At 35.5% G+C, this 144,179-nt stretch overlaps 13 protein-coding genes and 1 non-coding gene across 14 annotated transcripts; 13 read left to right on the top strand and 1 right to left on the bottom strand.

The window, feature by feature from the left end:
* The first annotated feature begins 19,953 nt into the window (after nucleotides 1–19,953).
* Nucleotides 19,954–21,935, top strand: LOC133783125 (probable xyloglucan endotransglucosylase/hydrolase protein 23). Its single transcript, XM_062222665.1, has 3 exons — nucleotides 19,954–20,603; nucleotides 20,705–20,898; nucleotides 21,374–21,935. The coding sequence occupies exons 1-3, from the start codon at nucleotides 20,337–20,339 to the stop codon at nucleotides 21,783–21,785; spliced, it is 873 nt and encodes a 290-aa protein (XP_062078649.1). The 5' UTR covers nucleotides 19,954–20,336; the 3' UTR covers nucleotides 21,786–21,935.
* Nucleotides 21,936–42,004: 20,069 nt separating this feature from the next.
* Nucleotides 42,005–47,171, top strand: LOC133783126 (xyloglucan endotransglucosylase/hydrolase protein 22-like). The gene is made up of 3 exons (XM_062222666.1): nucleotides 42,005–42,268; nucleotides 42,373–42,569; nucleotides 46,536–47,171. Exons 1-3 carry the CDS (start codon nucleotides 42,008–42,010, stop codon nucleotides 46,936–46,938), a joined length of 861 nt encoding a protein of 286 aa, XP_062078650.1. The 5' UTR covers nucleotides 42,005–42,007; the 3' UTR covers nucleotides 46,939–47,171.
* A 5,812-nt stretch (nucleotides 47,172–52,983) lies between these two features.
* LOC133783127 (probable xyloglucan endotransglucosylase/hydrolase protein 23) lies at nucleotides 52,984–54,253 on the top strand. Its single transcript, XM_062222667.1, has 3 exons — nucleotides 52,984–53,350; nucleotides 53,445–53,638; nucleotides 53,756–54,253. Exons 1-3 carry the CDS (start codon nucleotides 53,072–53,074, stop codon nucleotides 54,144–54,146), a joined length of 864 nt encoding a protein of 287 aa, XP_062078651.1. The 5' UTR covers nucleotides 52,984–53,071; the 3' UTR covers nucleotides 54,147–54,253.
* Nucleotides 54,254–58,813: 4,560 nt separating this feature from the next.
* LOC133783129 (probable xyloglucan endotransglucosylase/hydrolase protein 23) lies at nucleotides 58,814–60,033 on the top strand. Its single transcript, XM_062222668.1, has 3 exons — nucleotides 58,814–59,174; nucleotides 59,269–59,462; nucleotides 59,542–60,033. Exons 1-3 carry the CDS (start codon nucleotides 58,881–58,883, stop codon nucleotides 59,930–59,932), a joined length of 879 nt encoding a protein of 292 aa, XP_062078652.1. The 5' UTR covers nucleotides 58,814–58,880; the 3' UTR covers nucleotides 59,933–60,033.
* Nucleotides 60,034–66,093: 6,060 nt separating this feature from the next.
* Nucleotides 66,094–67,335, top strand: LOC133783130 (probable xyloglucan endotransglucosylase/hydrolase protein 23). The gene is made up of 3 exons (XM_062222669.1): nucleotides 66,094–66,439; nucleotides 66,534–66,727; nucleotides 66,807–67,335. Exons 1-3 carry the CDS (start codon nucleotides 66,146–66,148, stop codon nucleotides 67,195–67,197), a joined length of 879 nt encoding a protein of 292 aa, XP_062078653.1. The 5' UTR covers nucleotides 66,094–66,145; the 3' UTR covers nucleotides 67,198–67,335.
* Nucleotides 67,336–73,379: 6,044 nt separating this feature from the next.
* LOC133783131 (probable xyloglucan endotransglucosylase/hydrolase protein 23) lies at nucleotides 73,380–74,589 on the top strand. Its single transcript, XM_062222670.1, has 3 exons — nucleotides 73,380–73,726; nucleotides 73,821–74,014; nucleotides 74,096–74,589. Exons 1-3 carry the CDS (start codon nucleotides 73,433–73,435, stop codon nucleotides 74,484–74,486), a joined length of 879 nt encoding a protein of 292 aa, XP_062078654.1. The 5' UTR covers nucleotides 73,380–73,432; the 3' UTR covers nucleotides 74,487–74,589.
* Nucleotides 74,590–75,308: 719 nt separating this feature from the next.
* TRNAN-GUU (transfer RNA asparagine (anticodon GUU)) lies at nucleotides 75,309–75,382 on the top strand. Its single transcript has one exon. It is a non-coding gene; the product is annotated as a tRNA-Asn (tRNA).
* A 1,239-nt stretch (nucleotides 75,383–76,621) lies between these two features.
* Nucleotides 76,622–78,519, top strand: LOC133783133 (probable xyloglucan endotransglucosylase/hydrolase protein 23). The gene is made up of 3 exons (XM_062222673.1): nucleotides 76,622–77,027; nucleotides 77,557–77,750; nucleotides 77,828–78,519. The coding sequence occupies exons 1-3, from the start codon at nucleotides 76,746–76,748 to the stop codon at nucleotides 78,219–78,221; spliced, it is 870 nt and encodes a 289-aa protein (XP_062078657.1). The 5' UTR covers nucleotides 76,622–76,745; the 3' UTR covers nucleotides 78,222–78,519.
* An 8,263-nt stretch (nucleotides 78,520–86,782) lies between these two features.
* LOC133783132 (probable xyloglucan endotransglucosylase/hydrolase protein 23) lies at nucleotides 86,783–88,012 on the top strand. The gene is made up of 3 exons (XM_062222672.1): nucleotides 86,783–87,118; nucleotides 87,212–87,405; nucleotides 87,513–88,012. The coding sequence occupies exons 1-3, from the start codon at nucleotides 86,834–86,836 to the stop codon at nucleotides 87,901–87,903; spliced, it is 870 nt and encodes a 289-aa protein (XP_062078656.1). The 5' UTR covers nucleotides 86,783–86,833; the 3' UTR covers nucleotides 87,904–88,012.
* A 1,803-nt stretch (nucleotides 88,013–89,815) lies between these two features.
* LOC133784454 (probable xyloglucan endotransglucosylase/hydrolase protein 23) lies at nucleotides 89,816–91,017 on the bottom strand. Its single transcript, XM_062223797.1, has 3 exons — nucleotides 90,574–91,017; nucleotides 90,285–90,478; nucleotides 89,816–90,209 (listed from the first exon to the last, which is right to left on the bottom strand). Exons 1-3 carry the CDS (start codon nucleotides 90,853–90,855, stop codon nucleotides 89,816–89,818), a joined length of 870 nt encoding a protein of 289 aa, XP_062079781.1. The 5' UTR covers nucleotides 90,856–91,017.
* Nucleotides 91,018–107,607: 16,590 nt separating this feature from the next.
* LOC133783134 (histone H4) lies at nucleotides 107,608–108,125 on the top strand. The gene has a single exon (XM_062222674.1). It carries the CDS (start codon nucleotides 107,673–107,675, stop codon nucleotides 107,982–107,984), a length of 312 nt encoding a protein of 103 aa, XP_062078658.1. The 5' UTR covers nucleotides 107,608–107,672; the 3' UTR covers nucleotides 107,985–108,125.
* A 4,911-nt stretch (nucleotides 108,126–113,036) lies between these two features.
* LOC133783135 (histone H4) lies at nucleotides 113,037–113,535 on the top strand. The gene has a single exon (XM_062222675.1). The coding sequence runs from the start codon at nucleotides 113,092–113,094 to the stop codon at nucleotides 113,401–113,403; it is 312 nt and encodes a 103-aa protein (XP_062078659.1). The 5' UTR covers nucleotides 113,037–113,091; the 3' UTR covers nucleotides 113,404–113,535.
* Nucleotides 113,536–128,406: 14,871 nt separating this feature from the next.
* On the top strand, nucleotides 128,407–128,897 carry LOC133783137 (histone H4). Its single transcript, XM_062222677.1, has one exon. It carries the CDS (start codon nucleotides 128,461–128,463, stop codon nucleotides 128,770–128,772), a length of 312 nt encoding a protein of 103 aa, XP_062078661.1. The 5' UTR covers nucleotides 128,407–128,460; the 3' UTR covers nucleotides 128,773–128,897.
* Nucleotides 128,898–139,301: 10,404 nt separating this feature from the next.
* On the top strand, nucleotides 139,302–139,819 carry LOC133783136 (histone H4). The gene has a single exon (XM_062222676.1). The coding sequence runs from the start codon at nucleotides 139,374–139,376 to the stop codon at nucleotides 139,683–139,685; it is 312 nt and encodes a 103-aa protein (XP_062078660.1). The 5' UTR covers nucleotides 139,302–139,373; the 3' UTR covers nucleotides 139,686–139,819.
* The last annotated feature ends 4,360 nt before the right edge of the window (nucleotides 139,820–144,179 follow it).

Genomic DNA, 144,179 nt, shown 5'->3' on the forward strand with positions numbered 1-144,179 from the left:
ATTTATATTAATATAAGTATTACATATTTGTATTAAATATTATTATAAGAATAAATAACATTTTCCCCCGAACTATGACAACTATATAGTCCCGCTCCTCAAATGATTCGCGATGTTAAAAATTCCATCGGACTATGCACTTTACTAAAATATGATATTTCTGTTAGATTTCGTCCTAAGTGGCTAACAGATTGTTGATGTGGTATTTTGTCTATTGATGTGGCACTATCATGTATAGAATAATTAGCAATTCCCCCCCCCCCCCCCGAACTTTGAACGCTACCAAATAATACCCATTTTATTATAAATAATTAATTTTTTTCTAAAAATAATAATTAAATCCATAAAAATTTTAAAAATTATTAATAACAAATAACACTTTTTTAGTTTTTCTTTTCTTTTACATTATAAAATAAATATATTTTAGAATTAAAATTTAAAATAAATACTAAAACAAGGAAAAAATATATTTAACTAAAGAGGAGGACAAAAGACGAAAGGCTTAAATAAAAAAAAATTTAATTTAAGAGGGGGAGGATGAAGGGGAACAAACTTTGTTTTATGATTTATTTTTAATTTTTATTTTAAGATATATATATTATTATATTGTAAAAGAAAAGAAAAAAAAATTATTTGTTATTAATTAGATTTTTAACTTTTGAGTATTTGAAAATTTATTTAATTAATTCGAAACTTTTAGTATTGTTTATTCTCTTAATCTTTTAAAGTGATTTTTTTTAATTCGTAAGATTATAATTATTATTTTTAAGAAAAAATTAGGTTTTCTTAAAAAAATTAAATTAGTTTTAATAAAAATTGTACAATTTGGTAGTGGTCAAAGTTTGGGAGAAAAAATTGCTAATTATTCTACACATGACAGTGCAACATCATCAATTTATTAGCCACCTATGAGAAAATCTAAGAGAAGTCTCATATTTTCATTATTGTGAATAGTTCGGGGGGAATTTTTAATATCGCGAATTATTCAAGTAGCACAATCATATAGTGATCATAGTTCGGGGGAGGGGGCATAAATGCTATTTATTCTTATTATAATAATATTTTATAATATTTGAATTCAAATTAATATAATTAGTAAAAAATTAATATTATATATTATTATCATAATAATATTTTATAACATTTGAATTTATATTAATATAATTATTAAATATGTAGTCTTATATTAAATATTATAATAATAATTTATAATATTTGAATTTATATTAATATAATTAATAAATATCTATTTTTAATTAGTTTTAAGTGTATATTTTATTAAATATTTAAAATATTCTGTTAAATTTAAAAAAAAAATCATTAAAACCAAGAATTTTCGTGATTTATACAATTTTTATACAAAGATATAAATATATATATACTAGATACAAGTAATGTGCAATGCACGTTTGCTTAATTTTATTTATAGAATTTGTTAATTATTTTATTAAATTTATATCATTGTCATATAAATCTCAAATAAATAAAAAATATTATATATAAAAGAATGATATAAACATATTAAATAAAAAATTAAACCCAAACATTATAATTTTTTAACAAAAATTCAGATAATGTATTATATATCATTATAATGATATTTTATAATATTTAAATTTATATTAATATAAGTAATAAATGCTTAGTCTTGTATTAAATTTTATTATAATAATATTTTATAATATTTAAATTCATATTAATATAATTAGTAAAAAAATAGAATTATATATTATTATCATAATGGCCTCTGAAATTCATATGGCCTCTGAAATTTGAAAACCCAAAAAATGAACCATTTTTGGACTTTTTTTTCGCAAAAACTGGGTTTGAGTCTAATGCCTATCAGTCGAAGCACCCTAATCCTAGTGCATTAAACTAGTGAGCGGATCGAAAATAAATCCTAGAACCTACGGTGCAACAGAAGCATAACACATACATGAAAAAAAAAATGTATATAATGCAAAGAATCCATGAACCGAAAACTTACACAATGTGATCGGAGGAAATAGAGATATGGATGATTGTATGAGTGGTCGCAAGTACGATCTCACTGAGTCAAAAAGTCCAATGTTGGTTTGTCTCCTTGGTTTGGAAAACATGCAAGAACTAGGCAAAGAAGTGTCTGGTCTTTTCTCTCTGAGAATTTGAACGTGAAGAAAAAATGGAGAAGACGAAATGGGATATATTTATAGATGTTATCCCCGAAAATTGGAGATCAATGACGTGGTGATAGAGGTGACAAGTGGCAGTACATGGTCCGTAAACGACGCATTAATAGTCAATAAATATATTGGCTCCTCAGAGTTGTGATAAAGTGATCTGGCTTAGGAGTGGCCCAGGAATGACCTTGTCTGCCCAGGAGTGACCTTGTCTGCCCAGTGACCTTGTCTACCCAGTAACGATCTTGCTTGCCCAGGCATGACTTTGTCCGACCAGTCAAATGCATGTCTGCCCAGTCAAGTGCATGACTTCCCAGTAGAGGTGTGGCCGACCAGACTGAAGGTGATATGGATCAACTAAATAGAGCAGGACTACATCAAGATTCCCATAAATGACTTCAACAAGAATCGGTCTTGGCATACACGGGAATCTCTCAATTTGTCCCACAAATTTAGTGTATTGTTACATTTTGAATATTAATGTAATTTAAATATAATGAGAATAATAAAATATCCCGATTATGGGGAGATATCATCTGTACGATCCTAAGCCTATAAATACAAGGCTTATGGCATCATAAAGGGGATTCTTCTTCTTTTTGGACTTTGGGGGACTTTGAATCCGAATTCTTATTTTCTAGAGAGAGAAAGAGTACTTGTATTTGAGAGAATTCTTGTATTATGAGAATCTACACTGAAGAAACTCAGTTGACTCAGGTTCATCTGATCTTGAGGGTAGATATATAATCATATCTCTAAGTGGATTAGGCTATTACCATCACATTGGGGCTGAACCACTATAAAATCGTCTGTGTCGTTTAATTTCTCTTGAAAGTTTTATCGTTTTTGACGTTCTCACGTCGTTGGCCAAAAACGCGTCAACATGTTGGTGCTTTCATTGAGAACTTGAAGAGAAAGACAGACGGTCCCTGAAGTATTATGGCGCCTAAGAACACCAATGCGGCCCCCAAGAAGACAGGTTCCTCTAAAGAGCCTGCCAGATCATAAGGTCCTAGACTTCAAGACCGTGAAACTGAGCCTAGAGTCGTGCTCGAGGATGTGACTCCAGAAGTTGAAGAGCTCCAGGAAGCCATGGGTGCCTTCCAGGAGGAGATGGCACAATTCCATGCCAGAAAAGAGGCGTTCGCTGAAGAGATGGCCAGGCAGAAAGCCGCGTTATAGCAGCAAAGGCGGGAAATGGATGCCAAGAGTGAGGAGATCTGACGACAGCAGGAGGAGGCCGATAGGCGACATCGCGAGACTGCACTTGCTCTGGAGGTAGCTATGCAGCTGGTTCAGGCCAATGCCCAAGCTGCAGCACGAGGAGTAGCCACCCCAGGAGCAAGAAATAATGATGCTGGTCGGAGGACCGCTGACAGAGTCGATTCTCGAGGACCGGGCAGAAGCAGGAGTAACCCCCCTGGTCGGGAAGATGATGGGGACCGATCCAGAACTACCTCGATGCAAAAGGAGCACTCTAGAACCCCCTCCAGGAGCCACTGATCAGAGACTTCTAGATCAGGAAGTCACTGATCGGGTAGTAAGAAGACTCCACCTGGGTAGGAGCAAAATAAAGCTCCTCAAGAGAAGAGGACTTCACAATTCAAAGATGGGCATGGTCGTGATGAGGCTGATAGTCATCACACCGACCAGTCAAAGGAAAAGGAGGGCCACGACCAACAAGGAAGGAAAGACTGCCCAGGACATACCGAAAGGCCTCCACTACACCCCGACCAGCAGCGTAGTAGGAGAGAGAAAGTCTCGCATAGTAAGACCTCTGGGAAATCTAAGAGTACGGTGTTCGATCGGGCAGGAAAGCATGCTTCTCGGAAGGATCTAAGGGATGTTATCACCAACAAGAGGAGGATTGTCTCGGTCGAGGGGAAAAATCTGGACCGCCCTGCCAGTCAAGTAGAAATACTTGACGATGGCACGCCAGATGGTAATGCCCGACCAGGCGGTCAAGACCTTGGAACCTCATTAGTTGCACCAGCCATCCAAGCCTAGCTTGACATGCTAACAGCAGCAGTTCAAGGTCTGACGAAACGATCCTCTGCAATCGATCCAGTAGACCACAGGAGTGGCAGCCCGTTCTATGCTCGAATTAGAGCAACCCAGCCACTAGCAAAGTACAAAGCACTAGTTCTGCCAGTATATACAGAAAAGGCGGATCCCATCAGCCATATTGGGAAATTCGAAGACCAGATGGAATTGCTCAGAGTAAGTAACGATTTGTAACGCCCTGGTTACCCCAGAACAGTTACGGTGAACAGTGAACCGGAAATTTGACTCGCTACCCGAGTCCTTTGGTTAAAAATGTGATCTAGGTACCATTAACAGGTTAAGGTGAAAAACCAATAAAAAGGAAATGGTACATTTCATTAGGTAAATAAACTGCTCATGAGCCTTTTAAAATGTTTATAAGATGTTCATAATACAAAAGAGTCGCTACAGTTTCAAATTTACAATCCCCGCCGGCCTAAGCGGCAAAAATAGGGTAAACCCCTAGTTCCTCTGAGAACTCCTTGACCGTGGCAGTCAAGTGGCCTTGAATGTACATCACATCGCCCAAGCTCTCCACTCAAGGCTGGCCAAGCTTTTCCTTTCCTTTACCTGCACCACATAGCACCCATGAGCCAAGGCCCAGCAAGAAAACATAGTAAAACAAGATATAATATCAACAACGATCATAATAACCATTCAGGACTATGAGTCCAACAAATAGGTGACAATAGCCAAAAGTCACAGTAATGAGCATCGCTCCCCCTATCCATGTGACAAAAGGGTCACCAGGGCTTAACTGATAGGTAATTTCCTTCATAAGTTTGTTCAGGACAGGTGCATGGTGACTAGTCACCAACATAACCTTCCTCACGACTCTAGAGTCGAAGCTATGGACAACGTCCCTTAGCCACGTGACAAACGGTCACCGGGGTCATATACCTTGGCTATAGTCATCTGGTCGTAGACCAGGCAAGCGCTTATAAGTTCTTTGACCTTAGGGTTGGTCCCGCATTAATGCCATAGAGCCATTCAATGCATGATCATCGACTTTAGAGTCGGTCCCTGACTAGTCAGTGTCCCAAACAGGTAATCAGCATTCACCAGCATCTAACATGCAATCCATGTCCACGTAAATCAACCAACACGCCTCAATATCAAACCATGCATGTCATATACCTTTACAGGGTGCAACTGTATTCATACACTGTTTTCTTACCTCTGGTTCGAGTGAGAATGATTAAAAGAACGACCCCTGAGAACGATCAACCTTTAGACTCCTTAGCGGTTACCTAATCATAACCAATTAGAAACTATTAATAGAATAAATCAATGGATGATTTACAAACTAAGCCACACTCCCGGGACCAATCCCCCACTCTCGGGACTCTCAAACAACTCAAAAGGAGCAAAGGAACCAACCCCCGAGCCTTGAGAACCATCCCGAACCCTAAAATCAACTCCTCCTGAAACTGGCCTAGCGCCTAGGCGCCACCCACCAGCGCTGGGGCGCCAACTTCAAACCAGCAGCTGCACTAAAACTCCATTCTTGCGATTCCTCTTGAAACCAACCTTCCAAACACATCCCAAACCTTACCAAAACATCCAATTCAACCCATAAACCTTACCTACATCACCTCCTTACCAAAACCCAATCACACACACACCAAAAACTCCCCTTGATTCCAACCTTTCACATCAAATTCTAGAGCTGAAAGCTATAAGAGAAAAACAGAGTACACCTGAAATTCAAAGACAATTCCTTACCTCCAACTGGTTTTGAATCCTCTTAAGATGATGAACTAAGTCCACAACCTCCAAGCCTTGATTCCTAGCTTGCTACCTCAACTTGGGACCAAAAACCTCAAAGAAAGATGGAGAGGAAATGGATGTACGGGAAGGTGAAGAAACTGCTCTGTTTTTGTTCTACAACTTTCTACAGCCTCTTGAAACATATATAACCCAAGCAAAAAAGACTTTAATACCCCTAGGTCATCAAAAGCTTCTAATGTCTCCCCAAGGGTAAAATCGTCATCTTCCACCTATTTCGTTAATCATAATTAACTCTCTCCAATTCCCGCTATTCTCAAAATTCCCAAACACCAATAATTCATATCCCATTACCCTTTTTACTCCCGGCGACATTCTAATCATTAAAACATCCCGAGACTCACCCCGAGCCTCGAACCTAATCCTGTTATGACTAAACCGCTAAATTATGTTGAAAGATCGTCTCATGTCGAAATACTCGAACCAATCCACATTATAATGTGGTCTCACAATATACCATTAACACGCAAACAAATATTCAATTATACCCTTAACGGGCCAAATTACCAAAATACCCTTGTAAACAAATGTGGACTCACATGCACGCATTTAACATCATATTATAATATAATTCTCATAAACATGCATAAACACATTTAATGGCATAATTAAACAGTTATGGCCCTCCCGGCCTACTAATCCAGCCATTAACCACAATAGGGAATCCGGGGCATTACACGATTATCGGTGTAGAGTTTTCCCGACTACCTTGACGGATACTGCCCAGGAATGGTATTGGAAATTTAAGCCAAACTCCATTACCTCTTGGGAAGCATTCAGGAAGGAGTTTTGTAGACAATTTAGCACTGTCCGGACTCCACCAGTTTATGCCAACCACTTGGCAGATATCAAACAAGGAAAAGATGAGTCTCTAAAGAACTATATACATAGATTCATGAGAGAAGCCAATAGAGCAACTGATGTAGGAGACGAGGGGAAGATGGTTGCCATGTCTGCTGGGATAACTTATCGGAGCCCTTTGTGGGACAGTACACATAGAAATCCAATTTCAACACTTCAACAATTTCTTGACCAGGCGGACAAGTATATGAAATTGGATGATGCAATAGAGAAAGAGGAAAATGGCGTAAACAATCCGGGCAGATCAAGTGACTCTGGTGGAAGGAAATGTGGAAATAACTGGTCTGACCACCATGAGGAAAAGAAAGCAAAGTTTAATTCAAGTGAAAAGCCAACCAAGTATGAGCCTCAATTCACTAACTACACCACTCTCTCGACCAGCCGAGCGGAGATATATCTTGCTAGTCATGAAGAGGATCCCTACAAGAAGCCTCCCCCCATCAGGAAAGAGATGAGGAAGAGAGATATGAATAAGTTTTGTCGTTTCCATGAAGATTATGGTCATGACAAAAATGAATGCAATCACCTCAAGGACGACATAGAATTTCTTCTCCGGTCAGGCAAGTTGAGGAAGTATCGGGCAGAGACACCCCAAGGAGAAGGAGGTAGCAGCAATCCTGATTTCAAGCGACAAAGATCTCCACCCTTGCAGCCCGGACCTGTGGACTTTACCTTAGACACCATATGTGGAGGTTCACACTTGGCTGAGGAAAGCAACGAAGCAAAGGAGAAGTATGCTAAGCGGGAGTGCTAGGATCAGAAACCACTGGAGTGGTGAGCATCGAAGGATATATTATTTTTAAATACCGCTTTCAGAGTGGTAGCTTGATTTCGAGTTGTTAGACTTGTTATTTAAGTTTGGTTTATGAGCTGGTTATTTGCTAACCAATCATTTTATTTTTGAACAATTTTGGTTGTTTAAGACATGTTATTAGACATATTTTTTCCTTTTTAATTTACGAGTAATAAAAGAGACTACGCGCAGCGTGGTCGATTCTTGCTACAAATATGCATGTGTGTTAGTTATCCGAGCAGTGTTCAACTGGTCGGTAAAATCGAACAGTGTTCAACTGGTCGATACGTTCAAGCAGTGTTCAACTGCTCGAATATTTTCCATATATTATATGTGTTTCACGAGTAATTAACTGCTCGAATAGATTCAGTCAAGTAGCAAGTGACTAAGGATCTTTCAACCCTCGATCACCTGGGGGGCACATGGGGTATACTGGTATATAATTTAACACAGGCAATAAGAGCGTGAGTTAATATATCTGTATTTAGGCTGACTTGTAAATTTTCGAAGTCCAAAAAGGCCATTAAGCTAACTTGTTTGATAAAGCTTAAGTAACTTGGAATTTTTTAAAATTACAAGTTAGGAGCAGATATTCGTGTGACAATAAACATGCCCATAAAATGTTAGAGCAATAAGAATGTGAGAAAGTATACTTAGTATGGACTTATGAAATGTCTAGAATTTCTAAGTTAGAAAACTAAGTACTCATGCGAAAATATAAGGCATACATCAGAGTGACTTTACTATTCACAAAAAACTTAAAAAAATTTAAGTCTAAAAAGACTTAGAATGTTTTAAGTTAACAAAGAAAAGTAAAGTATAAATGCCAACAACTCGGTTGTATGAGAAAAATATCAAAGCTGCTAAGCAACAATTGTCTTCATAACAAAAAAGAGTAAACTACTGGCAAGGTACAAAGTCTAGCTGATCAAGTGCAACGTTTTCCTGGTCGGGAGAGATACAACTTCCCTGGTCAGCTGAGCATGTATCACTGGTCGAGTAGGAAACTCTATTGTTGAGCATGATTAACAGCGAAGAGTCGCTACTTGGAGGAGTATCGCTCGATTGCAGAATGAAAGTATCAGAATTCGTGTGGTTATCACCTCCACTATAATCGAGGCAATTCCTCTACAAAAAATAAAAAATGGGGAGGTGAGTAACCATACAGATAAAATTCAACAAGAGCAGTGTTTATTTTTTCTACTTAGAAAAATTTTGTCTAAGTAGTGAAAAATTAGCATGCATTGAGGAAAAATAAATTTCGTGCCTAAAGTGCTTAAAAAAGTACTTAAGGTCCTTAAGGTGAGCATGAATTAAAAGTTTTGGACATATAAATTTTTTTTGGTCCAAGTGGCGTGCCATGCTTGGTTCAAGGAGCCAAGAGGTATCAGGAAGCCGTGGTGTCCGAGCGGGTGTGTGTGTGCGTGCCTATGAACTTGAGGGAGCTACACGCGTAGAGCTGTCCGAGGAGCTGGGAGGTGCATCCGAGTGGATGCCTAGACATCCGAGGAGGATGGGCGAAGCATCCGAACGGACGCTGGGGTGTCCGAGTAGCCGTGCCTGGTACTGAGGAGTTGTTGGTGCTGAGACGCCCGAAGAGATGCACGCATGGGGCTGCTGGTCCGAGGAGGCGCGCGCATATGGGTCCGAAGAGGTGCGCGCCTGGGAGTCCGAGGAGCAGCTGGTCCGAGAAGATGTGCTCGGGTGTGCCTGGTCCGAGGGGCTGCACCTTGTGTCCGATGAGCCCAGCCCTAAGGCGTGTCTACGTGGGTGTGCGACCGGACACCTGGTGTCCGAGGGTGCATGTCCGAGCGGCTGGCTGGGGCATCCGAGGAGCAGTTGCATGGGGTCCGACCGGCTAGATGCGTCCAAGCAGTTGCATGGTGTCCGATTGGTTAGATGCGTCTGAGCGGCTGGGTGATGGTCCGAACAGATGCCGTAGTGCTTGAGTGGTTTGCATGGAGTGTCCGAGCAGCTTAGGGGCATACCCAAACGTCCAAGCGGTTAGATGAAAATGACCAATTAGCTATAAGGTCCAAAAGGACAATAAATCTCAAGGACATGGGGGCACAAACGTGTTTTCTTACTCATAGGATACTACCACAAGATCAAAAAATAGAATTTGAAGAAATCAAAAGACAAGTTCAATCGTGGGATTACATGAAAATTATCAACTGGATAGGAGCTTTTGGATGACCTCGAGAACATTTGGTTAGAAGAAAAGTTTATCATACGAGAAAATCATATAATAAACTTGGGGGGAAAATGTTATCCCCAAAAATTGGAGATCGATGACGTGGCGATAGAGGTGACAAGTGGCAGTACATGGTCTGTAAACGACACATTAATAGTCAATAAATATATTGGCTCCTCAGAGTTGTGATAAAGTGATCTGGCTTAGGAGTGGCTCAAGAATGACCTTGTCTGCCCAGGAGTGACCTTGTCTGCCCAGTAATGACCTTGTCTGCCCAGGAGTGACCTTGTCTGCCCAGGAATGACCTTGTCTGCCCAGTAATGATCTTGCCTGCCCAGGCATGACTTTGTCCGACCAGGCATGAACTTGGCCGATCAGTCATGACCATGTCCGACCAGTCAAGTGCATGTCTGCCCAGTCAAGTGCATGACTGCCCAGTAGAGGTGTGGCCGACCAGACTGAAGGTGATATGGATCAACTAAATAGAGCAGGACTACGTCGAGATTCCCAGAAACGACTTCAACAAGAATCGGTCTTGGCATACACGGGAATCTCTCAATTTATCCCACAAATTTAGTGTATTGTTACATTTTGAATATTAATGTAATTTAAATATAATGAGAATAATAAAATATTCTGATTATGGGGGGATGCCATCTGTACGATCCTAAGCCTATAAATACAAGGCTTATGGCATCATAAAGGGGATTCTTCTTCTTTTTGGACTTTGGGGGACTTTGAATCCGAATTCTTATTTTCTAGAGAGAGAGAGAGAGTACTTGTATTTGAGAGAATTCTTCTATTCTGAGAATCTACACTGAAGAAACTCAGTTGACTCAAGTTCATCTGATCTTGAGGGTAGATATATAATCATATCTCTAAGTGGATTAGGCTATTACCATCACATTGGGGTTGAACCACTATAAAATCGTCTGTGTCGTTTAATTTCTCTTGAAGGTTTTATCGTTTTTGACGTTCTCACGTCGTTGCCCAAAAACGCGATCAACAATAGACCCTCAGGGATTTTAAAAGTTAAATTAATCTGAGCCATTGGCCAGATTCCGTATCAGATCTAACGGCTGGGGACAAATGACATGATGGTACCATAAAGTTGGCAAGCGGACGATCGTGGGCAGAGTTTCAAGGCACTCAAGTACACTGAGTGAGCAATACCCAGGTGACGCGTGTCCATACTCGAATGTGTGACGGAACGGTTCCCGAAGGAAGTAGTTCAAAAGTTTCCTTCTCATAGGATTCGAACTAATACTTTTGAGGGGACAAAATATTACACCCAGATTTTGAGACTTGAGATTGTGACCTCGAAAGTTGGACTCGTCAAGTGTGAGCTCGAGATATCTAAAATACTTGTTTCTGGTCCAGATGTCAAACCCTCGAAGATATGTAACCTCGAAGTTCTTTCTAAGCTCGGAAGAACTTAGCATCGGGATATATCTGTTGTCGGATGTCTTCGGATTAAGTAGCCCAAGCTTAAAAGAGTGTAAGCTCGAAATGTAACAACCTCGAGTATCTATATGCTCCGAGCTAATCTTGGAGTAAGGCGGCTAGTTCCTGACTTATCTATAAACCTTGACTGACTTGATGCTGGTCTCCGACCCCGAAGAATGTGACGAGTCATCTGATGTAATACATTTAAAGATATTTATTGTTGTAACATCCCTACATTAAAGGGATATTAACAATTCTGTCACACGTTTCCTTGTATATAGGAGTTGCAGTATTTAATATCATTATTTTAATTAATAAGCAGAAGTATCTTCTCGAAATATGTGGGAATGAACTCTGAAAATTCTCTATAAATAGAGAGTTTATGAACATTTGTAGAGGACAGATCTTTTGATATATACTGAGAGAAATTCTAGAGAATTCATCCTTGAAGAATTTCCAATAAACTCCAAGTCTTAATAAAATAGACTCGTGGACTAGGCAGAGTTAACTGCTGAACCACGTAAAATTCTTATTGTTTTACCATCTTATTTATCTGCGACATAGTTCTTATTGTTTAATTGCTCTACATTTTAAGTTGACGAAAAACGGCGTCAACATATTATTAATATAATTGATAAATATTTATTTTTAAGTTAGTTTTTTTTGGCGCGGTTCTTCGCCAACAGATAATTAAGAAAAATAAGAGAAAGGGGTTAGTGCCTAGGTTGAACCGAAATAGATGGATGATCTTAGAAATGAAATGGTAACTCAAAATACGTTTTTTAAGTGGTTCAAAGGTTAAAATCCTTCTACTCCACTAGTCAGTATTATTGCTATATACTGGATATTTGACTACAGGGTCTTTCTTACAACAAGGAATCCAACCCCTATTAACTCCCAAGGTCTCCATAATTATAGGAGGAGGCACCTGGGAGTTGGTAAGAAGGTCATCCCGTGACCTTCTTACCTATCATGTCAACTCTGTGACATTCATGATTAATTCTTAAACCTGACACATAAGTGTGGTCACATCAGTAGGTAAGGAGGTAATGGGCCGCACGGCCCAACCCAGCTGTGGGTGTCTGAATACGCACGTTCCTGCTGCGTGCCCGAGAAGTCAGGGACATATCACACACGTGATGCCTGATATATGCACGTTTACCTTGTGTGGCTGACTTTATAAAGAGTCATCCTTCAACTCTAGCTCGTACTACGGGCTGGATGCCTGACTTGACCTTCGGCCTTCAGAACCCGGACCCTGTCCTTAAACTGCCAGAGGTGAACCCTTAGGTTAACTCGAGCTAAGGAGGTACGATCTTACGACGACAGCTCCGGTTTCGGATACCCATGAGATAATCATGATTAGGCCACAGCTCAGCTCGCTAATCAGCCCGTGGGAAAATTAGGGCGTACATCTACCCCCCAAGTCCCTGCTCATGGTATACGACGTCGTATAAGGCCACAGCAGGGGCTTTTAGGCTTCCCCACGAACCCTTCACCTTCCACACTTTACGCTGGCGCTTGATACGTGGAACATCGTGGTTGGTGACGGTACGTCTTCCGAGAACCGCATTTAATGGCCTAGCCTATGCCCAGCCGTCGTTTCATATTTCGAGTGGAGGGCCTTGGATCCCACATCAGGGCCATCCAACGGTCCTTCTTATGTGATCATTCGCGTATATAAAAGGGGTGGCCACTTATGCATGGGCCACCCTTTCACTCGAAATTTCTCAGAAACTTTCTCTTCCCTCTTTATCTCAGAAGAAAAATCCCCTCCTTGCCGACTGCCATTTTCAGCGTTCAAGAAGCTCAGGTGCGATGACTCCTTCAGAGTTTTGGACACACATACCCCGGCGAAGCCCCTACCTAGGCGACACCTTCAGCCACCTTCCAACCAAACACTCTGTAAGTCCCCTGATCATGCGCGTTTTGAAAATATTTTTTACTGTAGCTTAGGTAAATATTTACTGTAGCCACATGCAAGGGTTTACTGGTTTTTGCGGGGACGAAGGGTGAAAGCCTTTTAGGTTAGGGTATTTTTGCTGTAGGAAATCACTTAAGGGTATGGTTGACAAGATGCCTTTTTCTGGGGACAATTTCTGGGTAGAAATTTTGACATATTTTGGGTGCAAAACCGGGTAGCTTAGGGGACACGCTTCACAGGCGGTTTTGCCTTTCATACCTATTGGAATTTTCCCTCCAAGGCAGAATTTTAATCTGACCCTCCTGACACGAATTCCGAGTAATCGGGGATCTGTTGGGAGCACAGGCGCGTGTTCATTGAACCGCGTGGTCTCACTCTCCACGGGCTGGGCTTACCTCAGCTCGTGCAAAGAACAATTTGATTATTTCCTATGCTTAGGTCGCCTTTTCTGAAACCTTTTCTTTTGTTCGTTAGGCGACCAGATGGCACCGAAGAGGAACGCTCCAAAGAAGACCGTCGGCAGCTCAGCCTCTCAGCAGGACAAAGGAAAGGTGGTGATGCCGGACTCTCCGATCCCCAGCTTTGGGCCGGCAGTGGAGCAGGAGCTCGAGGAGGCTCCTGACGCATTTTTTGAGGCAGAGAGGATTGTCTCAAAGATCACCGACCAGGCAAAGATCAACAAAATCTTCCTCTCCCACAACATTGCGCTGGGGAAGGCTTCTGTGGTGGCCCGACCTCCCGCAGAGGGCGAGCAGAGCTGCGCGCCGCTCGACGAGTCGTTCGCGGCCTGGAGCGACGAGCATTTTAAGGCGGGGGCCTTCCTGCCCCTGGATCAGTATTTCGCTGACTTCCTGAATTATGTAAAGTTGGCCCCCTTCCAGCTCCCCCCCAACTCTTATCGGTTGTTGGCGGGGTTGAGATACTTATTTTTGAAGCACGAGTGGGAGGTCCCCACTCCTGCGGATATTTTGTACTTCTTCTGCCTCAAGGCCAGCCCAGATCAACGGGGGCGAGGTGACGGGTTTTACTATCTAACCCGATTTCCCAATACGGCTGTAGTCATCGAGCTGCCCAGCCACCCCAATGACTTTAAAGATCAATTCTTTATGTCGACGGGGTTCAGGAATTGCGAGCTCCATTACTTCAATCGTCCTCATAAGTGCTTTTATCTTTAGCTCGTAAGTTAAGTTTCATACAATTCCTGTATCCCTTTCTGACTTATATTAACCCTGCAGCTATCTTCGCGAGGACAGAGAAATCTGCGACCATCGGGGGTCAATACGAGACACTGGCGGGCTTGCCCCCCAGTGAGAAGGACTACCGAGAGCTCGTGACGGACAAGACGATGGTGGCCTGCAAGCTGATTTTTCCAAATTAGACTTTGCATCTAAGGAGGTCTCGGGGGCTTCCCCCAGCTCGTACCTCTAGGCCCATCATCGTGGAGGAGGCCAGGGTGGACGAAGAGGAGGAGGACGAGGAGGACGAGATTCCACTCGTGAGGAGGAAGCGGGAGCTGGAGGTCGCCCAGGCAACAGACGAGGAGAGGATTCGGTCCGGAGCAGCCGCAGGTCCTTCTGGCCAAGGTAACCTTTATATTCTTAGGAATTTAGATAGGGCCGCTGCCGACCCCCGGCTAGATAGGTTCAATCCTAGGCAGCTCGTCCATCGCCACCGAAGTGATCCGGACCTGGACACAACCCTGCTCCACTACGTCGACCAGCTCGTGCTGGACTACCAAGATAGCCGACCTAGGGGGACCGTAGTCGTAGATAGCACCTCATCCTTTAGGTCGATTCTATTCGAGGAGTATGGGACCAACCTTAGGTCATGGCCATCCCTCAAGAGAGGCGTCGTAGCTCCGGGACTTAGGCAATATGTAGAAAAATCTAGCCCGGAACCAGAGTCGGATCCAGAACTTGCTCCAGCTTGGGAAATAATCGATCTAGACTCTCCTGCAGAAACTCCGGAACCGATGGTTGTAACCATAGGTTCTTCTTCTAGCTCGGGGGGTAGGGCTTCCTTTAGTACGTGTATATTTTAATTACTCTTTTTTTCCCCTTTGTTTTTGTTTCTGTATGATTGCTGAATCTTGTACTAACCATGTCTTGGTTTTGACAGAAGAGATGTCCCAGCCCGAGGAGAGCCTGCGAGGTGCGTTTGCCGGGGCCTCTGGGCCGAAGATGAAGAAGTTTCGGACCCTGAAAAGGACCGCCGGAACTCCCACTAGATCTTCTGGAAAGGAGAAGGAGCAGCTCCCCGCCGCGCAGGTCGCGGGAACTGATCTTCCTGCTGCTGGGGGGAGCAACATGCCCCCACCCCCTCCGTGAGCTCCTATCACCGCCCGGGATACAGGGACGGAGGCCGAGGCTTCGACGATTGTACCCTCTGAGGTACGCATCCCAGTCAACCCCCAGGACCTGGAGAAGATCCCAGAGGCCTTCCGGGGAACGGTGTACGAGTCGACGAACTATGCCGTCAGTCACATATACAAGTTCACCGAGAAGGAGCTCCGGGCCATCGAGACAATGAACCCGGTGGGCGTGATGGAGTCTTCAATGGCCATGACCCTAACGGTAAGCTGACTTACCATTTTATGGCTTTGTTATTATTACACTTTGCCCTATATTTTTTTTTAAGTCCTCCTCTGACAGTTATTCCTTATTTCTCGCAGGGTGTCATTGCTCTTTACCGGAGCATCGCCAGGGCCAAAACTCAGCTCGAGGACATGAGGATCGAGCACCAGACCTCTCAGAAGGCGGCTAAGGACGCCTTGGCGTCCTCGCAGGCCGAGTTAGAAAAGACTCGTTCGAAGGTCCAAGAGCTCGAGACTGCCCTCGCCACCTCGCGGAAAAATCTAGATGCCACGAAGGTTGAGGCCAAGGCCGCCCTGGAGGCCGAGCAGACAGCTTCAGAAAAAGCCTTGGAAGACCTGCTCTATCATTGCTAGGCCTACAACCCTGACGCTGACTACTCCTTCCTGCCAACAAGTCTTTGGGAGCGCTTGCTGGTGAAGTTCCAAGCTCGACTTGATAAAGAAGCGCCCTCCGAGGCCGGGGAAAGTTCTGGCGCAGCTGAGCAAGGCGAGACGGCGACCTCCAAGGGGCCACCTGGCGGAGCTTAGGGATTTCTTCTCTTGCACCTTCACTATTTTTTAATATTTTTCGTGTAACCTTTGCATGAGGTGTTTCCACCTCGAGACAATTTGACTCAATTTTTACTTTTAATTGATCTTCTTTCTTGCCCCCACGCATTTTGGTTACAATCTTCGAAAAACTTAGTTAGCGTTAATTTTTATCCATATCTCGAGCTCTTTAAGAAGAACAACGATCAATAGATTTAAACCAACTTCTAAGTTTTATGACCTGGTTATATCCAAGAACTTCATTTGAAAACTTAGTTCGTGTTAACTTTTATCCATATCTCGAGCTCTTTAAGAAGAACAACGATTAATAGATTTAAATCAACTTCTAAGTTTTATGACCTGGTTATATCTAGGAACTTCATTTGAAAACTTAGTTCGTGTTAACTTTTATCCATATCTCGAGCTCTTTAAGAAGAACAACGATTAATAGATTTAAATCAACTTCTAAGTTTTATGACCTGGTTATATCCAGGAACTTATTTTGAAAACTTAGTTCGTGTTAACTTTTATCCATATCTCGAGCTCTTTAAGAAGAACAATGATTAATAGATTTAAATCAACTTCTAAGTTTTATGACCTGGTTATATCCAGGATAGGACTTAGTTAGCGTTAATCCTTATCAATATTTCGCGTTTTTTAAGAAAAACAACGATCAATCGATATGAACCAACTTCTAAGTCATTAAGGCGACCTGGTTATATCCAGGTACCATATGCCCCCCAAGTAACTGGGAAAGGGTCTTTCGTGGTTACTTTAGATTACACTTGAAAGCATGTACAGATATAACAAAAAGTCGATTCTCATTGCTTAATACATAAAAGATGGCCTTCTAGGCCTTACAAGTGAATCATTGATAATATTTCTTTAAATGGATGGCGTTCCAAGTCCGCGGGACTGCCCCTCCAACAAGTCGAGCTAACTTATAAATTCCCTCCTTAACGACCTCGATGACTTGGTATGGTCCTTCCCAGTTTGGTCCCAAGACTCCATCTTTGGGATCTTTACCGGCTAAGAAGACTCTTCGCAGGACCAGGTCGCCAACGCTAAAGGCGCACTTTTTGACTTTGGAGTTGAAATAATGAGTGATCTTTTGCTGATAATGGGCGAGATGGAGTTGCGAATCTTCTCGCCTTTCATCAACTAGGTCAAGGAAATTGCATAATAGCTCGTGGTTGCGGTCCTGGTCGTAAGACTGGACCCTACGTGAAGGCACTTTAACCTCCACGGGGAGGTCTGCCTCACTCCCAAAGGTTTGGGAAAAAGGAGTATGACCCGTAGGAGTTCGATGTGAGGTCCGGTATGCCCATAGGACCTGGGGGAGCTGTTCTGGCCAGACTCCCTTTGCTTCATCTAATCTCTTCTTGAGGCTCGCCTTTAGAGTTTTGTTGAACAGGTCTTTTTCTTAATTATCTGTTGGCGAAGAACCGCGTCAACAGTTTTAAATATATATTTCATTAGATATTTAAAATATTTCGTTAAACTTAACAAAACAAACTGTTAAAACCAAGAATTTATGTTATCTACACATTTATTATATAGAAGAGATATATAAAAAAAAAAAATTGAGCGTTTGGTAAAATATATCTTTTATAGTAGAAAAAATTACATAAAGTATTGTAAATTCAATAAAAATTAAAAAATATAAAATTTTACAAAAATTACAAAAATACGGATAAGAGTTTGTAACAGTTATGTTACTGCCTGTTACAATTTTCTATTTATTCTGTAAATGTTGTTTATAAAATTGTAATATATAATTACAAATTTGTAAATTTTAGTTACAAATTTGTAAACTTTGGTTACAAAAAAATTGTATTTTTACAAATTTATAAACATTGTTTACAAAAACAAAAACAAAAAAAACTCTGTATTTACGATTTTTTTCCTCCGTATATTTGTAATTTTTTTCAGATTCCGTATTTTTAGTATTTTTTTTTCTTCAAAATCTTAAGTATTTTTAAAATTTTCTCTTTATAGTATCATTTTGCAAAATGGCCTTTTAGACATGGTCAAGTAGGGTTTTGAATAATGTTGACAAAGTATCGAAAGGTATTAAGGTGTCTGAAAAAAAAAATTGCAAAAAATTATCAAAACAAAATTATTGTGCAAAGTAACTAAAAAATTATTTGTTAAATGTTATAAAAATTTATAAATTAATATTTCATACAAACAATATATATTTTTAAAAGGTGAAAATTATGAGTTTTGAACAAACTTGATTGAAAAATATCAAATTAGTAGTTCAATATTGCAGTTTATAATTATAATTAATCTGTAGTAATCTAATTAGTACTACTTTTTTTGTTGCTAATTTGATTGAATCGGTTTAGAGGTACGACATAGCAAATGAAATTAGGTGTTATAATTAAAATCGTTACTCAATACGATCATAGAATGAATTATGAACAATCTACTAAACATTCCTAATTATCATTTACTCAAGTCATGTGTCATAAAATGTACAAGTCAAATTAAGTACTCATTAAGTTTATTTTGTTTTATAATTACATTAAAAAAATTGAATTCCTTTTCTATAAAAATATATTTAATTTTTATAATATAAAATAAGGTTTATATTTTTTTGGATCCTGTGTTTTGTCTCATTACGTGTTTGGATCCTGTGTTTTGACAAATTACTTTTTGGACCCTATGTTTTGTAAAATAGTTAAAATAGAACTCTAAACCCGATTTTGGTCAATGTTTTCTCAACTAAAATCTCAAATAATTTACCAAACTAATAATGCAGAACAAAAATAAAATCATTCTGCTTAAAAATTGTGTTGTTATATTTAATTTTTTCTTCATCAAAATTGAGTTTAGGATTTTATTTTAACTATTTTACAAAATATAGGGTCCAAAAAATAATTTGTCAAAACACAAAATCCAAATAATAAGTAATGTAACAAAACACAAAGTCCAAAAAAATATAAACCCTGTAAAAAAAAGTTGTGAGACATGTAAACTATACGGATCAAATATGAATTGTGCTATTGTCTCTTCCCCAAATTGTCAACTTCGAACCATCTCTATTTAATACACCAAAGACTATTATGTGATATTCATAATATATAGACTTTTAACTCAAAGCTATAGATATATTGAGGGAGATTCTTAGGTATTAACATTACTTTTGCTCCGATCATAGGGGCATTTTTTCATTTTCAACAATTGAAGAAATTATAATCTATTTATTTGATATAACAGCATATATAATAGTTATAGTAGGCACCCTGCTAATTTTGAAGAAATTCTGAATAATTTACAGTGTCGAAATCAGAGTTTAAATAGTTTGTTTTCTATGCGTATAAAAAAAATCAGACACACATATAATTGACCATTTAAACTCTGATTTTGGCACCGTAAATTATTCAGAATTTCTCAAAATTTGACGATATACATATTATAATTATAATATACGCCAACATACAAAAATAAAAATAAGTTATAATTTTACCAAGTGCCAAAAATAAAAAACATCGTACAACACGGACAAAAGTAATAACCTACTTAACAAAATTCATATTATAATATATATATATATATATATAAAAATGTATGTCAAAAATTTATATTGTGACGCAAATAAGTGACACAGAAAGTAAAAAAGTCTGAACCTCGTGTTATATATTCGATGGTTTTGGTGTCAACTTGTCATTGTGATGACATGCACACACTCTCACAAATTCAATTGCCACCTGCTTAGACCACCTCTTTTTTCTTCACAACTTGGCATTGTTTCCCTATCTTATTAATTACCATTCACATTTTCACCCTTCTTTTAAAAATCCCAAAACACTTTTTTGCATATACACAAAACACAAGTCCCCCCCAATCCAATGAACCCCACCAAAACAATATGTATCTTACACCTAAGCTATCCAGCTAGCTACCTCATCATCACTCCTACTCATATATAAGCTCAAAATTCCATAACCCTTTTCGATTACAAGAAAACAAACTAATTTTTTGCTGAGAACAAGCCAATTATGGTGCTTAAAATGACACTTGTTGTTGTCTTGTTTAGCTCCATTTTGGCTGCTGTGGCTTATGGTGGCAACTTCAACCAAGACTTCGATATCACTTGGGGAGATGGTCGAGCCATGATTCTCAACAATGGAAATCTTCTCACACTTTCTCTTGATGAAGCTTCTGGCTCTGGCTTTCAATCAAAAAATGAGTATTTGTTTGGTAAAATCGATATGCAGATCAAACTTGTGCCTGGAAATTCTGCTGGAACTGTCACTGCCTATTATGTAAGATTTTTTTTTAAAAATAAAATAAAAATTATTCTTCAGTATTTTTCACTGTGGTAAAAAATTAACAATATTAGTAATGTTTATATAAATATTTGCAGTTTTCTTCAAAAGGGTCAAGATGGGATGAGATTGATTTTGAGTTCTTGGGAAATTTGAGTGGTGATCCTTACATTGTTCATACCAATGTGTACACCCAAGGAAAAGGAGATAGAGAAGAGCAATTCTATCTTTGGTTTGATCCAACGGCTGATTTTCACACCTACTCAATTCTTTGGAACCCCCAACGTGTTGTGTAAGATATAATATTTATCCTATAAAATATCAATAATTATTTTTTAACTTAGTAATTATAAGATAAAAGTCAAATAATTAACTATTACACCTAATTATTACTTGACCTAATATATGGGGTACTAACAACTTGGCCTTAATTAGTATAATAAAAGCACACCAAATATATTAACTATATTCTTCAATGTATCATTTTAGCATAAATGCCCTTGGATTTTTTTGTTCTTAAACAATAAGTCCTTTAAGTTAATCTTTTTTAATAAAATTCTGTCTTTGTTATAGGTAAGTTTGGTAATTTTCTATGTATTATACATCTCCAAAAATTATTATATATAGTATAGGAAAATTGAAAAACAATAATTTCAATTAAACACTTAAAATTTTATGAGAAAACAAACAATAAAATTGGTCACCAGAGGAGGTTTAAACACTTATATATGTACTAATTATAATTATAATTTTATATATTTTTCTAGATTTTATGTGGATAAAATTCCAATAAGAGAGTTCAAGAACATGGAATCGAATGGAATTCATTTCCCAAAGGATCAATCAATGAAAATCCACTCTAGCCTTTGGAACGCTGATGATTGGGCCACCAGAGGAGGTTTAGTGAAGACAGATTGGACAAAAGCTCCATTTACGGCCTCTTACAGGAATTTCAATGCTAGTGAGGCTTGTATATGGGCTTCAGGGAATTCTTCTTGTGGCCCATTGGGCTCTTCTTCTCCAAAATCTAGGCCCAAAAATTGGCTCAATGAGAATCTCGACAGTACCGATCAAAAGAGGCTCAAATGGGTTCAAAAGAATTACAGAATCTATAACTATTGCAGTGATAAGAAGAGATTTCCCCAGGGTCTCCCACAAGAATGTGCCAATACCACATAATTGAGTATAGTATAGACCATAGACACCGTATTTATAATATATATTATATATATACATACATGTACGTATGTATATGAACCATAAATATACTTACTATTGTAAGTTTGTGCTTAGTGTTTTTTTAATTTAGAAGTTATTTTGGAGAAGCTGTGAGACATAGTTTCTCCAAAAAGACTTTTGAGAAATTATTTTCTAAATTAAAATCATTTTTATAGTTCTTAATTTAATCATAAAAGATCTTCTTTGGTTAATATCCAAATATTTTGTAAAGAACTTTTTATAAAAAAAAAATTATGTAATAATTATCCAAACAGAAAAAATAAGTCATAATTTTTACTTATCTCAAACTCATGAATTGATTTTATCTCAAATTTATTATCTTTCTTAAGTTGTTAGAAGGAAAGTTTGGAGGAGTTGTTTATGTACATGTACTGGAGAGTGTATTAGAGTTTACTGTGGTTATAAACAAGTGACTCTGCCATTGTCGTACAGAGTGAAGAAGAGAGAGAAGTTTGAGTATTGTTTGAGGGCTGCAAAGACTTGTATTCATTTTTCTTTTATAGTGGATGAGCTCGACTTAGATTGTAATGTTCCAAATTTCCTAATAAGGTTTATGACATTGATTATGAGATCGTGAGGACCATAATTGATTTATTATGTTATTAAATGATTATATGCATGTTTAGTTGTATTAAATATGCATGTGAACCCATTTCTGATTAATTGGATGATTTTCATATTTTGGTCATTTTGCCCATATTTGGCATATATATGGCATGTGTGTAGTGCTTCATTATTATTTGGTTATACTAGGGTTACTTAGCACGAGATGATCCTAGGAGGTAAGCTAGTGGAATAGTCACAACGGGATTTATTCTTGATTTGGAGCGAGTCAATGGGTATTTAGTACATTACCGAGTTATTGGGTAATGGGAATAAGTATTTGATGATAAATTGGGAGTTAGTAAGATCAAGGGAAAATTCAGGAGGTTTTGACTATTTTCTCCCCGGGGACGTTTTCGGGACCCCGAGCATTAGGATGTGTTTGAGGCTACTTAAGCTTGAAGTAACCTGTTAAGAAATAAAAAAGAACATTTAGAATGTTCTCTCTTCCTAAAAGTTCCATTTTTGTCTCCCGGTCGCATTTTCGAAGAAAACTTGAGTTCTAGGACTCGGATTCAAGCGAGGATCAAGGCATAGCGATCCTAGGGACGATTAGAAGGTTATTAGCCAAAGGATTTAGTTGGGAAACAACTCAATCGGAGGTAATTCAAGTTTTAAGTTCTAAGTTCTAAGTTTTTAAAGTTTTTAAGCTTGGCTTAGATTCTGTGTTTTGATGAGTTTTTGGATGAATTGAAGCTTGGGTTTTATTGATTTTGGATCATGGGGATGTTTGGGAACTTTGATTTTGAGTTTGGAGATGCTTGGGTAGGTTTTTGAAAGGTTTTAAAATGTTAAAAACAAGGAAAAATGGTTGGTTCGAGGTTGGGTCGCGACCCTATTCTAGGGTGCCGCAACCCAAGTTTCCTGAAGGAGGAGATAGGCTTTGTCTTGTTAAGTAATTGTTAAGTAATTCTAGGGGGGGGGGGGGGGGGGCATGGTGTTTGGAGGGCCTAATTATGTTAAGTAATTGTTTGTGCATGATCCTAATTATGTTAGCAATTGTTAAGTAAGCATGCTGAATGCCCTGTATTCAGATATTTGACATATGATACATGCCTGGTAGCATTGTTTACTTGTGCGTGGCACTGACTTACTAGTCAGAATCAGCAATGGTGTCAGAAGTAGCTGTGAAGATGTGACTTACTAGTCAAGTTCGACAATAGTTTTGAGCACTAGTCGCATGTTGCTGACCTAAAAGTCAGGAGCGGCATAAGCGTCGTGAACGCAGAGCCGATGGAAGATTAGATCTAATCAACATCCCCATTGAATGACTCAATATGAGCATTAATGCCGGACCGACCCTAAGTTCGATGAAAACTAAAAGCGCTTGCCTAGTTCTATGACTAGTTACTCAAAGTCGGGGCCAGAAGGCCCAGGTGACTATATCGTCACATGGCTAGAGGGTACGGAACCCACATTAGTGACTCTATGGTCTTGCGGTTGGTTTTGCTTAGTTCTATGACTAGTTATTCAAAGCCAGGGCCAAAAGGCCCAGGTGACCGTATCGTCACATGGCTAGAGGGTACGAAACCCACAGTAGTGACTCTATGGTCACTCGATTGGTTTGCATTGGTGAATTTCTTATCAATCACTTATTCTATTTAAGCTAGTGACATGATCACTTATTTGTAAAGGGAACGGAACCCACCTTAATGACTTTTACAACTGTCACTCTTCTATTTGGGGCTATAAGCCCAACATGGTTATCGGAGCCACCAGTGTTAAATCACTCATCTGATTATGATTGACTTGATAGTCATCCACTCAGGAGGGCTGGATTCCTAATCCTGGATACCCATCATAATTTGAACTTATTTGCATGCGTGATTAAGGCTATTATTGCTAGGCATGCACTTTATGATTTTATGACATGATATTACTGATCATGAGCATATTGAGTTTTCTTACTAGGTTTCAGCTCACGGGTGCTATGTGGTGCAGGTAAAGGCAAAAGAAAGCTGGACCATCCTTGAGTTGGAGAGCTTAGGTGACGATGTGTACATTTGTGGTTGCTCGACCGCCACGGCCGATGGTTGAAAGAGGAACTAGGGTTAAACCTTATTTTTCCGCTTAGGTCGGCTAGTTGTAAATATTTTGTTGTAATAAACCTTTAAATTATATATTTTGGATCTCAATATATTCAGTAAACGTTTTAGTAAAACGCTATATCTTAACTAAAAATTTTAACCTTAAACCGCTAATCATACTTAGTTATAGGGGTGTTCATAAAACCGCCCACACCGCACCGCAATTTGCAGTTTAGAACCCTTCGCGATGCGGTTGCGGTTTGTATTTTTGTCAAACCGTGCGGTGCAGTGCGGTTTACGGTTTTAAATTTTATAAATGCGGTGCAAACCACACCGCACTACATCATTATATATTAATTTTTTTATATTATTTTTTTTCAATTTTACTACATTTAAAGTTAATACATAAATATTTATATAGTATAATATAATATACACAATATCTAGAAAGAAATATAATGTTTCATAGGATACTAACACATATTCTACTTCAATCTAAAGATATTCTTCATTAATTAAAATAATATTTACTTTTATATTATATTTTTTATTTGTTATATTTTTATTGTTTTGCTTAAAGTTTATTAACTTGTTGTACATTTAATTATTTTGTTAAACACTCTATGGTTATGAGATTTATTATGAATCTTTCTTAATTATAATATTTAATTGTTAAATTATTTGGCAATAGGTATAAACCGACAAAACTGCACCACACCGTATTAGTGCGGTCTATGCGATTTGAGGTCTATGTGGTGCGGGTTGCGGTTTGGAAAATTATTCAAATCGCATATGCGGTGCGGTCCATAAAATTAGAGAAAAACCGCACCAACTGCACCACAAACACCCCTACTTAGTTACACGATTATAGCCAAATGACTCGATTAACGAGTTTAGCACTGTTCAAAATGCACATCGTAACGGTCCCTGGAGTTTAGGGTGTTACATAGATGTAGGTTCCAATATTGGAACTGAATTGCTCCATTGTTTTTCTGTTTTATTTTCTAGATTATGTTCACTGTGTGTATTTGTAATTGTGTGGCTTGTGAGTTTCTGAGTTTCAGGAAATTTTGAGTTCAAGCTTTGGTGTTGTGTTGAACCACAACATATATATAATCCAAAGACTAGCCAAACATAGTGTTGTATTTTATTAATGCAATAGAAAATTCTTATCAAAGTGTTAGGAGGTAAAGTTTTTGTTGTATAGCTTCTGGTTTACAGTTGGTATTGTAACTATTTTATGTTAGCTTTCTGTTAGTTGTTTTGTCTCTCTTAAGTGATATATAAACACTATTGTAAGCTTTTCAGAATGTAATGCAAAACATATTATTCATTGTTCAATTATTTTACATGGTATCAGAGACGTAAGATCCTTTGAGTATTCTCTGTTCAGTTTATCTTTCATTCATTTCTTTGCAATCATACGTTCATGGTATCCTTAAATCCATATGGTGTTCTTGGATCTTCTTCATCGATTGTAGTGTTTTCTCACACTCTCTTCGTAAAGCTTGACAACCATAACTTCTTACTATGGCGTCCTCAGATCTTGGTTGCAATCTGTGGTCATGATCTTCATGATTACATCGACAAAGACTTTGATCTGCCTCCTCAGTTCGTGGATGAATTTGACAGAATGCTGAAGAAAATTAACCCTAAGTACAAAAAATGGCTGAAACAAGACCAATTATTGTATTCTTGGTTACTTTCTTCTATCTCTAAAGGAATACTTACAAGAATCATTGGAGCGAAGACCTCGGTTGAAGTCTGGACTATGCTTGATGCGTATTTTGTTGCACAGACAGAGGTGAAGGCAGATCAATTCAAATCGCAGCTCAAAAACATCAATAAAGGATCTCTCTTGTTGAATGAGTATTTTTTTAAGGTTAAATTTATGGTGGATCGGTTGCAATCAATAGGGGAATAATATCAGCAAAGGAGCATATTGTGGCTATTTTCAATGGAATAAATCCGGAGTACGATACATTCATCATCTCTGTAAACTCCATATCTCAACCATGCACTGTGGCTGAGATGGAATCTCTATTGTTGGCTCAAGAAAGCAGAATCGAGAAACAATCACAGGAGCTGGACTCGCGATCGCCTCAAGAAAATTTTGCCCAATCCCAAAAATGAGGTCAGTTCTCCAATCCAAGGTCCAACTCAAATTTCCCCAAATTTGCATCTTCAAATTTCAGTGTAGCACTTGTTGGTCGTGGTTCTTCGTGGAATCCATATGCTATGCCACCCAAAACTATTGGATCTACTTCGAATCAAGCAACTAGAGGAGGCAGTCGAGGAGGTTTCTCATCTCAAACAGTCGGTACCAAACATAACAAACTTTTGAGAGACATACTTCGAGTTCATTGTTCATCTCCTCTCAATTTGAGGGGGTGTTAGGAGTTAAAGTTTTTGTTGTATAGCTTCCGGTTTACAGTTGGCTTTGTAACTGTTTTTTGTAGCTTTCTTTTAGTTGTTTTGTCTCTCCTAAGTGGTATATAAACACTATTGTAAGTTGTTGGGGTTGATTAGGACCTGCACAACACAGCCAATACAGTGCACAAGAATAGCAACAAAGAAGAACAAGTAATAGACAATTAAACAAACCCAAAAGTAATCAAAAGTAAAACACGAAAGAAAGAACACCAAGAATACTTGGTTCAGATACAACCAGTTTGGTTGATCCTACATCCAAGGCTAGGCAGCAATGCCTAAGTCAAATCCACTATATCTGAAACTAGATTACACCCTCCAAGCTCTCAAGATTACAACAACACTCATTCAACTTCTCTTGAAACACTCTCTCACTAGAGTATTACAACACAGTTCTTGCTCTCAGCCAAAACTCTCAGAAATTGAATACACTTAGGTTGATCAGGCCTAAAACTATATATAGGGTCGAGATACAAGAGCTAAAGAGACAAACAGAAACTAACTGTAACTAACAACAATTAGTTAGTCTGTTACAACTTACTGGTGTCCACGCAGATGCAACTAGAGAAAACGTAGATGCAACTGAAAACACCAGAAAACTATGAGCTTTCATTTTGCTAATCTTTTGATTGGTTGAGGAAAGAAGTCACAATCTTCACATAAGCTTTTCAGAATGTAATGCAAAACATATTATTCACTGTTACACATAGCAGCAAACTATTAAAGAATTTTCTTTTTAAACCCTCTCTAAAATTAGAAAATTAAAATTAACCCCCTCTTATATAAAATGTCTCTCTGTCACTAGCAACAAACATAACAAACATACCCTTACAGTATCTAATTACATATCTGATCATCACTAAATAAACTCACATTTCACATTTTTTTAAACGATTATTATATAATTTTTAGGACATTAGTTATTAGTATCACTACAAAAATCTTAGTTTTACCCACAATAAAATTTGTGACTACAAGTAAAAAAATTGTGACTAAAAAAAATTTATTTTACTTATACCATCACTAAAAAGTTTGTGGTTAAAAATATTAATCACAAAAATCACAATTTATTGTCACTAAATGTATTTTTAGTCACAACAATCTTTATCATTAAAAATAATAGGGTAACTAAAACTATATTAATGAAAACTTGTGATTAAGTATGACATTTTACTCACAGTAATTTTTTTGTTATGACTAAAAGTGATATTTAGTCACACAAAATATATGTTGTGACTAAAATGTAGTCACTAAATAATACATTTATTTGTAGTGTATAATTAACACTTGTGTTTCAATAAACACTTGCTTAACTAGCTAGCCCTGCGTATCCGGATCTCTACATATGTTTGGTCATATATATATAAATATATATAGGTATTATTATAGTAGTGATTATTTTTAATCACTACACTACTAGTAGGTATTCTTAGTATTTTTTTGTACATTGTTGACGCGGTTCTTCGGCAACAGGTAATTAAGAGAAGAAGAGAAAGAGATTAGTACTTAAAAGTAGAACCGCCGCAGATATGAAATCTTTGTGAGAAGAACTAGGTGACCCTAAACACGTTTTTTAAGTGGTTCGAAGGTTAAAATCCTTCTACTCCACTAGTCAATATTATTGATCTTTTCTGGGTAATTGGTTTACAAAATATATAGTTCTTACAAGACTATTTTTTCCAACCCCTATCAATTCCCAGGGTCTCCATATTTATAGGAGAAGGCACCTGGAAATTGGTAGGGAGGTCATCCCGTGACCTTACCATTTGTCATATCAAGTCTGTGATATTCATGATTACTTCCTAAACCTGACACACAAGTGTGGTCTAATCAGTATGGAAGGAGATAATGGGCCGCACGGCCCAACCCATCCGTGGGTGTCTGAATACGCACGTTCCTGCGGCGTGTCCGAGAAGTCAGGGGGATATCGGACACGTGATGGCAGGATTATGCACGTTTATCTTGCGTGTTGACCTCCCATAGGGTCAGAGCTTCCTGAGAAGCTCGCTACCGGAGCAATCCATAACCCGAGCTGATCCTTCAGTGGTCGTCGGATGTTGTTCCCAGCTCCTGGAACAACAAGAAGGAGCAGGAAACTCCATCCCCTCGAGCTAGAAAGGGCCCGTCCTGAAGATAAAGCCTCTGGCCTGTGGGAGCCTCGGGCTAAATCATGTTTAGTCCGAGGATCGTCCTGCTAAACAGCCCGTGGGAAATCCAGGGCGTACATCTGCCCCCCAAGCTCCTGCTCGTGGTCCATGACGTCCGACATGGGAGACCACAGTTGGAGCTTTTAGACTTCTCCCACAACCCTTCGCATTCCATGCTTTTCGCATGCGTCTGATACGTGGAACGCCGCGGGTGGCGACGGTACATTCTACGAGAACCGCATTAAATGGCCTAGCCTACTGTCCAGCCGTCGTTTCACATTTCGAGTAGAGGGTCTCCCAGGAGCCTTTTACACGTGATCCCCCCTTGTATAAAAAGGGGGTGGTCATCCCACGCACGGACCACCTTACCATTCAGAACCTCTCAAATTTCCTTCTTTTCTCTCTGACCTTCCGAAGAGCAAAACCCTCATTTCCATTGCTCTCATCTTCTCCGTTCACGAAGCTTAAGCGTGCGAGTTCCTTCAAGGCCTTGGAGACTACTGTGGCAACGAAGCCCCTACCCGCGCAGCAACCTCGCTCACCATCCAACCCTATACTGTAAGTCTTCTGTCCCCATTTATTTTTGAAAGCATGCCACTGTAGCCTAGGTAAAAAATTTTACTGTAGCCACATGCAGAGGTTTTCTGGGTCGCGCGGATATGGAGGGTGATGGCCCTTCTTTGATTAGGGCACATTTGCCATGGGACATCGCCTTAGAACATGGGTTCCATGATTCTTTCTTAGGAACAATTTCTGGTAGGATCCGTAGGAACTTTGGGTGCAAAAACCGGGTAGCTTAGGGAATACGCCTTAAAAGCGGTTTTGCCACGCCTTGCCTGTTGAAACTTTCCCCCCAAGGCAAAAAAAAATTTTCTTACTCTGAGCCATCTGACACACGAATTCCGAGTAATCTGGGATCTGTTGAGGGCATAGGCGCGTGTTCCTTGGAACGCGTGGCACCACTCTCCACGGGCTGGGCTTACCCCAGCTCGTGTACTTAATGCTTGCCTCACTCTCCTGCTTGGGTCGCCTTTTCTAAAGTGTTTTCTTTTGTTCGATAGGCGACCAGATGGCTCCAAAGAGAAATCTGCCACAGAAGAATGTGGGAAGTTTGGCCTCCCAGAAGGATAAAGGAAAGGCGGTGGTGACCAGCTCGCCAATTCCTCACTTTGGACCGGCGGTGGAGAAGCAGGCCGAGGTGGCTCCTGACGCGTTTTTCGAGGCGGAGAGAATCGTCTCGAAGATAACCAGCCAGGCAAAGATCACCAAAATCTTCCTTAACCACAACATTCCTCTGGGGAAGACCTCCGTGATCGCCCGACCTGCTGCGGATGGGGAGAGGAGCTGCACGCCGCTCGACGAGTCGTTCGCGGCCTGGAGCGGGGAACACTTCAAGGCAGGGGCCTTCCTCCCCCTGGATCAGTATTTTGCTGATTTTCTGAACTACGTGGGGTTGGCCCCATTTCAGCTCCCCCCCAATTCCTACCGTCTGCTGGCGAGACTGAGGTATTTGTTCCAAAAGCATGAGTGGGAGGTCCCCACTCCTGCTGATATCTTGTATTTCTTCTGCCTCAAAGCCAGCCCGGACCAGCGGGGGCGAGGCGACGGGTTCTATTACTTAACCCGCTTCCCTAACACAGCAGCAGTGATCGAGCTGCCGAGCCATCCAAACGACTTCAAAGACCAGTTTTTTATGTCTACTGGGTTCCGAAACTGCGATCATCATTATTTCAACCGCCCTCGTAAGTAATCCTCCATTTAGCTCGCCTTTTAACGGTTATCTTATTTTAGCCCGTCCCTTATTCCAATTCTGATTTCGACCAACCTTGCAGCCATCTACTCGAGGACCGAAAAGTCCGTGACCCTCGGGGGTCAATACGACACACTGGCGAACCTGCCTCCCAGTGAGAAAGACTACCGCGTGCTCGTGACGGACGAGACGATGGTATTCTGCAAGCTGATTTTCCCAAATCAGACTTTGAATTTGAAAAGGCCCCGGGGGCCTCCCCCAGCCCGCGACAACAGGCCGATCGTCGCGGAGGAGGTCGCAGATGACGAAGGCGAGGAAGAAGGTGAGGAAGTTCCTCTGGTGAGGAACAGGAAGCGGAGCTTGGAGGTCGCCCAGGGGATGATCGAGGAGAGGGCCCAATCCGGAGCAGCCGCGGGTCCTTCCGGTCAAGGTAACTTTTACTTATTTAAGAACGTAGATAGGGCCACTGCAGACCCTCGGCTGGTTAGGTTCAACCCTAGGCAGCTCGTCCATCGTCACCCAAGGAATCCGGACCTGGACACGCTTCTGCTCCACTGCGTTGACCAGCTCGTGCTGGACAACCAAGAGAGTCGGCCCAAGGGTACCGTAGTAGTAGATAATACCCTAGCCTTTAGGTCGGCCATTTTTGAGGAGTACGGGACCAATTTACGCACGTGGCCTGCGCTCCAGAGGGGCGTCTACGCTCCGGGGATTAGGCAGTACGTAGAAGAGTCCAGCCCCGATTCAGAACCGGACCTAGAACCTTCGCCAGTTCGTGAGATAATCGTCCTAGGCTCTTCCAGCTCGGGGGGTAGGGCTCCCTTAGTATTTGCTTTCTTATTGCCTTTATTTCTGTATGATTGCTGATAACCGTGTTTTTTGCTCTTTGGCAGAAGAGATGTCTCAGCCCGGGAATAGTCTGCGGGGCGTTGTGTTTGGTGGGAATCCCCCAGCGGGGCCGAGGTTAAAGAGGCTTCGCGAGTCCAAGAGCTCGACCGGGGTCTCCACCAAATCCCCAGCTACGGAGAAGGGGAGAGACCCGTCATCCCAGGTCGCGGGGGCGAACCTCCCTGTCGCCAGGACAGGACTCATGCATCCGCCACCCCAACGATCTCCACTGGCCGCCCAGGACGGGGTAATAGAGGTCGGGAATCTGGCCGCGGTAGCCCCGGACGTGCGTATCCCGGTCGACCCCCGGGCTCTGGAGAAGATGCCCGAAGCATTCCGGGGTACGGTGTACGAGTCGGCCAGCTACGCCGTCAGCCACTATTACAATATCAGGGAGAAGGAGCTCCGGGCCATCGAAACAACGAGCCCGGTCCGAGTTATAGAGTCCGCTATGGACATGACTTTAACGGTAAAGTGCCCCCTTCTTTTAAGGCTTTGACACTCACACGCCGCCTTTCTCCTTCCAGTTTGCTAATTTATCACTCTTTTCTTGCAGGGCATGGCTGCCGCCTATAGAGGCATCGTTAGGACCAAGGCCCAGCTCGAGGGTTTGGAAGCAGATCGCCAGACTGCCCTCCAGGAGTCTCAGGAGGCGAGAGACGCCTTGGCGGCCTCAAAAGCCGAGCTAGAGAAGGTCCGCTCGGAGAACCAAGAGCTTAAACGCTCCCTGGCCGCATCCGAGCTAGAGAAGCTTCGCTCCGAGAACCTAGAGCTTAAAAACTCCCTGGCCGCATCGCGGGCAGACCTTGAGGTGGCGAAGGCCGAAGTCCAGACCTCCCAGACCGCCCTGAAAGACGAGCGGGTCGTGTCGGAGCAGTCCTTACAGGACCTATTCTATCACTGCTGGTCCCACAATCCGGACGCGGACTTCTCCTTCATGCCGCCGGACCTCTGGGCATTCCTGTTGCCGCGGCTTCAAGCCCGCCTGAATAAGGAGGCTCCTCCTTCGGAAACTGGAGAGGCCTCTGCCGCGGCGGAGCAGGGTGAGACCGCGACCTCCAAAGGGCCAGCTGATGGGGCTTAGGATGCTTCTTGTTTTCGTATTTTGAACTCTTTTTTTTTTTTTTTTTTGTAATTCTCTTTTTTATGTGAGGCGTTTCCGCCTCGAGACAATTTGCTCAACCAGTTTTACATATATATTTTCATGTATTTGGTCATAATTTATCTCTTTATTTTTATGAACGTAGTTCGAGTTAACTTTATCCGTATCCCGGGCTCTTTAAATAAGATCCGCGTTCAACAATTTTCTAGTTCACTCCTAAGTTTTCTGACCTGGTTAAGACCAGGAGCTTATTTTGAAAAAACTCAGATCGCGTCAACTTTTATCCGTATCCCGGGATCTTTAAAGAAGAACCTCGGTCAACAAATTTTAGCTAACTTCTAAGTTTTATGACCTGGTTAAGACCAGGAACTTATTTTGAAAAAACTTAGTTCGTGTCAACTTTTATCCGTATCCCGGGCTCTTTAAAGAAGAACCTCGGTCAACAAATTTTAGCCAACTTCTAAGTTTTATGACCTGGTTAAGACCAGGAACTTATTTTGAAAAAACTTAGTTCGTGTCAACTTTTATCCGTATCCCGGGCTCTTTAAAGAAGAACCTCGGTCAACAAATTTTAGCTAACTTCTAAGTTTTATGACCTGGTTAAGACCAGGAACTTATTTTGAAAAAACTTAGTTCGTGTCAACTTTTATCCGTATCCCGGGCTCTTTAAAGAAGAACCTCGGTCAACAAATTTTAGCCAACTTCTAAGTTTTATGACCTGGTTAAGACCAGGAACTTATTTTGAAAAAACTTAGTTCGTGTCAACTTTTATCCGTATCCCGGGCTCTTTAAAGAAGAACCTCGGTCAACAAATTTTAGCTAACTTCTAAGTTTTATGACCTGGTTAAGACCAGGAACTTATTTTGAAAAAACTTAGTTCGTGTCAACTTTTATCCGTATCCCGGGCTCTTTAAAGAAGAACCTCGGTCAACAAATTTTAGCTAACTTCTAAGTTTTATGACCTGGTTAAGACCAGGATAGGACTTAGTTTGTGATAACTCTTATCCATAGATAAAAATTAACACCTAAGTCGTTAAGGAGACCTGGATATATCCGGGTACCATATGCCCCCCAAGTAACTGGGAAAGGGTCTTTCGTTGTTACTTTAAAATTACCCTTGCAAATAACGAGAAACATTTGATTTTTATTTATACATGGGAGGTGACCTTCTAGGTCTTACACATGTTTATTGATAATATTTCTTTAGGTGGATTGCATTCCAAGTCCGCGGGACCGCCCCTCCACCAAGTCGAGCTAATTTATACGCCCCTTCTTTGATGACTTCGATGACCTGGTATGGTCCTTCCCAGCTTGGTCCCAGAACCCCATCTTTGGGATCTTTCCCGGCCAGGAAAACTCTCCTCAAGACCAAATCGCCGACGCTAAAGGCACGTCTTTTGACCTTAGCGTTGAAGTAGCGAGTGATTTTCTGTTGATAATGGGCGAGCTGGAGTTGTGAATCCTCTCGCCTCTCATCCATCAAGTCTAAGGAGTGGCATAGGAGCTCGTGGTTCTTGTTCTGTTCGTAGGACCGGACCCTGTGCGATAGGACCTTTACCTCCACGGGGAGGACCGCTTCACTTCCAAAGGTTAGGGAGAAAGGAGTGTGACCCGTGGGAGTCCGATGTGAGGTCCTATAGGCCCACAGAACTTGGGGGAGCTGTTCTGGCCAGATCCCCTTTGCCTCATCTAGCCTCTTCTTGAGGCTTGCCTTCAGAGTTTTATTGACAGCTTCGACCTGGCCGTTCGCCTGGGGATAGGCCACGGATGAGAAACTTTTCACAATTCCGTTCTTTTCGCAAAATTCGGTGAACAGGTCGCTGTCAAATTGAGTGCCATTGTCGGAAACGATCTTTTTGGGTAGGCCGAAGCGACAAACGATGCTTTTAACCACGAAGTCTAGCACCTTTTTCGATGTTATTGTCGCCAACGGCTCTGCTTCGGCCCACTTTGTGAAGTAGTCAATGGCTACCACGGCGTAACGGACCCCGCCCTTTCCGGTGGGCAGGGCGCCTATTAGATCTATGCCCCAAATGGCGAAGGGCCAGGGAGACGATATCATTTTTAGCTCGGTCGGGGGTGCTCGTGCAACCGCGGCGAACCGCTGACATTTGTCGCACTTTTTTACGTATGAGATCGAGTCTTTGGACAGAGTCGGCCAGTAAAAACCCTGCCGAAGGATCTTCAAGGCCAGGCTTTGCCCCCCAGTGTGATCTCCGCAGAATCCGTCATGAACTTCCTGCAGGATGGCCTTCGCCTCACTTGGAAGAACACACCGGAGGAGAGGTAATGAATGCCCACGTCGGTACAACACCCCCTCGACTAGCGTATATCTCGGAGCTTGATAAAGGACTCGCCGTACGTCGTTGCGCCCTTCGGGTAACTTGCCCTCGACGAGGTACTCAACAATGGGAGTCATCCAGGTCGGCCTGATGTCAATCATCTCAATATCCGCTCGATCTCCGTCTATGCTTGGTTTGTCCAAGAACTCAATTGGCACCAACCCCAGGGTTTCTGCCTCCCCCGAGGTGGCGAGCTTGGCGAGAGCATCTGCATTGGCGTTCTGCTCCCGAGGTATCTGCTCGATCGACCCTTGCCCAAACGTAGATAATTCGGATTTTACCTTAGCCAAATAAGAGGCCATCTTGGGACCCCGCGCCTGATACTCGCCTAAGACCTGATTCACCACGAGCTGGGAGTCGCTGAAGCACTGGACAGAGCTTGCCTTTAGCTCGCTAGCTATCCTAAGTCCGGCTAACAAGGCCTCGTACTCTGCCTCGTTGTTGGACGCCTTGAACCCGAATCTCAGCGCCGAATGGAATCTATGTCCTTCTGGGGATATCAGAATAATTCCGGCCCCGGAGCCGTTCTCGTTAGACGAGCCATCAACGAAGATCCTCCACGATGAGCCTGAGGATGTGAGCTGCTGTGAATCTTCTGATGGGATCTCACGGAATCCCGCGCATTCTGCCACGAAGTCGGCCAAGGCTTGACTTTTTATGGTAGTTCGGGGAGTATAGAAAATCTCGAACTGACTGAGTTCGACCGCCCACTTTAGCAAGCGTCCCGAGGCTTCAGGCTTTTGCAAAACCTGCCTTAGAGGCTGATCGGTCATGACGTGTACAGAGTGGGACTGGAAGTATGGCCTGAGTTTTCGCGAGGCCGTGATTAGGCAGAACGCCAGCTTTTCCATCAATGGGTACCTTGACTCAGCTCCGAGGAGTCTCTTGCTGATGTAATAAACCGGTTTCTGAGCCCGGTCCTCTTCTCGCACCAGAACGGCACTAGCTGCGTCCTCAGTCACGGCCATGTAGAGGAAAAGAGGTTCTCCTACCCTGGGCTTTGATAGCACAGGTGGCTCAGCCAGGTGCGTTTTTAGGTCGAGGAATGCGCCCTCGCACTCTACTGTCCATTCGAACTTCTTGTTTCCGCGGAGCAGGTTGTAGAAAGGCAGGCACTTGTCGGTCGATTTGGAAATGAACCGGTTCAGTGCAGCCACCTTTCCTGTGAGTCCTTGGACATCTTTCCGCGACCTGGGGGATGGAAGCTCGAGCAGTGACCTGATCTTGTCGGGATTTGCCTCGATTCCTCGGGTATTGACTATGAAACCCAAGAATTTCCCCGATGCGACACCGAAAGTGCATTTCTGAGGATTGCGCCTCATGCCATATTCTCGCAGTATGTTAAAACATTCTTCCAGGTCGGCAACGTGGTTGGTGGCAGTCTTTGACTTGACAAGCATATCATCGACGTACACTTCCATGTTCTTCCCGATCTGATCCGCGAACATTCTATTTACCAGCCTTTGGTAGGTAGCTCCGGCGTTCTTTAGACCGAACGTCATGACCTTATAGCAATAGACATTAGTCGGGGTCATGAAGCTGGTGTGATCCTGGTCTGCTGGATTCATCGCAATCTGATTGTAGCCCGAGTACGCGTCCATGAAGGACATGAGCTCGTGCCCCGCCGTGGCATCCACCAGTTGATCGATCCTCGGCAACGGAAAGCAATCCTTGGGGCAGGCTTTATTCAGGTCGGAAAAATCAATACAGGTCCGCCACTTGCCATTGGGCTTTGGAACTAACACGGGATTGGCAACCCAAATGGGAAATCTGGCTTCGCGGATAAAGCCACATTTCTTGAGCCGGGCCACTTCTTCTTCAAGGGCCTCGGCTCGGGTTGTCCCTAAACGCCTCTGCTTTTGAGACTTTGCAGGGACGCTTTTGTCTAGGTGGAGCGTGTGCATGATTACGCTCGGACTGATCCCTATCATGTCCTCGTGCGACCATGCGAATACGTCTAGGTTCTTTTTCAGAAACGCGGTCAGATCCGCCTTTCTTCTATCGCAGAGGTTCTTTCCGAGCTTCACCGTCCGTGAAGGGTTTTGTTCATCGATGCCTACCTCCTCGAGATCTTCAATAGCTTGGAGCTCGGACCTGTCCTCGCCTACTCGGGGGTCAATGTCCTCGCTTAAGGCGAGCTTTTCGTCTTCGGAAACCCGAGGTTTTTCAATCTCAGGGGCCGCCTTGGGTCCCTGCGATTCCTCTTCATCCTGAATGGCCATCGCCACCTGCCCGGGTTTAGATTTTCCCTTCATGGAAATGCTGTAGCATTCCCTGGCAGCGAGCTGATCGCCCTTGATAGTGCAGACCCCTGTCGAAGTAGGGAACTTCATGGCGAGGTGCCGGACGGATGTGATGGATTCGAAAGCAACGAGCGTTGGTCGGTCCAAAATTGCATTGTAGGCAGCGGAGCAGTCAATGACTACGAATTCGAGCAGTTTGGACACTGTTCGGGACTCGTCGCCTAGGGTGATCACCAGCTCGATCGTTCCTATCGCTGCTGACCCTTCGCCTGAAAAACCATATAGCATCATCGAGGTTGCCTTTAGCTCGGAGACGGTCAGACCCATTTTTTCTAAGGTTGAACGGAATAGGAGATTCACCGAGCTCCCATTGTCCACTAACACCCTCCTTACTCTCCGGTTGGCGAGCTGGACTGCTATGACCAAGGGATCGTTATGAGGGAATTGGACATGGCCCGCGTCCTCCTCCGTGAAGGTGACTGGTTGTTTCTCTAACCTTTGTTGTTTTGATTGACGCTGTTCCGGGACGAACTCCCCTCCATTGTGGGCCTTCAACTCATTTATGTACCTCTTCTGGGCGCCTCTGCTCGTGCCAGCCATGTGTGGCCCTCCAGAGATGGTGGAAATCTCTCCCTCGACCACGGGGGGAGGGACGTCCTGATCTACTCGAGGTCCAGGTTGACTGGCTGGGATCTCCGGAGCGGGTCGACCTGTGGGGACCCTGTTCCGCGAGTATTGCGCCAACGGACCTGCTCGGATGAGAGTCTCGATTTCATCTTTGAGGTGCCTGCAGTCGTCGGTATTGTGTCCGACGTCGTTATGAAAACGGAAGAATTTGGAAGCGTCTCTCTTTCCCTTAGGGTGCTTTATTGGCTCCGGTCTTTTCCAGGGGACTCGCGTAGCGTTGGCCAGGAAAATATTCTCTCTGGTTTGGGTGAGCTCGGTATACGCTGTGAACACGGGCTTGAATTTATCCACGGACTTATTCTTCTTTTGACCGTGCTGGACGTTTTCACCATTTCCTTTTCTTTTGCCGCCACCGGGCTGGTTGCTCTGCGTGACGTCGGGAGTCGCTACTACGGTCTCTGTTCCCGCCCCAGCGGGCTTCTCGAGGACCTGGCTGGTCCCCGCGGCTGAAGCTTCAGCTTCCTCCAAGTTTATCCATTCTTGGGCTCTGTTAAGGAATTCACTAACTGAGCTGACCCCCCTCCTTTGAATATCCTTCCACAGATCTCCGCCTACTAGGATCCCGGTCCTCATAGCCATGAGTTTGGAGCTGTCGTCAGCATCTCTGGCTCGAGCAGCGACATTTGCAAATCTGCTCAAGTAGGCTTTTAGCGTTTCTCCAGGTTGCTGTCTCACGTTAGCTAGGGAGTCGGCCTGGACCCTGGCGGCCTGAGAGGCGCGGAATGCCCTCTTGAAGTCAGCCGAAAAGGTCTTCCAGGAGCTGATTGACTGCCTTTTACTTTGTTTGAACCACTGCCTGGCAGGTCCAGTTAGGGTGGAAGGAAAGATCAAGCAACGAAGCTCTGGCCCGATGTTATGAGCCATCATTAGGGTGTTGAACATCCCTAAGTGGTCAGATGGGTCTCCATCCCCGTTGAACTTTGACAAGTGAGGCATACGAAAGCCAGAAGGGTATGCCGTTGCTGCTATGTTGGGGGCGAAGAGCTCCATCTCATCCCCTGAATCATATTCGTCTTTTTCTTTCTCTGACAGGAGCTTCTTCATCAGCTCCTCCATTTGAGTTAAGCGCTCTAAGGTTTTGTCCTGAGATCCTGGGTTATTCCGGGGCTGTTCAACAGCTCCGGACCCGTTGTACATATTAGGCGGGTTATTGCCCCTCCTATCTGGAGATAGGTCATTTGGGGCATTCCCGCCATTACGTACTTCGGATCGGACCCCAACTGAGCGGGCCTGGCTACCATCCCTAACTCGATCCTCTCTGTGAGAGTTGAGGCGATCTCGAAGGTCGCCTCCCTGGGTATTATGGTGACTTTGTGCTGAACTTAGTCGCTGTCGCAGGTCTCCTCCCGAAAGATCACTCCGTGCACTACCGGTCCAGTGACTCCTGCTGGACAGGCTCGATGTGCGTCTTTGGCGGCTCTGACCTGCTCCTGCTCCTCCTCCCGGCGCCCTGCTGCGGCGGGAAGGCCCGGCCGATGGCGGGTCTCTCCTACTATTTCCGTAGGCCGGGATGTCTCGGATGGTTTGAGGAGACGGATATCTGATGGGAGAGGGAGGATGTCTGACCGGAGAGGCGATCCTAGTGCCGTCTGGACGGACTAAATTTGGTGGGGGCCTCTCGGCCCTGCCAGCTTGATGGTTTCGCGCTGGGCGATCTGGACGAGGAACTGGACGCTCTTCGGGGACGGGCTGACGTCTCCGGATCTCTTCGGCCCTCCTTTGGGAATTTCCCCTATCTCTTCTGGGTGTCCTCGAGGAAGGCTGAGAGCTAGGGGTTGATGTCCTAACCGAACGGCTGTACTGCTGCGGTTCGGTCTGAGGCATTTCCCTGAAGTTCGCCTCTTGATGGCGTGATGAAGGGGTGGAGTTGGCTGCAGGGAGTCTACCCGAACGGCTATACCTGGATCGATTACTCCGGCGAGACTTAGGAGCCTCGCCTTGCCTCTCTCCAACGTTACCGTTGGTTGTGAGAGGGGGTAGTCGACTCAGAATATCCTGAATTTGCTGACCAGCTGCTGCTAGCTGGCTCCTCAGTTGAGCATTCTCCATCTCCACCGCAGTATAATAACCTGGATTCGGATTAGGCGGCCGGGGCGTCGAACTACCAGTATCGTCTTGGCCGGCCGGCTGCTTTCCTGGCCTTTGCTGGACTTCAGGAACTTGCTCCTCGGGGAGGGCAACATGGCGGGCCTCCTGCCCATCATGCTGTTCTGTCTCGTTGCCATGTTTGGATCGAGTGGTCACCATAGTTGTATGTTTGTGGTAGTACTAATTAGATTCGCTCTCAATGAAAGCACCAAACTGTTGACGCGGTTCTTCGGCAACAGGTAATTAAGAGAAGAAGAGAAAGAGATTAGTACTTAAAAGTAGAACCGCCGCAGATATGAAATCTTTGTGAGAAGAACTAGGTGACCCTAAACACGTTTTTTAAGTGGTTCGAAGGTTAAAATCCTTCTACTCCACTAGTCAATATTATTGATCTTTTCTGGGTAATTGGTTTACAAAATATATAGTTCTTACAAGACTATTTTTTCCAACCCCTATCAATTCCCAGGGTCTCCATATTTATAGGAGAAGGCACCTGGAAATTGGTAGGGAGGTCATCCCGTGACCTTACCATTTGTCATATCAAGTCTGTGATATTCATGATTACTTCCTAAACCTGACACACAAGTGTGGTCTAATCAGTATGGAAGGAGATAATGGGCCGCACGGCCCAACCCATCCGTGGGTGTCTGAATACGCACGTTCCTGCGGCGTGTCCGAGAAGTCAGGGGGATATCGGACACGTGATGGCAGGATTATGCACGTTTATCTTGCGTGTTGACCTCCCATAGGGTCAGAGCTTCCTGAGAAGCTCGCTACCGGAGCAATCCATAACCCGAGCTGATCCTTCAGTGGTCGTCGGATGTTGTTCCCAGCTCCTGGAACAACAAGAAGGAGCAGGAAACTCCATCCCCTCGAGCTAGAAAGGGCCCGTCCTGAAGATAAAGCCTCTGGCCTGTGGGAGCCTCGGGCTAAATCATGTTTAGTCCGAGGATCGTCCTGCTAAACAGCCCGTGGGAAATCCAGGGCGTACATACATAAATTAGCCATAACTCTAATTGTTTTTAGATGATAGTATAATGTAGTTATATGAGACCTCCCACAAATTTTTAGGAAATTTTGAATAATTTAGAGTGTCGAAATCAAGATTTAAACATATTGTTGCACACATACTTAATGTTTCAATATACGCACGTGCAAAATGATATTTAAATTTTGATTTCGGCATCCTAAATTATTTAAAATTTATTAAAAATTTGTGAAAGGTTCTTTATAACTATTATACACCAATAAAGTTATAACTTATCCATATAACGAAAATACTAAAAATATCTACCGGTAATTTTTTTCCATATATATACCATATACACTTGTATGCATGTTTTGTCGGTGGGATATACTTGATCAGATGAGAATTGATTCATAATAAAATACCAAAATTAACATAGGCTGCCCCATGCCCATATCATATATACTATTCTACCTCAAATCTAACTTAAATAATGAAATTAAACCTATCCCATATATAATTAAATTGCTTTTGTGTAGCGTTGATCCAAAACCCCACTTCATGAATAACACAAAATAGTGTTAGAAACACTTATTTTCCCAATACATCCTACTCTATATAAATATATAAATTTATATATATATATACACATATAAATATTGTTTATTGACGTATCTAATGTCCAAAAATTATTTGTGAAACCCCACAATGCACCTTAAACCACATCTTCCTAACTTTTACAGCTATTAATCATTAATTAATTCCATTAATTAATATATATACGAATTACACATTTAATACTTTATTAATAAAACCTCAAATAATAATTATAATAATAATAATAATAATATCTATATAAACACAGGAATAATGGTTGTTTTGTGTACAATGGCGATTGCATTACTACTTCTTCTCTTGCCTGACCTTTTCACGGCCGTGGTCTCAACCGGAAATTTCAGCCAGGATTTTGATCTAACGTGGGGAGATGGCCGAGGTCAGATATTGGACGGTGGTGATCTTCTAACATTGTCTCTTGACAATATCTCCGGCTCCGGATTCCGGTCAAAAAAAGAGTATCTTTTTGGCAACATTAACATGCAACTCAAGCTTGTTCCCGGCAACTCTTCTGGCACCGTCATAACCTATTATGTAAGTACATACATAATTAACCTATTAATCAATAATCAAATTATCTCTTGATCATTAACTTCAAATTATATTAAGCTAATTAATTAATGGTATCATTAAAATAGCTTGCTTCGAACAAGTCGACATTATGGGATGAGATAGACTTTGCATTCGTGGGAAACTTGAGTGGTGAGCCTTATGTTGTACACACAAATGTGTTAACTCAAGGCAAAGGTGACAAAGTGCAACAATTCTACCTTTGGTTTGACCCAACTCAGGATTTTCATACCTATTCTTTCCTTTGGAATCCCCTTCGTATTATGTAAGTACTAATTTTTTCCTTATAAGATTGTTTGACAAAATGTCTCATTTAAAATCATTTTGATTTGACAAAAACAAACTTGAGATGCATAATATAATTTAATATGGATTTGTCAAATGTAATAATGTGTTTTGATGTTAATAAACTAGAGAAATATAAAGAGATAATAATGAAATAAATAAATAAATTATAGAACAGTATAACTTATCATCCTTGTCATCATTTTCTACAAGATATATTCATACCTATAATTGAATGTGTATTAAACAGCAATAACTAAACTTATGCACACTATTCAATATACTTGATTTTTATTCACTTGATGGAAAAACCAGGCATTACTTGTGTTTGATCTCACTGCTACTAGATACAAAATGAAAGTAACCCTTATTTAAACTAGTGACTCCTCTTTTATAATTGAAATGTTATAATTTATGAGTATTGTTATTTGGCACTTTAAGGTATCCAACACCACATAAAATGACACTCCTGATATTGAATTTTAAGCACCAGAAATATCCCTTAGTAATGCTCATCATTTATACCCTAGAACTTTTTTTGGAAATATATGCTCTAGAATTTTCTACTTCTCCACAAATATCTTGAATATATTTAAAGATTTTTCTCCGTTACTATTTTCTAGAAATTGGGTTATCATAAATAGTGGGCCTGGGTGATTAACTTGGGCTTTCCCATTGGGATGGTGTGCCCATTTTACCAACAAAAAAAATTACACTTTGATTTTCTTTAATTAATGTTGCATCAATTATATATGATCTCTGTTATACTTTTTATCAACATTTATTTTTTTTTAAAATATTTTTATGGAAATTTACTCATTTGGTATCTTGTGTTTTTGCAAAGTATCATTTTGGTACACTCTTTTTTTAATAATGCTCATATAGTACCATGTATTTTAAAATTATACATATCCTAGACTCAAATTTGATAAATAAAATTTTATCAATATGACCAAACTATTATCAGTTATATGTAATTAAGTAATTAAACTAGAAAACATAACCGCGTTCCGCGCAGTCTTTTGTAATTATTAAAAAATATATATTTAAATATTTTTTTGGAGATTGTGGGATAGTGATTCATTTTCACCATTCTCGTACAACATTCTCTTTATCTGGACATGTGAATGCATCTTGACCATAATTTTTTATTTCATGATGGTGTTCACTGTTCATTGTATAGCGAACCTCCTATAGGTTTTTGAAAAATTCTAACAAATTAAAGTATCGAAAACAAAGTTGAAAAAGCTTGTTGTATATGTAATTTTATTTATTATTATTATATGTTTTGCGTAGTTTTTTTTTTATAAAAAGTCTAAATTATGGTCTAATACCAAGTTGTAACATCCTGCTAATTAGGGTCTGTTACCAAATGTGTTTAAAACTAGTGCTAGACTCGCTAAACGAGACATTTGGACTAACATGTGATTAAGCCACTAAGGGTTCAGGTATTTAAAATTTTGGTCAAGACATAAACATTTTCATAAAACAAAAACTTCAATCTTTACATGGAATCCCAAAATACAAGTTTAAAAGTCGGTTACAACCCAAAGGTTAAAAAATAAGTCGACCTAGGCGGCAAAACTGGGTCCAACCTTAGCTTCCTTGAACTTCTCGGCCGTGGCGGTCGAGCGGACTGCATATGTACACGTCGCTGCTATCGCTCTCCAACTCATGGCTGGACAAGCTTCTCCTTACCCTTACCTACACCACAAAGCACCCGTGAGCCAAAAGATTCAACAAGAAAACGTATCAAACAATTCACGAAGTAAAACAGCAGGCTTAGCAGTAATAACTAGAACTAAGCATAAACACTATACAAATCAGTAACCATAGGGTTACACAAGTGTGTGTTGCACTCCCTCTTATTCATATGGAATCCAAGCCAATCAAGTACATAAGGCACTCCCAAGGTGGCCTAGCCATAACGGCATGCGTTCAACGCACATCACATCGATCACGGCTTATAAGCCAAACCTTATAGACCCTCGACTTATAAGTCGAGCCTTACAGACCCTCGATTTATAAGTCGAGGCCTCTTTTTACCATACTTATCCTTGACTAGCAGATCAAGCTTGAACAGATACAACAAACAGATTCTCGGTTAATAAACCGAGCTTCCTATCCAGAGCAAACATCCACACAATACAATAATCATATATGCAGGTACAATGCCTTATTGTATACTAAGCAGAAATGCACAAACACAATTATAATCATGATCATTAACTGGGCCCGAGCCCTAATCGCATTTATATTTAACAAATGGGCCAAGCCCTAATCATATTACATTAATAGTTGGATCGAGCCCTAATCATACATTCCACATATAAGGTGTAATTTTCTTACCTTTGGTCCAAACATTGGATATAAGCGAACCCCAAGTACAATCCCGTCCTGAGCCTTAGCGACAACCTAGTCACAACCCATAGATAATGCATTATCAACATTTGATTCCATAAATGAACCCTGGGTCCAATCCTAAGCTCCCGGGAACTCCAGTTTCACCAAACGGGGTGGTGAAATCGTCTCTCGAGCCCTTGAGCAAAACCCTAAAAAGTACAAAAAAAAATCAAGTTCTGAAAGCTGAGTAGCGCTACAGTGCTACGGCGCTAGAGTCAGAAACTCAAACCGCCCAACAACACAACCTAGCATTGTAGCGCTCCCAACCTAGCGCTATAGCGCTGATACCAGGAAAAGAGCCAAAGCTCAAAATTCTGGGTTTTTCTCTTCGAATTTCCCCGAGCCAAAGCTCCAAAAATCCATCCCTCAATACTCCCAAACCCAGAATTAAGCATAGAAATCAGTTCTACTCATCAAAAGCAACAAAACCCGACCAAGTTTTCCTAAAAGATTTCCACAAATCTCCAAAATCCATAATCAAACTCTCAAACTTAAGAACACATCAAGAACACAGAAAAACTCAAAGATTCAAAGGCTTAAATTGTTACCTCTGTTGCTATGAACGACCTTAGGTTGCTGCTATACCAATTCCTAGTCCCGAGCTTCCAAATTCCAAGCTTTTCTCTTTCAAAATGGAAAAATCCCAAGAGAAAGAGAGATACGAGAGAGAGAGAAAGGGAGAGTGTTTGTTCAGTTTTTGCCTTAGCTTCTAAGTTTTTTTTTAATATATAGGGCAAATGACCATATTGCCCTTAAGCCCATAACTTGCCACTTAATGCCCTCAAGGGCATTTTGGTCTTTTACCACCACATTTCACCATTTCTTTAAATAAGTATCAATTATCTCTAAATGTATCACTAAACATGTATTCCCATTACCCTTACCTTGGTAATGTACTAAGTGACTAAAATATCCATAAGTTCACCCCGAGCTAGATATTTGGTCTCATTATGACTTTTCCGCTAAATTGCTCTTTAGGATCGCCTCTTGCCTACTATCCCAATTATATCCACATAATAATGCGGTCTCACACATAGATCACATATATGCACAAACATATTCAAATATACTCATAACGAGTCAAAATTAAGAAAATGCTCTTCTAATAAAAAATAGCTCACACGCATATTTAATACACTTAAACATGCAATACTAGTCATATAATAATATAACGCATATAGTCACGTAATGATATACATATATATCACATATACACATGGAAGATAATTAATTCATGTTTTAATCATATAAAACTCCAAATTTGTCAATTTGGCCCCCTAATCAAGGCCTTAAAATTATTAGGAAATTTGGGATGTTAGAGTGGCTATAGTTTTTGGGGGACAAAAATTCTATTTATTTTTTTAATTTATTTTACTACATAGTAAGTTTTTTTTAAGCTTTTTGTAGATTATTTAAAATAAATATATAAGAGCTGGTTGTTACTGAGCGAGCCTGAACTCATTATTATTTGCTTTCATTCTCCTCCAACCTTACTCTGTGATTGAAATGTAATTATTATTATTACTTTTTATATATTGATCAGCTTTGCAGTGGATGGTTCTCCTATTCGAGTGTTCAAAAACTTGGAGTCATCAATGGGAGTTCCATACCCTAGAAGCCAGCCAATGCGGATATACTCAACCTTATGCAGCGCCAAGGAGTTGGTTACAGACGGAGGCGGCGGATTCGTGGAAACGGACTGGAGCAAAGCTCCGTTCAACGCCTCATACCGGAACTTCGACGACAAAGAGTCGTGCGTTTGGTGGTCAGGGGCGTCTTCTTGCAACTCCACCACCGCTGCTACGTCCCCGTGGCTGTCGGACCAGCTTGACTCCGCCAGCCAAGAGAGGCTGAGATGGATTCAGAGTAATTACATGATCTATAATTATTGTTCTGACGTTCAACGATTTCCCGATGGCCTCCCACCTGAATGCGACGTCGTTTGATAAAGCATGTATTCATTACAAGTTCACGTACGTAAAAAGCCGGCCTATATGTATGCATCTCTTATTATTATGTAATTAGTTTTTGGGAACAAAAAAAAGTTGTGTTCCATTATCTCTTTCTCTTCTACACCGTTTATTTACTGCTAATGATATGTTCACCCAAAATATGTTCTTAAATATTACACATAATCAAATTTGGCTCTTGGCGCAAAGGTATTAGGCATGTGCCTAGGCCCCACACAAGCCCCACAATGAGACCCCAAATTTTTAAAAAATATCATTTTTTACATACACAAAGGCCTCCAAAGTTTAAAAAAAATGTCATTCTATATATAATTTTTTTTAAAATAACATATTTTATGTAGGGTCTCCCACAACTCAAAGTCGGCCATGCACACAGTAACGTGACACTGTTTTTTAAAACAGTGAGTCTCAGTTTTGATAAATATGATTGGCTAGTCTAAACTGCAACATCACTGTGTAATTTTAAATGCACATATTACTCTTTATTTATTTGAAATCACTCTCTTACATAATTTATAAATGAAGAGTAAATTTAAATAAATAATGATGTGTAAAAATTTATGTAATGTGTTTTTGGGTTGTATACCTAACTTTAGTGCTCATATTAATATTGGTTTGGTAGAAAATTGGTATGTTGTCTCTCTCTAAGCTATCTTCAATGGAAAATGTAAATATTGTGTTAAATTTATTATAAAAATTCAATAAATGATTCATTTGGCACAATTTTTACAACTATATATGTTTCATTGCATATAAATGTAAACTTGAATATAAAAATAGTTTTAATAATTAATTGTCATTTAATATTTATTGAAAATATTAAAAAATAATAATAATTTTCTACATTTATATTTAATGTCAATAATAAATTATATATTATAACAAGAAAATAATCATTAGTGGCAAAAAAGTAAATAAAAAAATTAAGCATTTATTATTGATTCAAAAATTTATATCATGTTATATTATTTGTCAAATTTAACATACATGTGCTAGGACCGAAACAAAAATTAATTTTTAGGGGTAACAATTTTTTATTTTTATTTTAAGGAGGCTTGATTATAATTTTTTCCAAAATTTTAGACCATAATAATAGCTTTTAGTTTAATTTATGTATAATATTGAAGAGAGCAAAACATTAGGGGCTACTGACCCCAAACTCAGTAACTAGCTCCGTTGCTCATTGTATATGTATGAAGAAAAAAACTTATATTTGATTTTAAGAGGATGATTTCTCTATGATATAATTAAGCTGTAAGAAACATATGATATTTATTGTCAATTAGAAAAATATATGATATTTCAAAACCTATTTTTGAAACATACCATAGTTCTAAAACAATTTAACAAATTACCATTTTTATAGTTGTTTGATAATTTTCCATAGCATCTCAATGTCTTTTTCCGTGATTTCTTGATGGTCATTCGATGATTTGTGGGTCGTATTCTCATTATAATCAAATTAGAAAATAATTCTATGTCAAAAATATTTTCAGAATTACCAAACTTATTAAAGCATCGAGATATCGCAAACTACCATGGAAAAATCACCACGTTCAACAAACCATGGAGATAACCCTTTATCCATCTAGACAAAAGTATTTTTTTGAAATATGATAATTTTCTAACTAATTATTTTAGTATCTAACTACCATTGAGATCATTTTCGATGATTTTTGCAATTCTTTTTAATCGAATCCGTACATAAATTTAGTAAAAATATTATTTTAGCCCTTATGTTTTGTACGATTATCCGTTTGCACCCTATATTTTGTTAAATCACTGTAAAGTCCTTTTTTGACTAACTTTATTTTAGACAAAATATTTTAAAGTTATTAAGGAAAATCAATAGTATCTCCATATTGATTTTCGATTTTATTTGGCAATATTTTCAGCTGGTTTTGTAATGTGAAAAGATTTTTAAGTGTGAATATATTTGTTGCTTTATTTATCTCAAATAATCATTTTTTTGGTAAAAATATATTGTGCAAATATCTTGAGATTATTTTCAGGGATTATGGTTATCCTGGAAATAAAGAAAGTGTCGAAAATGAACATGGTCAAGAGAAATGACCATGTTCGTTCTGCCAGATCAAACGGATCACGTTGCTGACTTATCAGTTTCCTTTTCTGTCGACACAGAATCCATCTGGTTGGCTGTTTTCCTAAATCAAAGGAATTCGCAAATTGATTTCAAAGATACCAGAAAATCATGGCCTTGGACGATTTCCCTTCCTATAAATACCTTGCCAAGGCCTTTGGATTTTTCACCTCTTCCATTTTCAATATTTGTAAACATTATTTTGAAGAGTGTCTTTATTTGTAGAGATTAAGTTTGTTCACCTTAATCTTTGTGAGAGTGCTGAGTGTACTTGTGGATATCTATCTAGTCCATTGTAATCAGATAGTGTCTATTTTGAACGTGTTCATAAGGATCTTCGGGAGAGGATTCTATCTAAGTCTCACTTCGGGAGGAAGTGTGCACTCGCTATTCTTTGAAGGGAGTTCAAGAGAATCAGCGTTTCATCAAACCAGATTCGTAGAGAAGAGTACAACAAGATTGCGGCAATAGTTTAAGAGGGAGTCTTACATTGTTTAAGTCAATGCTTTTGTACACTTTGTTTCTTTACTAATTGGTTTATTCTCTGGGCGTGGCCCCAAGGAGTAGGTTATCCGAAAGGGTTTCTGAACCTTGTAAAAATTCGCTGTGTTCTTTAATTTTTGCACTGTCTATTTATTGTGTTCAGTTCTGTCGTGACAAGTTCGGATTCTGTTCCGACAGAACTGGTATCTGTGTAAACAATTAATTACCATTCCGCATTTTAATTAATTCATGGTTTAATTAATTTGGTAATTACTAAAAACAGAATTTCAATCACATTTCAAATTTTGTCATATTTTGGTCAAAATAATTTTAAATATAAGATCAATTATTGGGTCATCTAATACAATAGGTTTAGAAGCATAAAAGATGGCCGAGGAGTAGACAAGGAAATATTATTTGAAATTATTTTGACTAAAATTAAGTCCAAAATACTATTTTGTAAAATACAGGGCCAGGTAGAAAAATATAGGATTTAAACATGTATTTAGCTAAAACATAGAGACCAAAATAGTATTTTTTTATAAATTAAAATTAATTTACTTATTTCACACATTTATGACCTTATATTATTTCGGAATATCTTTATATATTATAAAAGTGAGTTTAACAAAAATTATTGTTTTCCGTTAGATTTAATATATTTTTTATTATTTTCTAATACCATTAGTTTTAAAGTCATCTAAATAAAGTAAATAAATTGGAAAAAAAATGTAATAATTGAGCCATAATAATTTCTCATCACATATTTTAAAAGTTCATATTAAATTACTCTATCAATTATGTTTTCAAAAATATAGTCAAAAAATATTTATGTACTTAAATTTATTCTTTTTATTCTTTATTAATTTTTTATTTTGTCATTTACCGTTTTTTGTTTATCCAAACATATATGGAATAGTGAAATCAAACATAAATATACATATTTTTTTATTTTTCCATTTAATTTTTTTATAATGAGAAATTGCTTATTTTAATTGCTCTAGACATTAATTAAATAATATATATTTATATATAAATTTTTGTTGGCTTTAAAATTTAAATTAAATAATTAAAGTTTGATAAAATAAAATTTTTAAATTCATAGTTTTAATTTTTTAATATTTTATTATATTGAAATTCATAATATTTGTTCTAAAAGAAAATTAGAAAAAAAGTATTTAATTTTAAAACTAGAATTAATCATATCTTTATATATATAAAAGTGTGTATCTAATGAAACAATTTTAATAGTATTCTTCGTTTAACAATTTTTTTTAAATAAAATAAAAATTATCATATATTAAAAAAAAACTATAAACAATGTATTAGTTTAATTTTTTTTAATATGTTTATGTCATTCTTTTATAATATATGATATTTTATGTATTTAAAATTTATATGATAATTAAAAAAATAAACTAATATATTCTCTAATAAAACTAAGTAAACGTGCAATTACTTTTACCTAGTATTTATATCTCTTCTATATAAAAAGTTTGTAGATAACATAAATTCTTGGTTTTAACAGTTTGTTTTGTTAAGTTTAACGGAATATTCTAAATATTTAACAGAATATACCTTTAAACCTAATTAAAATAGATATTTATTAATTATTCTAAATATTTAACAAAATATACCTTTAAACTAATTAAAAATAGATATTTATTAAGGGTTTATGCTTTTTTGGACCTGTGTTTTGTCTCATTACCTGTTGGGACCCTGTATTTTGACAAATTACTTTTTGGACCCTATGTTTTGTAAAATGGTTAAAATAGAACCCTAAACTCGATTTTGGTCAATGTTTTCTCAACTAAAATCACAAATAATTTACCAAACTAACAATTCATAACAAAAATAAAATCATTCTGCTTAAAAATTGTGTTGTTATATTCAATTTTTTCTTCATCAAAATTGAGTTTATGGTTCTATTTTAACTATTTTACAAAACATATGGTCCAAAAAGTAATTTGTCAGAATACAGGGTTCAAACAAGTAATGTGACAAAACACAGGGTCCAAAAAGGTATAATATAAATTCAAATATTATAAAATATCATTATTATAATAATATTTAATATAAAACTACATATATGTAATAATTAAATTTAAATTCAAATTCAAATGTTACAAAATATTATTATTATAATAATATTTAATATATTTAATACTTATATTAATATAAATTTAAATATTATTATAATAATATATAATATATAATCTTAATTTTTATTTTAAAAAATAATCATTTTTGTTTAAAAAGGTCATCATATTATATATATTTTTAAATCATAAACAATATTTTAGTTTAATTTTTCATTTGATATATTTATGTCATTCTTTTATATATAATATTATTTATTTATTTAATATTTATATAACAGCGATACAAATTTAATAAAAGTAATCAATAAATTATATAAATAAAACGAAGCAAACCACTTTATTTGTATCTAATATATAAATATATATATATCCTTCATAATTTGGAAGGGTATTATTTCTACCAAAAATTACAAAGGAAAAAAACATATAAATTAAAACTTTCTAAAGTGAGCATATATATTCCTAATAATGCAATTATGGAGTACATTTAACCTAATTTCCCTTTTGTAAATATTATTTTTACCATGAATTTAAAATAAAATAAAAACAACTAAAATACTTCTAAAAAAAAGTTGTTTTTTTCTTTATTTTTTACAAGAAAAAAATCAAAATAAATTTTAAACCCATTTATATACATTTCTCTTTTTTTTTTTAAATTGATCATATATAATTAGAGAGAAAAAAAAAAATACAAATAGAGTGAGTAAAGGAGAAGCCATGCAATCCAAATTCCTATAACTAAGATCCACATGCCCAAATCTTGTCGGTTCTCTGTCATATACAGCCTAATGCACAACAACACTATTTCACCAAATAACCTAACCCCACCTCAACCCAAAAAGGAGAAAACAACATTAATTACAAATATTAATACACATTACGAAAAAAGATATTTCACTCATAAAAATGCCTCTTATGATATGTATATTATAATATGACAGTAAGCTCTTGCTAGCTGGAGCCTGTAAGAATGCAATAAAATAGCCCTAATGGTCTCATAAAAGTTCCAACTTTTGATAAAGACAACTATATATTGAGATTTTAGAGAGTAGCAGTAGCAGAAGGCAGCCAGAGACCCACCCACCAAACTCTTTTATTTCGTCCCAAAATATTAGTACTCGAAACCGAAACCGTGTCCACAGTTTGGTTAATGCTTAGGTAGTGGGATTCTGACTTGGCATAAAATCTTGCTACTTTCCTAGGCCCATCTATTCTTAACAACTGTCTACAGCTTCAGAGACTTGGAGAAGGTGAAAACAAGAGATACCTTCCTCAGCTACTTCCTCGTAACTTTTTTTTGCTATTCTGACCAAGTATAAATATGACCCCAGTTCTTATATTTTTAAACCATTATTCAATTTCAGTACAACTCTCTAAGTCTCATATTCAACAAGTCTCGTAAAGTTAGAAAGAAAAGAAAACTATGGCTTCTTTTTCTCATTCAGCAAATTTGTTTGCGGTCTTTGTGGTGTTTTGCATGGTTGTTGTTAGTGCTTCAGCTGGTGATTTGAACCAAGATTTTCAGATTACGTGGGGTGATGGCCGAGCTAATATAATCAACAATGGAGAGCTTCTTACTCTGTCACTTGACAAAGCCTCAGGCTCTGGATTTCAATCCAAGAATGAGTACCTCTTCGGCCAAATTGATATGCAGCTCAAGCTTGTTGCTGGCAACTCTGCTGGCACTGTCACTGCCTATTATGTAAGCAAAGCTCTTATAGCCTACTCTTCAATTCAATCATATTGTTATGCATATAGCTTATTCTTATTATATATGTTTATCTCTGAATTTTCAGCTGTCATCAAAAGGGTCGACTTGGGATGAAATAGACTTTGAGTTCTTGGGCAATCTGAGTGGTGATCCTTACATTCTTCACACCAACGTGTTTAGCCAAGGCAAGGGCAACAGAGAGCAACAATTCTACTTATGGTTTGACCCAACTGCTGATTTTCACACATATTCCATTCTTTGGAACCCTCAGCACATTGTGTAAGTACTCTTTGCTACATACTTTTCCAAACTTTTTTTAGTCACATGAACTAGTTTTCCTTGATGGGTTATTATCAAGACCTTGATATTAATAAAAAAGTCTTGCTTTGTTTTCAGCTTCTCTGTGGATGGTACCCCAATTAGAAAGTTCAAGAACTTGGAATCAAAGGGTGTCCCATACCCAAAGAACCAGCCAATGAGAATATACTCAAGCCTTTGGAATGCTGATGATTGGGCCACAAGGGGTGGTTTGGTCAAGACTGATTGGAGTAAGGCTCCTTTCACAGCCTCCTACAGGAACTTCAAAGCCAATGCCTGTGTTATGAGCTCTGGTTCATCTTCCTGTGCTTCAAACTCTCAAGCTTCAAACTCATGGCTCAACCAAGAGCTGGACTCTGCTGGTGAACAAAAGTTGAAATGGGTTCAAAAGAATTACTTGATCTACAATTACTGTTCTGATTCTAAGAGATTTCCCCAAGGTTTCCCTCTAGAATGCACCGTGGTTTAAGGACTGACTATGAGATTTCCCTCTTTGCGTTTTGATCTTTCAACTTTGATGTAACTATTAGTTTATTATTTCATTTGTTATTAAATACAATTCTTTTATTCGTCTTAGATATGTCCCACAATAAATTTATCAAATATTTGACAAGCTCAAAACACAAGCACATGACATCATTATATATAATTTTGATCTAATTAAGTCTAATTCGTGCTGTTTTGACTTCTAATGACCCCTTTCAAAAGAGAAAATCTAAGATGAAAGAATAGATTGAAAAAACAATCTTCGAAATTAGTCAATGTTATGTGGATAAGATGAATTTAATTAATCAATGATATGAAGTATAAGCAAAAGCTTCTCCATTTGACCATGCATGTGTCTCACCAAATAACACAAATAAAATGGTAACCAATCCCAGGACAGTTGCATGCATTTCGTTTAGCGATACCCCATAATATTTATGAAATTCAAATATGTGGGACCTGATATTGAATTACATCAATAGCGATATGTCACCTCCTTATGATGATGTTGAGCACAACTGATGCCGCTTAGAAGTTATCTTATTTTGATGTATTTGCTTCTGGATTGGATTTTATTTGTAAAATAATAATATATTATTATGTTTTCCTCACTAATTTGGGTCATCCTATTTTAATTTTATATAGGATTGAACCATGAATTTTAAATTATTATAAATATAATCATGTAAAAAATAAATAACACTTAACTAGATTTTGGTCAATATATTTTTTAATAAAACCAAAATACCACTAATTTAATTTTGATTAATGAATTATTTTTTAATATTTAACAAAATTCAAATAATATAAGAACTAATTAATTAAAAATTATTTTAATAAAAATAAAATTATGTGGCAGAAGAAGGGAAAAAAAATAAAAAGAGATTTAGGTATTGATTTTTTTTTGTTTATTTAATTAAATTTTAATTTTAAGTTGGTTTTAGTTTTACTTTTTTATTTTACTTTTGTTGCCCTTTAATACTTAACTAAAAAAATTATTGAAAAAAATTAAATAAAATAATTTATTCACCTCAAAAAATTATTAAAATCTAATTAACAAATTATTGAAATGTTAATGAAAACAATAAAAAAAAATTATTGTTTTTGTTTTAATTAATATTTTAATAATTTGTTAATTAGATTTTCATAAGTTTTTTAGGTAAATAAATTATTTTATATAATTTTTGGCATAAAAAATACTTGAGCATTAAAGTGAAGCAAAGTTAATTACATAGGTACTGGTGTCACAAATTTCTGAAAAATGAATTTTGCCGCCAATTGGGTGATATCACGTGTACCGTTTGACACACTTAACAATTGAGGGACCAACATTTACATCAAATGTGTAACGGTAATGATTTTTGTCGCCAAAAAAATTCCATAAAGATTTAAGTGCTACAAAATAAACTACATAAGAATTTATGCCACAAATTTTCCTTACAATAATAATAATAATTAGGATATTGAATATATATATATATATAATCCAATACGTTATTAATCTATCTGCCACAAAATACTTTCATTTTTTTATAGATAAATTATGTATATAGTTTTAAATTTTTTGAAATATATAAGAAGAGTAGTAATAACTTTTTTGTATATACTTTCACTCTATCTATACATATGTATTATTAAATAATGTTTCTTTACCCTACTTTAAATTCTATTAGATAAAGTTTCATCTTATTCTGTTGGATATTAATTGGATAGGATATAAACAAATTTTCAGATTAAATTTTCATTCCTATCTTATATATAATTTTTATTATTCATATTTCACAAATAAATTTAATTATCATTTATAATATTTCTAAAATTTATATTTAAATAATATGCACATATACGAAAGAAAGAAAAAAACAAAATATCAGTACTTCTGTCCAATATGCACGCTTTGTTCAAATTGGCCATAATTTGTCGGTGTTGTCCTACGTAACAAACAACCGACACTACAATATTAATAAAAATAAACATTATTTACATTTTTTTCTTTTTCAAATCAAAAGGTTATTTATTACATTGATTACAAGTAGGCGAATTCTTTAATCCTTCAGAGGACTGAGTCCTTCAGTTTTGGGCCTATTTTTTTGTCGAGTGTCAAATTTTTATAGGAGTTTGTCTCTTTTTCACATTTGCTTTTGACTTGCAATGACCGGTTGTCTGAATCGGTTGGAAAGTTACTGGTGATGTGGGTATAAAAAGTAGGGGCAAAAAAGTAATTCCCTGTCAAAAAATATGTACAGTTGAGGACTTGATCGTAAACTTAATATGAATTTGAGAGATATTTACGATTTTGGTAACGTAAGCACTGTGCTTCCGCCAAATGATTTATATGTTATGTTGAGTGAGACGCAACAATAACCACGTAAGTAAAACTGATATATATTTTGTAGTTGTTTTATAAGATTTTTTTAAGTTTTTTCCTGGAGATGTTTCATTTATTCCCCAACAACCCTAACTTTCCCCCCATCAATCATAAATATATATATGCATATATATATATATACATATATCATTTTCAACAAGATATCAAAAAATTTAAACATCATTCATAAAAACAAATTATAAAAATGCACACAAAACCTTATTTTGAACTAACCCAAGGCCACCATCACGTGCGAAGAGCTCTGTTAGTCACCGTTAGCGAAGAACTCGACCCACCGTAATGGAGAAGTTGAGCCACCGTTTCTAGCCTCGTGCTTGTGCTCTACGCCTTGTCGCCACCAACCCAGGAAAATGAAAGAGATGGAGATATTTTACAACCAGTAGAAATGACTGATTCATGGAGTATATCCAAAAGAAGAATCAACATATATCTAATGCCCAACCAAAAATACACAAACAAATAATAGATATAATAGGAAAGGGAGATTCAGAGTTAGAGTCGACTTAGCAGTTGGGTGGAGTAGAAAATCGACTGGGCCCACTGAGTTAGAGTTACATTCTTGAGGTTACAGCAGCCATGCTGACAAGGATTGAGATGGGAAGACAAATATGGTCTTTTGAAGTGAGAAGGAAATGCATGCACAGATGATGGACGTGAGGGAAGAAGAGAGACGAAGGATTGCTTTTTTTTTTTTAAGCAATTGATTGATAAAGAGTAATAGACCCCACCGAAAAAAAATTCTAACCAGTTACAGGTTTTTAAGGGTAGTGTGGTATTTTAACAAATTTTTACAAAATAAATTGATCTGATGGCTGACAATATTTATATTTAAATCTAATGGTTAAAAATCTATGATGGATTTAGTCCTTCCAAAGCAAGTGAGTGACTAAATAATTGCCTTTAGAAGTAACTGGTTACATTTGAAATAATTTTTTATTGTAAATAATATTCAAAATTTAACTGCCACAAAATTATATTCAACATTTAATTATTATGAAAATATAAAATATAAATGCTATATTTATAAAATAAAATTGCCCTTATTTTAAGATAATTATAAGAAAAACTAAATATTAAACTTTTACTGTTTTGAATAATAACCAAATATAATTAAATATTTTATTATTTTATTCGCTTTAATTTGGATCATATTTCTATAGCTCTCTGTTCAATTTTGGTCGAATATATGAGAAAAGTTTTTTTTTCAAATGACAAAATGTTTTCATTAAATCTCAGCATGCATATAAAAGAATTTACTTGTAAATCAAAATATAGTGAAATTTGAATCAATAAATGGTCAAATTCACTACACTTAGTAATTAATAATTTAGTTATAATTAATAAATGGTAAAATTCACTTCACTTAGGATTAAATGGCAAGCATCTCAATAGGTGATCTGTTCTATCTTTTCAAAATGCATCATCAAAATTCTATTTTCTTTTATTTTTCCTCACATTTTTACATTATACCAAACATCAAATTCTCTATATTTTTTTTATATCATTTAAATATTATGTTAAAGTTAAAGAAAAAAATTGAAAAATAACTAATGGGAGAGAGAAAGGAAAAAAAGATAATAAAAAAAACAGATTGAAATATATTTAGGTTGTGTTTGGTAAAAAAATTATTTTTGAATTTTTTAAACACAAAAATAGAAATATTATTTTTATTTTTGTTTCTTTATTTTTAAAAAATAAAAATATGTTTGATAATTATTTTTGTTTTTTGTTTTTTGTTTTTAAAAACAAAAAATAATAAATACGCTTGATAACTTTTATTTTATTTTTTGTTTAACAATATAACATGAATTGTTTATTTGAAGAAGAGAAAAAAAAAACGAAAAGTGAAAAACAGTTTAAAAAAATTTTGAAAGTGAAAAATTTTTGTTTTCAAAATTTAATGAATTTTAATTAAATTTTAAAAAAATAATAAATAAAAATAGTTACCAAATATTTTATATTTAATTTTTAAATTTTTAATTAATAAGCAGCCCACCAAATGATTAAACCCCAATACTCATATCAAACCGCGTCTCATTCTAATTCTATTGCTTCTTCTTAGAAACACACAAACACACTTACCAACTCTTATTATTACTTTATTATTCTTTTCTACTTAACTAGGCCCAACTACAACTGGCTACACCCCATCCAATCCGAGCATCGTTCTCTTCTCACTCATTTGAACCTTCCTCTCTTACTTCCTCCTACTCCTTACAATTACAACCCTTATTATAAATACCTTCTCTAGTCAAGTTCCAAAACCATATACACTCATTACATTCAAATCTTTTTAAGTCTCTAAACCCCTCACTTAGAAAGAAAACTATGGCTTCTCTTTCTTCGCTCATGAAATGTTCCTCTGTTTTGCTGGTGTTTTCTCTTCTTGTTTTTGGCTCCTTTGTGGTTGATGTCTCAGCTGGAGATTTGAACCAAGATTTTCAGATTACATGGGGTGATGGCAGAGCTAACATAATCAACAGTGGAGAGCTTCTTACTCTGTCACTTGACAAAGCCTCAGGCTCTGGATTTCAATCCAAGAATGAGTATCTCTTCGGCCAAATTGATATGCAGCTCAAGCTTGTTGCTGGCAACTCTGCTGGCACTGTCACTGCCTATTATGTAAGCAAAGCTCTCGTAGCCTACTCTTCAATTCAATCATATTGTTATGTATATACCTTATTCTTATTATATATGTTTATCTCTGAATTTTCAGCTGTCATCAAAAGGGTCCACCTGGGATGAAATAGACTTTGAGTTCTTAGGAAATCTGAGCGGTGATCCTTACATTCTTCACACCAACGTGTTTAGCCAAGGCAAGGGCAACAGAGAGCAACAGTTCTACTTGTGGTTTGACCCAACTGCTGATTTCCACACATATTCCATTCTCTGGAACCCTCAGCACATTGTGTAAGTACCCTTTGCTACATACTTTCCATAATTTCAAGTCATAATCTTTATACTAATAAAGCTCTAACTCTGTTTTCAGCTTCTCTGTGGATGGTACCTCAATCAGAAAGTTCAAGAACTTGGAATCAAAGGGTGTCCCATACCCCAAGAACCAGCCAATGAGAATATACTCAAGCCTTTGGAATGCCGATGATTGGGCCACAAGAGGTGGTTTGGTCAAGACTGATTGGAGTAAGGCTCCCTTCACAGCCTCCTACAGGAACTTCAAAGCCAGTGCTTGTGTTATGAGCTCTGGTTCATCTTCTTGTGCCTCAAACTCTCAACCTTCGAACTCATGGCTCAACCAAGAGTTGGATTCAGCTGGTGAACAAAAGCTGAAATGGGTTCAGAAGAACTACTTGATCTACAATTACTGCTCAGATTCTAAGAGATTTCCCCAAGGTTTCCCTCTAGAATGCACCATGGTTTAAGGATTGACTATTAAGTTTATCTCTGTGTGTTAAGAGATTTTGTGTAACTATGGTTAATTATTTCATTTGTTATATTAAATATAATTCTTTTATTCGTTTTAGATACGTACCACAAATTTAATTTATCATATAATAAAATCTTATTATACAATTTAATAGTTGACAAACTCACAACATAATCACATGACATCATTATATGTATTTAATTGCAAATACCAAAACTAATAATCTATCACTAATTTTTATTTAAACCAAAGTAGTGTGACATTGATATTTCTGTAACCTCAATACTAAGATTATGTTTGGTAGAAATACAATGGATGGAGTTTAAGAAGAATGGGAAATAGGATGGATGGTGAGGATATATTTTTATGTTGTTTGGTATTAAAGATGGACTCGGAAGATGAGAGTAAATTAATTATTAAAATTATTATTTTATTTTTTTAATATAAATATTTATTATTTTTATAAAGGACATATGTGTCATTTACATAATATATTTTGTCTTTTTCTTGATCCTCCATTCTAAGGGGATTGAATTTTTAAACTTTTGAGGATCTCTAATCTCTCTTCCTCTCTCCCATTTACCAAACAAAAACAAAAGAATTCAACGTGTAAGTCAGATCTAATTTTATATTTTGTTTTTGACTTATAGTGACTCTTTCAACAGAGAAAATCTAATATTAGGAGGAATTAATAGGAAAACAATCTTTGAAAAATTGGGTTAGCTAATATTATTATTACATTATAAAGTAGTCGATGTTATGTGGATATAAGATTAATTTATTAGCCAAATGTAGGTTTGTTAATTAGCAAAAAAATAAAATTAAATGTATGGGCGAAAGCTTTCACCAATTGAGTCGTACGTTGACCATGCATGTATGTATCTCACCAAATACGAGTAACACAAATTAAATAGTGATCAATCCCATGATATTTGATATTTAAAATAAATTATTGCTAACTTAACTATTAAAGTTCAAATGTAACATATATTAATATATTTGTTCATTATTGACAAAATGAGAATTATTTTTTTGGAGATTATTAGTACGGTGAGAAATGATATGACCAACCTCATATTTTAATTTCTTAGTCAACTTTCGTCTCCAAAAACATATGTTAGTGTATTTTTTTCTAATTTTTTATATGACGGTATTCGTTGTAATTACAACATCTTTTTTACAAATTTTCGAAATTTTTTGAATAATTTACAGTGCCGAAAACAAAGTTTCTGATATTTTTTTATATTTCGGTTTATCATGCATGTTCGAAAAAATACAAATCTGTTTTTGACACAATAAACCATTCGATTTTTTTCAAAAATTTGCAAGTCATAATAGAAATTGAAAAAAAAAAAAAAATACTCCAACATGTGTTTTTGGAGGTGGAGATTGACTAAGAGCACTCATAATGGGTGAGGTATATTACCTAAAATTAAAAAATAAATAGCTCAAACTAAGTAAAAGAGGCATACAATGGATGATTCATTTTACAAATATTTTTATATTTATCTACAGTAAATAGTTATAGCTAATGTCTACTATTCATCCTTCAAAACAATATTTTATTAATTTTTCAATTCTCCTCCCTTTCTCTATCTTCAAAATATTATATTATATTTAAATATTTCCAATTAATACTCTCAAAATATACTTTGAGAATAATAATTATGTGATATTACATATAGGTAGATATTATAAATATTAAAAGATATAAGGATATTATTGATAGTTTTAAAAAATATTTGAAATGAATAAAAAATATTTAAAAATATAATATTTAAATAATATAGAAAAAAAAATTATTGTATGGTATAATGTAAAATTTAAAGGTAAAATAGAAAATTATGTGTTTTGAAGAGATATTTTAAAGGATAAAGTAAAATACTATTGAGAGTGCTCTAAGAAGTTGAAATAGAAGATTGTTGTTAGCACTTTTAAATATTCTAAAAGTGTTTTATTGTTATTTTTTCAAAATCTTAGAATGCAATAATTGTGTTTTTAATTTGATTTATATGAAAGTATAAAAAGGAAAAAATCAGCAGGGCCACTACCAATCTACACACCACTGTAACTTGTGGTGATTGGCGAACCTGTGGATGGTGGCAGCTGGCTGCCCCATTTGATTTTTTATTTTTTTAGATATATTTTTATGTTTTTTTTCATTCATTTCTATAAAATTTATGGGTAATGTTATAGTAGTTCCCTCAAAAAAGGGACTACGGGTATGCCCTTTGCGTGTTTGGATAAATGGATGATTTTTAGCAAATTTTTTTTTAAGACTTGTACATTGAAATTATAATAGGTAAGATTCCAAATAATTTAAGTTATCAAAATCAAATGGCAAACCATTACAATAATTTTTCAAAAATCATCAAGGTGCCCAAACACCCATTGGATGTACCAGTAGTCAAAGGGGACTACCCTAGAAAAATCTAAAATTTATTGTAATGAATTTATTAAATTTTTGTATGTAATTGTTTTAGGGTGCTTTTTTGGTGCACCCGCACCTTTGGCTATACCGGTGCACTCATTTTTGTTTTTCGGTATCTGGATAATTTTTGATGCAGTTTTTTTATGATCGTGTATATTGTAGTTATTTAAAGCATTTTGTAAATTTTTAAGGAAATTTTGAATAATTTATAATGACGAAAATATAGTTCACATATGCTATTTTCTACACGCATAAAAAAACTACCTATGCAACAAACTATTGAATTTTATTTTCGATATTATAAATTATTCGAAATTTCTTGAAAAATTAACTAGAAGTTTTAAATAACTATATTGTACACAATCATTTAAAAAAAAATTGCACCAAAAATTATCAAAGTACCGAAAACAAAAAGAAATGATGTTACCGGTACACCCAAAACTAGGGTGTGCATTGTAAAATTTTCCGTTGTTTTATATTTTTCTCTTTAAAGAGAAAATCTCAAAGAATTGTAGCGACCTCATCTTTCCAAAGAATTCTTTTTTTTTTCTCTCAATTTCTTTATTTATCTCTTCTTTTTCCTTGGCATTTATCCTTGTTTCCCCATTTAGGTGTATCATTCTCTTCATTCTTCTCCCTCTTTTACTTTGACATATAAATTAATTTTTATTCATGAATTAATAATAATGAGATAATTCTTTTGTAAATTGCTAGGATAAGCTTCATTATTGCTTTTGTTATTAGGCATATACATTTATGAGTAACGTTGTTGAAACATGTTAAAATATTTAACACTCCTAAAATTCCCAAATATAAGTCAAAAGTGGAGTGCAACATAAGTTTATCCAAACTCTAATACCATATTACAAAATAAGTTTGAAAAAAATACTTTCTAGATAAGCATGTTTATATGTTTTCCAATATTGAAATTATATAAATATTTGTGTTGCTTTATATGTAAAATTAGATATTTTTTATAATGTTTGGTATACATATCGGGCAATAATAGAAATGTGTATCTTTATACCTTTATTTATACATATATTGTGTCAAACATGATCCTAACCTTATTCTAAATTTTATTAGAACGAGTATTGTTGACACAAATTTTCGTTAAGAATATTTAAATAATACAATTAAACAATTTATAAAAGATGAACACAAAATGTTTTACGTGATTAGTAGTTAAAATCTACTTATATACATACGTTAGAGCTATGAAACTATTTTCCAAGAATTTTTTAGACCAAGAATTGAGCCTGGAAAAATAAATGACCAATCTTATAGTACTCTCTCATATTCTCCTTTCACGATTTTAAGTGAGATTACAAGATATTTCATTTAAATTCAAAATACAAAATCACAAATAAATGATAAAGGTAAACTAGATAGAAGAAATATTTAATTAGTTTCATTGAAAAGTGGAATGCCAAATGAATCTAAAGTAATGTTAGAGAAAATATAAGAAAGTGTGTGATATATTCAACAATTTATAAGAGAATGGGTTACTCCACCTATCACTAATTGATTTTAAGATAAAACTTCATACATTTTACTATACATCTTATTATACTTCTTGAACATTTTCCATATTCTAATAAGTAAGATTTTCTTTTACGTGCATTCGAGCTGACTCATACACGTAGGACTTTTCCGAACTAATCATGTTATTCAAAAATCTTTGTATAAAGCAATTCTTTTCGAAAATCAAGTATAACAACTACATTATTGACATATTTTCGAATTAAATTTTCATTCCTATCTTTGACTTAATTATTCATTATTTAAAAAATAAATATAACTAATTATTTTTAATATCTCTAAAATACAATTATTTAAGTAATATCAATACATGAATGAAAAGAAAGAAAGAAAGAAAATATATCAGCACTTCTCTTTACTATGCACTCTTTGTTCGAATTGGCCAATTCAACTCTTATCTGCAAAGCCATAATTTGCGGTGTGTTGTCCTACTTAACAAACAACCGACCTTAAAGTAATAAAAAAATTATTTACATCTTTTTCAATCATTTATTTATATTTCTTACAAGTAACTGATCATTTATTCATTGTAAATAATATTCAAAATTTTATCGCCACAAGAAAAAATATTCAAAACGTTATTGACATAAAAATAATAATTTAGCATGAGTAAATATACACTTTCGGTCACAATAAATTTCTAGTTATAAAAATATTGTGTCTCAAAATTTATTAATAAAAAATTACTTTTTGCTCTGCACTACTCTATTTTTTTATTTATTCTTTGACGGTGCTAGTTTAACTTAAAATAAATGTAAAATGGCAATATCTTTTCTATATAAAAATTGTGTAAATAACGAAAATTATATTAGTTTTAAATGTTTTTTATTTTTTTCGTTAACTTTTATGAAATATTTTTATGTTTAACAGAATATTCTTATATTTAACGATAAATTGTAATATGACTTAAAGTTTAATAAAATTAAATAAATAAATAATTAAACAAATTAAAATATAATATTTTACAATAATAATTATTTAAAAATAATAAAACCATATATTTTATAACTTAAATCAAATTTAATTAAACTTAAACTTAATATTATATTAAACATATAATATATAATATTTTGTTGTCACTGCCAAATTCAAAAACCAGAACAAACATAAACTTAAACAAAACAAAAAATTAATTAATTAAAATATGATATTTTTAAGTCATTTTATGATAATTTAAATAATTAAATCATATTTATTTAAAAAATAATGAAGGCATACATATCATTTTTGTATCTTATAAATTTGTGTGATAATTTATTTTTTTATCAAGTGATTTGAACTATTTTTCTTCATCAAATTCACAAAGGACATTGTGATATATATTAGAACTAAAAATAATTTATGGATATACACTATTGTCTACACTATAACTTTTTTTATTCTTATTTTATTTCTATTATTAATTTCTTTTTAAATATTATTATATTTTATATATATATCATGTAGTCATGTAAATATATATTTATGTCAATGTTGTATTTCGATGTTATATATGTAGAGATTATTGATATAAATATTTATATATACTATATAATTATAATTCATTTTATTATATATATATTAAAAAAAATATTAAACCAATTTTTATTAAAATTATAAATAATATTTGCAACTTTAAAACTAAATAAACGTGCATTGTCCGTTGCCTCTGTCTAATACATCAAAAAAAATATGAATAATAAAGGGATAAAATATTTATTTTGTAGTTTGAAGAATTGAGGTAATAGATATATAGTTGACAGTGATAGTAATTACTAATTAATCATATAATTATCAAATAAATAAAAATGAGACCGACTATCCTGAGGCCTAAGAATTAAAGAAAGAAGACAAGTTATAGTGACAGAAGCCGAAAGGTAAGGTAAGCAGCCCACCAAATGACCAAATAAAATCATATCACTTTCAATTCAAACCGCGTCTCATTCTAATTCTATTGGTTGTGCTTAGAAATCCACACACACACACATACACATACACATACCAACTCTCATTACTTTATTCTTAACCAGGCCCAACGCACAGCTGGCCACACCCCATCATCATCATCATCATCAATGGACCATGCCATGCATTGCATCATTCTCTTTTCAACATTTGAACCTTCCTTTCCTACTTCCATCTCCTACTCCTTCCAATGAGCCAAAACCAACTATAAATATATACCCCCTCAACTCTCAACTCTCAACTCTCAACTTCCAAAACCATATACACTCATTACATTCAAGAAACAAAACTATGGCTTCTCTTTCTTCGCTCATCAAATGCTCCTCTCTTTTGCTGGTGTTTTCTCTTCTTGTTTTTGGCTCCTTTGTGGTTGATGTCTCAGCTGGAGATTTGAACCAAGATTTTCAGATTACATGGGGTGATGGCAGAGCTAGGATAATCAACAATGGAGAGCTTCTTACTCTGTCACTTGACAAAGCCTCAGGCTCTGGATTTCAGTCCAAGAATGAGTATCTCTTCGGCCAAATTGATATGCAGCTCAAGCTTGTTGCTGGCAACTCTGCTGGCACTGTCACTGCCTATTATGTAAGCAAAGCTCTCATACCCTACTCTTCAATTCAATCATATTGTTACGCATATAGCTTATTCTTATTGTATATGTTTATCTCTGAATTTTCAGCTGTCATCAAAAGGGTCCACTTGGGATGAAATAGACTTTGAGTTCTTGGGCAATCTGAGTGGTGATCCTTACATTCTTCACACCAACGTGTTTAGCCAAGGCAAGGGCAACAGAGAGCAACAGTTCTACTTGTGGTTTGACCCAACTGCTGATTTCCACACATATTCCATTCTCTGGAACCCTCAGCACATTGTGTAAGTACCCTTTGCTACATACTTTCCATAATTTCAAGTCATAATCTTGATACTAATAAAGCTCTAACTCTGTTTTCAGCTTCTCTGTGGATGGTACCCCAATCAGAAAGTTCAAGAACTTGGAATCAAAGGGTGTCCCATACCCCAAGAACCAGCCAATGAGAATATACTCGAGCCTTTGGAATGCTGATGATTGGGCCACAAGGGGTGGTTTGGTCAAGACTGATTGGAGCAAGGCTCCTTTCACAGCCTCCTACAGGAACTTCAAAGCCAGTGCTTGTGTTATGAGCTCTGGCTCATCTTCTTGTGCCTCAAACTCTCAACCTTCGAAGTCATGGCTCAACCAAGAGTTGGACTCAGCTGGTGAACAAAAATTGAAATGGGTTCAGAAGAACTACATGATCTATAATTATTGCAGTGATGCTAAGAGGTTTCCGCAGGGGTTTCCTCGAGAGTGCAGCATGGTTTAAAGATGAGATATTTGGTGTAACTATAATGTTATCTCATTTGTTAGTAAATATATATAATTCTTTATTCGTTTGGAATATATGTATGTATGTATGTATGTCCCAGAAATCTACCTAATAATAAAATTTTATTATATGCAATTGTCATCGTTATTATATCCATGGAAGTATCACTTATATATGCGAAACGACAAAACGAAGTCAAATATATGTCGTTTTGACTTGTAGTGAGTAGACCCCTTTTAAAATAGAAAATCTAGTATGTATACTTTTTCTTATATGAAAATTGGGCTAGCTAATAATATATTTAATATAGTATGAATTGTTCAATAATTAATAATTGATAAGATTAATTTATTTAAAATGTGGATGAAGAAGTATGGGCAAAGGCTTTGACCATTTGAGTCGTAAATTGACCGTCCACGGTTATCTCTAATGGTCATAAATATTTTGTACGGTGACAAGATTATTGTAGTTGTTTAAACACTGTAGATAGTATTTACAACAAAGTCTTCTATCTATATATGGTTTCGCATTAACAAATCAATAAAACTTTAAGGCTATTCATAATTTTTTTGTGCCGTTAAAGTTTTCCGAGAATAGTATTATAAATTGGCATTTTCATCTAATTTTATCTAACGTAGCTAATGATACGGTGGCGTGCCTTTTTGTTTGTAGATGTATTTTAGTCACGTAAGCGGTACACGTGTATTTTTAATAAAATTTATTTAATAATATTAAATTTTTATTTTTTTATTAAAATTAATAAATTTAAAATAAGTCTTAATTTATAAAAAAGTTAGAAAGTATTTTTTATTAATTTTAAATAAAAAAAGAGTTTTTTTAATATTTTTAATTTAATTTTTGGAAAGTATATTAAATGTATTAGGCTATTTTTATTTCAGCAGATTGTTATTAGTTGGTAACTAATTACCAAATTATATAACTAATTTCCAGGTCATGTAACTAATCTTACTTTCATGAACTAATTTCCTTTTTTGTAAGACTGAGCATTCCAATCAGTAAAGCAGAGACTTTAATTCACTAATAAAGTATAAGAAGAAAAAAAAAACTTAGTTTTTCTAATTACTGATTGGATAATTTGCTTTGAAAGAATTTTTTCAATTCACAAAAATATATTTCAATGTAATTAATTTTTTCTTTGATTAGAATAAGGTAAACAATGAATTATATATTAGAAAATGGATAAAATGAGAAATTTTAAAATTTAAATAAACTTAAAGCAATATTTTTTTTAAAAAGAAATTCTTGGAGAAGCTGATAAAGATTTATTTATTTAAGTAGAGCTTCCAAGTTCTAAACATAAAAAGTACTTTAAACACTCATCGTAATTTTTTTTTAAGAAAGTGCTTTTAAAATACAAAAATTCTTTGGAAAACTCTTCCATATACTCTCAAAACTTTGGAATATCTTTCAATGCTATGTCAAATATACCCACGTTGTTTTCTTAAAGAAAAATTTTAATCACTTCTGAAAACATATTTAAATACTATAAAAAGTAGATTTTAAGCTATAGTAGAGCTTTCGAAGTCGTGTCAAACATATATTATAATTATTTGTCATATAACCTTGTTAAATAATTTATCCAACAACAAACAACGTTATATAAAAAAATTAAAAAAACCTAATTATCACATGTAGCTTTTGTTTGGGTCAAAATCTTTCCCCTAAATCTTTTTTCTAATTTCATTTAATTATAGAGTCAAAACATTTTATTTTGTTGATGAAGATCGCCTCAATCATACTCATTTCGTTGCCAACGACATGAATGTGTTCTTCGTTAGAATGAGTAGAGAAAACAAAACGGTTGTGCCTGCAAAAGACACTTCGATACTTAAGTCATTACAATGTTCTTTCACTTAATCCTCAATCTATTCAAACTTTAATCCTCAAAGTCCAAGGTTCCAAATTTGGTCCATCTTCTACTATTTATAGAAAAATGATAAAGAATAGGGTTAGAGAAGCTTATGGTGATTGGCCCACGTGTCCAGCTTCACTAACTTTCTTCTCACTTTCCTCTATCTTTCACATGATGAGCTCAAAAGCTCATCATTTCCTTTCACTCAACACTCAGTCTTAGGTTCTATACGCGGTACCACCTATGAGCCCAAGACTCATCGATCAGTTCTCTTCATTCCGAGCTTTAGAGCTCATCCCTCAATTCAATCACCATGAGCTCAGTGCTCACCAGTGTATTCATTCATTATGAGCTCAATTCCCATCAAATTTGCTCAATCACTTTAAACTTAGAATCTGCCGATCTTGATTCAATCATTTTCCAATCTTGATTCAGTCATTTTGAGCTCAGAGCTCATCGATCTCAATTCATACATTTTGAACTCAGAACTCATCAATCTCAATTCAATCGTTCTGAGCTCAGAGCTCATCAATCATTTTGATATTAAAGCTCATCAATCTTAATTCAATCATTTCACACTCAGTGCTCATCAATATGTTCAATCACTTTGATCTCAAAACTCATAAATCTTATTCAATCATTATGAGCTCAGAGTTTATCAATCTTAATTCAATTGCTTTGAGCTCAAAGCTCACCGACTTTAGTTCAATCATTCTAAGCTCAGAGCTTACCGAACTTAATTCAATCGCTTTGAGCTCAGAGCTCATCACACTTTCACTCTCTTAACAAGTTGCTTCTCAAATTTTCTTATCCCAATGTAATCCTATGTCATCTAAGAGAAATTACTCCCATACAATTTTAACACTCATTCTTTGTATATTGTATGTGTATATATAAACTTGGAGAAAAAGAAATTATCTACCCTTGATACTCAAAATGAGAATAAAAATAAATAGGATAAAAAAAACACACTCAATTATTTTGAAGGGAAAGAAAGAAGAAAAATAAATTAGGATCTTAGAAAGTTGCAAATGGGCCCCTTTTATATTTTATGGTTTAATTGGTGAAATTGGACAGCTTGTCTCTATTCTAGAATACTACCAACTCGTAATGAGTCGGTGTTGTGATAATCACATAGAAAATTCAACAAACAAAAGCCACAATTAATTACTTCTAACTGAATACCATTTACAAACTTGAATAGTATCAGTACCTAATTGGTACAAATATTTAGAGAAATCAATAATTAAAACTAAAAAAGAAGAACAAATCAATCCCAATCTCCTAAAAAAAAAATATAAGGCATAATGAAAGAGACCGAAAGGTGAGTAGCAGTGGGAGTGAGTAGCCCACTAAATCAACAACTAGCCAATTTGGTCACGACATCAATAACCAAACCGCGTCGCCGGGCGTCCCATTGTCTTGGGTGGCCATTCCTTATATGCTCTCATCCCAACTCAAACTATCATCACTTTATTCTTTTCTTTCATTCTTTTACTTGGCTCACCCACAACTGGCAACACCCCATCGATTTAACTGCACCACAATCACATGACATCATTATCTATTTCACTGACTACGAATACCAGAACCAATTATCTATTACTAATTTTAATTGGAAAATTAAACGTTAAATAATAATATATTTTTCTTCGTCATTATGATAAATTTAATAATCATTACAAATATATGTTAATTTGTATAATTTTAACTATAATGCTCATTTTATTAAACCTCTCACTTTCTCTAACATGAATGTCCACTTATGATTAATTTTTGTGTTCTATATCAAAAAGTTTAAAAAATGATGTTATTTCGATGCATCTATTTAATTTTTTGGCCAAAACTGTATAAATTCGATGGAAAATCGATGCAATCTTGAAAATTTGATTTTTTTTTTTTGCTAAAACGATATTTTTTCGATGCAAAATCGATATTGTTTCAATGTTCTTGCGATGCAATCATGTAAACTTGATTTTTCGCCAAAATAACGCAAAATCAATGCTCTGCGCTGAAATTTGATAAAAAAATTTGGTGAGTCATAACTTTTACTTTTTTTAATCATAGTATTTTTTTTTAGAACTATACGTTTAGTATATTTAAAGTTTTAAATTTGTGATGTAGAACACAAAAATTAATTATTAGTGCATATTAATAGGAGGAGTGTTTATGAAATAGATATTTTTGTCCAAAACATGATTGGGGGCATATTAACGGAAAGAGTATTTAAGTTGGCATATTAAAAAAAATTCATATGTTATGAAGCATAGGAACTAAAATTTCCCTTTGAATTTAAAGCATGCAGTGTGATATTGATGTATATCCGTAACGTGTACTAGCTTTATATAATTAAATTAAATCAAATCATAATTTTGTTTTGACTTAAGGTGACCCCTTTTAATAGAGAAAATCTAATATATTAAGATGAAGGAATAGAAAAAACAATCTTTGAAAAATTGGGTTGGCTAATAATACTATTATATTTTAAATTGGTCAATGTTATGTGGATAAGATGAATTTATTACACGTTAATGAAGTATGGCCGAAAGCTTTCACCATATGAGTATTACATTGACCATGCATGTACGTATTTCACCAAAAAAATAACACAAATTAAATAGTGATCAATCCCTATTTTCTTTATTTGATTAGAATAAGGGTAAAGTTCCCTTAAAGAAAATAAGATTAAACAATGAATTTATTATAAGAAAATGGATCAAAATCAAATGATAAAGTTTAAAATTTTAATAAAACTTAAAAGAATTTCTTGAAGAGTATATCAAAGAAAAATTTTAATCGCAAAATTAATTCTAAAAATATATTTTAATGCTTTAAAAAGCAATTTTTAAGCTCAGCATTCCAAGTTATGTCAAACAAATTTTATAGTTATTTGTTATATAACCTTGTTAAGTAATGTCATTCCACAACAAATAAAACAACTCTTTAAAAAACCACTATTCATCACATGTAAGTTTTAATACACATATTTTGTATGTGTATAAACTTTGATAAAAAGAAATTCTCTACCTTTGATACTCAAAATATGATAATACAAACAAAATTTAAAATAAATAGAAAAAAATAGAGAAGCACTTTCAACTTTTTTTTTTCTTTGGGAATAGAAGAAAAACAAAAGTGAGAAGGACCTTATTGTTAGAAAATTGCAAATAGGTTTCATTTCATTTTATTGTTAATTGTTCAAATTGGCTAACTCAACTCTATTTTTGACGCTATTCATGGCGAAGAGCAAAGGGGTTGTTGGGGTTCGGTTAGTGTGGTAGGAAATCAGATCTTGTCATCCTCAGATCTGGTTTTCCTATATCGTGTGGAGGCTTATATCTTCAACTTGTTTTGGTGGTATCTTTAATACTTTGTTTGCATTAGTTATTTCTTTGAGTTGTTTGACTATTTGTTTCTCTTTTATGGGACTTTATTTTTGTTTCCCTTGTGCGGGACTGAGAGTGAATAACTCAATTACTTTGGTTGTTTGCTCTAATTTTATATTTCTCCTTGTATGCGATTTGGGGATTAATATTTTTGTTTTGTTTTGTTTACCGACTGTCTATGATAGTTTAGTACTTATTAACGGCTATGACTACGTATGGCATGTGTGGGTTTAGTCACTCTATTGACTTTGTTGCTATTTGATCGTGGAATATTTTGTCATTTTGCCCTAAAAAAAACTCTAATTCTAGAATAATACAAACTCACAGCGAGTCGGTGTTGTGATAATCACAATGAAAAATACAACAAGCAAAAGTAACTAAAATCCACTTCAAAGACCTGCTGACATTAATTACTTCTAACTGAATATCATTGACAAACTTGAATAATATTAGTACAAATATATAGTGAAATTAAAATTTTTTTTATTATAAAATATTTAATCCGCCGACTCTCCTTAAAAAAATAAGGCATAATGAAAGAGACCGAAAGGTGAGTAGTACCGACTACTAAGACCGAGACGAGACTGAGTAGCCCACCAAATCAACAACTGTCCAATTTCGTCGCCACATAACAAAACCGCGTCGCCGCGGGTTCCATTCTATTGGTTGGCCAAATGGCCACTGCTTGGATACTCCCAACTCAAACCATCATTACTTTATTCTTTTCTTTCATTCTTACTTAGCTGGGCCAACCGCAACTGGTTACACCCCACCCCATCCCATCCCATCCCATCCATGTCTCCTATGTCAACGTTTGAACCTTCCTCTGTTACTTCCTCCTACTCCTTACAATTACAAACATTATTACGTTTACGTGTGAGCCAAACTCAACTATAAATACCATCTCCAGTCAAGTTCCAATACCATATACACTCATCACATTCAACTCTCATAACCTCTCACTTGCAAAACTATGGCATCTCTTTCTTCTCTCATCAAATGCTCCTCTGTTTTGCTGGTGTTTTCTCTTCTTGTTTTTGGCTCCTTTGTGGTTGATGTCTCAGCTGGAGATTTGAACCAAGATTTTCAGATTACATGGGGTGATGGCAGAGCTAGGATAATCAACAATGGAGAGCTTCTTACTCTGTCACTTGACAAAGCCTCGGGCTCTGGATTTCAGTCCAAGAATGAGTATCTCTTTGGCCAAATTGATATGCAGCTCAAGCTTGTTGCTGGAAACTCTGCTGGCACTGTCACTGCATATTACGTAAGCAAAGCTCTCATAGCCTACTCTTCAATTCAATCATATTGTTAAGTATATAGCTTATTCTTATTATATATGTTTATCTCTGAATTTTCAGCTGTCATCAAAAGGGTCTACTTGGGATGAAATAGACTTTGAGTTCCTGGGCAATCTGAGTGGTGATCCTTACATTCTTCACACCAACGTGTTTAGCCAAGGCAAGGGCAACAGAGAGCAACAGTTCTACTTGTGGTTTGACCCAACTGCTGATTTCCACACCTATTCCATTCTTTGGAACCCTCAGCACATTGTGTAAGTACCCTTTGCTACATACTTTTCCAAACTTTTTTTATCAAGACCTAGATACTAATAAAACTCTTACTCTGTTTTCAGCTTCTCTGTGGATGGTACCCCAATCAGAAAGTTCAAGAACTTGGAATCAAAGGGTGTCCCATACCCCAAGAACCAGCCAATGAGAATATACTCAAGCCTTTGGAATGCTGACGATTGGGCCACAAGGGGTGGTTTGGTCAAGACTGATTGGAGTAAGGCTCCTTTCACAGCCTCCTACAGGAACTTCAAAGCCAATGCCTGTGTTATGAGCTCTGGCTCATCTTCTTGTGCCTCAAACTCTCAACCTTCGAACTCATGGCTCAACCAAGAGTTGGATTCAGCTGGTGAACAAAAGCTGAAATGGGTTCAGAAGAACTACATGATCTATAATTATTGCAGTGATGCTAAGAGGTTTCCTCAAGGTTTCCCTAAAGAGTGCAACGTGGCCTAAAAGATGGAGAAAGTATTATTAAGTGTGTTGATATGTAATTTTGTACCTATTACTAAGTAATTGTTTGATTCATTATCAATTAATATAATTCTTTTATTTGTTTGATCAATTTCTTCTTAATTTTTAGTACGTAATATAGACTAATTATATATAAGTTACAAAACTTGTGTTCTTATAAAAATGGTAGTTACTTAGTCCATCAAAATCACATTTAAACCTATTTAATATAAAAATGTACACACACCTTGTAGGAAACATGGTGTATTCTAGTACTAAGACCCAAGACAAAAAAAAAAATTAAGCTGTTTAATTAACCAAAAAAATATATATATACCATTCATATTTTCTCCAGAATTTTTTAAAATATTTTTTTAAGTACAAATTTGAGTTGCAAAATTATATTTGATATCACAATAATTATCAATCTAAACATATCTAACAACACTTTACATCACAATATTAATAACCAGAAACCTAAACAAAAAACCAAAACAAATATCAATTTAACACAACCAAAATACTCATATCCAAATTAGAAGTTTTATGTGGAGCAAAGTAATATTTACTAAGACCTCTTTTGTAGCTTCACCAATGACAATATTATTGCCCAAACAACATTACTCGTTTGTAAGTCTATATTATATTGTAATAATCTGTAAGTAGTATTTTTTTATTCATTAATATGCATTAATTCTGCCAAATATTAATAATATATGGAATATATATTAGTAGAAAAAAAATATTGGCTTTCTCAAAATAAAGATTAATATTACCATAAAACAATATTAATTTTATGTTTTGATTTACTATCAATAACAAGTAGCTGGAATAGCTCAGCTGGTTAGAGCGTGTGGCTGTTAACCACAAGGTCGGAGGTTCGAACCCTCCTTCTAGCGATTTTTAATTGTTTTTTCTCCTTTTTTAAATTTCTGTTTTTTTAATACTTAAAAATAATATCAAGATTACATGTGTTCGTTAAGTATGTGTCCCATTAATAACCACCTTTGACAAGGTATCTATCTAAACAAGTAACACGTTTGCACACAAGATAGTGTATTGCCGTATTGGGACTCTTGAAATAATTACCAATAATTACATTTCAATGATGTGTGGTTATATCAATAGCATTACTAAGGGTAACAGTGGGTGCCTAATATCACAAAAAGATGACGTATCGCTAGTGTTGTAATTTAATATCAAGTCTCATATATTTAAATTTAAAAAGTATTAAGGGATATCACTAATCAATTATGAAGTGTCACATCGTGTGATGTTAGGCATCTAAAGGTGACAAATATAACAATACTCTTAGGGGGTATTTGTTTTGAATAGTTGAATTGTCTTGGATGTAGAGGGACTTAAGATGGAGGTAATATTAAACTATTTTGTATAAAAGGGTTCACTTTACCCTTAAAATACATATCAGGCTCACACAAATTATTAACTTTACCCCTTTAAAATTTGAATCAAACATAAGAAGGATTTAGATTCTCATTCCTATATTTACTTTGTCTCGTACCAAACACCCTCTTATATTAACAATACTCTTAGGGGTGTTTGTTTTGAGTAGTTGAATTACCTTGAAAAGTGTAGAGGGACTTAAGATGGAGGTAATATTAAACTCTTGTGTACAAAAGGGTTCACTTTACCCTTAAAATACATATGAGGCTTATACAAATTATTAACTTTACCCCCTTAAAATTTGAATCAAACATAAAAAGAGATTTAGATTCGCATTCCCACATTTTCTTTGCCTCTTACCAAACACCGACTTATATTAAAGGAATGGTGGACTATGGGCTGGCCTTACTTTTTACTTAGTCCAACTCAAAACCATGTTTTGGCTCCTTGTTTGTTACAATCAAATTAGTCAAACTCAAAACCATGTATACACACTTACTATTTTAAGTGATGAAACTCAACTCAATAGATCTTATCCCCTAATGAGTACCAACCAACCAACCAACTAAAAATCCAATAATTTCATAATTAACCACATTAATATCTAAGGTCAAAACCGTGTCCATTATTTGACAACAACAATATATCAATTTATCATCATGACCCAACAACTGGCCACTTCATGAAACTAATTAACACAATATTAGCTAACTATATAAATAGTAAAACACTTTCTTTAGTTAAAGCCATGCAGTTAGAGCCGATTAATCTCTTTCCATTAACGCCATTGATTTTAAGTCTCTCATATACTCATAATAATATATCCTTTTCTATTTGGTTGAAAACACCTTCATCATCATGGCTTTTATCTTGACAAAAATCTCAGTTTGGCTGGTTTTTTCCCTTCTTGTTGGTTCTTTTGTGGTTGGTACTTCAGGTAGTGATTTCAACAAAGATTTTCAGATAATTTGGGGTGATGGACGAGCTAAGATACTCAACAATGGGGAGCTTCTTAGTCTGAATCTTGACAAGGCCTCTGGCTCTGGATTTCAGTCGAAGAATGAGTACCTCTTTGGCCAAATTGATATGCAACTCAAGCTTGTTCCTGGCAACTCTGCTGGAACTGTCACAGCTTATTATGTAAGGCTTTTATTTAGTTTAAATAATTTTCATTCAATCAAATTCATCAGGCATTAAAAAATGCAAAAAAGAATGTGAATTTCATGACAAAAAATATGTCAACTATTAAATTATGGTGTTCCACGTAGAAAATGTTTAAAAATATTAGCACCGGTCATTCCGTTAATCATCAATTAGTTTTTAGTTGTAACATCGTGCTTCTTAACATTTAATCATGAGCCTAAAAGAAAAATAATTAATTAATTTTTTGATGAAATCTAAATAAGTTGTGGATAATCATTTTCCAAAATACTATATATAAGAAAATAAGTATTGTGCAAAATAAAAACAGTTAATTTATCAAACACCCCATTAATTCCTCACCTAAAACTCTTTAAACAAGAGAACAAAAAACCAAAACTCACTGGGCATATTTTACTCAGAAAAACAAATAGAGAACAATTTTAAAAGCAACAAAATCATAAAATACATCAAAGTAAGAGACATCAACGTGACCAATCCATTTATTGGTTTTTCTCTAAATTTTCAGTTGTCATCAAAAGGGTTAACTTGGGATGAGATAGACTTTGAGTTCTTGGGAAATCTGAGTGGTGATCCCTACACTCTCCATACAAATGTATTTAGTCAAGGCAAAGGGAATAGAGAACAACAGTTCAAGTTTTGGTTTGACCCAACTGCCGATTTCCACACATATTCCATTCTTTGGAACCCTTTGAACATAATGTAAGTACCACTTAGTTTTTTTGTTTTTGGTCGAAATAACCCTTGATCTATATAAAACTCTTTGCTTTGTTTTTCAGCTTATCTGTGGATGGTATCCCAATTAGAAAGTTCAAGAACTTGGAATCAAAAGGTGTTCCTTACCTAAAGTACCAGCCAATGAGATTATACTCAAGTCTTTGGAATGCTGATGATTGGGCCACAAGGGGTGGTTTGGTGAAGACAGATTGGAGTAAGGCTCCTTTCACAGCCTCCTATAGGAATTTCAAAGCCAATAATGCTTGTGTTTGGTCCTCTGGTTCATCTTCTTGTGCCTCTAATCCTCAACCATCCAATCCATGGCTCAACCAAGAAATTGATCCAAATGGAGAGAAGAAGCTGAAATGGGTGCGAAAGAACTACATGATTTATAACTATTGTACCGATGCTAAGAGGTTTCCCCAAGGCTTTCCTCCAGAGTGTAACATGCTCTGAAAAAGTTGATACAACTGAACTGATGGGATTAATATCTTAATGTACCTAACTAGAATTGTGTTCACGCCCGAATTTTAAGTCGTGGTAGATAATATAGTATAGGTTGTCAGATATTCTCAAAAGAGTAATGAAACGTGCACTCAAATATTATACGCAGTGACACAAAAATTATTAAAATTGGGACCCACTGTTTTAAAAAGCAGTGACACGTCACTGTGTGTAATGTTTGAGCGCACACATATCATTACGCTTCTCAAAAAATAATATTTTATAAATAATATATATAAACTTAGTGAAAGATAGACTAATAGCTCCTATTATTTATCCTACAATATACTTTAGGACTATTTACCATGACATATAATAAAAAAAATTATCACCAAACATTCAAAGTTTCAGGTCATTTTAGATATCGAACAAGGCTCAACGTATTAAAAATTAAAAGATAAATATATTATTAAAATATATATATCACCAAAATCTTATTTTATATTATTCTCTTATTAAAAATGATAATTTATTTAATTTAAAGCATTTGGAAAATGTTAATATAAAATGAATTTATTTTCTTTTCTAGTCCCTTTAAATTAGGGATTATAATATTTTGGATCATTTGTTTTATTTAATTACTTGTTTGGATTTTGTGTTTTGATAAATTATTTTTTGAACCTTGTGTTTTGTAAAATGATTCGAATAGACCCCTGAATCTGGTTTTGATTTAGGCATGTAAATGGGATGGGTCTACCCCGCCCCGCAAACACTTTGCCCCACCCCATTTGCCTCATTTAACTTTTTTTTTAATGAAACATTAAATTATAATTTTAGAATTATCTCTAAGTTTAAATATTATTTTTTTATTGCAATACTTATTTTTTACACTTCGTATCAACTGCACCCTCAAATATTTTATTTTTTTTATTTTAAAATTTATAAAAATAAATACAAGAATAAGAATAAATTATATATTTAAATATTTACAATTTTTTCATAGAGTAGTTGTGGAATAAAAAATTATATAAATCTTACACCTAATGTCTATTTAGAATTAAGGATATTCTAAACCACATATAAAATATTAATTTTACGTACTATGCATGTATATAAGTAGCATGAGAGAATTGGGCTAGAGTATAGAAGAAAAAAAATCGGAGCAAAGCGGGGGCAAAGACACCTCGTCGAGTCGGGGCCCCGCTTCACCGCCCTATTTTGTCATGCGTATTTTGATCAAAGTTTTTTTTGAACTAAAATCACAAATAATTCACCAAACATATAACCCATAACAAAAGTGCAATTATTTTGTTCATCAAAATTGAGTTTAGAGGTCTTTTTGAATCATTTTACAAAATATATGGTCCAAAAAGTTATTAAATAAAATACAGGGTCCAAACTGATAATAAGACAAAATACACGATCCAAAATAATATAATCCCATAAATTAATAGCATACACTACTACAAAAAAGACTTTTCTCTGCGGATTTTTTACTTAATACACTGCGGTTTTCGAGAGTACTGAAAAACGCAGTATATTCGACCGCAGAGAAAAGTGGTATGCCAACCGCGGAGAAAGAACATCTTTCTCTGCAGTTGTAATAAGCCAACCGCAGAGAAAGATGTACTTTTCTCCGCGGTTTTTTTAAAACAACCGCTGAGAAAAAAAGATTTTTCTCCGCGGTTTTATTGAAAAAACCGCAGAGGTAAGTATTGTAATTTTTCAAAACTTTGACGAAGCATAACTTTGTGCTCAGTTGTCCATTTTTGGTGTTTTTTTTTTAAACTTTGGTATTTTTTCGAGATCTATCTAGCTGCATACAAAGAAAATCTGAAAACCTGAAAAGAAAAAAAAAACAAAACAAAATTTTCAGGTTTTGTCACCGAAAATTCTGAAGAAAAAAAATTCAGCAACCAAATTAATAATTTACGAAAAATCTCTCAAAATTTTGATTTCTATTTGTCTATTTCACACAAAATAAACTCTAAAAATAATGATGAAAAAAAAACAAAAAAACTATACAAACAAAGATAATAGATCATTACCTATTTTGAAGCTCAAGAACACAATGTATGCCCAAAAATACAGTGAAAATGGACAATTTTTCGACCAAATCCTAACCATTTTTACAACCAAAAACCTGAAAAGAGACAAATATCAAGCATCTACTTCAGTTTTTAACTAAGATTTAGCTAGAAATGATGAAAAAAAAATAGTAAGATTAAGGTTGAAAGACATACCGCCGCTGTTGAAGAAGTTTTTCGCGAAATGAAGTAGGTTTACGAACCTTGTGGAGAAGAATGAGTTTATATATAGGTCTGGAACCTTTTCTCTGCGGTTTTCTTAAAAAACCGCGGAGAAAAGTAGTGATTTCTCTGTGTTTTTTTTTTAAAACATTTTCCTACTTTACATTGTGTTTTGTAACGATTGAGTAGAGAACGAGAAAATAAGAGACACGAGAGAAACGAGAGAAATATGATGAAGATGACAAAATGACTGAAATGATCTCAACGTGATGTTGAGACTAACTTAGCTGATATTTATAGATAGAGAGGCAACAAACAGTTACAACCGAATTAGTTATGCCAGTTGCAGACAGCTGTACAAGCTCATAACAACCTAACTAATCAGACATTAGGAGCTCAACTAATCCCTGATTAACTACCCTTAACAGTATTTCTAACACCCCTCCTCAAGTTGGACATAGAGAAGTGAAGTCCCAACTTGTTACAAAGACTGTTAAAGTGTTCTATAGGTAAGGGTTTTGTCAAGATATCAGCTACTTGGTTTGCGGAGTCGACATATCGAACATCCAGAAGCTTGACCAGTACTCTGTCGAGAACAAAGTGTAAATCGACTTCAATATGTTTTGTTCGGGCGTGGTATACGGGATTCGATGCTAAGGAGCCTGCCCCCAAGTTATCACACCACAGAATCGGACATGCAGACGTAGAGATGCGCAGTTCAGCTAAAAGCGATTGTAGCCAAATGAGTTCTGCAGTTGCAAGCGCCAAAGCTCGATACTCAGACTCCGTACTCGATCGGGCTATGACGGATTGTTTCTTTGAACACCAGCTAATCAGATTGCCTCCTAGGAATACAACATAACCAGATGTTGACTTGCGATCATCAAGACATCCGGCCCAGTCAGCGTCAGAGAAAGCATGCAAATCCAGGGAAGAGCTGCTGGTGAATCGAAGTGCTTGAGATGGTGTACCAGCCAAGTAACGAAGGACTCTCTTGCAGGCTGTCCAGTGCGTTGTCGTTGGTGCTTTCAGATACTGGCTCAGGCGATTGACTGCGAAGGAGATGTCCGGTCTCGTTAGTGTGAGATACTGTAGAGCGCCTATGACTGACCGATACAAGGTTGGATTGACTAATGGAACTCCTGAATCAAGTGTGAGTTTGAAACTGGGGCACATGGGGGTCGGCTGAGGATTGGAGTCTAACATATTCGTCTTGTTGAGTAAGTCACGAGTGTACTTTGCTTGACTCAAGAAGATGCCGTCTGATGTTCGCGAGACCTCAAAACCAAGGAAGTATTGCACTGGACCAAGCATTTTTAAGGCAAAGCGAAGATTGAGATCCACTATAAGACGATGTATCTGGGCACTATCACTGCCAGTGATTAATATGTCGTCGACATATACTAGTACAAAGAGTTGCTTGCCATTGCCAACTGAGAAGAATAAACTGGTATCTGCTTTAGAGTGTTGAAGACCCCAGCTGAGCAGATACGACTTGAGTTGATCAAACCACGCACGAGGTGCTTGACGAAAGCCGTAGATTGCTTTGTTAAGTCGACAGACATGGTTTGGAAAGGTAGAGTTGATGAAGCCCTCAGGTTGATGCATGTAGACGGTTTCTTGAAGATTGCCATTCAAGAAAGCATTATTGATGTCGACTTGTTGTATTTCCCACTTATGAGCTGCTGCAAGTGTAAACATAACCCTTATCGTGCATGGCTTCACCACTGGGCTGTATGTCTCAAGAAAATCGATGCCTGGAGTCTGCTGGAAACCTTTTGCTACTAAACGGGCCTTATGTCGATTGATAGTGCCATCACTGTTGTACTTGATCCTGAAGATCCATTTGTTGTTGATGACAGCCATATCTGGAGTGTGAGGAACTAGACTCCATGTATTGTTTGCCTGCAAAGCCTGAAATTCAGAGAGCATTGCTTGTTTCCAACAAGGGTTAGTGAGTGCACTTTTCACATTTAGAGGTTCTAGTTCAGTGGAAAGATTAGCCAAATAAGTCTTTGGTTTTAGATTGCCTGTCTTTGACCTAGTGACCATGGGATGACCATTTGTGGGGTTTGGAGGAATTGGTAAATTGATTTGTCTATCTGATATGGGAATAAAAAGGGGAACAATTGGTATATCTAAGTGTTGAGACATGGACACTGACTGTGACTCAGAAGAGTTTGGTGTTGTAGGGGACTCATGTGGACTAATGATTGGTGAAGAGGGAGTAGAGGGGTGATTTTGAACTGGAGAATTTGACACTGGAGAGACCTGTTGTGGTGACTCTGAAGGCCTATTAGGTGAGTATGATGGCATTGGTTTGTTGAGTGACACTAGAGGAAGACTAAAGCCAGGAGTAGAGTTTGTGGTATTGTGTGATTGTGGTGTTTGAGGGGACTGAAATAATAGACTATAGGGAAACTCAGCTTCATTGAAGGTAACACTACGTGCAATATAGAGTTTTCCTGATGGATGTAGACACTTGTAACCTCGATGCAGGGAGCTATATCCAACAAACACACACTTAGATGACCTGAAAGAGACTTTGTGATTTTGGTATGGGCGAACGAGGGGAAAACATGCACACCCAAATGTTTTAAATAACGTGTAATCTGGTTTTGATTTGTGTAGAGTTTCATATGGTGAGATGTTGTTTAAGATTGGTGTGGGGAGCCTATTAATCAAGTGAGCAGCAGTGGAGAAAGCTTCCCACCAGAGATTGAGTGGCATGTTGGCATGGGCTAAAAGAGTGAGTCCCACATCAACAACATGTCTATGTTTCCTCTCCACTCGACCTTGTTGTTGATGTGTGTGAGGACAGGAATGCCTTCGAGAGATGCCTAGTTCATTAAACAGCTGAAACAGTGACCTATATTCACCCCCAAGATCCGTTTGGATGCTTTGAATTTTTGTATTAAATGAACGTTCAACAAAAGCATTAAACTGCTTGAATAAGAGAAAAACTTCAGATTTTACTTTCATTGGATAAAGCCATACATGTTTAGAGTAATCGTCTACAAAACTCAAATAATACCTATAGCCATCAATTGAAGAGTGAAAGGAAGGGCCCCATACATCTGAATGTACTAATTGAAAAGGCATAGTTGTTTTATTAGATGTACTCTTAAACGTAAACTGATGTAATTTGCCAATTTGGCATGCATCACAGAACTCTACATGTTTACACTTCAAAGAGGGATTTAATGATGACAATACAGTAGCTAGTACAGGTTTAGAAGGGTGACCTAAACGAGAATGCCATATCATAGCAGCTTTAGACTTATCAGATACTACATTGCTTGTAGTGGTTATATTGTAAGCTTGCTTGATAGGCGACTTTATTGTAGTGGACTGAGACAATGGAGTAGCAAGAGATGACTTGGACGTTGAGACCTGAAGTGTATAGAGTCCATCACGAAGCGAGCCCTGAAGAAGTGCTTGCCTCGTATTCTTGTCCTTGACAACACAGGAAGAGGAATCAAACTCAAGAATGACATGGTTATCTTTTGTGAACTGTGATATACTAATAAGGTTCTTGGTCAAATTAGGCACAAGTAATATATCCTTTAGGATTAAAGACTCATTAGCTTTAATAGTAGATATTGAATTAGAACCAATATGTGAAATAGGTAGAGACTCACCATTGCCGACTGTTACCTTTGCTTTCCCTTTGTAGTCAGTTCTGTTTTTCATGGCGTGGTCGTCATGAGTCATGTGGTTCGTGGCTCCTGAGTCAAGGATCCAAGCACTCGGTGCATTGTCAGTGTATGTTGCTTCAGAGATCAAGGCATTTGGTGACTCAGTGTTGTTGTTTGGGGGCGTATCACTGGGAGGCTGAGTACCTGAAAAATGAACATCAAACCGATGAAAGCAACGATGCACCGTATGTCCGGTCCTTCCACATAACTGACAGCTCAGTCGACTCGATCGACCGGATCCACGTCCACCATTAGGAGGTCTGTTGCCCCGCCAAGATCCACGTCCACGAGGTTTGTTCTGATCGCGAACAGAGAGTCCAGCAAGATTGGCTTGGACATTGTCGATGTTGGACGATGTATGTTGCTGGAGTCGCATTTCTTGCGTGTGAAGGCTGAACTGGACGTCTTGGATCATCAGCGGCTCAGATCTGTTGGTCAGATTGACTACTGTAGCTTCGTACTCCGGTCCTAATCCACCAAGAACATACAAGCACAAGCTATCGTCGGAGACCGGATCTCCTGCTTCAGAGAGAGTGTCGGCATAGGTCTTCATCTTCAAGAGATAGTCATCGATCGACATGGATCCCTTCTTGGTGGACTGGAGGAGTCCTTTGATCTGAAGTATCCTTGCTTTCGACTTTGTGGCAAAGAGTTGTGCAAGAATCGTCCAGATCTCGGCCGAAGTCCAGCAACGCACCACATGTCCGAGCATGTTTTCAGTAACAGAATTGAGAATCCAATGCATAATGAACTGATCAAAGCGGAACCACTGAGCATGAAGAGGATTTGGATGATCCGTACCTGCAATCATCGACGGTGGCTGAGGAAGAGTGCCGAGAACATATCCGTCGAGAGTGTACGCGCGCAGAGCAGCCAGAACTAAAACGCGCCAGTAGGAGTAGTTGTGACGATCCAGGCGGAGATGAAGCGGAAGCAGAGTGTTGTTGGGGAGGGGAACTTGATCGACGACGGCGGGAGCTTGTTGAGCATTGTCAGCAACGGAGTGAGTCGTTCCTTGAGACGCCATTACCGTGTAGCTCTGGTACCATGTAACGATTGAGTAGAGAACGAGAAAATAAGAGACACGAGAGAAACGAGAGAAATATGATGAAGATGACAAAATGACTGAAATGATCTCAACGTGATGTTGAGACTAACTTAGCTGATATTTATAGATAGAGAGGCAACAAACAGTTACAACCGAATTAGTTATGCCAGCTGCAGACAACTGTACGAGCTCATAACAACCTAACTAATCAGACATTAGGAGCTCAACTAATCCCTGATTAACTACCCTTAACAGTATTTCTAACACGTTTTTAAAAAAAAGCGCAGTAATATAGTTCCTAAGTGTCCTTCAATCCTTTTTTCTGCGCTTTTTATTTTAGATTTAAAAAAGCGCAGAGAAACTCTATATTTGTAGTAGTGATAATTCAAATTATGATTCACATTCTTCTCTTTTCTGCGCTTTTTATTTTAGATTTAAAAAAGCGCAGAGAAACTCTATATTTGTAGTAGTGATAATTCAAATTATGATTCACATTCTTCTCTTTTCATTTCCATTTTTTTCTCCACTAAATTATTCTGATCAGCACAAGGACCTCTTATGCTCTTATGGGCCTTTAGCAACTGCGAATGTTGTAGAATATTGGGTTGGCCGTTGTTGGTCTCTGTATATTGGAAGAATTAACTTTCAATAAAATCTTTGTTATCATTGTTAATTTGTTGCATTAATTTTTTTTCCTACATTAATCAAAACGCGTGAATATGCAGTCTTGTATACATATAAATATATAATATAATTATATATTGGGTTTATATTTTTTTTTACAATGTATTTTGTGTTATTATTTGTTTGGACATTATTATATTTTGAAAAATTATTTTTTGGACTCTATATTTTGTAAAATTATTCAAATAAAATCATAAACACAATTTTAGTCAAAGTTTTCTTAACTGAAATTACTAATAATTCACCAAACTAACAATTCAGAAAAAAAATAAAATCATTCTGTTTAAAAATTGTATTATTATATTTAATTTTTTCTTCATCAAAATTGAATTTATAAGTCTATTTAAACTATTTGACAAAATATAAAATCCAAAAAAAATGAATATTTTAAACCAAAGTATCCCAACAGACAATCAGCCTTGTATATTACTAAAAAAAAATAAGACTCGAGACTAAATCTTGAGGCAGTGACGGTTTGATCAGACTATACTTTAAAATGAAATATTAAAACAATTACCACTTGAAGAACTATAGAAAGATATAATTAGCTACAAGGTAAAACCCTCAGTACCAACTTTCATAAAATAATATTATACTAAAAGTTAAAGAGTAGTACTACCAACCATGCATATATATATATATATATATAATCTTTTCTTTTCTACTTTTTACAATCCAGCCATGCAATTTCGTCACTATATATAATATATACGATGACCAAAACCGTGTTGGGCCAACTGCATATCATATGCTGCTGAACTGGCCACAGCTGATATACCTTCACTGTTTACTTTACTGAACCTTCCTTTGCTACTTCATTACCTACCCATGCATATATATCAACCTACCTCTACCTTCTATATATACCTCTTCTCATTGTATACCATACTCATCAATCTCTAACTCTGAATCTCAGATCTTATTATAACAACTACTCATCCTTCCATGGCTTCTCCTTCTTCTAGCAACTCAGCTTTGCTGCTGTTCTTACTTCTTGTAGTTGGCTCTTTTGTGGTTAATGTCTCAGCTGGAGATTTGAACCAAGATTTTCAGATTACGTGGGGTGATGGCAGAGCTAACATAATCAACAATGGAGAGCTTCTTACTCTGTCACTTGACAAAGCCTCGGGCTCTGGATTTCAGTCCAAGAATGAGTATCTCTTTGGCCAAATTGATATGCAGCTCAAGCTTGTTGCTGGCAACTCTGCTGGCACTGTCACTGCCTATTATGTAAGCAAAGCTCTCATAGCCTACTCTTCAATTCAATCATCTTGCTATGTATACAGCTTATTCTTATTGTATATGTTTATCTCTGAATTTCAGTTGTCATCAAAAGGGTCCACTTGGGATGAAATAGACTTTGAGTTCTTGGGCAATCTGAGTGGTGATCCTTACATTCTTCACACCAACGTGTTTAGCCAAGGCAAGGGCAACAGAGAGCAACAGTTCTACTTGTGGTTTGACCCAACTGCTGATTTTCACACTTATTCCATTCTTTGGAACCCTCAGCACATTGTGTAAGTACCCTTTACGGCATACTTTTCCAAACTTTTCAAATCTCATAAACCAGTTTTCCTTAATGGGTTTACCCTTATATTAATAAAAGTTCTTGCTCTGTTTTCAGCTTCTCTGTGGATGGTACCCCAATCAGAAAGTTCAAGAACTTGGAATCAAAGGGTATCCCATACCCCAAGAACCAGCCAATGAGAATATACTCAAGCCTTTGGAATGCTGATGATTGGGCCACAAGGGGTGGTTTGGTCAAGACAGATTGGAGCAAGGCTCCTTTCACAGCCTCCTACAGGAACTTCAATGTCAATGCTTGTGTTATGAGCTCTGGTTCATCTTCTTGTGCCTCAAACTCTCAACCTTCGAACTCATGGCTCAACCAAGAATTGGATTCATCTGGTGAAGAAAAATTGAAATGGGTTCAGAAGAAATACTTGATCTACAATTATTGCAGTGATGCTAAGAGGTTTCCGCAGGGGTTTCCTCAAGAGTGCAGCATGGCCTAAGTAAAAGATGACATAATAATCAGTTTATCAGAAATGTGTTTAAAATATTTTATTATACTTTGTAGACTATTAAATTTGTTATATTAATACAATTCTTTTATTCGTTTTACTCATGTCCCATAAATAAATTGATTTGATATTCAAATTACTCTCATATATAATTTATATACATATATATACTTGTACGCACAAATTTATCTTCCTCCTCTCCAAGCTGCCCAAGAAGCCATTATCAAGGATTGTTTGGATTCCTCGAGTTCATATGCTTTTTGTTAATTCTGTCATAAAATTAGATAACATAACAATTAGTAGATTTACATTTTACTTTGTTGTTGGTCGCTGCTGATGCAGGTTTGTTTCATGTTATTAGTGCTTTTTGGTTATTGTCGTTTGTTTATTAATATTCTTGTCGTTTTTATGCTGTCCTTTATGACTTTATTGTTGTCTTTACATATTAGTGTCGTTTGTCATAATGTTGTCGTTTTACGAATTATTGTCGTTTTCCAAATTAATGTCGTTTATTATACTGTTGTCGTTTCTAAATAACTTTTGTTTTCATATTATTGTCGCTTTTCAATGATGCTGTCGTTTTTCATTTTTTGTCCTTTTTTTTCATCTATATTTTTTGCCCTTTTTATGCTCTTGTCGTTATTTTTATGCACGAAAGTTGAAAGTCAATTTCTCCATAGAATCAATTCCATATTAATGAACATGAACAATAATATAAAACATACTAATGAAGCTTAATTCTAGTGCCCACTGCCTCATGAATTTGAAGTCCCCAGTTTATTATAGGAGGAGCCATTTGGTTGGTGTACACTAATAATACAATATACAGCAAGAATAGTTTTACTTAACTAAACTTAGCACTCGTATAAGTTCTTGAAGTGATCCAATAACCCCAACAACTGTCACAAGAATGCAAAACAAAGCTAAAACTGTTTTCTCGTCAAAGCCATTTTCTTGTCCAAGGAAAAATGTTGTTTTGCACAAAGTACATTTCCATGGGGATATATATAGCCATAGGCCAAAAACTCAGGTCCCTGACTCTCGTAAAACTTGATTCAAATAAGGAAAGAACATGGCAATTCTAGTTGTAGACACTGTTGGACGCCACAACACGTGAAAACGTAATTACTTTATTGATACAAAAGTAATTACACCAAGACTTGATTACAAATCTTGACCACACACACTAAATACTCTAGCTTACACTCTTTGGAACACTTTTAGATGCACTTTGTTTACTCACTCTTTGACTCACTTTTGGGACACTCACTTTGCTACAACCTTGGACACACATTACATTTGTATTTATAGGCTACCAAGGAAACATCTACATCTTTCTAGACTTTTTTAACTTTATAATTTATTTAACTACTTTCTTCATTTTTCTAAATGTTTCTAGAACTTTCTATATTGTCTAATTAGTTATAAACTATTCAAGAACTTTCTAGAATGTTCTATATTCTTCCTAGTATATTCTAGAACATTCTAGAATTCTAGAGCATTCTAGATACGGTAATGACTTTTAACAGACACTACACATGTATATATATATATATATATATTTAGTTGAAGTATAGGCAACAATGGAAAATGGTTGTTGAGAAGATTGCAATGACTGAAGCTTTTGTTCATGGTGTGGTGTTCTGCTGGGGGAGACTTCATTCATATTCATTCAAGACCATATTCAGTGACAACATGCCCGTTGGGCTTGGCTTAATGAGCACTTGAAGTATTTACTAATTAATACGCCAAATATGGCTATAACACCTGTAATTTGACAGTAATTTAAACTATATGACAGATTGTTAAATCCAATAAAAGAATATGTTTATTCATTCAAAAGAAATAAAATTACATTACATATATAAAGATATAGAATGATATATAATAATCAATCCTTGTTTCAGGACATGTTGCACTCTTTAGGGAATCCTTTAGGGAATCTCTTAGCATCAGTGCAATAGTTGTAGATCATGAATTTCTTTTGTACACTTTTCATCCTCTTTTCACCGTTTGAATCCAACTCTTGGTTGAACCATGAATTGGAGGGTTGAGACTTGGAAGCACATGAAGATGAACCAGAAGAAGCTATAACACAAGCATTGGCCTTGAAGTTCCTGTAGGATGCTGTGAAAGGAGCTTTGCTCCAATCTGTCTTGACCAAGCCACCCCTTGTGGCCCAATCGTCACCGTTCCAAAGGCTAGAGTGAATTCTCATTGGCTTGTCCTTCAGATATGGGATACCGTTTGATTCCAAGTTCTTGAACTTTCTAATTGGAGTTCCATCCACAGAGAAGCTGAAAGCAATTATTTTTTAGTAAGTTTTTCATCACGAGACTTTATGGGAAAATATATGAAATTAGTGTACTTACATAATGTTCTTAGGATTCCAAAGAATGGAGTAGGTGTGGAAATCAGCAGTTGGGTCAAACCATAAGTGGAACTGTTGCTCTCTGTTGCCTTTGCCTTGGCTGAACACATTGGTGTGAAGAATGTAAGGATCGCCACTCAGATTTCCCAAGAACTCAAAGTCAATCTCATCCCAATCTGACCCTTTTGAGGACAACTGAAAATTCCCAAAAGAAATACCATTATTTATTAAAGCTATATACGTATAATCAACATACAGAGAAAACTAATCGAGTGTTGTGATGAGCTTACATAGTAAGCAGTGACAGTTCCTGCAGAGTTTCCAGCCACAAGCTTGAGCTGCATATCGATCTGGCCATACATGAACGTATTCCTCGACTCAAAACCAGAGCCAGAAGCTTTGTCAAGAGAAAGAGTGAGAAGCTCGCCATTGTTGAGCATCTTAGCTCGGCCATCACCCCATGTAATCTCCAAATCTTTTTTGAGATCACCAGCAGAGGCAGCCAATATCGAAGAGCCAATAACAACGAACAACAGCAAATAAGCTGAGTTTGATGAGGAAAGAGAAGCCATGGATGAGTACGTAGTGACTTTGATAGACAAGGATTGTCTTGTATTGATGAGTTAGGATGGTGAATGTTGGAGCTATATATACAGTTTTGGTTGGCTCACATTCATATATATTATGTTATATTATATGGTTCATTAGTAAGGTCTCGAAGTAGCATGGGAAGGTTCAGTACAACTTAGTCTTATGTGCTGTGGCCAGTGTTGGCTCCACCAGGTTCAGTATGATTAAATTGATTATGATGAATGTGGCCAGTTAGTGGCTTGATTTCTTTATTAAAAAAATAAAAAAAATTAATATAGTTTGGTTTATTTATCTAATAATACAGAATAGTCCTCTGTTTCCATAATATATTCCAAATCCCAATATCATGAATATATGCTAATCTTTGGTTGTTAATGGTTTAATGTATTATTGTCATATTTCTTTTTTATATTCTCAATCATAACCTTATAAGGGCCATCACCGCTACAAAGATAAGTTTACTAAATGATTTAGTTCTAGTTTTATGGTCATTTTCAAATATGTTCAAAACCCATGGCTTGATTGATTTGATACCTTCATGATCATATTTTGGGCAGCATTATTAGTAGATCTGCCTCTGAATTACAAACAGAAAAATATAATCTTAAAGATTTGATCTCTTTAAAAAGAAAACCAACTCATTTTTCATCTTCTCCCACTCGACCTTAACACAATATATTTATATTGGTGAAGCCTATATTGATGGCCTTAGGTTCTGCAGGGTACCATCTGCACCTAATAATGGAGCAAAAACATGACCAAGAGGCAAAAAAAAATGATAAAAAAATAGAAAATCTCAAAACAAATATCACACAAGAAATGAATCTTATTGTGTTAACTAAATTGTATCGAACTAGTGTCATAAAGCATTGATTTAAATTTTAGATCGGAGAGCTAAGCTATTATACTATGGTGTCTTACATAGAATAAGTGTAAGAATATTGAACTATTATTAAGAACGTGTATAACTCTACTAATTACTAATTGGATTTTAGATAAAACATCATAATTCTTGGAAAAAAAAAATTTGCCATAAAATTTGAATGAAATTGAGAATTTAAATACAATAAATTTGATGGTGGGGACTTAAGTGTAAAAACCGAGTTGCTACTTGCTACAAATATTTTAGTTTAGAATAAATCAAAATTTCTTATATCTTGTTTGATGTTTGAAAGTAATTGTTGGATGACTTTTTTTATATAATTTTGGTATAATGATAGGGTATATTAATAATAATAATAATAATTTCTTAAAATATTGTCGATCAAAGATTACTTTTAACGTTTAGTAGTTTTCTATTAATAATTTTTTGTAAGTTAATTAGAAAAATACTATTGTTTTGCCAAAGTTTTACAAATTTTCTTTCATAGGCGTTATCTTTCTGAATCATTGTTGTTAGGAACGTCAAGCTTGATCACTCATTTTATAAATTTTTTTTCTACCATTTCTTTCATGGCATTTCCTACTACTTCAAGATTCAATAGTTCTTCGGGTGCTAAACAAATTAATGTAAGTTCGTTAATGCTCCTTTCCCCATCGATCGTATCCTTGCAAGCTCAACTTGACCAGACGTAACTACACCATCGAATCCCCAAGCTTAAGCTAAACATAAGTTTTAAAGTACAATGGATAATATTCGGATATTCGAAATTAGCATCATTGCTTAGAATATTTTCTTTCAAATATTATTTTTTTACATTTAATAGTTTCTATAAATTGTGTGCCCGAAGTTAAAAATCTAATTCATGGGGAAAATACCATTTTAGCTCGTGTATTTTCTGAATTGCGATCAACTTCTATATTTTATTAAATGATAATTTAAATCTTGTATTTTACAAAATAAGTTAAAATAGCACCTTAGACCCGATTTCAATTATAAGATTAATTCTTAAATTGTTAGTGATGCGATAGGTTCAGAGAAGTGGAAAAAGTGATCGAAAAGCTTCGAATGAAAAATTATATTTGAAATTTTTTTACCAAAATTATATATAAGATACTAATTTGATTCGTTTTGTAAAATACAAGGTTTGAATTGTCATTTAATAAAACACAGAGATCGATCATATATTTAGGAAAAATACAGTAGCTAAACTAGTATTTTCCCTTTTAACATTCAACAATATAAAATATGTATAGGGATAAATCTAACAATTAAGAGTTGCTAAGGAGCACCTCTAGTACCCAACACCATAAAAAAGTGGCATACTGTTATTAGTGCAATCAAATATCGTATCACATATATTTTAATTTAATAAGTATTATAAAATATCACTAACTAACCATATCAACTAATGTACGTATCAAATAACAACCCTAGCAAACTTATTGCCTTTACTACACCGACTCATCTCAACTCAATCTGACTTGACTCTCTTGGAACTCACTCCATATATTCCTGACTAATACTTTACAAAGTAAGAAATTACTTACTGATGGGCCAATATTCTTCTGGGAGACTGCCTGACCCACTCCTCATAATTCTTTGTTACAAGCTCCTAAATTTTGATTTTTGGGCTTTTCGTATTTAGGCCTCAAACTGGGCCATGAGCTTCTAGAATTAGATTCATTTAGGCACCTAGCCATCTTCATCCCTCACTCACACATATAATGTCATTTTTATTATTATATTTTTGGTGGGAAAATAATTTTCGATTAAAATGGACCACAGTCCTCTCATAGGTCTCACAAAGCAGATAACCAACTAAAAGCTAAGCTAACCAAGCTGAATACACTCATAAAGTAAATCAATCCAAGAACTAAGATCACCCCCTCACAAGTATAAACACTGGCTTAAAATATAAGTAAAACATACAAAATAAAAAATAAAAACTCCACAAAAATACAGAACAATAATTCATCGTGTAAAGATTTTGCAATCAAGCGGAAAAAAAAATATTAGGAACTTAAATGCTACTGTGTTAAAATATCATAGACTTTTACTTTTAAAAAAGAATCAGGAACTTAAATGCTACATTATCAAAATATTAGAGATTTTTGCCGCTAATAATCCTACATAATATAATCAAAAATATATTTCTTTTGGAAAAAAATATAAGTCACACATATATAAGATATGATAGTTACATTATTATTCAAATGAAAATAGATCTCCTTTTTAGTGTTTAATCAAATTTAATTAAAGATAAAATAATATTACGATAAAAGAAAACTAAATCTTATTAATTTATTTATGCCAACTCTAAGTTTTACTGATTTCTTGTATTCTACAAGTCCATTGTGCAAGAATGAAGAGAAGAAGAAAAAAACTAAGACAAATATTTAGCACCACACATTATTGTCCTACTTAATGCTGTATTATACAATAATTAATACGTTAAACCATTAACAATCAAAGATTAGCATATGTTTAATGAAAAGTGTGTTGCTACTTTAAGGTGTTCAACAATACATGAGTTGGCACTATATGATAAATTAGTGATACTTCATAATATTTATAAATTTTAAATGTACGAGATTCGATATTAAATTACGCTAATAGTATTTCTTAGCAATTCTCGTAATTGAGATTGAAATAATTATATATAGAAAAAACTGATTATTCTGAATTATTTAGAAATAAATAAACTAATAACCTCAAACCATGCAAATTATATTAATTATAACAATTATTTTTAATAAACAAACCAAGCCACTAACTGGCCACATTCATCGTAATCAATTTAATCATACCGAACCTGGTGGAGCCAACACTGACCACAGCACATAAAACTAAGTTGTACTGAACCTTCCCATACTTCGAGACCTTACTAATGAACCATATAATATAATATATATATGAATGTGAGCCAACCAAAACTGTATATATATATATATATAGCTCTAACATTCACCATCCTAACTCATCAATACAATACAATCCTTTTCTATCGTTCAAAGTCACTGCGTACTCATCCATGGCTTCTCTTTCCTCGTCAAACTCAGCTTATTTGCTGATGTTTGTTGTTACTACAAAAAATATTTTTTAAGACTTGTGGGGGTGTGCGTCATCTATTTGAGAGCCTTAAAAATTGAGGTTTTTTAGGATTCACGTTGCAAGTTCTAAAAAATCTCGTTGAATGTCTTTAAGTAAGTTTTGAAGGCTCTCTTCGCAAATCCTAAAATAATATTTTTAGGACTCGCAATGTGTATCCTAAAAGATCTCATTGAGTATCTTTAAATTAAAACTTTAAGACTCGCTTTGCATGCTCTTAAAAGTTAATTTTTTTTCAAAAAAAATTGTAGCTACTTTTTTTATTTTAATTTAAAAAATATATAGCATTCAAAATAAAAAATGTGTTATATATGTTAGATTTCTAAAATTTCAAAAGAAAATACTAAAAGAAGGCCAAAAAAATTTTAAAAAATAAATTTAAATTTATCATTAACATGTATTGTAAGCTGGCTTATAACATCTTTCAACATTTATCAATAAAAAAAAAACCAAATACATAAAAAAACTTAAACCATCTCTAAGTCATAATAACAATCTAAATATTTCAATATGATACTCTATTGATAGATCTTACAAATAATGTCACTCTAAAATTGTTCTAATTTTACATTATTCATAAAAGGACAAACCAAATGGTGTATGAGAAGTGTGTATGAAGCTTGTCCCCTCAATAAAAAGCATCGGACTAGAATAAATATAATCTCAGAAGTTCGCCTTAGCTGTCCAGTTGTAACGCCCTGGTTACCCCATTACAATTACGGTGAACCGGATATTTAACTCGCTACCTGAATTCTTTAGTTAAAAACATGCTTCTAGGTATTATTAACAGGCTAAGGTGGAAAAACAATCAAAAGGAAATAATGTATTTTTATTTAAAATATAAAATTGTTCATGGGCCCATAAAAAAAACATTTACAAGTTATTTACAACTCAGAATGGTCATTACAGTTTCAAATTTACAAACCCGCCGACCTAAGCGGCAAAAATAGGGTAAACCCCCTAGTCCCTCTAAGAACTCATTAGTCGTGGTGGTCAAGCGACCGCATATGTACACATCACCACTTAAGCTCTCCACTCAAAGCTGGGTGAGCTTTTTCTTTCCCTTTACCTGCACCACATAGCACCCATGAGCCAAGGCCCAGCAAGAAAACACTATATAGCATGAATATAATATCAACAATGATCATAATAATCATTCAGGACTTTCAGTCCAAAACAGATGAGTGACAGTCGCAAAAGTCACTAAAGTGGGTTCCGTTCCCTCTAGCTGTGTGACGATAGGGTCACCGGGGCTTTACAAATAAGTGATCATTTCACTAGCTTAAACAGGATAGGTGCTTGATGACTAGTCACCAACATAACCTACCTCGTGACCATAGAGTCACAACCATGGGATTCCGCTCCCTAGCCATGTGACAAGTTGTCACCTAGGCCTTTGGCCCTGGCTCTGAGTAACTAGTCTTAGACTAGTCAAGCGCTTATAAGTTTCATCGACCTTAGGGTCGATCCAGCATTAATGCCCCTAGAGTCATTCAATGCTGATATCGATTAGATCTAATCTTTTATCGGCCCTGCGTTCAGGACGCTTATGCCGTTTCTGACTCTCAGGACAGTAATATGCGACCAGTGTCGTCCCTGGCTAATCAGTGTCATACACAAGTAAGAAAGATCTGCTAAGCATTTAATATGCAATCAATGTCCACATTTATCAACTAACATGCCTCAACAACAATCATGCATGTCATATACACGAGATGTAGTTTTCTTACATCAGGTTCGAGCGAGAAATAATATAAGAACGACCCTTGAGAACAATCAACATTTAGATTCCTTAGCGGTCACCTAGTCATAACCAATTGGAAACCATTAATAAAATAAATCAATGAATGGTTCACAATCTAAAACCACACTCCCGGGATCAATTCCACACTCTCGGGACTCTCAATCTACTCAAACGGGGTAAAGGAACCAACCCCCGAGCCTTAAAAACCATCCCGAGCCCCAAAAATGGCATCCCCTGAAATTGGCCTAGCATTGGGGCGCTGACCCAAGGCAGAGAGACCCTAGCCTCTGCCCTGCATAGCGCTGGGGCGCCAGCTTCAGACCAGCAACATCCTTGTTTTTCCCTCCTTGCGATTCCCCTTGAAACCAACTTTCCAAACCAATCCCAAACCTTACCAAAACATCCAATTCAACCCCAAATCTTCATCTACATCACATCCTCATCAAAACTCAATCAATCTTACACAAAAACTCTCATTAATTCCAACTATCCACATCAAAATCTATAGGCTAAAAACTAAAGAAAAACAGAGCAATACTTGAAATTCATGGATAAAATCTTACCTCAAGCTGATTTTGAATCCCCTTCAATGGATGAACCAAGTCTATAACCTCCAAACCTTGATTTCCTATCTTAATTCTTCAATTTGGGACCAAAAATTCCAAAGGAAGATAGAGGGAAGATGATGTACGTGAAGAAGAAGTGAAGGCTCTGTTTTGTTCTGAATGTTTCTACAGCCAACTAAGTCATACATATCTCAAGCCAAATGAACTTAATTCCCCTATGTCAAATAAAAGTTTCTAAAAACTCTCAAGGAAAATCGTCATTTCCAACTTATTTCGTTACTCATAAGTATAATTATGATCATGCACATTTACAGAGACTCGAGCTCATATCAATTCCATATTCAACATTCATGCCATGCCATAATCATGTGTATATCATGCCTCACATACTGGGTGCAGTTTTCTTAACTTTAGCCCAAGCACAGGTTACCAATGAACGACCCTCGAGTACGATCTTGTCCCGAGCCCTAACTATAACCTAGTCACAACCATAAAATAATAATCTCATAAGATTCAATCCTTAAAAACAAACTCTAGCAGGACCATTCCCGTGCTCTTAGGACTTCCAATCCACCCAACGGGGTAGTGAAACCATCCCCCGAGACCCCAAAGTCTTCCCAAGCCCTAAAAATGGGCTTTGCTGAAACAAGTATAGCACTGGGGCGCTATGGATAGCGCTGGGGCGCTACCCCAAGTTAGAGAGCACCCATTTTCCCTCCCCTGACTAGTGTTGGGGCGCCCAAAAGTGGCGCTGGGGCGCCAACTCTACAGCCCATAACCTTCTGGTTCTTCCCTTGCGTTTTCCCCTGAATTCCAATCACTAAAACCTCATCTAAACACCATCCAAACTTATAATTTAACCCCAAAACTTCTTCAAAACTTCATCAATACATCAACCTCATCAAAACCCAAGTTCAAACACAATCAAAACACCACTAAAAGCTAAAATCCAAAACCTTGAATCTCAAAGATCAAGAACATAAAAACTAAAACAGAACTCAAACAAAAACTAAGTTTGAATCCTACCTCAATGGTGAGTATGCCCTCATATCTGCGACTAATCAAGCCCCAAAGCAAGCCTTCATTCCACGCTTAAGGTCTCCATTAATTTCCTCAATAATTCAAACCAAAATAGAGAGAGGAAGAGAGAAACCGAGAGAAAGAGAAAGAGCTCTGTTTTACTGCTGTGAGGTTTCCTTTTGCTGAAGGAAAGAGTGAAAGTCACTAACTTGGCACCAAAATGACCATATTGCTGTTGACCCTGATTTTGGCCAACTGACACGGAGTCAAATACGCTTGACGTGGACAAATATATTGTAATGAATTCGAAGACGAAAGCAATAAGAACGCAAGAATTTATAGTGGTTCGGCCCCAGAATCTGGTAATGACCTACGTCCACTTGAATTGTTATTGATATGATATTCAAAGGGGTGATCAAAGAACTAGGGTTCAATGAGTTTCACTAACCTTTGAAGAAGAAAATACAAATATTCTAGTGTAATCTCTCTACCCTCAAATAATTCCTTAGCCAAAAGAAAAGTCCTCTTCCCCTGAGCTCTCTTCTTCTATTTATAAGCTCAGGGAAGATTTACATTAATTTGTTACAAATATTCTTTCCTAAATAATCGGATACTCAGGAAATCATGGGAGATAATTTCGGATTCAATCATAACTGACTAAGATTTCCTCCGTGTACCGCGTGCATACGACCAGGCTGGTCGCATGAAGAAATCGATCGTTGTGACAATAGATGTCTGTTGCGATATCTTTTTGCTATGCAAGTGCACACAGTCGCAATTTGTAATAAAATGGTAAAAACCAAGTATTGTCCTCAAGGACTGATTTATCAATTAGTAGTCAATTAATTTCTTATTCTATTTGATAAATTAAAAGTCTTGATTTTTGTAAACACAGCAAAAGAAACTATAAAGTGCAGAAACAATAATTGAAAATTGAATGGAATAACAACTAATAGTAAAACTTTTAATTTAACCACTGAAGAAACAATTAAGATATTTAATTTCATCAACTATCCTCCCTATTATTCCCTAATGCAAAGTATGAGTTCTTCTTCTTTTTACCTAATTCAATTAACAAGTTGATACAACAGCCTATAATCATACTATGAATTATAAACTCAACCTAGGTGACAATTTCCTATATTTCTATGGTGAATTGAACCACAAAGGTAGCATTAATCTTGACAACTTAATAAACAGTTACACAATTAATTCAGATACTTTCGTTCTAAATTAGAATTATGTCCAATATAACCACAGCAGATTTAAATCTCACTTCTTAGATTTTGACTTAAAAACATGTATGTCTGACTATAGATGGCCAATCAATAATCAGTCTATAAGAACAGGTTATATGGAATTGAATAAGATTGAAGAAGAAGAGAATTGGAATTGCATTAGTTCATAATAGGGGTTCAAGTGATTCAATTAAACATCCTAAATAGAAAATTAGTTCATAATCATAATGCTAATCACAACAAAAATTAAAGATAACATCAGGAAGAAGAAGAAAAACATGTAAAAATACTCCAAGCCTTCAGCCTTCAAAACCAGAACTCCTCCACAGTCCGTACGTCCTCCCTTTTGTGTTTTTTTCGCCATATTAAAACCTAGGATTGAATTTTTAAAAAGGCGGGCCGCGGCTCTACATGCACCATGCCGCGGCTCGTGTCAAAATTTCTGGGCGAAATGCTCTTTCCATGCTGCGGCCCGTGTCGAGGAATTCTGGGTTGATGCCCATCTATGTTGCGGCCTTCTCTAGCCATGCCGCGGCCCGAGGATCTCCTTCAAAATAGTGGTTCTGTTTCACCATCTAGCCGCGGCTCTACTTTGCTCATGCCGTGGCTCTTAAGGGATTTCTCAATTTTTCAAGTTTTCATCCCAAAAATTCACCGACACTTCCAAATTATGTTGAGATCCATTCTTTCTCAAAATATGTTGAAAAACTTGGTTATTTCTTCCCTTTCTTTGACATTTTCCTCCAAGTGCTCAATTCTTCCTGATATTCACAAAGACAAACAAACAAAGCATAAACCCGCACTAAATGAAAGAAAAACGAAATAAAAGACTACTTAAAACATCACCTAAACATGACAAAAACTAGACTCAATAATGTCTTCTTGGTCGATAGTCGAGCACGAATTCTGCCAGATGTCAACCACGTGTATTAATAATTTGCCATGTCATCCATGCCTAATTTTTTGGGATAACAATTGCCCTTAGCTTAAGCCTTGCCCTCTTAAGCCCTCAAGGGTAAATTTCTCATTTGCCACTTATCCCGTTAATCACAATAAATGTCTCACAATTCTCATTACTTCCAATGTCCTCAAATAATTTCCCAATTACTCGATATCTCGGTAATGTGTTAAATACCCAATATATTCCTTGACTCACTCCGAGTCAAGTATGGGTCCCGTTGTGACTTTCCCACTAGCTTGCTCCCTAGGATCGTCTCGTGCCGAGTAACTCAAACATATCCACATAGTAACATACCACATATACACCAAATATACTCATAACAGGCCAAATTATGAAAATTTCCCAATTAATCATAAATGAGTCCCAATGCATATTTAATACACCAAACACATGTATATCAAGTCATATTATAATATAACTCACATAATCACATAATAATGCACATATATATCACATATTCACATAATTTCCATAATTTTCCATCCTGGCCACCTAATCAAGGCCCTAAGCCTTGTTTATAAATTTGAGACGTTACAAAATCTAAATAGTAATATCTGATTACAGGGTCAACACAATAGAGCAAGGACAAATTTATAAGGACAAGAACAAGAACACAGTGAAATCTGATATTAGCTACTATGTCATTCTACATAACTTCCAGTTCAAAACAAAAAGATCAGAACCGAGAGAGTACTTGGTTACCTACGCAGATGACACATGCAGTTGGTTTGTGAGAGCATCTAAGTACAGAAATAGTGGTGTTCCCTGCAGGAAGACTAAGAAAGAAAAGAACAAGATCAAGAGGGAAACCAAAAGTAATAATCACCTGTGGGAAATGTGGCCAACCAGGACATAACAGGAAGACTTGCAGGAATCCTCCAATTAACAAGGCAAATAAAAAATAACCAAAAGACATAGCTTGATATTTTACAGCAAAACAACCCTATCATAGCTTTATTCATTAAAGGAGTGACTTTCATATTCATAAATTGTTATTGAGTATTATAATAAGTCTGTTACAAATTCAAATACATTGAATGATTACACAAACATATAAAATTCCTTTTAGAATAAATTGTTGGTTTTTTTGTTGCCTGTTATATATATATGCCACCAACACCCGAAAAACATGTTTTTTAAAAATTAAACACAATATTCTGGGTAATTGGTTACCACTTTGTATATAACATGAGGACCCAAGTGGGTCCCTGGTTACATTTAATATATCTCAGTTGCTTTAAAAAGTGGAATATATATTATATATAATTATTAAACATAAAATACATAAAAAAAAAATAAACAAGAAACTAGGTACTTTTCGCTAACAATTGCCACAAAAAAAAAAAAAAATAGCAAAAACGTCAAGCACCAAAGATAACCAGTTACCCCTTGTATATAAGATGAAGACCAAACTAAGTACCTAATTACTATTAAAATATCTTAGTTGCTTTAAAAAGTAGAATATATATAATTATTAAACGTGAAATACAAAAAAATAAACAAGAAACTAGGTAATTTGCTCTAAGAATTGCCACAAAAAATAGCAAAAACATCAAGCACCAAAGGTAACCAGCTACCCTTTTGTACATAAGATGAAGTTTAAACAAAGTACCTAGTTAACATTAAAATATCCTTGAAATTAAGTAAATATATACAGATAAATAACACGAAAAAGATCAAAAGATATATAAAATAATTTTAAGTAACCAAGGTCTTACAATAGTAGCAATTTAACATAGACAAATATCCAACTAACTATTGGTCATCATTTCCAAAAGCTGATCTGGTCTAGAGTATAGACAAAAAAAAAAGAGTCATATATCATTTCCTAAAGCTTCCTAAATAACATATGCAATAGTCTTAAGTAAACCTATGCAGCAGTCTTCCTCCTCTTATGCCTCCTATCCAAAAACTTTTCACTAAACTCATCGTTAGTCAAATATCCATCTTCTTGTTTCTTCTTCCCATGAAAATACAAGCTAACAACAATGTCTTGGCGAAGCAATTGAGCATCAAATTCTTTTGGCATCTCATTTTCCTTTCCAAGAATTAATTGCTCAGCAAAATAAGTTGTAAAAACCCCACAGTCGATGCAATATTGCAAACACAAACAAAAACTAAGAACATAAAAATAAAACCAGAACAAACTTAAAACAAAAAAGCCTCACCACTCAACTTGTTGAGGAACGCATCTAGCAATAGTCAATTGCAAAACATCATTCTCAACAACATCATAAGGACTAAGATCAATATTTATATCAGGACGATCAGAAAAACCAATATTTTCCAATAGAAGAGGAATCATTACAATAAATGCTTCAATTACAGGTAAACTCAAATTTTCATGCCTCGCCCCCGACATAGAATCATAAACAATGAGCAACCTCATATTTATAACCTATACATGTATAAAAAAAAACAACTATAAATTAGCAACACCAACAAATAAAACTTAAAAACGATTACTTATAATCATTATAAACAAAAACTCACAAAAGAAACCAATTACATACCAAAAGTAACCAGTTACCTATAAAATTACACAACACATGAAAAAAGCATACACAACTACGGAAACCAATTACTTGTAAACTTAACAAACTTCATTACAACCTATACAAAGAAAAAAAACAACAAATAAATGATCACTTAGCATCATTCAAAACAGACACTCTAAAAAATGAACCAATTACTTACCAAAGTAACCGGTTACTTTAACAAATAAACAACACATTTAAAATACGAATAATGTCAAAGTAACCAATTACCTAGAACCAAAAGAGATATAAATAAACCACAATAAACAAAAATATAGAAACCAGTTACTAAGCATATAATAATTTGTTAACTAAAAAACCTATTAAGAAGAAAAAAACAACATTAATGTTAGGAGTGTGTCCTAAAAGCATGTAAAGACATTTGTTTTTTCTGTGAATAAATAAATACAATGGTTTAATTATTATTGTTATATTTAGATTGTTAAATTATTGTTTGAATAATTTTATAAATATCAGAAAAATTCCATATTCATTATTGAGGATGTGATCTTGTATTAGTACGAGAGAATTAAGATCACATGAATGAATAAAAATAGTCAACAACAACAAATTAAAGTTATTAAATTCTTTAATTGGATTTGTAAGTACGGTTTACTGAGTATCATAATAATACAAATAATCTAGATTCGGATTATTGGTGTGGTAAGACATCTCGGTAAAGGTGATTTATATAATATGATTATATATGACATGGACCGATATGAATTAAAGTCTTTATCCAAAAACAATTTAATAATAAAGACTTGTAATTCATATCATAATTGATGATCATTTATAGATCAACCTAAATCCTGAGTGTTCATGAACTCCTGTTCATGTTTATTAAATCTTTTGATTCATTCGTTAAGGTCTCTTCAAAGAATGAGGCTAATGACTTTTGTTTTGGAGATTTAATATCATGGATAGCTGGGAACATGTATCAACAATACGAAATCTAATCTTTCCTAACGGATCATATATTAGTTCCCTTAAGGGTTAATTCTGGAACTGAATGATTTTGAGCTCAAATCTATAATTAGATTATAGATTTATTATTCACTAGTGAATTAATGGTACTTAAGGAATAAGAAGTAAATTAGAAAGGTTAAATGGTAATTCTTCCATTCTAATTTATGAACTAATTAATTAGAGGGTTGAACTATTGTAAGATGGTTATATCAATGGACGACTTAAGAAAAAGATTTCTGTAAAAATATATCTATAACATAAAGAGTGCAATTCTGAATTTATAGTGGAGTAATATCAGAGTTAATAAATTAACTATTATAATTAAAGAGTTTAATTATTTAGTTTCAATTTATTGGAGCTTAATGTTATAGGTCCATGGTCCCCGAAATGCTCAAACAATCACTGTCAAAGGCAAATACAAAAAATGGGCAAAAAGGACTTATGTGATAAGTAAAATATTTTTCTATGTATCAAACATAATTATTGTTTAATTATGTGTAATTGATTAATTAAGAATTAATTAATTATTTGATTTAACAAAAATATAATTAATTTTGAATTAATTTATTTTTGGGATTTTTTGTATTTAAATAATAATAAAAATTGGGAAAAATCACATGCCTGCACAGGCATGTGGTATACGTGTGGCACAGTGCACATGCACTGTGCTACACGCATAAGAGATGGACTAAGTCTCTTGATTCCACAATTTTAGTTATTTAAATATTAAATAAATAATTAGATATTTTAATATGATTAAAATATTATTATTTAAACAAAAATCTGATAACTAATTAGTTATTTTGAATTTGTTTAAAATAACAAATATTTTAATATATTGGATATTATTAAATATTGGATATTAGTTTTCACAGAACGTAATTTTTCAGGGATAGAAAAATATCTAGGATTCTCTCAGAGAAAAGAGAACAGTGGCAAAAACAACGGTCATTGTTCTTCACAAAACCTAGGTCCCAAACTTTATCATATCTCATGTGTTGAGTGTTAGAATATTTTATATGGACTAACATAATTAAGTGTTGCTCACACAGTGTCGGTATTAGCATGTAATGATAACTATATAATCGATAATGCATGATATTACTATCGGGCCATAATGGGATGGACATAACGTACTAATATGCTCGGGGCCCATGGACACGCTCTAAAACGTCTTTGGTCAGCCCATTGGGCCAAGACAACTAATTCTCTCACATTGGGCATGTAAGCCCAATTGGCCCATAATTCCTTATATAAAGGGTTGTGCTCTTGATTGATGATTAAGGTGGAATGAGTGTGGCTATGGTGTAGAGAGAATGATAGAGTAGTGTTCATTACTCTCAAGCTCTCCTTTTCTCTATATGTGTAGATCAAAGAAGTGTAATCAACATGATTATTAGAGATCAAGGCGATAATTAAAGGTACGTATATTATTATATTAATGCCCTAAATAAAATGTTTGATCATGGAAATTCACGAGCATGATTTGATATTGATTATTGTTTATTTAATGCTCATTGTGTTTTAATTATATCATTGAGAACATTTGATAAATAGTTATTGCCTATTATTTGTATAGCGAGCCCACACTCGTTCTTTGTGTGACTGAGAACATTTTGGAAGATCTTGGTGTGAGATCTTAAGGATTCAGCCATACGAAAAGATAGCAGCAAGGAAGGACCTGAGGTAATTTTTATATTCTTGTCCTTGATTCAATATATATATGCATGTGAAGAAGTAGATCTAGAAATCTTACGGGATTAATCTAACAATTTGATTGTTGTTCCGCTGCGCATAATCTCTGATTTGATCAATAAAAACCAACAATTAAAACATGAAAATAAGAAACTAAAATACCTGATTGTTAGTCTCATCGATAATCACAGGTCCACAGGGCTTCAACCTTCCCCCAGGACTTCGAGGAGAATGTCGCTATTTTACTGACAGTCCAACCTCATCAATGGACTTAGAAGGGCCAGTGTCCCCTCCCTTTTGAACCATTTCTACAAAAACACAAAACACAAAAAAAGAACATTGAAACAACATATATGATATAACTTCTAGCTTTATAAATTTTGAAGCATTGAGTTCTTAGCTCAATGAAAAATATGTGTATAAATTCAGTGTAACTATATTACCCAAATAATGCATATAGTTTAAGAAACACAACTATATATATTTACTAAAGTATGGTCAATATTATTTCTGCTTGACAAACTAAAGAAATTTACCAAAAAAAAAAAATCTAGTTGGCTACACCTCAACCACAACAAGTTGCTTAAGCAGGAATTCAACCATAAAAATCTAGTACTAGAATTTGTCAAAAACCATGAAATGTACTTCTCTCCCCCCTTGACTGTAAAAATTAAAACCCACTATTCAAAGAACCAAAGCTCTGATCACAGTTCACCGTTTGCCACTCGAAACCTCCGTTCTTTGAAGCTGCAGCACTCCGTACATCGAAGTAAGTTGGGTCCGATCGAAGACTATGAAGACCACAACTTGCCTTCGTTCATCGACCTCCGTTCGCCTGCACTCAACTCTGATGGTCAAACGCCTTCAAGTCTGTGGCCGGTTTTCCCAAATGTTGCAGAAAACCCCAAATCGCCATATATGGGTATGAAGCTTTTGTAAAAAGTAAATGAAAACAACAAAAGTAACAATCGGTTTTGTAAAAAGTAAATAAAAACAAAATGTAAATGTCTCAATATATAAAATAATATAAAATCAATTAAAAAGTTTTAAAAAATGTAAAATATTGAACACTAATTTTTTTCTTTAAACTAAATAGTCAATTTAAAATACTTAAAATAACATGATTACCCTTCTACTTTTATAAAACATCATTAGTAATCAAAATATGACATAATGATAACTTAGTACAAAAATATGAGAAAAAAAACCCACAAAAATAAATAAAATGTTTCAAAAGCCATATTTTTTAAATCTTAAAAAAGCCATATAAAATGTAATTTCCACCTATATTATTTTAACCATTGATATATCTATTTAATTTTAGGGCAATTCGATAACATAAGTGATGAATTTTTTTTATCTCTTGCAATAAAAATTGTGACATAATTATTTCCCCACAATATTTTTTAACCAATGATATATCTATCTTTTTTAGCTTTAACGTAGGTCTTAATTATAATCCTCAATTCATTATCCAGAAACAAAAAAACATAATTATGTAGTACTACGTTTTTTGTACATTAAATTCAAATCAACAAAATTAACCTATCTTATTTAATTATATTTTTAATAATGTAAATTTTAACTTGTAATATAATCTATGTATATATATATACAAATCTCCACTAATTGTTCTAATAAAACTCCTAAAATGTAAAATATTTGAGTTTTTTTTAGTTATATTTATTTATATTCTCAAAACTACATTCTAAATAATAATAGTAATAATTGATTGTCTTTCGTTAAAAAATAAAATAATATTAGTAAAAAAAAAAAGGAAGTTCCCGCGACAGCCAAACGCGGTCGAATCACTCTCACAAAACTTTGGCGCACTTTATCAAAATTCCAACAGCTTCATTTCAAAACTTTTCACCAATCAAATACAAGCAAAACTAATCCAACGGTTCATAAGCCAAACTGACTCCATACGCGGATCGCGACCTAATCCAACGGTTCTAATCATACATCTACACACCTATAAATATATCTTCCAAACATCGTTTGTAACAGAAAATCAACGACTCACCACTCTAGAGAAGAAGAAGAAAACTCAGCGACGGAAAGAAAGGACTGAAACATGTCAGGAAGAGGCAAAGGAGGAAAGGGTTTGGGAAAGGGAGGAGCCAAGAGGCATCGTAAGGTTCTGAGGGACAACATCCAGGGGATCACCAAGCCGGCGATCCGCCGTCTGGCCAGGCGTGGTGGCGTCAAGCGTATCAGCGGTCTCATCTACGAGGAGACCCGCGGCGTCCTCAAGATCTTTCTCGAGAACGTCATCCGTGACGCCGTTACTTACACCGAGCACGCTCGCCGGAAGACCGTCACCGCTATGGATGTCGTCTACGCTCTCAAAAGGCAGGGCCGGACTCTGTACGGATTCGGAGGTTGATGAATCGGTCTTCTTTTATGTTCTAGGGTTAAGGTTTATTTAGGTTTCGAATTGGGAATTTGCATTATGAATGTAACTTTTGGAAATATTATGTAATTTCAATCTTGAGTTCTTATTATACAAATGGCTTTTGTGATGAAATTGAATTTGACTCGAACCAATTTTCTTTCCCTGTCTGTGATTTCTGGCTCGGTGCTCCTCCATCTCTTAAAACAAACAAACAATCGTCAATGTACTTTGTTAAAATTGATGGGTATATCAACATCTGCCATTTGTCTGAGTTTATCCAGATTACAATGGATATACACGTCACGCCGGTCATGTCAAAGAAAACGTGGCTTCCTCAAGGTCAAGAATTTACTTCTATATTTTCAACGTCTCCATGCTAAGTTCAATGTTTGATTTTTTATTATCATTAATTAATGAAATTAATTTCATTTAAATTCAAATTCTACTTCAAAATTGTATTAATTTTTGTATGCTAAATTAATATCTTTAATTTACGATTTTATTCAAATTTTAAATAAAAACTATGTTTCCAAATTTGAAATTTTATATGATTAATTAATATCTTTAATATTTACTATTAACATGTTCCAGAACACTCATAAAAAAAAATGTTTGTGCAGATAAAAAAATGTTTTTATTTGAAAGAGAAAGATCCATCAAACTTTTACAAAATAAATAGAAATCCAATAAAATAATATTAAACCTACTACTAAGCTGTCTCATAACTTATTTTAGGGTCTAGTTATTTGGACTAATTCTTGCCTATTATCTAATTCGGTAAGATTTTTAATTATTAAGTGTATTTGTTTTTTTATTATTTTAATCACTTTTTATTATTTAATAGGTTTTACCGAAAAAGATCTATAATGGATTCTTCATATTATTAATGGATATACAAAGAGAAATGCTATATTTCACGGTGGAATTTTATCCCAAGCAACGTGATTGTACTTTTTTTCTATTTTTAATTGCACATGGTTATACTACAGGACTAAGTTTAATATTAATAATAGGAACAAAAAAAGAACAAAAGGAGTGTCACTTTTTTTTCTTTCTTCTCTGTTCTTTTATCTCTTACTACTATGCTTATACACAATATATATATACACGACAATTCTTTTATACTTTAAACCCTATTGGTAGGGCTCTCAATGTTTCTCGACCCGTGAACAGTTTTCGGCGCGATTTTTTTTTATGACCGTGTATATTGTAGCTATTTAGAGCATTCTGCAAATTTTCAGAAAATTTCGAATAGTTTACAGAACCGAAATCTAGGTTCAAACATGTTGTTGCACGTGTGACTAATTTTTTTTATGCGCGTGGAAAGCAACATGTTTGAACTTAGTTTTCCGTACTGTAAACTATTCATAATTTTCTGAAAATTTGCAGAATGCTCTAAATAGCTACAATATACACGGTCATAAAATTAAATCGGGCCAAAAATTGTTCACGGATCGAGAACAGAGAAAACCCTACCGATAGGGCTTAAAGTGTAGCTCCTATAGGAGAATTTTTTTTATGCGCGTGGAAAACAACATGTTTGAACCTAGTTTTTGGTCCTGTAAACTATTCGGAATTTTTTGAAAATTTGCAGAATGCTCTAAATAGCTACAATATACACAGTCATAAAAAAAATTGCGCCGAAAACTGTTCACGGGTCGAGAAACACTGAGAGCCCTACCGATAGGGTTTAAATTATAAAAGAATTGTCATGTATATATATATATATTGTGTATAAGCATAGTAGTAAGAGATAAAGGAAACGAGAAGAAAGAAAAATAGTGGCACTCCTTTTGTTCTTTTTTTGTTCCTATTATTAAAATTAAACTCAGTCCTGTAGTATAACCATGTGCAATTAAAAATAAAAATAAAAGTACAGCCACGTGGCTCGGGATAAAATTCCACCGTGATATGTAGCATTTCTCATATACAACTCTCTTATTTTATTTATTGACATATTAGGTATTTCACTTCTTCTTTTGTCTTTTTGCAGCAATCAAATCAATGTCAATTTTTTGCTTTTATATATATTTTTTATTTTTATCTTTTTTCTTTTGTTTTTTTGCTTAATATTTTGTTTAGAAATCATAAACCTATCAAATCAAGATCACTACGCAAGTAAGCACTTATCATAACTCAACTTTAAATCACGAGTTCCAATCTAAACCCTAACCATTGGAACTGCTATTCAATGAGATACTAGAGATGTCCCTCGAGCCCCAATGTAGGCCACCAAGAGAGGCCTTATTACCCTCGAACCAAGTCTCAAAAGCTACTAAAATTACCATTTTGGGGCACCTGGCGTGATCGCTCCCATAGAAAGTTTGGGCTTTCTGGCACACTGGTGCGGTCGCGCCATACCCAGCGCGATTGCGCCACAACTCTGGAAACCCCAATTCCAATTCAAAATTCCCTGGTTTTTTGGGACACTAGCGCGGTCGCGCTAGGTTGCCAAAAATGCAAAACGAGCCTAGAACCTAAGTGTTCTTCCCCAATTAATGACCATGTGATTTTTACGATTTTCCAGCTCTTAAACCCAACTCAAAATCGCCCAAAACAGACTTTCAACAAATTTTTTGACCACAAACCACCTCAAACAACATATGCAAACAACAATCAAACACAAAATGCCACAGAAATACACCAAAACTCATTAAAATCACACTTGGTCATAGTTGAGTCTTAAACTCAACTTAAGCTCCAAAATCCAAATATCCAACAAAGTTGATGCTACCAGCATCAAATCCAAGCCTTAGAACTATTTTAAACTGGTTTCTAATCTTAATCTAGCATCCAAAACCAACAAGAATTTGAAATTGTCATAAACCTTCAAACTTTCCCCCAAGAACACAAACGAAAAGGAACAAGAATTTTACCCTGATTTCTGAAATCCTAGCTTAATTTTGAAGTCTCCAACAATTTCTAATTTTCTTACTTTCCACTAAATTCCTCAAAGAATTGCCCCCAAGCTTTACCAACATTTTCTTCAAATCAAATGCTCAACACTTAGGCACTTTAAGATAAACCAAGAAAAAGAAGAACAAGGGAGTAACGTAATGAAGACAAGTCTGTCCAAATCACTTAGCTGAAATTGCCCACCCCTTTTGTCAAAGAACCAAATTACCCTTCATCCCAATACCCTTCTTAATGAACCCCCCCTCCCAAGGTTAAAATAATCATTTTGCCTCAATTTCCTCTAAACCTCAAATTACACCTATAATTTCCAATTTAATCCCCTAATATTCAAAATACTAATATTTTCCCCAACTATACCTTACATTTAATAAATTCCCAAAATATGTAAAATTACCAAAATACCCATGACTCACCGCAAGTCGGGCATTAATCTCCGTTGTCACTTTTTCTCGCTAAATTGCTCAAAATGGTCGACTCATGCCAAATAACGAAAATATATCAACATAATAATGTGGTCTCAAATATATAGCATATAAAATTATAACTATATCCTCAACAGGTTAAAATTACGAAAATACCTATTTTTAACAAAAACAGGTCTTTAAACGCATTTAATACACATAATCATGCATACTCAATCACATAAGCATATAAATCACCTAATTCAATTAATTACCACATAAGCATCTCACATGTCCTCCTAGAACGCAAATCCACATACTTAATTCTATTAGATATTTCGGAACATTGCAATAATTATTTTATGTTATTCTATGTATTTACGAGTTTATTCATATGTTAGCATGGTTTAATGTTTTCTATAGCATGCTCAAGACGAAATGTTTCCTAATGAAGCCAGTTTCTATGGAGGTGCTAAAGGAAGTGTGGCAGAGTGCTTGCTAGAAGAATACAAAGCTAACTTAAGAAAATAAAAATGGCAATAGTGGAAAGGAATCTCGAGCTATTGATTTGTCATCATCAGAATGTATAATAATATTAGATAATTAATCAATAATGCATAATTATTTTGTTTTTCAATTAAACATATTGTGTAATGATGTTTCGCCCCTAAAGAAAGGAGTTTGTAGTGAAGCTCGCCTTTGCTGGCGGTCTCGATGCCCTCGTTGTGGACGAAGTGGGAAGAAGAGGAATTTCGTGGATTGGAAATATGGTCTTCGTTCTTGTCCGCTTCGATTCTCACCATCAAACCAAGTTACTGGATAAGCATAGATTGTTGGCTTTTCACTAGAAAGCTTTGCCCCGTCGTCATGACGAGGTGGTGATGTGAGGCTTGTGTCTCACGGACCTATAGTCAGAGTCTTGATATGATTTTGTAGAATCGATCAAACGTGATGAATGTGCAGGAGGTTGTTGAAGGTAGGTCATTGAGAGCTAGTCATCATCACTGATAATGATAGTGAATTGGTTGGGTCGAATTCGCCCAATGTTTTTCTTAATGAACTTGGTTTTGTACATATTACATTCTGTTTATAATTTGAGAAATATATGATCAAACTGAATTTTTCCAATAAAATTTGGAAAAAGCTATAAAACTAAAAATTTCCCATAAAGAAATTATGACATACATAATATATCCCCAAAATATAACAAAATTTTACAATTAGAATATATATTTTTTTAAATTTAGATATTGTAAGAAGAGCTTAATTCTACAATCTTATTGTCTCAAATCTACTAAAAATTATTTATTTATATAATATATCGTTATTTCTTCCGATAAAATATTACTTTATTTTTAACAAATATAATAGTATTTTATTATTTTTTGTAATGTGAAATTGTAATTTTTTTTAACAAATTGTAACTTGTAATACGTGTTTTCCCCTCCAAACTAAAAAACTTGTACATTTTTCAATATTATATCCAAAATAATAATAATTAAAAAAAATTATGGAAGTTCCCGCCATACCAAACCAAAAACCCCTCAACTTGAATTCTTTACAGATCCGCTTAAAATGTTTTCCACCAATCAAATTCAAGCACCTCGAATCTAACGGTTCACAAGCAAAACGTACATTTGACGCGGATCGCATCCTGATCCAACGGCCAGTTTATCACAACTCTACATCTATAAATATTCCCCAAACCTCAAATCGTTATCATCAGCCACTTCTCGAAAGAAAAATTAAACCATTTCAAGAGAGAAAGAAAGCAACCAAAAATGTCTGGAAGAGGGAAAGGAGGAAAGGGTTTGGGAAAGGGAGGAGCCAAGAGGCATCGTAAGGTTCTGAGGGACAACATCCAGGGGATCACCAAGCCGGCGATCCGTCGTCTGGCCAGGCGTGGTGGCGTCAAGCGTATCAGCGGTCTCATCTACGAGGAGACCCGCGGCGTCCTCAAGATCTTTCTAGAGAACGTCATCCGTGACGCAGTCACTTACACCGAGCACGCTCGCCGGAAGACCGTCACCGCCATGGACGTCGTGTACGCCTTGAAGAGGCAAGGCCGGACCTTGTACGGTTTCGGAGGCTGAGGAATCAATCTTTCTAGTGTTAGGTTTCGACAGTTTTCTATTTGTGAATGGTGAAAAATGTCTCGAATCGTTGTTATTATAATTGTTTGATTTTCAAGATGAACGAAGCTTTTCGAAATATTCTTGCACCAATCTTGAGTTCTTATGCAATGGCTATATGTTTGGGGTTCCAATCTTAGTATGATAGTAATAAAAACGTGCAGGAGGAAAACAACTGCTATGCATCCACATTTTAAAAAATTGATTTGAAAGAATGGGCAAAAAGTGGGGAAAAGGAATCATAAATATTAACATGTGTATCAGTTTGATTAAATCTTTTTAATTCTCATGACTCATTAATATTTTTATAAATAACAGACAAGAGGCTTATTTTATGGATCTGGATGGCTTGTGATTTGCTTGATTATGGATTGAGATGAGAGAATCATTGACTAAATTAAGGATCGAACTATCTTTTTTGCAAAATTTTGCCCCGGAGAGTATCATACTTCAAATTATGTGAAGGTGCCACTCTGGGCTAGTTCAAGTTGGGAAAATTATAGTTTTAGGAAACTTTTGACTCAAAACGATATCATACTTAAAATCGTTTTAAGGAGTCACTTAGGGTTTGTTTAGGTAGTTGGGTGTATAAGTTTGGGAGAGATTGTAGTATTTCAATTCATTATTGTATTTTAAAAAACATGTCAGTGTAAGGATTCTAGATATGAATATATAAATTTTTTCAATGAAAATTTTAGGCTTCAATCGAAATATTCGAATCCGAAAACGAAAGTTAGCCATTAATTACCAAATTAAGAGGTGAAGCGATCCTTAAATATATATGCAGATTATTTATTTTAACTTTATAGTATATTAAATACAATTTTTCATATGTTTTCCACATAAAAAGTGTATAGATAAATGGTTTTGCAAAATAGTCTCGTTTTATATCTCATTTTGCATTTTGGCTTAGTTTCAATAGTTTTTAGTTTTTAGTTAAATGACCTATTTTATTAATGAATATTTTATATTACCCATTTTACCATTAAAAAAATAATAATAAATTAAAACAATAACCCTAAAAACTAGGGCTGTACAGAAACGATCCGATTCAATAACAAACCGACCGCTAAAAATTGGATATCCAATCATGATTGGATTGGATCGGATGACATTTTTAAAAATCCAATATTGGATCGGTCGGTTCTTGGATGACATGTAAATCCAATGGATCCAACCGACCGATCCAATCCAATAATGATCCAATACCATCCAATTAATATTCAGATAAAAAATATATTATATATTTTTTTCAAAGTTAAAATATATTATATTTTCTTACATTTACTGTTTATATATATTATATTTGATGTACTAAACTTTTTTATTTAATTATGATGTATTATTGTAATTTTATGTTGGATTCCTACAAATTATTAAGACTTATGTTTTTAATTTTATGTTGGATTCCTACAAATTATTAAGACTTAAGTTTTTAATTTTATATTAGATTTGTGTTGTAAACTTCTAAATCATTACAATTAAATATTTTTATTATTTGGATGAGTAATTAGTGTTTTTATAATTGAAATAATATTTTTTTTTTTAAAAAAATCAGCCTAAATAAAGGTTTTAAAAGATCGGATGGATCCGATCCGATCCAACGGATAACCAATGGATGCATCCAATTGATGGAACCGAACCGATCCAATCATCCATTGGATAGGATCGGATCAGTTGGTTCAAGATGATTGGATCGGATCGGTTCCAAAAATCCAACATCCCATTGGATGATTGGATCAGATCGGATGGGCTTAAAAACATTGGATGTCATCCAATGAACACCCCTACTAAAAACTATCATCTTCTTCCTCTCATCCACCCACACCCATCCACAACCTCCCACTCTCATCCCATCGACACCACCACCACCACCACCAGCGACCACTGGTCCTTGCCGCCGCCACTGTCGGCGAACACTGCTCATCATCAGCTGCCATCGTCTCTCCACAAATCCGACCACCACCACCCATTCAAAATGTTAGTTTATATTTTTATGAAAAATGAGATTTTTTATATTGTTTTTGTATATTTAAAATGCAAAATAATTGTTTTAGTATATTAAAAGTATAAGCAAGGATTTAAGTTTATTTGTGGAGTTTGATGGAGGTTAAAGCATGAAAATCTGAAAAATTTAATTGTGGTTTTGGCCATTTTCGAGATAGAGAAACCCATAATTTTTGGAGAGCTTGTCTAATTTTTCGACAAGGAATTTGATATTTTAGACCAACTGTCTAAATTTCAGACCAGTAGTTGTATTATTTCAACCACCTGTCTAAATTTTAGACTATCTATCAAATTTAGACAAGTAGTCTAATTTTTAGACATATCGTTGTATATTTTCAACCACCTCTCGGATTTTTAGACAAGTTGTCTAATTTTGAGACAGGTTGTCGAATTTCTAGATTTTCAACTTAAATTTCATCTTTTTATATAACTTTTCAATCAAAGTAATTCCTATAATTTAAATTTGTGTATTGTATTATTATTTTTTTCATATGACATTCAAAAATATTTTAATATTATGTGACGGGTTGTGGAAAAAGAATGAAGACTCATGGAAATGGATTTCAAATGGCTCACGATCAAGATCAAGTTTGGTACAAACTAACCTAACTTATAAGGAGTTAGTTGAACACATTTATGAATTTACAGAAATCAATCGCAACCTCTTTGATATAAAATTAACTTACAAGATGACAATTGTGGAGATTGAACCAATTGCAATAGAAAATAGTAGAGACATTGTTAGTTTATTTGCATGGCAATTGCAAGATAACGACAATGATCGCAACATTCTTGTACATGTTGAGAGTTTTCCATTGAAAAGATTCCATGTCTCACAGCGTCGCTGCGACAATGTATCGTGGAGTAGATGTATATAGTCTATGCTCAAAATACACGACTGAATTTTGGAGGATGGCTTATGCAGAATCTATTTACCCTTTACCACCTGAAATAGAATGACATCTTCCAAAAGAGGTTAAGTCTCAAGTTGTTATCAAACCAGTGAAGTTAATCCCCCAGGGAGACTAAAGAGTAAACGAATTCCTTCGAGATGATAGTTTCCAAAGGAGAAGACTAATTCTGCACCTGAATCGTCATCAAAGAAAGTAAATGGTAAGGTTTTCAATGTTGATGGGGAAAAAAAGCAATGGAAGTGTTCCAATTGTGGATGTTATTGTAATGCCCCAAATTTCCTAATAAGGTTTAGGACCTTGATTAGGAGGCCAGGAAGGCCATAATTGATTTATTGTGTTATTAAATGATTATATACATGTTTATGTGTATTAAATATGCATGTGAGTCAATTTCTGAGTAATTGGGTGATTTTCATATTTTGGTTATTTCAGGATATTTGGCATATATGTAATATGTGTGTGGTGCTTTATTATTATTTGGTTATGCTAGAGTTACTCAGCACAAGACGATCCTATGAGGTAAGCTAGTGGGAAAGTCACAACGAGATTTATTCTTGACTCGGAGTGAGTCAAGGGGTATTTAGAGCATTACCGGGTCATTGGGTAATGGGAATAAATATTTGGTGATAAATGGGGAGTTAGTAAGATTAGGGGGAAATTCTGGAGGTTTTGACTATTTTGCCCCCAAGAGTGTTTTCGGGACCCCGAGCATTAAGATCTGGTTGATGCTACTTAAGCTTGAAGTAACATTTTAAAAGAATAAAAGAACGTTCTGTACGTTCTCTCTCCCTCTAAGTTCCATTTTCATCTCCCAATCGTATTTTCGAAGGTAACTTGAGCTCTAGGACTCGGAATCAAGCGAGGATCGAGGCATAGCGATCCTAAGGAAGATTAGAAGCTTTTTAGCCGGAGGATTTAGTTGGAAACAACTCAATTGGAGGTTATTCAAGTTTTTAAAAGATTTTAAGCTTGAATTGGACTTTGTGTTTTGATGATTTTTTGTTAGATTTGAAGCTTGAGTTTTATGGGTTTTGGATCATGGGGATGTTAGGGAACTTGGATTTTTGGATTTGGAGGTGTTTAGGTATGTTTTTGGGAGGTTTTAAAAGGGGAAAATCGGGGTTATGGCTGGTTCTGGGTTGGGGGCCGCGGCCCTAATTCGAAGAAGCTGGTGGGGGCTTGTTGGCCTTGCTGGGCGCCGCGACCCTGTGTGTGGGGCGCCGCGGCCCTTGCTCTTGGGATGGCTGGGGGCCGCGGCCCGAGGTGCTAGGGTCGCGGCTCAGGCAGGTTTTTGAGCCCGTTTGGGTGTTTTGGCCTCGGGAACTTGGTTTTAGGCCTTAGGATCATTCCTTCTACTCGGATTAGTGGGGTTTGATGTCTTGGAGGCTAGGTCTTGGTTTCGGGATTGGTTTTGAACTTGAACCCATTGGATCACCATTTGTGGTTGTGACTAGGTTATCACTAGAGGCTTGGAATCAGGATCGTGCTTGTGGCTTGTTTATTGGTAACCTGTGCTTGGACCAAAGGTAAGAAAACTGCACCTCATATGTGACATGCATGATTATTCTTTATGCATGTTGGATGTTTAAATTTAAACATTGATAGCATATTGAATGCTTAGTAATCTTGCTCATAAGCTTATGGTTATTATGGAGGCATGCTGGATGATTAAATGTGATGCATGTGATGCACGAGAAACATGTGATTAGGGCATGCCATGAATATTGACTATGAGATTGATCAGAGCTTGAGTCTCTGTGTTTGTGCATGATCATAATTGTGCTTGCAACTGTTAAGTAAGCATGCTGAATGCCCTACGTTTGCATATTCGACATATGATATATGCTTGGTAGCATTGCTTACTTGCACATGGCACTGACTAATTAGTCACAATTGGCAAAGGTGTCAGTATCAACTGTGAAGCTGTGACTCATTAGTCAAGTTCGGCAGTGGTACTCGGCACTAGTTACACAGTGCTGACTCATAAGTCAGGAACGGCCTTAGCGTGTTCAACACAAACCAACAAAGATTAGATCTAATCAACATTATGCATTAGATGACTCAACAAGAGCATTAATGCCGGACCGACCTCAAGTTCGATGAAAACTAAAAGCGCTTGTGTGACTTACCCATCAGTCACTCATCCGTTTAAGATAGTGACTACCCATCAGTAACTCATCTGTTTAAGCTAGTGACTACCCATCAGTCACTCATCTGATTAGAGCCATTCCAAGAAAGCCCAGGTAACAGTTTCGTTACACGGCTATGGGCACCGAACCCCACAGTGACTTACTTGTCAGTCACTCAGTATGGTTACTAGAACCTCTAGTGTTAAGTCACTCATCTGATTAGGATTGACTTGATAGTCATCCAATCAGGAGGGCAGGATTTCTTATCCTCGATTCCCCAGCATTGTTTGAATTTATTTGCATTCTTGAATAAAGCTATGTTTGCAAGACGTGCCAGATATGATTTGATATCATGATATGACTGTTCATGAGCATATTGAGTTTTCTTGCTGGGCTTCGGCTCACGGGTGCTATGTGGTGCAGGTAAAGGCAAAAGAAAGCTGGACCATCCTTGAGTTGGAGAGCTTAGGTGACGATGTGTACATATACAGCTGCTCGACCGCACGGCCGAGGTTTGAAGGAGAGGAACTAGGGTTAAACCATGTTTTGTCGCTTAGATCGGCTGGTTGTAAATATTTTGTTGTAATAAACCTTTAAATTGTATTTTTGGGATCCCAATATATACAATAAACGTTCTAGTGAAACATTATATCTTAACCAAAAATTTTAATCCCTTAACCGCAAATCATACTTAGTTACACGTTTATGGCCAACTGACTCGATTAGCGAGTTTAGCACTGTTTGCAATGTGCACCGTAACAGTCCCTGGAGTTTAGGGCGTTACAGTTATGGACACAACAAAACCACATGAAAGAAATGATTATTTTTTGATTTATTTTGGACTTGGTTAGATATGTAATGTTTTGATAATATTGTATGATTTCATATTTTGGACTTGGTTTTGTTGACCACGATTTTGGCCAACGACGAGTAGACGTCAAAATGACAATAAGCCTTGAATAGAAAATACGACACCAATATTTTATAGTGGTTCAGCCCCAATTTATTGGTAATAGCCTAATCCACTTGGACTTGTGATATATTTAGCCTACATTTAAGATCAGATGAACTTGAGCCAACTGAGTTTCATAAATGTAAGTAGAAAAATACAAAGTTTCTCTTTCTAGAGAATACAAGCTTTATCTCTCTAAGCTCTCAGAAAATGCCCCAAGAATGCCCCAAGTAACAATCCAAAAGTTTCAAAACTAGAGAGTTTTTCTCAGTCTAAAAATATCAGACCCCCTAAATTATGTCATGAGCCATTTATTTATAGGCTCATGGATCGTACATCAGATATATCCCTTTGACGGGGTCCTTGGTTCTTCCATCAGACTTTAATTAACTAACATATAAATAAATTCAAATTAAAATAATATAGATATTGTTTCGGGATATCTTAGAGATTCCCGCGGAAGTTGCAAATGATTCGTGTTGAAGCCGTTACTGAAGCTTTTACTGAAGAGTTACTAGACGGTAACTTCTGAGATTCTGATCCGTGGACCGACCAAATCCATCCCCTAAGTGACTGGTCGGCCAAGACAACTCACCGGTCGGCATAGGCAAAGCACTCCTCCAGCACACTTCTGGTCTAACATGACACATCTCTGGTCTAGCATGACACATCTCTGGTCTAGCAAAACACTTTGCAGGTCTAGCAAAACAAATGACTGGTCGGCCAAAATACTCCACTGGTCGGCCACAACATTTTACTGGTCAGTCAAAAATCTTTACCGGTCGGAAAAAAATTCTACCTGGTCGGTCAAATCACTTCCAAACCAGATGAATAATTTTCTTGACCAGTAATATCACAACTCCGAAGATTAATCTCAAACCTTTCCCTCCTTGGCCAATACATTTATTGACTATTAGTGTGTCATTTACTGACCATGCATTGCCACTTGTCACTTCTGATTGTCATGTCATCGAACTGATATTTTGGGGATAACAGGTTTGGTATGTAATGTTTTAACTAGGTTGCCTAAATATTGAAACTAGTTGTTGATAGTTTATGTAATGCCCCCGATTCCCTATTATGGTTTAATGGCTGGATTGGTAGGCCGGGAGGGCCATAACTGTTTAATTATGCCATTCAATGTATTTATGCATGTTTATGAGAATTATATTATAATATGATGTGAAATGCATGCATGTGAGTCCACATTTGTTTACAGGGGTGTCTTGGTAATTTGACCCGTTGAGGGTATAATTGAATAATTGTTTGCGTGTTAATGATATATTGTGAGACCACATTATAATGTGGATTGGTTCGAGTATTTCGACATGAGACGATCTTTAAACATGATTTATCGGTTTGGTCATAACAGGTTTGAGCTCGGGGCTCGGGGTGAGTCTCGGGGTGATATAAATGATTATAGCGTTACCGGGGATTTTAGGGTAACGGGATATGAATTATTGGTGTTTGAGGATATTGAGATTAGCGGGAATTGGGAAGCGTTAATTATGATTAACGAGATAAGCGGAAAGTACCAATTTTACCCTTGAAATGGTTTTAGAGGCTTTAGGTGGCTTAAGGGTATTTTGGTCATTTGAAGGGATTTATATTACCCTTTAGTTGGCTGTAGAAGGTTATAGATTAAACAGAACAAAAACAGGGCTTCTCTTCCTTCCCGTACACTATTTTCTCCAATATCTCCTTTGGTGTTCTTGAGCTCGAGGAGAGGTTTCTAGCTAGGAAACTCAAAGGCTGGGTTGGTGGACTTGGTTCAGCTTGTGAGGGAGATTCAAAACTGGTTTCAAGGTGAGTTCTAGTCACTTATTTCAGGTGGTGCTCTGTTTTCCTTTTAGTTTTCAGCTCATGGTTTTTGATGTAGAAAGTGGGAATCAAAGGGAGTTTTTGTGTAGGTTTGGTTGGGATTTGATGAGGGTGAGTTATGGGTAATTTTTGGGGGTTTAATTGTGTGTTTGGAGGAGGTTTGGAGTTGGTTTGAAGGGCTGGTTTGAGAGGAAAAACACAGGGGAGAATTTTGGTGCGCGTGCTGCCTTTTTGCCTGTTCTGGGCTGGGCGACGCAGCGCAGCTGTGGTGCGCTGCGGCCCTTGGCGTCTGGCAGGGAAGGCCCCTTTCTGTTTGGGGGAGCGCCGTGGCGCAGCTGGGGAGAGCCGCGGCCCTTAAGGTCATTTTTGCCAAAATGGTGTTTTTAGCTTGGGGATTCAAACCTTAGGCCTCGGGGTTGAACCTAGTACCCAGTTGGGTAGTGTTTGATGTCTCGGAGGCTAGGTTTTGGTTTGGGAACCCTCAGTTATCATTTTTATTTATGAATCCTATATTTTGGTTATGACCAGGTGACCGTCGAGGAATTTAAAGATTGATCGTTCTCAGGGGTCGTTCATATAATAATTCTCACTCGAACCAGAGGTAAGAAAACAGTGTATGAATACAGTTGCACCCTGTAAAGGTATATGACATGCATGGTTTGATATTGAGGCATGTTGGTTGATATGTGTAGACATGTATTGCATATTAAATGCTAGTGAACGCTGATTACCTGTTTATGGCACTGACTAGTCAGGGACCGACTCTAAAGTCGATGATCGTGCATTGAATAGCTCCATGGCATTAATGCGGGACCGACCCTAAGGTCGAAGAACTTATAAGCGCTTGCCTGGTCTAAGACCAGATGTACTTAGCCAAGGTATATGACCCCGGTGACTGTTTGTCACATGGCTAGGGGACGTTGTCCATAGTTACGACTCTAGAGTCGAGAGGAAGGTTATGTTGGTGACCAATCACCATGCATATGTCCTGATCAAACTTATGAAAGAATCACTTATCAGTTAAGCCTTGGTGACCCTATCGTCACATGGCTAGAGGGAGCTGTGCTCATTATTGTGACTATTGGCTATTGTCACCTTTTTGTTTGGACTGATAGTCCTGAATGGTTATTATGATCGTTGTTGATATTATAGCATGCTTTATTATGTTTTCTTGCTGGGCCTTGGCTCATGGGTGCTTTGTGGTGCAGGTAAAGGGAAAGAGAAGCTCACCCAACCCTGAGTGGAGAGCTTGGGCGATGTTGTGTACATACAGGGTCGCTTGACCACCACGGTCAAGGAGTTCTCAGAGGGACTAGGGGTTTACCCTATTTTTGCCGCTTAGGCCGGCGGGGACTGTAATTTAAAAACAGTAGTGACTCTTTTGTATTACAAACTACTTGTAAACATTTTGAAAGGCTCATGAGCAGTTTATTTACTTAATGAAATGTATTCTTTCTTTTTTATTGGTTTTCCACCTTAACCTAATAATAACACTTAGATCACGTTTTTAACCAAAGGACTCGGGTAGCGAGTCAAATTTCCGGTTCACTGTTCACCGTAACTGTTCTGGGGAAACCAGAGCGTTACAGGTTTAGACTGCATATCGAAATTTTTAACTGGTGGTCGAAAATTTTAGATAGATTGTCGAAACATAACATGACCTGTCGAAATATACAAACAGGTGGTCAAAAATTTTAGATAGGTTGTTGAATTATAAGACAAAATATCGATATATATATATATATATAGACAGGTGGTCGAAAATGTTTAGACAAGTTATCGAAAGTCACGACTTATTGTCAAACAGGTATAATTAAGATCAAATTCTACATGATAAAGTGTTGCTCTAATACTATGAAGATAATCATCATATCATTACCTCAATAGCATATATACCACCAATCATTGATCATCATAGTAGTTGGATTGAAATATGTACCACTCAATCTTAATCATCATAATCTCATAAAGATTAAGTTTTGTTTAACTTTATAAAATGTTAATTGGGATATTATAATTAATATATATCGTTATATAGTTATTGGAGCCGTTTTGTACATTTCAAACTTTTTGGACAACCTGTGAAAATGTTTAGACATGCTGTCGAAATTTGAGACTACCTGTCGAAATTTGAGATAAGTTGTTAAGGCTCACGACTAATTGTCAAAAATGTATAATTAAGATTCAATTCTACATGATAAAGTTTTGAAATACTATGAAGATAATCATCATAATAGTACCTCAATAGGATATCTATCACACAATCCTTGATCATCATAGTAGTTTGATTAAAATATGTACCACTCAATCTGTAATCATCATAATCTTATAAAGATTAAGTTTTGTTTAACTTTATAAAATATTAATTAGGATATTATAATTAATATAGATATGGTTATATAGTTATTGGAGCCTTTTTGTACATTTCAAACTTTTTGGACAATTCGTGAAAATATTTAGACATGTTGTCGAAATTTTAGACAACCTGTCGAAATGTTTAGACAAGTTGTCGAAACTCGCGACTAATTGTCAAAAAGCTATAATTAAGATCCAATTCTACATGATAAAGTGTTGTTCTAATATTATAAAGATAATCATCATAGTAGTACCTCAATAGAATATCTACCACCCACTCCTGATCATCATAGTAGTTTGATAAAGATTAGAATCTATTAGATCCATTGATCATAATAGTATTTTGAATAAAATATTTAACACTCATTAAGATTAAGTTTTGTTTAAGTTTATAAAATGTTAATTACGATATAAGATATTTTTTTGTGTTATTGGAGCCTTTTTGGACATTTCAAACATTTCAGACAACTTGTCAAAATTTCAGACAGCCTGTCGAAAGTTTTAGACAAGTTGTCGAAATTTCAGACGAGGTGTCGAAAGTTTTAGACTGGCTATCAAAATTTCAGGCGGTGTCGAAATTTTTAGACAGGCTGTCGATATTTGAGCTAGCTGTCGATATTTCAGACGAGTTTGATTTTGGGATTGGGTTTGCTTAGGAGCAAAAAAGTCTTTTTGGATTTGGGAATATGTCATGATGGGGCTTTGGGCTAAACACTCTAGCAGATTCACGTTCATCCCCTCTCACTCTCACTTTTGGTCACTCTAAAGTACACACTTAAGGAAATTATTGAAGGTCTTTTGAAGTTAGTGGAATTTCTTGAGAGAATGTGGGATTTGTTGATGTTAGGAGCTACTCATGACACTTAATCATCTTATAGTTTGACGGGTTACTATTAATTATGAGAGGTTTTGTATCATTTTCGACATACAGTCTAAAATTTAGAATACTTGTATCAATATTTCAACAGGCTGTCCAAAATTTCGACTGCCTATCTAATGATTTCAACATCACCGTATTTGTCATCATCAATATTGTTTCCTTCCTCCTCTTCAACATCATCGTATTTGTCATCATCATCATATAAACCGACATCGTTATCATTGTTTAAACCAAAATCATCATCACTAGAAAGGTCTGCAATAGAATCAACCTTTGCAGTAGAATCTGTTGGGTTTTATGCCCTTATAAAACCATGTCGGACATGTAGCACGATTTCATATTATCAATAAAAGTAGTAGAAATCATTTAGCTTGACAATCGTGTTGCTTGCTTGTTTTATTACATGATTATTGAAATAATACAAACATTTATAAAATCCCGAACATATGGATAGTTACAATTATAGTGACTAGGTCACAGTGGATTATAGTTGTAATTATATGTTCAAAAGAACGAGTCCTAAGATTAGATCAGTGCATTGGATTTTCACTGATTAGGCAATCTACGATATGATCTACTTACACATTCAAGGTGTGATGTCTTGTCCAAGGCATCGACCAAGTAGATAAGATCAGATGTATTTAGTTACATCGGACTAGGACCGATATTGATTATTGATTGATAAATAAGTATCGTTGTTATCAAATCTAATCAATATCACAACGTTGACCATATATTAAGTCGATATTAATTCTGAGTGATAATATTCTGCTAATTATATTATTTAAATCTTTTGACTTGTTCGTTACCAGCTTACCCTACGGTCTAGCCCATACTTACATCTTGGAGATTTATTACTGTAATTATGTGGGAGTATTATTCATAGATACGAAATCTATAACTTCTGTATGAGAAGTGAAAAGATGATTTCCTTAATTGCTTTGTTCAAAAGGTTAAATGATTGAGATCTCATTTCTGTGATCAAGTTCACAGAAATATCATTTATAAGGAACTTAGTGGGAGTTAAGGATAAAATAGTGATGAGGGGTAAAACGGTAATTTGCACCCAGCTCGTTAGTAAGTCATCGATAGAGGATTGACTGATTGTAATGGTTATAACAATGGATAACGTATTTATGGTTTTGAAAATACGTTCTATGAATTTAAGAGTTCAATTCCGAGTCTATAGTGGAGTTACGAGGAATTAATAAGGTAGTGAAATTATTCGTAAATAAATTCACGGTAACTTGTTGGAGCTTGATTTCATGGATCCATGGTCCCCGCATCACCTTTGAGTAAATCATCTAGAATGTCTCAATTAATTGATTTAATTATCAATTAGGATTTTTAAAGTTGACTAGGTCAATTTTGGAAAATTTACAGAGATATGAGATTTAGAGAATAAAAGAAAATCTTTGGGTAAATTTATTAATATTGATAAATTGGTATCAATATAAATAAATAATATTAAATCAAGTTTCAAATTATAATTAGTTAATTTGAATAAGGATTTAATTAATTAATTAAAAAAAAATAAATAAATAAAAAGTTTTGAATTTAGGCCCAGTTGTGATTTAAATTCAAAACAAAGAGATTGAGCCCAAGTCCATTTATAGCAGCGCAAGGCTTTTATTTTTGTTTATTATTTTTAATTAATTTAAATTTAAATAAATCTCATTAAGTTATATAAGGAATATGATATATAGGATTTTCATAAGGAAGCAAGTTAGTCTCAGTTGATTTGGGTAAGTGAAAATCTAGACACTCTAGTCCTTTCTTAGCCACATTCTCTTCTTCTTTTCTAGATCTCACACTAGTTCTAGGTTGATCAAAGGCTTAGTGAGGAAGACTGTGTTGCTGATCTTGTTCAATCTCTTGATAATACTCTTCTATAGAAAGGAATCAAAAGTTAGAGAGATTGAATGATGGAGTTGTTACAGTTTCGCTGCGTAATGTAAGTTTTTATGTTACTTTGTATTTGTATCAATTTCATAGGAGAATGTTCTAGGAATTTGCATGTTTGTTTGATAATATGTAAATTGCATGAAAATAAATAAAGATACTGCAATGAGTTTTTCCAACATAATCAATATATGTAACAAGTTTATCCTTAGTGGTGCATTTTTCATCTTCTTTATCAAACCTACACATAATGGAATGAGATCACACTTTTGCCATGTAAATAAACTAACAACGTCTCTACTATTCTTTATTACAACCAGTTCAATTTCAACCATCGTCGTTACCTTGTAAGTTAATTCTATATCGAAGAGGTTGCGATCGATTTCTGTAACTTCATAAATATGTTTAACTAACTCCTTAAAAGTAAGGTTAGTTTGTACCAAACTTGATCTTGATTGTGAGCCATTTGAAATCCATTTCCATGAGACTTCATTATTTTTCTATAATCCATCACATAATATTACAATGTTTTTTGATGAAATCTGAATAAAAAATACGACAAACAAACAAATATAAATTATTGGTATTACTTAAATTAAAATATTATATAAGAAAATTAAAATCTGAAAATTCGACGCTCTGTCTGAAAGTTCGACAGTCTTTCTAAAAATTCGATAAGTGGTCGAAATAAATGACATGCTGTTGAAAAATTCGACATGTGGTCTAAAATTTAGACTGGTGGTCGAAAATATACTACGACTAGCCTGAAATTTAGACAACTAGTTTGAAATATCAGACAACCTGTCAAAAAATTAGATAGGTTGTCGAAAAATTCTGGGTTTCTCTGTCCTCAAAAATGTCTGAAACCACCATTAATATATTTAGATTTTCAAGCTTTAAGCTCCATAAAACTCCGGAAATAAACCCAATTCCTTACTAATACTTTTAATCTACTAAAAAAAATCATTTTACACTTTTAATCCACAAAAACAACATCAAATCTAATTTTTAATAAAAACTCATATAAACTAACCTTGTTGACGAGATTTGTGGAGAGGCGTGGTGGCGGTTGTGAGGTCTCTCAGTGTTCTCGTCCCGTGTACAGTTTTTCAGCGTGATTTTTTTATGACCGTGTATATTTTAGCTATTTAGAGCATCCTACAAATTTTTAGACCGTTTACGGGTCGAGAAACACTGAGAGCTCCACCGGTAGACTTAGAGTGAAGCCCATATAGAAGAATTGTCTTATATATATATCTTTAAATTTAGATATGGTAGGAAGAGCTTAATTTTACAATCTTATTGTCTCAAATCTACTCAAAATTATTTATTTATATAATATATTGTTAATTCTTCTGAGAAAATATTATGTTATTTTTAATAAATATAATAGTATCTTATTATTTTTTGTAATGTGAATCGTAATTTTATTTTAAGGAAAATTGTAACTTATAAGAGCATCTCCAATGTTCAAATGGTTGGCTTAAATGCCCATCTTAAAAAAAATACAAATTTTAATATTTTATTTAGTTAATATAATTGTTTATTAAAATTAACAAAAGAAAAAGAAAGCAACGTTGCCAAAAGTGGGCAACGTTGCCAAAATTTTAAGTTGAAAGTACTCTCTTTTGTTGACTTTGGCAGCCATCTCAATATGAGTACTCTCTTTGGCCACCCCGGTTAAAGATGCGCTAATACGTGTTTTCCCCGCCAAAATAAAAAACTACAAAACATGTGCATTCCTCAATATTATATCCAAAATAATAATAATTTAAAAAATTGTGGAAGTTCCCGCCATAGCCAAAAGCCAAACCAAAAACCCCTCAACTTGAATTCTGTACAGATCCACTTAAATGTTTTCCACCAATCAAATTCAAGCATGTGGAATCCAACGGTTCACAATTAAAACGTACTCGAGACGCGGATCGCGTTCTGATCCAACGGCCAGTTTAAGACAACTCCACATCTATAAATATTCCCCAAACTCAAGCAGAAAGCAACAGCCATTTCACGAAAGAAAAACTTAACCATTTCAAGAGAGAAAGAAAGCAAGCAAAAATGTCTGGAAGAGGGAAAGGAGGAAAGGGTTTGGGAAAGGGAGGAGCCAAGAGACATCGTAAGGTTCTGAGGGACAACATCCAGGGGATCACCAAGCCGGCAATCCGCCGTCTGGCAAGGCGTGGTGGCGTCAAGCGTATCAGCGGTCTCATCTACGAGGAGACCCGCGGCGTCCTCAAGATCTTTCTCGAGAACGTCATCCGTGACGCAGTCACTTACACCGAGCACGCTCGCCGGAAGACCGTCACCGCCATGGACGTCGTCTATGCCTTGAAGAGGCAAGGCCGAACTCTGTACGGCTTTGGAGGCTGAGGAGTCAATCTTTCTATTGTTAGGTTTCGACAGTTCTCTATTTGTGAATGGTGAAAAATGTTTCGAATTGTGTAATTATTTGATTTCCAAAATGAATGAAGCTTTTCGAAGTATTCTTACACCAATTTTGAGTTCTTATGCAATGGCTATATGTTTGGTGTTCCATTCTTATATGTTCGAAGATTTTGGTTTCGCGGTTTGAAAGATTGAATTTTATTCTATCTTTAGTTGAGTATAATCTGGTCATTACCGATGTTTATAATTTTGTGAGTGCGAAACTGCCCTGCCTTAAAATAAATATTATTTCAGATTCGCCGCAATCTGAAAGGGGTTTTGGGTACGAAAGAATCTGAAAAATTAATTTGAATTTCAATGGCGTCAATATGGTTGTAATTTCTTAAGAGGGCAGCAAGATTTGGATGTAGGCATTTGGTTAATGTGAACAAGTGTCCCTTCTTGGTAGACAATTTCTTAATATATTTAGATTTTATTGAATAATTTTTGTCGTTGATGCTATTTCTTGTTGAAGATCAATTTAATCATCCACATCTGGCGAAAATCAAAACTTATGATGCCTTATTATTTGTATGTTAGGGAATAATTTTACATGTTGCAAAGATGAAGATATGAAATGCGCCATTTTGATACATAAACAAAAGCTGGGCTCAGAACTCTGAACGAATGAATAAATCCAAAACTCATATAAATGTGTGGATGAAGAGCTTAAAACTCAGAATAAATAAAGAGGTCAGAATTTTGATCCAACCAAGAGCTCCAAACTCTAGATTAATGAAAAGCTTAAACCTCTTAAGGAAGAGCATAAAGCTCTGTTCAAATATAGGAACTCTAAGTTTCGTAATATGATATGATAGTAAGTGAAAGGGTGCAGGAGGAGAATAACTGCTATGCATCCACGTTTTAAAAAAATTGATTTGAAGGAATGGGAAAGAAGTGGGGAACAGGAATTATAAAGAACAACTACCACTAATCAATTGTTATTTGCTTGATTGTGGATTGAGAAGTGAGAATCATTGACTAACTTAATCATCAAACTAATTTTTTGCAAAATTTTGACCCGAACAGTTTCATACTTAAGAATATGTTAAGGTGCCACTTGGGGCTAGTTCTAGTTGAGAAAGTTATAGTTTTAGGTAAATTTTGAGTCGAACAGTATCGTACTTAAAACATTTTAAGGTGTCAGTTAGGGCTAATTCAGATTGTTGGGTGTATAAGTGTGTGGAGAGACTTTAGTATTTCACTTCTTTATTGTATATTAAAAAACATGTAAAGGTATGAATTCAAGATATGAATATATAAATTCTTTTAATGAGAATTTTAGCTTCAAAGGAAATATTCGAAATTGAAAACGAAAGTTAGCCATTACATATATATGAACAGATTAAGAGGTGAAGCAATCCTTAAATATATAGCTAGTTCAATACAAATTGTTTTCAAATTTTCGTATTAATTATACAGATCATTTATTAACTTATTATTTTTTTAAACTTTATAATCTATTAAATACAATTTTTCATATACAATATACATACATATGATTGTTAAAAGATATTGGGCATTTTGCTGTAAGTTATGAACAAATTTTTTTTGTTACTCTATCGCATTATATGTGACCATTATTCTCAAATTATCCTAACGGCATCTCCAACCTATAATACTATATATGGTGTTACAACGACAACAAAACTAAAAAAATTTAGTACTATATTTTTTTTCCATTCCAACCACAGCACCAAAACTTACACCACAATATATATTCTTTATTATTATATTATTTTTCAAAAACATATAATTATAATATATACATTTAACAAGTTTTATTAGTATTATATATAAAAAATAAAATAAATATACTAAATAATTTTTTGCCGTGGTATACAGTGCCACCTCAAATTTTGTTAGGCAACAAACTCCAATTGGTTATGAGTCAGTTACTTAACAGCTGGTTTGTTGTAACAGAATGAGCTGTCCAATTCTGTTTTGCTAACAGAATTCAGTTGCCCATTCTTTCTTTGTTCGAAGCTCCTTTCAGCTTCTTCTTGTAATGTATATATTCCTTTTCTATTCAATAAAGAACTATCATAATTCAATTCTTCAAAAACTTCTTTTACTTAGTTTCTTAACTGGTATCAGTAGACCAAGGTTTTTTTTTCTTTCTGAAGCTTCATTAATGGCAGACTCTTCTTGCAGCAATCCAGAACTTGGTGCCTCTCAGCCCAATCCTGGAGGGATAATCCACCTGCTTCTCCGGCGCTTCCTGTACCACCTCCGACGATGGCTTTACCGGCGAACATGGTAGCTCTGAATCTACGTCTGAATCGTACGAACTACTACATATGGCGTTCTTAAGTTCTGCCTATTGTTTGAGCACATGATCTTGAAGGATTTCTCACTAGTGAACATGTCCGACCACCACCTACCATACCAGATCCCTCAAACCCATCTCGTCTGGTTCTGAATCCTGAATTCAATTCCTGGCTGCGCATCGATCAGATCCTCATGAGTTGGCTATTCAACTCAATGTGAGAGGTTATGCTTGGTCATGTAGCCAGATGCGTCTCTTCAGCACACAGGTCTGGTCTGAGTTATCTCAACTTTTTTCAAACACTTCCAAAGCTAGAATCCTTTACCTTCGAACTCATCTCCAATGTACAAAAAAAGGCTCCACTCCTGTGGACGAATACATTCTCAAGATGAGGTGCCTAGCTGATGCATTGATGGCTACTGGTCAGATAATCACTGATGATGAGCTCATATTATACATTCTTGGCGGCTTAGGACCTGAATATGATTCGGTCGTAGTTAATCTTACAACCCGAGCGACTGTTTCGATACCAGACCTGCAATTCTCTCTTCAGTCATGAAATGAGACTTGAATAACAACATTCTGCTGCTACATTGGAACTTCAAAATCCTACTGCCAACTATGCTTCCTTCAACAAACGTTTTGGTAACACTCTGAATCAGAGTAATCGTTGTCGTGATTTCAACGCTCGTGGCCGAGGCATTCGAACCAATGGAGGTCGAAGTTCATACAACAACAATCGCCCAATATGTCAGGTTTGTGGCAAGCCTGGTCATATTGCTCTGAAATGCTATCACAGGTTCGACTTGAGCAATCAAGTAAACTTTACTTCTGCTGCATCTGAGTCCGACAACCAAACCACAACACCTCAAGCTCTCCTTGCTACTCCAGCTACAGTGGGAGATGCAAATTGGTATATGGACAGTGGTGCATCTCATCATGTCTCTTCTGATCCAACCAATTGATGGACCCAAAACAGGTATGTTTTAAATATTTATAAATCGCAAGCGCACGAATCGTTCATATAGAATAGTGATCGTGTAAGTAAGGATGTCGAACCCAAAGGAGTTGTCTAAAATCGAAAAGAAAACTATTTTAAACCAAAATTAATAAATTTTAACCTAGCATCAAAGATTGATGAGAATTTGTAACAATAAAAATAAAAATGAAAGACAATAATATAGAAATTAAAGACAATATATATTACTAAATTAATAATTGTAAACAAAATGGTAAAATAAGATTATTAAGGATTAGAATCTACAAAATATAAGTTCAATAATATTTATAAGTACATTGATTCCCAAGTTTTAGTGATAGTTAAAATAAATTAAACTATCATTTTACAAATAGATTTATAATTTTAAGCACAAATTACTTCTAAAAAGATAAGATTTTTCTTCACTTTTCAAAATTATAATTTCAAAACATTTAGTGTAAATCAATCTAATGAAATAACAAATAAATCAATGAACATTATTTATAAGACAAAACATAATATTTTTGTTCTAAGCATGGATGTGTACAATTTAATGACACATCTTATACAAAGAATATTATGTTTTTGCACTAATGAAGAACAAAGTGTAAATATGCGCTAACAATCCAAAATACATGATATTTAAGATGAAAGAAGATATTTTAAGAAGAAAATTTCATAAACTTTGTTGCACAAAATGTGAAATCAACATATAAAATAAATACTATCTAGTTACGTATTGTTTCATCATCACCTTAATAATCTTAAAAGGATTAGAAACTCATAACTAGAATAGCAAATACACACTAAAAATTACAAACATAAATAGGAAAATTTGGAGGAGAAACCCCCAAATTATTCCTCTAAAAATACATAGAAAAATAACAAAAAAGAAGAAGAAGATGAAGAGAATGGAGATGTTTTGAAATGTATAGAATTTTTGGTATGGTAACCTCTTCCCCAAATTGACACCCCAAATCCCTTATTTATAGCCAAAAAATGAGCATTAAAATAATCAATTTAAATTAATTAAATTGATTAAATTAATTATAATATGGCAAATAGAGATAAATTATAGGGTGTAATAATGATGTTTTTGGGTAAAATGTGTAGAAAAATGCCAATTTTCCTTCATTTTTCTTGCTTTTTCAAGAGCAAAAAATACAACAACTTCTCAACAAAAATAAACATAAATTAAATTAAAACTAAATATTTTCGATAATAAAATATACAACATAAGTTCCATGAAAATATTAATTAAAACTTAATTCATTTAAACGTTTAAGGTCAAAATTGCATCTTTTTACTTCTAACTTAACAATACTAATTTCAAATAATTAAACTACAACATTTTGCAACAAAATAACTATAAATATACACAAAAATCTATAAAATTAAAATAAACCTAATAAATTCAAAATTATTTAAAAACTTAATAAATCAATTAAAAACTCAATAATTAAACAACAATTAGCACATAAAAAGTGGTAAAATAACTCTATTTTGTAGAGTTATCACCAATCTCACTGCTCCAATCTCTTACAAAGGCAAAGAGAAATTAGTAGTAGGTAATGGTTCTTCCCTTAAAATTCAAAATATTGGTCACTCTCTCATTCAGACCAGTCGAGCCTTACATCTTAAGAATATTCTTCATGTACCTGATATTAAGAAAAATCTCATAAGCATTTCTCAATTTACCTATGATAATAATGTCTCAATTGAGTTTACTGCTAACTCTTGTTTTGTGAAGGATCTGTCTACGAAACAGGTTCTACTTCAGGGCAAACTAAATGAAGGGCTCTACCAACTGATGCTTCCCACTGCCTCCCAAAATCGTTCAACTCTACCTACTACAAATAAACGTTCTACTTCACATTCCCGAGCTACTGCTCTTTCAGCAACTGTTCCAAATTTCCAAAATGCAAATAAATGTTGTACCTCTTCTCATACAACTTCTTGTAAGTCCTATCGGGTTGCTAATCTGTGGCACAACCGACTTGGGCATCCTTCAAATGTTGTTCTCAAAAAGGTTCTGAATAGAATAAAACTTGGTTGTTCAGTTTCAAAATGTACATTCTGTGATGCATGTCAGTATTGTAAAAATCGCTTAATGAATTTCCCAAGCTCATCTTTAAAAACTAATGCTCCATTACAATTAGTTCATTCAGATCTTTGGGGTCCAGCACCTATTTTATCACCCGAGGGTTATCGGTTCTACATTCTCTTTGTAGATGATTACACCAAATACTCCTGGATTTATCCACTAAGACAAAAATCTGAAGCATATAACACTTTTCTTGTGTTCAAAACCTTTGTTGAGAAACAACTAAATTAAGATATTAAGTGTCTTCAAACTGATTTGGGGGGGGTGGGGGGGGGGGGGGGGGGGGGGAGTTTCAACCCTTTCAAGTTCGCCTACAACAAATGGGAATAGAGTTTAGACATCCTTGCCCACATACTCATCAACAACAAGGTAGGGTAGAGAGAAAACATAGGCATGTCACTGAGGTTGGCCTTAATTTGTTAGCTCAGGCTCGATTACCATTACTTTTTTGGTGGGAGTCTTTTGTTTCTATTGTATACTTGTTGACGGTGTGAACTCGTCAACGAAGTTAAGTTGGAAAAATTATCAAATTAAAATCGCTAATTGGAAAGCTATGAAAACTTGAACAATAACTCAAGAACAATGGAATAACAACAATGGGGAATTCAGTATCTCATTCACACTAATGTCTTTGCTACAGTTAAATTTCCAACCCCCCTTCAGGTGGCCTTGGAATTCAATTTATAGTAGGCTCTAACGGCCTTAGGTACATAGTGGTCCAGGGGACCAAACGGTACAAACGTACTGTACTAGGGGAGTGGCTTAAGAGGTTGTGGCTGTACATCCCGTACAGGAGCAGGTGTCAGGGGGATGTCTCCACTACTTGTCTGTACTCCTTCTTGAGGCGTGGTAGCAGGCGTGTTGGCGCAGGAGGTAGTGGTGTCGGCTCTGACCCATGGCCGTAGACGTACGGACCACGATCCTCGCTGGCACTGGCATCCGTACCTAGTACCCGGTCGTACAAATATGTCTCATTCGACTCATTCTGGATCTACTAAGCATAGGGACTTTGAGGTTGTGAAAAAGGGGATCTTTGGTGTCCGTATTGGCCGTGGCGTTGAATAGGGGTCTTGGGCCCATGCGCATCAAGTCACGGTGTGTCGGCCTCCTGAGAAGATGGCGGGCTGGTGGACCTCCCGGGGCGCGCGCGCGGGACCTTGCGCGGCCTCGCGCACGGGGCGCCATTGGCGGCCTCGCAGCCTCCTTCGGCCCCGCGCATGGGCATGGTAGGAGTGGCCCAAGGGCCTCGCTGAATAGGGCGCCTCGCCCTATGGTGGCCTCGCTAAATAAGGCACCTCGCCCCTAGGGTGGCCTCGCTAAATAAGGCACCTCGCGGAATAGGGTGCCTCGCCCCCTAGGATGGCCTCGCGGAATAGGGCGCCTCGCCCCCTAGGATGGCCTCGCGGAACAAGGCACCTCGCCCCTATGGTGGCCTCGCTAAGTAAGGCACCTCGCCCCCTACGATGGCCTCGCTAAATAAGGCACCTCGCGGAATAGGATGCCTCGCCCCCTAGGATGGCCTCGCGGAATAGGGCGCCTCGCCCCCTAGGATGGCCTCGCGGAACAAGGCACCTCGCCCCTATGGTGGCCTCGCTAAGTAAGGCACCTCGCCCCCTACGATGGCCTCGCTAAATAAGGCACCTCGCGGAATAGGGTGCCTCGCCCCCTAGGATGGCCTCGCGGAATAGGGCGCCTCGTCCCCTAGGATGGTCACGCGACATGGCAGCCTCGCGACTTGGTGGCCTCGCGGAACAGCGTCCTCGCGAGACGGGATGGTCTCGTAGATCAGGGGGGTCTCGCCCATCTGATGGCCATGCGAAATGGGGGGGGGGGGAGTACGCCCAGGTGACGACCTTGCATTTTCCCTTGATGAGATTATGAGCATCAACAATACTTAATAAATATGCTTCCTACTGTTGTCAATCAATTCAACTCGCCTTTTGAGTAAATATATAACTACCCCCTAGACTATAAATACTTAAAAGTATTTGGGTGTGCCTGTTTTCCATATCTTAGACCCTACAATTCACAAAAATTCCAATTCAAAACTTCTAAATGTGTGTTTTTAGGGTACAATCCTCATCATAAGGGTTATCATTGCTTACACCCTACTGGCAAAATTTATATTTCTAGGACTGTCAATTTCAATGAAAACGAGTTTCCTTACTTAGAATTATTTTCCAGGCCTTCGGACTCTCACTCATCTTTGTTTCAGCAACACTTTTCCTCACCAATCTTTGTTATTCCTCAAACATCTTTTCTATCATCACATATTCCTTCCAACATAGGTCCATTAAATAGTGCTACCACTTCTCATTCCATTGACTCTCCTAGTTTTAATACATCACACTCAAATTCTCACTCAAGCTAAGTTGGTATCTCTGATCCGCCACAAGTAGATCCTGTTCCAGCAGTAGATACTTCTCCACAAGAGGTACACTCTTCATCCTTTTCACCTCCTCATTTCTCCAATATATCCACAACTGATGGAACCAATGCAGAGATACAATCTTCTATAACAGTTCCAACTGTTCCACCACCGATTCTCAATACTCACTCTATGCAAACAAGATCAAAGTCAGGCATTTCTAAACCAAAGGTCTATGTTGCAGCTGGTTCTAATAACATTTTATTTGAGGAACCAACTTTAGTGAAGCAAGCCTTGACTATACCTAGCTGGAAAGATGCCATGACCTCTGAATATGATGCCTTAGTCAGAAACAAAACATGGACTTTGGTTCCCTACAATGATGATATTCATGTGGTTAATTGCAAATGGGTTTCTTGCACAAAATATAAGATTGATGGTACCTTGGACAAGTTTAAAGCACGATTGGTAGCAAAAGGTTTTCAACAAACTCCTGGCTTAGACTATACAGATAGTTTTAGTGCAGTGGTAAAAGCTTCAACTATCAGAGTTGTCCTCTCTTTAGCTATCACATATGGCTGGGATATTCAACAAATTGATGTGAACAATGCCTTCCTTAATGGCAGCCTCCAAGAAAGAGTTTATATGAAGCAACCTACAGGCTTTGTTGACAAACAATTTCCTAATCATGTTTGCTTGTTACACAACGCCATTTATGGGCTCAAACAAGCTCCAAGAGCTTGGTTTGAACAACTCCAAAGTGCTTTACTTGACTAGGGTATTAAGTGTTCACCTTCAGATACCTCTCTTTTTTATACTACACTTGCTGGTTCTTCTCTTCTTCTGTTAGTCTATGTAGACGACATTTTAATAACAGGTCCAAACACAATAATAATTTTGCAGCTCATTGCTCATCTCCACTCCAAGTTTGCTCTCAAGTCTCTTGGTTCCATCAGCTACTTCTTAGGATTTGAAGTTGGTCACACTACCACAGGCCTCCATCTTACTCAAACTAAGTATGCTACTAAGCTTCTACACAAGACAAATCTACAAAATTCTAAACCAGTTCCTACTCCAATGATTCTTGGAAACAAACTCAGCCTTGGAGATTGTTCCCTCTATGAAAAACCAGAGGTTTATAGAAGCATCATTGGAGCTCTACAATATCTAACATTGACTAGACCTGACATTTCCTACCAATATCTAACATTGGAGCTCTAATTAACTGAGTCAATTTATTAAAGCTCCTACGGTCAACCATTGGAATGCCTGCAAAAGAATACTTCGATATGTTAATGGCACACTCAATCTGGGTCTTCATTTCACACCAGCATCTCACTTAACAATTGAAGCCTATTCTAATGCAGATTGGGCATCTAGTTTGGATGACAGGAAATCTACAAGTGGCTTCTGTCTGTTTCTGGGAGGAAATCTAATCAGCTGGGGTTCATAGAAACAAAATGTTGTTGCTCGCTGAAGTACTGAATCAGAGTACCGTGCACTTGCTTCAGCTGCAACTGAACTTGTGTGGCCCACCTCCTCACTCACCGAAATTGGTATTCACATTTCAGTGTTGCCTATTTTATGGTGTGACAATCAAGGGGCTCAAGCTCTGGCATTAAACCCAATTTTCCACTAAAGAACCAAACATATAGAAGTTGATATTCACTACATACAAACCCAAATAGCTGAAAAGAAGTTGGAGATTCGCTACATTCCTTCTGTTGAGCAACCTGCTGACTTGTTTACTAAGTCTATCTCCCCTCCTAAGTTTGAATATTTTTGTAACAAGCTCCATTTATAGTACTCTAAATATAGCTTGAGGGGGGTGTTAGGCAACCGACTCTAATTGGTTATGAGTCAGTTACTTAACAGCTGGTTTGTTGTAACAGAATGAGCTGTCCAATTCTGTTTTGATAACAGAATTCAGTTGCTCATTCTTTCTTTGTTCGAAGCTCCTTTCAGCTTCTTCTTGTAATGTATATATTCCTTTTCTATTCAATAAAGAACTATCATAATTCAATTCTTCAAAAACTTCTTTTACTTAGTTTCTTAACTAATTTGAGGGGCAATTGTAGCTAACAACATAAATGTTGTGTAATATGCCGTTCGGTTGGAAGACAATTGGTGTAAAATCACCAAAAATTTGGTGATATCCCGTTTCGTTGCAGTTGGCTTAACATCCTCATTTTATAATTACAAAAATATTAAACATATTGGACAACCTTAGTTATTCATCTTGATAAATACAAAAATTCATTTTAGAAAGAACTCACATAATTCTTTATAAAGGTCGAAAACAGTATATTAATGTTTAATTATTTTTCGTCATAATCAATCAAAATTTTATTTATTTTAGTACTACTTCCACACAATATAACAAAATTTTACCATTAATACATATTTTTAAAACTTTGATATAGAACAGTAGAAAATATTAATCATAAATAAATTTATTAATTAAATATATACACCAAAGTTTTTTTTTTTATATAAATAATGTAAGTTGTAATATAATTAAAAAAAAAAAAGAATTTTCCGCTACAGCCAAACGCGATCTATTTCACATTCCCAAAAGTTCGGCGCATTTTATCAACTCCAAACTTCACCGATCCGCTTAAATAAATTTCCACCAATCAAATGCAAGGATGAGGAATCCAACGGTTATAAAGCCAAATACACTAAAGGTGCGGATTGACACCTAATCCAACGGTCAATCTCTCACATCTCCACATTTATAAATATTCCCCCAATACAAGAACAACAATCAGTCAATCCAAAGAAAAACACGACAATCTTTTGAGAGAGAAAGAAAGAGCAGCCGACCATGTCTGGAAGAGGAAAAGGTGGAAAGGGATTGGGAAAGGGCGGTGCGAAGAGGCATCGTAAGGTTCTGAGGGACAACATCCAGGGGATCACCAAGCCGGCGATCCGCCGTCTGGCCAGGCGTGGTGGCGTCAAGCGTATCAGCGGTCTCATCTACGAGGAGACCCGCGGCGTCCTCAAGATCTTTCTTGAGAACGTCATCCGTGACGCCGTCACTTACACCGAGCACGCTCGCCGGAAGACCGTCACCGCCATGGACGTCGTCTACGCCTTGAAGAGGCAAGGCCGGACCTTGTACGGTTTCGGAGGCTAAGGAGTCTAATCTTTTTAATCTTTTTAGGTTTCAGATTTCGTGTAATTGCTGTTGGATAAATGTTTCCAAGGATTATAATTATTGTATTGTGACTCGCAATGTGAATGAAGCTTTTGGAAATGTTCAAATTTCAATCTTGAATTCTTGTACATTCGTTTTGTGGTTTGAGTTGACAAGAATTCACATTCTATAAACCTATTGAAATTAATTTCGTGAACTGTAGTTCTTCCTTTCACATTCTAGATTTTTCCGTACCTTTTGAAATCAATGTCGTTTTTATCAACAATTGGAAGAAGTAATTGCTAAAAAATGGAGAAAAATTATTTCATGCGTTTTCTAGTAATTGAAAATGGTAATAATATCGGTAAATTTCCAAAATGTGAGCCCATAAATTGGTGGGCCAATTAAACTTTTTGGTTGAATGGTTAGTCCGGCCCAATATTGGTCGGATGAAACTAGTTAACCTTGTTTAGTCCAATTAGGTTAACTTCGCAAGTTAGCTACTTAAGCTGTTCTGCCAACTCTAGTAGAGATAATTGTATTAAGTTTTATGGATTTTTACATAACTCATTACAATATTATTTTTAATTATTATATTAATACTAATGAATATATTTTCATTTATATTTACAAATATTAACCAATTTTTCATTTTATTTACTAAAATTTTCTTTATTATTTTTGATACAAATATTACATAATTAATTAAGAAGCATGATATTAGAATATATATTTAATTGTTACCATTTAAAAATCTTCTCTTTCTGGATTATTTCAAAAAAATTTTGAACCTCTGCCCATAAAGCGCATGTTATATACATTTCCCCAAACAATGCATATTTTCCCAAATTCAAATTCAAAATCAAAATCAAAACCCCAAACCTCTTTTTCTCTCCATTCCCAATCGAAAACTGATACACTCAAACCCATTTCTATTCTTCATCTTCCAAACCCATGGTCTAAACAAGGAGTGTCGGTGATATACTTTCCATAGACTCGCTGGAGAAGGAAGAAGAGATGGAGGTTGAGTCTGAACTCGAGGAGACTCATCGGTGATACTCTTTAACGTGACTGCTTGTTTATTTTTATAAACAGAATAGTATATTTTTATTTTAAATTTAATATATTGGTTATTATTAGTAGCAATTTTGTTTATTTTTATGTTTATGATCATGATGTCATTTTTAATTTTTTTGATTGTTTTGTATGTTAATTTTTTTTTCCTTTTTATGAATATAAAGTTAAGTTTATATTTATTTTTATGAATATTTCTTGCTATGAATATACAATTAAGTTTATGTTTATTTTTTGGAAAACATTATTTATTTTGTTAATGTTGAATGAATATATTGTACTTTAAATAAATTTGTTTATTTTTTTAATTGAATATATTTGTGTATTATGTTTTAATAAAATAAACAGTATTGTATATGTTAGACAATAACGCAATTGTTAAACACCGTTTTCATTTATTTTTATCATAGTATAGTAAAATAAACAAAAATATTTTAGTTAGAGGGGTAGATTATAATTATACATAATAATTTTTTTTAAATCTTTATCAATAAAATAAAAATAAAATAATACATTATAATAGCATGTTATAGTTATATAAACGTTTTGTTAATTTATTGTTCAATGTGTACTTTTATACTAAATACTTTTATGTTTATTTTTTTTCAATATATTAGTTTATCATATTAAACAATTTTATTTAGACAATTTATAGTAGTTTTTCTGAAAATGGTTATTCAAATATTTCATGAATTGCTACGAGTTAATTGTAGTATCTCATTTAATTGAGATAATAATTTGAATATTATATAATTACTATTTGATTTATTAATTGAATTCATATATTATTAAATATGAGAAAGTTATATATATGTAAAACAAATTAGGAAAGTGGCTAATTGGTGGGATTGTGTTTATATAATTATGTTTAATAAAATTGTATATATTGTACATAATTTTGTAAATAATATATGTGATATTATTATAGTAAATTTTTTACTTTTTCTCGTATATAAGTGAAAACATGGCAAAAATAGTCACCAAAAGCAAGGTTAATCCAAATTTTGTGTTATGGGCTTAACGTGTGGGCTTTGGGCCCAAATTACAATGGGTAATTTGCCAGATGCTTAAAATGTGTTTGTTTCTTTCACAAACTTTGTAATATATTTGTTGATAAAAGTCAGTTATTGTATGTTAGATAATAAAAAGTGGAAATTTCATTTTATATGGACTTTTTATTGAAGTTTTAAAAAATATGGCTTTTTTTCAGCATAATTTTTTTATGGCTTTTTATACTTTTTTATCATTTTTATGGCTTTTTTTTTTCCATATTTTTGTTAAAATTTCTAATTATGCCATATCTTTATTACCATTGAACTTTTTTTATTCAAGTAGAATGATAGTTTTGTAATGTCATTTTATTTAATTTTTTTTAACTTTTCTATAATACATTTTTCATGGAAAAAAACTTACATTTTCAGTTATTATTAAGGGTAGTTTTTATATTTTTATATTATTTTATTTTAACTTTTTTATATTACTTTTTATATTATTTTAGGTGTCATCAAACCAACTAAATAAGCATGAAGCAAGAACTGTCATTGGTATTTTAAAATCATTTTAAAAAATATCTTGAAAACTTCCTCCTGCCATCTAAAATCAACCAGTTCTCATAATGATTTTCCTTTCCTGTCCATGAGATTTTTATTAGTTCTGACAAAATATTGGTCATTTTTCTCAAGAGCCTCATCAATAATGCAAAACTACAAAATTTAGAGAAAAAGTTTACTGAATGTTACTGAACATATTAAGAAAAAGAAATGCACTAAAGGACATTGGTACAATTAAAGCACCAGAACAAATAAATACACATATATAGACATAGCAAGAGGGCATATACATTTTGTCTTAGTATTATAAACGATGGGGACCACCCTTTTGGGTTTTTTGGTAGGTTGATAATCAGGCTCTATTATATATATCTTAGCTAACTCCTATTCTTGGGTCCTACTCTAAGATTGTATTAGCCAAACACTTGGGGTAAGCAAACAATCCCTTTGACTTTCACATTATGTAATTTCTATCGAATTTCTTTAATTCCACTCCACACAAATGATTTGATATACTACTCATTCTTAACAATCACAATATATTTACTTATCTTTTTTGCACTGTTAATTTACTTGGAATGAAACTTCCCCATTACTAGAATTCTTTGACTCCTAAGTCAAAATTTGAATTAGAATTCTTTTTATATAACTAATTTTATACTAATTTGTTTTTTGGTTGTTTTGCAAAAATCTATATATTTTTTTTTGTGATATGAATTGTATTTATTATTTTTTATTTATTTATTATAAACATTTTTTTTCTTATTTTTATATTGTATGTTTCTTTTTTCAAATCCTGGGTAAGGTAACCAGTTACTTGATTTATCTTTGACAATTATGTAAAAAAAAATCCTAAAGCTAGGTTAAATAACATGTACTAGGAAGAGTAACTAGTTACCCTGAGAGAAGTAACCTTCTGCCATAAGAGGGGTAACCAGTTACCATAAGAGGAGTGACGGGTTACTCTTATTAAATATGAAAAGAAACATCAAATCTGAATGAAAAAGAGGAAGAACACTTCTTTGAAAAAAGGAATAAATAACTATGATTTTAGTAACATAGGTAACTAGTTACCATAAAGAACCCATAAATATATACACACATCATAACATGAAGGTAACCAGTTACCCACAGAAATATACACACAAAAAACGTGAATGTAAGCAATTACCCCAGAAATATACATACAAATAATGGGAAGGTAACCAGTTTCCACAAATTTGAAGATAGAAAAAAAAAATCAGATCCACCCCTTCTTGTCTCTCTTCTTCTTCATATAATTTTTTTTTCTAGATTTGAATGTTCCCATCAGGGTAACTAGTTATCCATTCATGTTTGCATATTTTTATTAGTTTTCTTTCCAAATTTTGGTGTTCCTATAAGGATTACAGTAAAAAGAAAATGCTGAAAAAATTGATTTGAATTTTTATATATAGTGGAAAAAACCATAAAAAAAAATTACAATAATAAAAGATAATACATAAAAAATAGTAAAATAATTATGTAATGTTAAAATATGTGTGAAAAAAAGGGAAAAAAGAAAATGGAATGAGAAAAAAATAAGTACAAAAAAAAAAAAAAGAAGGAAAAAAAACTTAGGAAAGAAAACTAAAAAAAAATATGAAAAAACAAAACAAAAGAAATGATGAAGGAAAAAATAGATGAATGAATAAAAATGAAAAGAAGAAGAAAAATAATGGGAAAATGGAAAGAAAAAATTGAAAAAAAAAATGGAAGAAGAAAAAAAGAAAGAAAGAAAAAGCTCATATGTTTGAAAAATGAAAAAAAAAATGGAAGAAGAAAAAAAGAAAGAAAGAAAAAGCTCATATGTGTGAAAAAAGAAAAAAAATGGGAGAAGAAAATAATAAAT

Source organism: Humulus lupulus, chromosome 6 (assembly GCF_963169125.1).
Source record: "Humulus lupulus chromosome 6, drHumLupu1.1, whole genome shotgun sequence".
In the NCBI taxonomy this organism is placed as follows: domain Eukaryota; kingdom Viridiplantae; phylum Streptophyta; class Magnoliopsida; order Rosales; family Cannabaceae; genus Humulus; species Humulus lupulus.

Coding starts and splice junctions, on each gene's coding strand:
- LOC133783136 (XM_062222676.1), top strand. CDS start 139,374: ATGTCTGGAAGAGGAAAAGGTGGAAAGGGATTGGGAAAGGGCGGTGCG.
- LOC133783133 (XM_062222673.1), top strand. CDS start 76,746: ATGGCTTTTATCTTGACAAAAATCTCAGTTTGGCTGGTTTTTTCCCTT. Junction 77,028..77,556: donor GAACTGTCACAGCTTATTAT/GTAAGGCTTTTA, acceptor CTAAATTTTCAG/TTGTCATCAAAAGGGTTAAC. Junction 77,751..77,827: donor TGGAACCCTTTGAACATAAT/GTAAGTACCACT, acceptor TTTGTTTTTCAG/CTTATCTGTGGATGGTATCC.
- LOC133783132 (XM_062222672.1), top strand. CDS start 86,834: ATGGCTTCTCCTTCTTCTAGCAACTCAGCTTTGCTGCTGTTCTTACTT. Junction 87,119..87,211: donor GCACTGTCACTGCCTATTAT/GTAAGCAAAGCT, acceptor TCTGAATTTCAG/TTGTCATCAAAAGGGTCCAC. Junction 87,406..87,512: donor TGGAACCCTCAGCACATTGT/GTAAGTACCCTT, acceptor CTCTGTTTTCAG/CTTCTCTGTGGATGGTACCC.
- LOC133784454 (XM_062223797.1), bottom strand. CDS start 90,855: ATGGCTTCTCTTTCCTCATCAAACTCAGCTTATTTGCTGTTGTTCGTT. Junction 90,479..90,573: donor GAACTGTCACTGCTTACTAT/GTAAGCTCATCA, acceptor GGGAATTTTCAG/TTGTCCTCAAAAGGGTCAGA. Junction 90,210..90,284: donor TGGAATCCTAAGAACATTAT/GTAAGTACACTA, acceptor AATTGCTTTCAG/CTTCTCTGTGGATGGAACTC.
- LOC133783126 (XM_062222666.1), top strand. CDS start 42,008: ATGGCGATTGCATTACTACTTCTTCTCTTGCCTGACCTTTTCACGGCC. Junction 42,269..42,372: donor GCACCGTCATAACCTATTAT/GTAAGTACATAC, acceptor TCATTAAAATAG/CTTGCTTCGAACAAGTCGAC. Junction 42,570..46,535: donor TGGAATCCCCTTCGTATTAT/GTAAGTACTAAT, acceptor TATATTGATCAG/CTTTGCAGTGGATGGTTCTC.
- LOC133783131 (XM_062222670.1), top strand. CDS start 73,433: ATGGCATCTCTTTCTTCTCTCATCAAATGCTCCTCTGTTTTGCTGGTG. Junction 73,727..73,820: donor GCACTGTCACTGCATATTAC/GTAAGCAAAGCT, acceptor CTGAATTTTCAG/CTGTCATCAAAAGGGTCTAC. Junction 74,015..74,095: donor TGGAACCCTCAGCACATTGT/GTAAGTACCCTT, acceptor CTCTGTTTTCAG/CTTCTCTGTGGATGGTACCC.
- LOC133783137 (XM_062222677.1), top strand. CDS start 128,461: ATGTCTGGAAGAGGGAAAGGAGGAAAGGGTTTGGGAAAGGGAGGAGCC.
- LOC133783125 (XM_062222665.1), top strand. CDS start 20,337: ATGGTGCTTAAAATGACACTTGTTGTTGTCTTGTTTAGCTCCATTTTG. Junction 20,604..20,704: donor GAACTGTCACTGCCTATTAT/GTAAGATTTTTT, acceptor AAATATTTGCAG/TTTTCTTCAAAAGGGTCAAG. Junction 20,899..21,373: donor TGGAACCCCCAACGTGTTGT/GTAAGATATAAT, acceptor ATATTTTTCTAG/ATTTTATGTGGATAAAATTC.
- LOC133783135 (XM_062222675.1), top strand. CDS start 113,092: ATGTCTGGAAGAGGGAAAGGAGGAAAGGGTTTGGGAAAGGGAGGAGCC.
- LOC133783134 (XM_062222674.1), top strand. CDS start 107,673: ATGTCAGGAAGAGGCAAAGGAGGAAAGGGTTTGGGAAAGGGAGGAGCC.
- LOC133783127 (XM_062222667.1), top strand. CDS start 53,072: ATGGCTTCTTTTTCTCATTCAGCAAATTTGTTTGCGGTCTTTGTGGTG. Junction 53,351..53,444: donor GCACTGTCACTGCCTATTAT/GTAAGCAAAGCT, acceptor CTGAATTTTCAG/CTGTCATCAAAAGGGTCGAC. Junction 53,639..53,755: donor TGGAACCCTCAGCACATTGT/GTAAGTACTCTT, acceptor CTTTGTTTTCAG/CTTCTCTGTGGATGGTACCC.
- LOC133783129 (XM_062222668.1), top strand. CDS start 58,881: ATGGCTTCTCTTTCTTCGCTCATGAAATGTTCCTCTGTTTTGCTGGTG. Junction 59,175..59,268: donor GCACTGTCACTGCCTATTAT/GTAAGCAAAGCT, acceptor CTGAATTTTCAG/CTGTCATCAAAAGGGTCCAC. Junction 59,463..59,541: donor TGGAACCCTCAGCACATTGT/GTAAGTACCCTT, acceptor CTCTGTTTTCAG/CTTCTCTGTGGATGGTACCT.
- LOC133783130 (XM_062222669.1), top strand. CDS start 66,146: ATGGCTTCTCTTTCTTCGCTCATCAAATGCTCCTCTCTTTTGCTGGTG. Junction 66,440..66,533: donor GCACTGTCACTGCCTATTAT/GTAAGCAAAGCT, acceptor CTGAATTTTCAG/CTGTCATCAAAAGGGTCCAC. Junction 66,728..66,806: donor TGGAACCCTCAGCACATTGT/GTAAGTACCCTT, acceptor CTCTGTTTTCAG/CTTCTCTGTGGATGGTACCC.